The sequence below is a fragment of the Tursiops truncatus genome, chromosome 17, assembly GCF_011762595.2.
Source record: "Tursiops truncatus isolate mTurTru1 chromosome 17, mTurTru1.mat.Y, whole genome shotgun sequence".
Taxonomy (NCBI): Eukaryota; Metazoa; Chordata; class Mammalia; order Artiodactyla; family Delphinidae; genus Tursiops; species Tursiops truncatus.
Window position 1 is genome coordinate 56,781,332 of NC_047050.1, and position 144,179 is coordinate 56,925,510.

Consider the following 144,179-nt stretch of genomic DNA (forward strand, 5'->3'; position numbering starts at 1 on the left):
ATTGTACAAAGACATATTGTGCTAATAGCACTGGACTAAGCAATAAGAAATTGCTATTTTTTTGTAGGTCAAATACTGGCAATTTCAGGTCGGTCAAGCTAATACTATTATCTCCATTTTGAAAATGAGAACACAGGGGCAACTGGCCCATCCGCACTCAGTTAAGTGAAAGTGCTCAGATACTAACCAGCTCTCTGCCTAGAGCAGCCACTAGCTACACTGCCTCTTCTTAAAACTTTACACTTCACTTTGTGTATTAAGGGTTGTGCTAATACTGAAGTAAAAAACTAGTCTAAGGCTGTTTAAGCAAGCTTTTTTCAAATTTATTTGACCAGAAAAGTTCTGGGGTTCCCCCCCTCCCCCAAGTAGCACCTACGAATATCCCACAAAACCAGTCTTCCTTGGCAAAACACATTTTGGGAAACACCTCCACTCCCTCCATCCCCATCAAAGAGCCTGCAACACTTCACAGGCACTGTCATCCTCAGTCCTCTGGCTGCGGCCACTGCCTGCCTCCCCAGAAGGCCCACACAACTGTTCTGGGCATGTGCAATTTGAGACACACTGCACCTTGCTCCACTGGCGGATGGAAGTCCAATTTCACTAAAATAACCTGAGTAGTTCTTGCTGTTGCTGCTGGCTAATTCCATCTACAGGAATAATGAAGCGCCATCCTTGTGTAGCGTTGGATGTTCATTTAATACACTTTAACCATCCCGTACCTCCCATTTGTAATGCAAATAAACTGCATCTTCCATCAAAACTGCTTGCTCTCCCTCTAAATCCAAATTCTTCATAGAATTTATGTGCCGAATCAGTTTCAAGCTTTTTTCCAATGGCAGTACCCAAAATCTGAGATTGCCTTTTAGTCCAGGTCAATTAAACAACATGGTATATACACGCTTAGCGGGTTTACTTTTTTCCCTCCTTTTTAAAAGAAAATAATGGATGGTATATATAAAGTTTACAGTCAGGGCCTCATTTATTACAAATTTTCTTTAGGAATAATGTAAGTCCATAACTGTCATATGCCTCCTCCCCTGCCCCCTCCTAAAATATTAATTTGGTGGGGAGGTTAGAAATCTATCATAACCAATGACAGACATCAGGGCACAAAAATAGCAAGCCTCGAGTTTAATATTTTATTGCCATATTTTGGAACAACTGGTTAGGCAGATGCTACCGTTATCTTCCAATTACTTCTCATTTTTCCAGAGTTTTAAATGCAAGCTGTGACAAATTAAATCTAAATTTCTATATGCTTTTCTTTGGGAAAAAAAAAAGGCAATTTCAGAAAACACTGCAAAAAAAGAATTGAAACAGAGGGGAAGAAAGGGATAATGACAGCAAGCAAGATGAGAACTCTATTCTCAATGCCTCCAATGATTTGTTTCGATGTCCTCAAGAGATGCAGACCTGCCTTCCCCACACAGGCCACCCAGTCTCCATCCCAAAAAGATTCTTTGCACCCGAGAATATGCAGTTGCTAAAAATGCACTCTCCCTGCCAATTTTATAAAGGCGCTGAAGAAGAAATCCCATCACCGAATGCTGAACCTCTCTCATACTCTGGTGTAACACTCTACCAATGGTGCCCACATATACAAGAAACCTCTCAAAAGATGTAATGGGTCATATTTGGGAGCCATCAGCTCAAACAGAATTGCGCATGATTTGGACTGACCACGGAGACAGCATACAGTATGATTATTTTTTTTCTAACATCAACGTGCTTTTCACCATAAACTTACGGGGACGGTGTTTCAGCAATTACATTTTTTGCTAGAAAAATAATATATATTTGAATCATCTCTGTTTTTTAAAACTCTGACTCCTTAACCCTAATTAGAGGGAGATAGGGGTGAAGGTAGAAGGCAAGATGTCACAACTCCCTCTCCTTTCTGCTGTCGGGATTCAGATTTCAAAACAGAACTCATGTCACTCAGCCTTCGCTCAGTTCAAGGATGTTAAGTGGCACACGCTGGTTTCCTTTCTCTGCAGTGTTAACCCCGCTGCCTCCAGGTGGCCGCTGCCATCAGCAGTCAGGTAAACAAAGCCCTGCTAGACCTATTGTCTCGGGCTCCCTGCGCACCTGCTTTGAAATGTTGGTGACTCTCACGAGAAGGCTCCCTGGTGCCTGCGTACAGGGCTCTCTGGAGGCGTGGATCCCTCCACCCTTCGCCTTCTCCGTCCCTCTTCCTCTTCCTCCCCCCACTGTCTCCTTCCCCTTCTCTCCCACCTCTTCCTCTGTGCTGGTGTTGGCCAAGTATGCCTGCAGGCCTGGCTTTACACTCTGTCTGGAATCCTTCTCCAGGACTTGACACAACTATTACTCTTAACCTCTAATAGAGGTGACTACTCTAAAATAATTTATTGCATTCTGTCCTCCCAAAATCAGCTTAAAATAAGAAGATTCCCAGGCCTATTTCAGACCTGACTTTCAACTCCCCAGGCAATAATGACACACAGCCAGATTCAGGGGCCACTGTTCCAGAGCAATCTTTCACAAGCCTCTGAAACACCTGGGCACTTGTTAAAGCACTGGTTAGGCTCCACCCTCAAAGCTCCCGATTCTGTAAATCTGGGCGGAGGCCCAAGAATTTGCATTTCTGACAAGCTCACAGGTGATGCTTCTCCAGGGACCACACTTAAGAGAACCGCAGCCCATGGGGAAGTCCCTTAGGGTCAGGACTGCCTGCAATTCCAGTCCCAGGGTTCAGCACCATGTGTGACACATTTGTCTGCTGAATGACCGCCAGAAGGTGCTCCAACATTGATACGTATAGTACGGAGGAAAACACACAACAGTTACCATTTAGAAAGTGTAAGTTTGTGATTCTACTTTCATCCCACAGTGATGCTCCATTTGCAAAGCTAAAACCCACTTGCCAAGTTAGACATAGAGAGAGACTCAGAAGCACTGAACTGACAGAGTAAGCAACACTCAATTCTTTTTAAGGAAAAATGCTGCTCTTAATTGGTTGGTTGGTTGACTTTTCTTCCTAGAAGTAATGAGAGACAAGCATCTACTACATAAGAGCATCAGGAGAAAAATCATCCTGTGGTCCAAGTGTGCTTAAAGTGGGAGCAATGATTTACTGCTCACACTAAATATATTCAGAATCCAGGGAGGATTTACATGGCCAGCCTCTAATCACTTTCAGCAGAGCACCCCCCAGTCGCCACCGTCCATCCATACCAGACGGGAGATTGTCATCTGAGATTTGCCACATCAGGGCTTTGTCAAAATGCAAAATCAACACCTCCCCTTTCTCCTTCTCCTACCCCAGATGATTTCTGAATTTCTGTACATTTGTGAATTCACAGAAGCATGAGCAGAATGACATGAACATCACAAATGCAAATGTCTTTGTTCCTAACAAACTGCTCCAGTTCCCCCCTCCCCTAAGTTTGGGAAGGGGAGGGAACGCACTCCACAGGTCATTTCATCCTAAGTTTCAAAGGCAGAGAGGCAAAGGTGAGTCACAGCATTCCAACATGTTTTGTCAGGAGGATCTTTTAAACAGACACATACACACACCCCATCAAGTAGCCTTTTTTTCCCAATGCTGATTTGTACTTTGATAAAACTGACATCTGCATCTCTAAAGAAATATTTCACTGTCAAAAGAATCTAACTTAACTTTGTTTGCTTGAAATGTTTTCATCTCAGACCAAATTTAGAATACCCCGCCACCTGTTTACACCACCAATCTCCAGCAAAGCAGCAAAAGCTCTCCTCTTCCATCCTCTTTCTAGCTGGAACAGTCAGGGTGACAAGGAGATAAATTACAAAAGGTTTTTAATTAGCCCCTAACATCTTGTTCTTTCTCAAGAGTGTGACCTTTGTGCTCCAAATGCTTCTGAGAACACACCTCAACTTCAGGGGGCATCAGAGAGCATCTCAAAAACAGAAAGGCTGGGCTTCCCAGGTGGCACAGTGGTTGAGAGTCCACCTGCCGATGCACGGGACAAGGGTTCGTGCCCCAGTCCGGAAAGATCCCACATGTCGCGGAGCGGCTGGGCCCATGAGCCATGGCCGCTGAGCCTGCGCGTCTGGAGCCTGTGCTCCACAACGGGAGAGGCCACAACAGTGAGAGGCCTGCATACCACACACACACACACAAAAACCAGAAAGGTTCAGCATGAAGGGATAACACTTTGAAGAAATGCTGAGACACAGAATAATACAAAAGAAGAGTGAATGATCTAGGCTATTTTGGAAACAATATTTATAGCTCTTGAAGGCTGTTTCCTCATCGGTAAATAAGAGTGTGTGTGGTGCCACTGCTATATTTAACATGGAAAACCAACAAGGACCTACTGTATAGCACAGGGAACTCTGCTCAATATTCTGTAACAACCTAATTGGGTAAAGAATTTGAAAAAGAATAGATACATGTATATGTATAGCTGAATCACTTTGTTGTACACCTGAAACTAACACAACATTGTTAATCAACTGTACTCCAATATAAAATAAAAAGTAAAAAAAAAAATTAAAAAAAAAAGTGTATGTGGTGGCCAACAGCTCAGGCTGGGTTCCCTCCTGCTCTAAAATGTCATTAATGTATTTGCAAAACAACTTTGATTCTTCTATTGCCTTGTAAGGCTGTACCTTCTCCAACCCATTCAGGCCTAATAGCAAATAAGCCTTAGTATATACACGAGTTGGATTAGGCATTTTTGAGGTAAAAAGCAACAGAAACCAACTCAAATTTGAAGGGGAAAAAAGGCAGTGTTATTAAGAAGATTCAAAAGTGTTTTTCTAAGACCCAAGGGCAGGAACACAAACAGGCCTCAGAAAGGGACTGGAAACAGAAAATCCAAGTGTTAAAGGAACTTGGAAGCATTCTTCCACCTTTGTACCTCTCTTGCTTCTTCCCCTAGGTTCTTCTCTGCTACTCAGCCCTATATTACAAAATGGTTAACAAGGTTAGATATTCTCTTGGCAAGAAATGAGCCCAAATGGACACTGGAATCCCTTAATCTCAATTCTTATTTATCAGAAAAGCGTCACTAATTGGGTGAGGTGTACACCCTGCCTAATTACAAACATGGAGGTTGGGGGCTCACCACTGGGATTCTATGAATTTAGGGGGTGGGCTGAACTAGGGGGCAAAACAGTTTGCCAAAATTGGTGGGAGGAGGGGAGAGAGTGGCTCACCACAGAAGTGAAGCTTTCATACAAATGGGAAGCCGTGCTGAACTGAGAACTATTTTCCTAGAGTTGTGTTAAGGAGGGAGACTGTGCCGAGTACTCATAAGAGAAATCAAGGCCTGAGCTCCAGTCCTGGTCCTGCCACCTAGCAGTGTGGGAGCTTTAGTTAATCGCACCTTTTTGAAGTTTGGTTTCATCATCCCTGAGCAGGAATTACCAAGTACCAAACACATTGGCTTCATAACACATCCATACTCCTTTCCAATCTCTAATGAGAAAATACACGAGCAAGTACTTGGTGAACTGTAAAACAATGTATTAATGTAGGAAATTGTTCTTCAAAGAGCTGTTTCAAATGCAATGTAATTAGTCTATTCACTTTCCTTTCCAAGTATCTGGGTCTTTCGCCTCCATAACAGGGGTCCCCTTCCACAGGTATGGAATATCAGAGGGACTACAAGCCAAAATAATACTACCCATCAAGACCAGACTAGACATTCAATGTAGGCAGCACATGCATTTTGTATTTCTTTGGCCCACTGCCTCCTGAGAGTGCATTTCTGTTATGGAACGGTGGGCTAGAAGTCATCGACTGTAATTCCTCTCTGTATCTCATCAGAGGTCTAGTTTCCCACCTTTCATTAGCAGTAATGGTGGCTGCATGCATCAAGGAGAAAAACAGACCCTCATCATTTTGATCAGGAGATGAGGTTACTGGGACACTTGCCTGCTTAACTGGACAATTATGACACTCAGAGATGCGTGATTCCATCAGGGAAAAAATTAAAATCTTTGTAACTGTTTAAGAAGAATGAAATGCAATTTAAAAGCCTCAAAATGGAGAAGGGCAAGAATCAAAACTAAAGAATCATAGGCAGACTGAATCTAAGAATGAGTTAAGCAAGTGAAAGCCAAATGACAAGATAAACAAAGGCGGGGAAAGATTACCCAGGGGATCTGACAAAACAAGAACTGTTTCCAATACATACAAAGTAAAACACTGGCAAGAAGAGACTCCAGTCCAAGAAGAAAAGGCAAGGACCATTTACCGTCAGAAGCAGTAAACACTGCTGAAAAGTTCAACAAATCCTTTGCCTCCAGGTCCACAAAGGAAGATGGAAGATGCCAGAAATGTCTGTGCCCTGGAGAAGGGTCAATGAAAAAAAACATTACTGAAGGAAATAGAAATGACACCTGGGTTTATGTCTTGAGGTTGACACAAATGCTAGAAGCAATATTTTCCTACTGCAATCAACTTGACTGTAAATAAGGACACTTGGAAATTGGCCACCCTGCATTAAAGGTCTTATGAAGTGCTAGAGTCCTTCACTTTTGCCCAAATGTAAAAACAGTGATTTTTGGAATAAAAGAAGAGAAAAATCATTTTTACATTTCTTTACAGTACAGCATCTGTCAATTACAATTCTCCTATACTTCTTTTTGGAGTAGGGGAGAATGCACATGGAAACTAAATGTGTATCTGCAACCTACTGAAAAGGACTTCCAACAAGTCCTAGGAGTGAGCATGGATTCAGCACCCCATCTACTATCCACTCAATTCCTGAAAGTTCCACGGAATACTTTTAGTGAGACTCTGAGACTGCATTCAATCTTTGGTAGTCTGCTAGCCATTGATTCAATGAAAGGATTGAAAATGGGCTGCCTAACTCACAGTTTTAAGAAAATGCAATTGACCTCAAAATCAATCCCACCAAATCAAATTGTGATTCTAATAAACTGATCATGTGACAATTCATATGAAAACTTAGTCTCTGAGAACAAGGAGGATACAGGTATTTAAAGAAATATCTAGGACGGACCAAGCCCCTACAGAATGACCCAAACTCCCCAAGCTGGGGGTGGTGGCTCTTGGAAACCATTCCACATCCGGGAACTGTATTCCTAAAAATCACTACTGAGGCTTCAGTATAGCCATTCTGGGTTATGCTGCAGAGCCAAGCAGGCTTAAGGTACATTATAGGGAGTGTGCATCTATGTAAAAAGGAAGATGAAGGCAACGGGTATTAGGCCACAGCTGTTTGCTCCAGCAAATGTTAATTTCCCAATAGCTCTGGCTCCCCATTCCTCCTTTCCTATCTCAAGTAACCTGGAGTCAGATCAACCCCTGTTCCAATCCATCCAAAGAGGTTCAGACTCCAATTTGGGAGTCATTGCCCAACAAGCAGGTTTGAACTCCTCCACTGCACATTCTTAGGCTGTGGGATGCAGAAACCATCTACTGCTTTTCTCTCATCTTTGTCAATATTAACAGACTCAGATCTTCATCCTTCCCTTCATTACTTATCTACTAACCACTGTCCCCCCCACTTCCATACATGCCAAATAAAGAAAGAATCCTCTGTTGGCAATGACAACTTGATTGTGCTTTCTATAGATGGGCACATGAGTCATTTGCTAAAATAAGCCTTTATAGGTATTTGGTTTGACCCAATTTGAGTATTATCAGCCCCATCTCTATGACAGAACTATCAAAGAAAAAGATGCCTAATGAAAAGAGAAAACTGATAAATGGTATATTACATATTTAATTTGAATGAGAAATATTTACTATAAGATGGAATTTACAACTTAAATAAAAAATTCTTTCATAACATTCTAATATCCACATCAGAGTTCAATGCCAGCATGGTTTCAAAGTAAAGCTGACATAGGTTTTCCAAAGAATGTTGTAAAAACATACTGTGAACAGTGTAGTAACATTTTAGAAGACACTAAAACTTAAATATTTAGATGCTGCAAATGAGAAGTTACACCGAACTCCATTAATGACATTAACATTAGATAACCACATCTCCATTTCCAAGCTTCAAAAAATGGAGAAAAAAGTTCCTTTAGTTTACCTCCATATTAAAAAAAATAAGGTATTTGGGGGAGGCTAAAGATTCATTCTCAGGTATTTTCAATTAAATATAATGTTACATTATCTAGAAACCTACAAAGTATTATCCATGATTATGAGGTTAAATATCAAATAGGTTTTACTTTTCTTACTTTGTAACATTTAATTTTCCATTAGGTTAATACGCTAGTTTTTTCTGTTCCTCTTGTTCTTGGGTAAGTGAATGATTTATCAGACTTGGTACTCAGTTTACGAGCTTTTCTCATTTCAACTTGAAGAAACTGCAAATATTTATAGAAGATGAACCACATGTATTTGTTCCTGAAGGTTGTCAGAATATAGCACTCAAATCAAATGCCGAACAGAAGCTATTCCCTAACACTACATACTGTGGAGATTTAATTTCCATTGACATGTTTTCCTAAACAGTTTTTCCCACTACAGTAATTCCTAACTCAAAAACTACTGAAATCTTCTTTTAAGTGTGTACTCACACATTATTGAGTTATGAGGACCTAAACAGTCATACAGAATGCAGAAATAGCCATATCTTTAAAAAATACAATTGAATCCTGTTAAATTAAACATATACCATGAGTAAAAGAGTATATAAGATTATGTTTGAACTGACTTTCCTTCCTTCTTTTTTTTTTTTTTAATTTATTTTATTTATTTTTGCTGTGTTGGGTCTTCGTTTCTGTGCGAGGGCTTTCTCCAGTTGTGGCAAGCGGGGGCCACTCCTCATCGCGGTGCACGGGCCTCTCTTGTTACGGAGCACAGGCTCCAGACGTGCAGGCTCAGCAGTTGTGGCTCATGGGCCGAGCTGCTCCGCGGCATGTGGGATCCTCCCAGACCAGGGCTCGAACCCGTGTCCTCTGCATTAGCAGGCAGATTCTCAACCACAGCGCCACCAGGGAAGTCCCCTTCCTTCTTTTTAGTTTGCTCTTTGATACTTCAAGGGCGCTTTGTTTATCCACAACAAAATTCCAAATCTAGGCAACTAGAATGCAGGGAAATGAACCAAGAATATACCATCCACAAAGGCAGGGACCATGACCAGCTTTGTTTATCAATATACCCCCTCTGTCTAACACAGTCACACTCAAATGTGTTCACTCTAATAAGGAATCACCATGGGCGGGAGTGCAAATCAGTATAACCTTTCTTGACGGAAATATAGCAACTAAAAGCCTTAGAATTATATATACCCTTTGACCAGTAAGTCCGCTTCTAGGAATTTATCCTAGGAAAATTAATTACATGTGAGCAAGGACTTGAATTCTAGGATGTTCGAGGGCCAGATCTTTTTAAAAGCAAAAACCTGCTAACAACCCCCAACATCCTGAACGAGGGCCCAGGGCGCACCCTGCGTCACAGCTCACTCTGAGGCTGCTCCACACCGACCACGGCTCCCCGTGGACTCTGTCAGCGCCCACAGCACCCTACACTGGTCTCCTTCTCTCACCTCCTCTGCACGAGGACAGTGAGATACGACGTGTCTCAGGACCCACTAAAGGGAAAAGAGCCAGGGTGCGATCCAGCTGACTGATCCCAGAGCCCCAGTCTTGCCTCGAAAACAATGTTACTGCAAAAAAAAAGGATTTCTCAACTCTTCTTACCCACCACCCATTCCTTCGATCATCTTCCCAGGAGCCGTGTCTTCAAAGGGAAAACCATCCGTAAGAGTCTCACAGGCACACCTCCGCCGGCTGGTCAATCTCACTGACTTGGGGATTATACAAATGGCAGGATTTTTTTTTTTTCTTTCAAATACAAAATTATTAAAATAGTCTTTTCCCTCCAGTGTAGCACTTGTCTCCCAATTCTTCTTTCCCCACTCATAAAACTTGTTATTAGCATAATTATATTTCACAGTATAAAAAAAATAAACATGAAGCCCTCAATTAAAAAGAAAACACACACACACACAGAATCAATTTCATTTTCATACAAAAACATGGTCCTTTGGTGAAATGATTTTTTTTTTTTTTAATTCTTGTGCCCGATGAATGGCCTATGAGCATGGGGCCTGGGCAACCATCACCTGAAGAAATGAAAAGGCGGACCCACGGGAAGCACGCCAAGCGATTCTAGGCCTGGGGACCAGGGGTGCCGGGGCAAGCACACAAAGCCTGGGGCTTCAGGGGCGCTCACCTGGGAGCGAAGAAGTACTAGATGCACAGTAGGTACCAGGGCCTCTGGCTCGGGCATCGGGACAAGCAGCACTGGACTCGGTGGCTGAAATGTGGCACCACAGAGGTATAACAAAGGTGATGGAGCCTGTAGGTCTGAGCCTGGTGATGCTTCTGGTCAAGCCTGCTTTATCTTTGGAAATACACAGGTATAAGCTAAATAAAAATAAGAAGATAAATATAATATGTCTAAAACCAAATGAGCAAGCAGTCGAGATTATTTTATTATTATTTTATTATTTGCTAGAAAGACTTTTCAATATGCAAGCGCGTTTCTTCCGAGAATTGCCCCAATGTGATCTCAAGAGTCCACGTTAACTCCTTTTCTGGAAACTTCCTTTTCTTAGCTGTTGTATTCTTGAAGAGCCTGGGCCATGAAGAGTTTGCCTAAGTTTTGAGCAGTGAACTCCTTGATGTTCTGGCAGTAAGTGTTAATCTGGCCTGTGCATTTGGGAAAGTGAGAAAGAGAGTCATAATGTTCCACAAACTGTAAAATGACCCAGAATACTAGTCAAACAAGAAAATCAGCGTAACACAGAATCATCAGAATTTTATTTTGTTATGTTTTGAATCAAAAACAAAAACGAAGCAGACACAGATTTAGCGAACAAACTAGTGGTTACCAGTGGGGAGAGGGAAGGGGAGAGGGGCAATATAGGGGTAGGGAATAACAAGACGTACGAACTATTAGGTATAAAATAAGCTACAAGGCTATATTGTACAACACAGGGAATATAGCCAATATTTTGTAATAAATTTAAATGGAGTATAACCTTAAAAAACTGTGATTCACTAAATTGTAAACCTGGAACATATAATATTGTAGGGCAACTATACTTCAATAAAATTTTTTTTAAAAAGAGTTAAGAATTCTATTCGTTCATAAGGGATTAATAAAGAATATAAATTTTTTTTTTAAATAAGCTATCTTCCACTCTTGGTTACATGGATAATGAAGAAAAACGACAACTTTTAAAAAGATTATCAGCAGTCAAGCACATATTAGTTGTCAATCAAAATGTACTGACTGTGCAGACCAGACCAACACTGTAACTAAGACAAGTGAGAAAACCCTTAGCCAGCTAGAAGGGAGACACCAAATCACAGAACTGTAAACTAACCAGACCCACCTGACCCAGATGTTAACTACAGTAGTTTTCAGTCCGTGCTCCGGAAATATTAACAGCCTGCTCCTGCACCCCCAGAGCCCAGACAGAGCATGAGCAAGGAGCCCATGTGAGGAAAGGGCTCCACCACTACATTAGTCTTAAAACTAATGATCTAATCTGAAGCAACAGTTACACATTTCTTGAAAGTATAAGAAATACAATTCTGCTTGAAGTGGCCCTTAAGTAAGTGTCTCAGTTTCCCGAATCTCATTTATACAGGTACCAGAAAGCTTTAAGGAAGCTTTAAGGAATTTTAAGGAATTTGGAATTTCCCCCACACTAAAAATATATCAACAGAATTGAGAAATTGCAGAAGACCCTCTTTTCTCTGAGTTGGATTTTCACTCTAACAAATCTCTCAGACAACTGGCTGACTGAATCAAACAGTATTCAACAACATTCATACAGAAATAAGGTGATTATAGCTAAATAAGGGCATGAATGTTATATATTCAAAATCAAGTCCTGGCACAGGACACAATGGCTCTACTACCTTAAGGCAGTGTTAAATGTTTATCCCCAGAGAAAGTCCATGGAGAGTTACATTCATGTTGCTACAATACAAGTCAAAGAAAGGGAAATACTTCTTTGAGTCAAAAACTTCAGTTCAATTCAAACACCCACTTACAGACTGGGCTCAAGGCTAGGCTAGAACATCAAAAGTAAGGGGTTTGAACTCAATGGTCTTTTGCATTATGAGATGATAAACACTTTTTCTTGGTTTCCATGAAAGATGACTCACACAAAACCTTCCCATTTTAGAAAGTTTATATAATCCCATCTCAAAAGTGTTTGTTTAGATAAACACAGAGTGAAGCACTGAAAGGACCTCAGAAATAACAAAGACTGACAAATTCTTAAATTTCAGAAATTACAGGTGCTAGATTCAAGTCCATCATTTAACCATTTTAAATACACTAACTTTTAGATGTCTTACCCTGTGAATCTCTCCCTGTCTCCTGCTTCCTAAAGAATAAAGAAAACCAGCCATGCTCTGCACTGGCTAACAATACCTGCAATGAGCAGAGAATCCATCCTGGCAGGGGGCTGATGTGGTTTGAAGAGTTTGGACAGATCCTCCTCAGGGAGCGGGGGTTCTCCTCGACTCTGGCGCTGCATATTCTCCTGCTGGCGACGCTGCTGATACTAAAATTCAGAGAGGAAATGATTGGGTTATTCTTCTCTACCTGGGGAGAAAAAAGACCTCCCTCACTTATGTGATCAGCAAAACTCCACTGCTTTGAACTCCAATCTCGGTTTTATAAATGTAACCCTTCATAACTCTTGCTTCTAAGAGGCTAAATATGGTTAACAGTCAAAGAAAACTTCCTTGTTGTAAACTCTAGTGTCACTCTGAGCTCTAAGATTATATAACTAATGATTTAGAAAAACAAAACTGGTTATGTGAGAAACATGGGGCTTACAGGCAAAGAAGCTCAAGATTCATGAGCGAAAGGGAGTAACTTGACCAATTATGACAACGGGGTAAACAGCACTGCAAGTATGATTCATCTTAACTTGAAGAACTAAGTAATGAAATATCATATTGGGGAATTTTTTCAGCTTTATCCTTACTGACCAAAGTAACAATAATACTGATGATGTTACTATTATAACGTCACCATTCCTGTTATTATTATAACAGTAAATACTATCATTTCCTAACAACAGATAATCATCTGTGCTTTAGCTCTACACCGAAGAAAGAATATTAGCACAGATAATGCTTCAAAAACTTTCAAACTCTGGATTCTTAAGACTCAATGCAGAGAAAGTGGGGTTATATATAAAGGTATATATCAACTATAAACTTATAGTTCAAACTACAATCAAGACGCTAATAGCTGTGGATTGCTTACAACAGCAGAGGAAATAATATCCCACACACAGCCTTAAAAGGTCAGATAATGGGAAACCAGGGTAGGCTAGTAAAAATTTTAAGTCCTTAGATAAGGGAAGTAACTTGCTTTGCAAAAATTTCTACTCATTATGGGGTATGAGAGTAGAAGTGAGACAAATCTAAAAAGGGTTATGAATGGTGCTAAGTAGGAATAAATGTCAAATGCAAAAATTTATATCATACTAGAATTCTAAAAAATATCTCCTAAGATTGGTTTCCAGAATCAACTGTTTCATTGGTGACAGATTTTCAATTTGATCCTCCAGTTGGGTCTTTTACCTACAGGAAGAACCAGCAAGGGAATGGGATCAAGCTGGTTTTATTCTCCCCAGTTTATAAGAGACTTTCACCATCACCATCTTCACCACCATCTTTTCAGTTAAAAAAATGATACTTTATAGATTTATATGTGTTTTAAAAATTCTATGTGTGTAGAAACACAGTATTTTAAATTTCACTAAATATATGAACATTGGTATTAAATTAATTTTTTAAATATGATATTCTCAGAACCACTTAGTTGTGCTTAAAATCCTACAGTTACCAACATCTAATTTAAAGTACATTTTAATGAACAGAGTAATCAAACACTCACATATATGTACATTCTGGAATCAACTTATTTATGAATCAAATGCTAAGAACATTTCAGAGCAATATAGTCCAAAACAGTATTCCAGGAACTGTGAAAATCATGTGGTCTTCAGGCAACACTAATAAAGATTAAGATTAAATGGCCAGAGCAGTGTGGATGTGCATATGAGAATATCCAGGTAATTCCAGATAAATCTGTATTATACTATCTATTTCACAACAGTCGATCTATTATTTCCTATCAAAATTGCTTGCTCTTAATCACAATTGCTCAGTTTTTTAAATGAACTGAAGACCGCTAACTGTACTGCAATGAGCCACTAGCAAACCAATTATAGTTAGTAAAGAAATGAGCTGTGACCCTCTAGAATCTCTCTGCCTCTGATTTTCTCAATAAATGTATCTCTTTTTTGCATAACCTTGGCATTACAATCTGAGCTTAATCTACCAGCTCTCTTCAAGATAGGTATTTTTAAGTACAACTTGTAAATAATATATTAAGAATATATATATAAAGAATAATCTTTTAAAACATGATAGAGTTACTAGCTAAGAGTCAATGCTTTATCAAAGATAATTAAGATCGTTTTGAAGATGACTCTTGAAGCACCATACTTCGAAAGAAATTCTATGTTTGCTGAATTTTCCCATAATACCAACCTGATGTTTCTGCTGCTGCTGTTTACTCGTGTTCCTCATGTATGTGTTATATTTAACTATATCTTGGCTCATTTCATCCACTCTGTCCATCAGCAACTGGAGGGTCTTCCCCAAATGACTGCTGAAATATAAAGTAAGTATACTGACGTGTCATACTTTAAAGTTATAGCTCTGTCACTGCTCTAAGTAGTTTTGAGATATTAAACTGATCTGCCATTTGCTAAAAAAAATGAAAGCACACACATACAGGAAAGCAAAGGCAGAGGAGAGAATGAGAGTCGGCTTGTTATTAAACTTTCCATACCGAACCCACAACTATTAACTACAAGGGTATCTGAAATAGCTCAATTTCTTAGTGTCAGAGCATACACATGTCAGAGTAGAAAGAGTTAAACATATCTAGCAGGGTATCTAAAATGGGTACTTTCTGAACAATCAAGTTTAACCTAGGCTCAGTACTCCTGAACCTGTTTCCTGAGCCCCGCCTCTGCTCTCCCCAATTGTGCTCCAGAGCATTCAAATCAGTAGCCACAGAAAGGAAGAACCGGCAACCGGACTGAGACGTCTGGCACATGATTTCTCTACCTAGCAGGTTCTGAAAGAGTAACAATAGCATTTATTCTGCAAGGCCAAATGAAGCAAGAGGGCTCCTTCCCCTCTGCCCTTCCTAAAATCTGAAGTACAGTCATTCATCTTTCTTTTCCTCTCCATAAATTTCTACTGCAGCTTACTTACCAAAATCTTCTTACAAAGAGATGCTAATGGTTAGTACAACACCCACCATATTCACTGATTTCTGCCCACAACTATCTCCTACCATGTTAAGGCCCAGTACACGTATATGTACTCTAAAAATCACTAGCTGACAAATAGTACTCATTCATTCATTCCACACAGGTATCTACTAAACACCTATTATGTTCCAGCCTCAGTGATAGCAAATAAGGAGACACTAGTGAATGAGACATTCCTGGTCTCGGTCTTCACTGAGCTTACATTTGATGGGGAGGGGGAGGAGGGAAGAGGGGAGATAAGACACTTAGATAGTGTGGTCACAATATCTCTTTTAAAAGGTGACAGGCTGGCGCTTCCCTGGTGGCGCAGTGGTTGAGTCCGCCTGCCGATGCAGGGGACGCGGGTTCGTGTTCCGGTCCGGGAAGATCCCACATGTCGCGGGGCGGCTGGGCCCGTGAGCCATGGCCGCTGAGCCTGCGCGTCCGGAGCCTGTGCTCCGCAACGGGAGACGCCACAACAGTGAGAGGGCCGCGTACCGCAAAAAAAAAAAAAAAAAAAGGTGACAGGCTGGAAGCACAAGGTTAGAAGGAATCAGCCATGCAAAAAGTATTCTAGGTGAAAGAAAGCCCAAGTGCTGAAGGCCTGAGGTGGGTAAGAACTAGACAGGTAAAAAGAGGAGGCCTGGCATGGGAGGAGCACAGAGACAGGCTACGGAGGCCAGACAAGCACACACCAGGAGCCATTAGCTGCCTCGCACAACACCCCAACCACACGGTCACTTAGTGTGAATGAGAACCCGCGACTCTGACATGAATCCCTGGTGACATGTTTTGCCTGAAATTTTAAAATGATTTAGCCTGGCTGCTATGCAGAGAATACACTGGAGGGTAGCAACTAGGAGACAGTTAAGAGTCCACTGTGGAGTGCTGGCAAGAATGTGGAGAAATTAGAATACTCATACGTTGTGGGGAGAATGTAAAATGATGCGGCCACAGTGGAGAACAGTTTGGTGGTTCCTCAAAAAGTTAAACATAGGGTTACCATATAACCCAGCAATTCTACTCCTAGGTATATACTCAAGAGAACTGAAAACTTTTTGCTTACACAAAAACTTGTACATGTATGTTAATAGCTGCGTTATTCAAAACAGACAGAAACTGGGGAAAAAAACCGAAAAGGATGAATGGATAAACAAACTGTGATTTGTACATACAATGAAATACTACTGAGTTATAAAAAGAGCAAAGTACTGATATATGAATGAAACTTAAAGGCATTATACTAAGTGGAAGAAGCCAGACACAAAAGGCCACTTACAGCATGGTTCCATTGATAGGAAACGTCCAGAAGAGGCAAATCCACAGAGACAGAAAGTAACTACTGGCTGCAAGGGGATGAGGGGAGGCAAAGTGACTACTTAGAGGCATGGGGTTTCTGCTTGGGGTGATGAAAATGTTTCAAAATTAGTGGTAATGATTGCACAATACTGCAAATGTATTAAAAACCACTGAACTGTATTCTTTAAAAATGGTTAAAATGTTAGATTTTATTTTACATGAATTTTACTTTAAAACTGCACGCGCGCGCACACACACACACACACACACACACACACACACACACACAGAATCTACTGTGGCATTGCAGAGAGAAGTAGTGGCGGCCTGGAACAGCCCAGTGGCAGTGAACATGGAGAAAAGTGGGCAGAACTGAGAGAGGAATCAAGGGAGACTCCCAGTTTCCTGGCTTGAGCAGCTAAACGGTTGGTTACAGCACTTACAGAGAAAGAAAAGGCTGAGGAAGAAACAGACTGGGAATATTGGGAATGACTAAAAGTAAATCCAGTTAAAACATGGATTCCATCTGTAACCTAAAGAAAATAATTAGAAAGCTGAGCATAGGGGTGTGTGTGTGTGTGCGCGTGTGTGTGTGTAGATAAATTTATCTTTTAATCCCAGTCTGGCACTATCTATATTACCTCGATCCAGCAGCTTGGTCTAATGACTTAACTGAAGAATCAAGTGCTTTTTTCAAATTAAATTTTATTTCATATTTATCTTATTCCATTGTAATTTTGTGAATCATTTTTCACTTTTAAATATTTCTTCTTTGGACATCAGATTAAGTATTCACTTTTCTGTTCTTTTCCAATTTCTTAATAATCTGATTTTAATTCATCCATAATTTGAGCTGATGGTGCAAGATCAGTAATTAAAATGATTTTTTTTCCCCAATAGCTAATCAAATGTCCAGATCCACTGATTATTTAGTTACAATGCTTTCCAAGTAACTTAAGGGCTGAAATTTAACTATACTGTGCCCTCTCACATGCATTCTTTCACACACATTACTGAGTACATACTTACTTTTCGAGTCACTCTGTTGTAAGATACTATATTCAGTCACTCTGTTATAAGATACTATATAAGACATTGTTGCACTCAAAGCACTCTAGTGAGAAGCAAGGAACACAAAAAGAAATGCAACACAGTGGTAGTAGATTCTATAATAGAACAGAAGCATAAAAGACAGTTTGGTGGGATCAGATGAGACTTTCCAGATTATGTGACAGCTGAATTTTGAGTTTTTGAAGGAGCTGAAGATGGGAGTTGGAGACAAGGAAGATGCAGAGGGACACTGCAGATACCGTGTGTAGTTAGCATGGTCAGAGACACTGGCATGAAAAGCATGATACATCTGAAGAACTGCAAGTAACAGTCCATCAGAAGAAGCACGGGAGAAGGGCAAGACTGGGAAAAAAGAGAGCAATGAAACTGAAGAGGCAAACGACCTCACGGTGCAAAGACTCTTGGAAGTTGGGCTATAAGTTTGGATGCTACTCCAAGGACAATGGGGACTCAGCCAAATATTTTAAGCAAAGGAGTAATATGATCATACAATTTGCATTTAGCAAGATCACTGCAATGAAAGAGGAAAAGGTTAGAAGCAGGAAGTTAGGAGACTGTGAAAGTAATCAGGAAAAGAAATAATGAGGCCCTGACCTAAGGTAGCAAAAGACAAGGAATAAGATGAAATCACCCCAGGAATCACACACAGGAAGACAGACCCCAAGGAACACCGATATTTAGGGATGGGCAGAAGAAGGTTGACTGTGGAGAATGAGAAGTAACCCAGAAGTAACCCAGTGGTAGTATCCTAAACTACAAAGAAAGTATTTCAGGAAGAAGGTTTATCAACATATTAAATTTTCAACACTCTATAACATCCAACAATATCGTGATAAAGTTACCTTTTGCAACTTCAGCAAGAACTCTAACAACACAGAATAGATGGAATACTAAGTGTTTAGGATAAGTGGAAAATGAGTAAATACAGACAGCGACATATAGAAAATCCTATTAAGAGTTTGACTGTAAAAAAAAAAGGGGGGAGAAAATGAAGTAAAAGGTTAAAGGAGATGGATATTAATGGCACGAGGTCAAAAGGTGTTTTTTCTGTAACTTTGTTGTTTAAGATGATGGTGACTTTAAACAAGTTTAAATGTCCTTACTTACTCTTAGGAGATGCATGTTCAAGTATTTAGGGGTTAAGTGCCACATCTGCAATTTACTTTCAAATGGTTCAGGAAAGAAAGTACCCATTTGTGTCTAGAGAGAGAAAGAGAACAGGTGCAAATGTAGCAACACATACACCTGGTGAATACAGGTCAATGTTTATGGGTGTTCACTGTATTACTTATTATCCTTTCAATTTTTCTCAACTGTCGAGCATTAAAAAAAAAAAATTAATGGGAAAATCCAGTCAATAAATGTAACAGAAAAGAACCAGTACAGAGAGGAACTGGAGATACCCAAGGAGAGAGGGTGCAGAAAAAGACAGAGCTGGATGAGGCCTCAGGGGAGACACTGATCCCTCATTTTCACCAGTTAAAGAACTGAGGCCCAAAGAACTATATTAAATACAAGAAATACTGTAATTAACTACATGATTACTTGTTAAATAAGTCACTATGTTCTTAAGCGCAAAAGAAATTCACAGAAGGGAAAGATCACCACCAATCCTTGACTGGGTGATCGAGGAGAGAGCAATGACACTGGAGAAAGCCATTAAGAAGAGTTAACTGCCATTGCAGAGAAAGATCTATTATTTTTTCCAGACCTTACATCTTGGAGACTGACTACACTGATTTTAGCAATGAAAAAGGTGCTACTAGAAGAGAACTTCCCTCTCTACTAAAAAGCGTCTTTAACGCAAAGTACTAACATTACGTGTTGTAGGTATATGTAATTATAGTGAAAGAGCACAAGCACAGGTATGTGGACTTTAAACATTTCATAACACTTCTGTTACTATAGTGCTCTTCAGAAATCTAACCAATAAGAAATACGTGAAAATCTGCACAGTACAGGTCTTGAAGGGCAAAAGGAATTAACAATAATACAGAACTATTTCACAGGTAACACTCATAGGAAATCAGGTCCACTACCAAGAGCAATTTTATGGGGATCTTTTCAGTACCAGTTCAACTAGAATCGTGAAACGGAGTTATTGTTGGCAGTTTCAATAATATAGTCTTTTCTTTTATTTCCAAGGAAAGAAAGAACTGAAAACAGATAACTTAAACAGATGTGAATGGAGAGGTGCAGTGATAAGTCTGCTCTGGCTACAGTATCAATTTGTCCTTATTATCCTTCATGTATGATGCCCACCCTTAGTTTACTTTTTTAAAGAGGAAATAAGAACAGAATTGTTTTTTCATGTGTGAAAAGCCAAAGGCTTGATTTTTAAAAATTAATAAAGGCTGTTATGAAATAACCATTATCAGAACTTCCGTCTAATATTATTAAAATTAAGAATTAGAATTTTTTAAATGAAGGGAATGCAATATGTTTTATTCATAGCATAAAGCAAAGTTATCAGGTAAATGAAAGAACTGGAACACGCATACGGGTTGTGATAAGCAAGACCAAGCAAAATGTTTAAGGAGCTACTTCAGAATGATTCTGATGCGGTTTCTTAGAAAAAGTTTTATGGCAAATGATGATTAGCAATCATCATGCTACTAATGTTAGAAATTAAAATTTGAGAGGTACAAAGGTTACATTACAGTCTTTTAAATTAGTACTATCAATTTGGGCCAAAGTAACAGTCCATTCGTATAAGCACTGCTTCAAGGTTGCTTCTTTTTTTTTCTCTTCTCCCAATAGGAACACCAATTTACCCTTTTAAATAACTTCACATGGAAAGCAAACATATTCTCTTCCTATTTCATATAAAATACAGAAGATTAAAAACTATAATAAAATATTTGTCCAGATCTTAGTTGCTATGGCGAACTGAGAACATTTTCTTGGCTATTCTAAATGCCGCTTTGGACAAACAGACATTACAGACCAGCTCATTGGTAATGGGAAAGCAGAGAAGGGCTGTATTTGTTTTGTATCCTCAATAAAGGAAGCTCGGAGAAAGGTGAAGACGTAAATAATATGTAAGCAAAAGCTTTCACATAGTAAATTTAAAATTATTATGTAACTATATACTTAATACATCAAATTGCATGCTGTAAAAGGTTCTTAGCTCAATGCTTTAAATACAGGTGTGCCGAGTGTGTTTGTGAAAGCAATGAAGAAAAATATGACCTTCTAAAAGAGACAAATTAAAGGACTATTATGAACATACATTTGCAAACAGTACACTCTTTAGTGCCAAATGACCCTTGCAACCTGGCTGTATTACTGAGCCCTCCGTTTACCATCCAGCTTCCATCTCCTTCCCCTGTTAAGACTTTCTAGTGGCCTCTGTGATGAATTCATGCAATGAAGGTGGCACTTCAACCACAGTGCCACCCATCCCAGTGCATGGAGAAGAACATTGGGTATATTGGTCCTTCTGGGTTTACCCCTACTTGTCTTATACTGAAGAAGTACAAAGCCTGCATATTCTTTTGTACTAGCTTCTATCTGGGATAACTAGAAACCTGATAAATAACTGAGCTTCTGTTCCAAACTGGTTGCTTTATGAAAACACACCTTGTTTTTCTAAGCCATTCAGCAAATGCATACTGATAGATTACCTACTTGCTATTAGCCTTCTCCTGCCACAAAACAATCACTAACATCAGGCTTAAAGGGAATTTAAGAGGAGCTATATACATGACTCTGTTCATATTTCTGTTAAAAGCAATCAATGAGGGGAAATGAAACATTAATTTCATAAAGGAAATAATCTGTTTTAGAACGCCTCAGTCAGCATTTTATCAATATAATAAATAATATCTTAGCAACTAGATAGCCAAAGCAGTCACAATGAAGCAAATGATGTCACCACTGTCTAAGAAGCAAAAGCCAGTGTGAGGTTCAGAAAATTCTAATTTTGGTTGAAAATTCAAATGGAAAGCTTACTGCTTATAGAGTCTACATCTGAACAAGGGCAAATGCCACAGTAAAACAAAGAAGCATTTTGGTTTTCTCCCAAGCATTATTAAATATCCAGACCTAATACCACGGCCTCTAAGGATACTGTACAATAAATAAAGCTGAGGCAAATCACAAAACCCCTCCCCTGTGGGCATGGACCATCTCAAAGCAAAAATGACACAGAGAAGGCAGCAGAGCGTTCCTATGATAACAGGAGCTATTAGTATTCAAACACCACCTCACTTTATCAATAACCACGGTGTTTTTCCTTGGATTTTAGTAGAGCTGGACAAGTACTACATGTTGCTACTATGTCTTAAGAACCTCAAAATGTGCTTAAGTAATTTTCTTCTTGTTTCACAGGTTAAAGTCTAAGTAAAAGACTCTTTTGCAGAAAGTGATAAAAAAGGGACTTTTCATTAGACAGGGCTGCTTACCTGCTAGCAAGACTGAGCAATTCATGTTTATCTGCTACAGCTGACTTCTTCTCAAGCTCCCACATTAGGACGTTGATCAGATGTGAATTTTTAATTACAATCGGCACTTCTTCAAACATGTGCTCAAAGGTGATATTTCCCTTTTTCAATCTGTGAAGCATGTTAAAAATACATTAGTCTGATGGTCAGAAGTAAGTGTTAAACTGATTATTTCATACATTTTCCCTAATTACAGGCCCTCTTCAGGATTTTTGTCTCATTAGCACTTTTAAAAAGGGAGAGAAACTAGAGTTTTACAGAGTCAAGCCTAAGTCGAGTGATTTGAACAACTCTGAAAATGATCCGAGTTGGAGCTATAAGACTAGAAAATAAGACTCTTAGCAAAAGAAACTATTGTTTCTTCACAATCAGGTTATCTTCAAAATTTCAGATACTAAAATGTAAATGCCATAGGAAATCATGCTATATAATCTATATCTAAAATATTTAAAATAGCTAGAAAAGAGAAATACTCTAGTTTTTGGAAAGTTCACTTTAAAAGCCAACTGAACTCAAGAGATTAACAAGTAGCAGGGCACTCACACGTTACTCCACACGCGGTGGCTGAGAACACGGAGAGAACGCAACTCCTCAGAGTTTAGTTATAACTACCATGCCCAGGAACTGTTCAAGAGTTAGCTTTTCTTTTTAAATGCTTCGCATCTTAATTTCTTTAGGAGCCAAATGGTAAACTAGTAATGAATTGTCTGTCCTACATGAAGTCAAAAGCACTAACTTTAATAAGAAATAAAAATTCCTATAATTAACAGAAAATGAAAGAATTCTGAATTTTTAAAATTTTAATGTAAATATTCCAATGCCATTATGTAGGATCACAAAACAGCTTTTTCAATTAATTCTTTGCATACCTGTCACCCATAAAATATCCAAAAAAATCCACATTCCTTACTGAACCCCCAAAAATATTTATATCTTTCCACACACCCCCAATGAAACAGGTCAGACAATAAGACAAACAGCTCACGACTGTTCTGATACAGAACTTACAATCTGACAGCCACTGAACACTCACTCATCCCATCTCCCTTTATTTAATCATACATTTCTTCAAATCCAGTAGCTAATTAATCCCCACTCTAACTGAATTCACTCATGCTGAGAACAACAGATGAGACATTCCATAAAGAACAGTTTAAACATGGAAAGGGAGAAATCAAGTGGCACTCAGCCATGCAGAAACTTCTACCGTCCACATGGCAAAAGCATTACCACACCACCACCGAGGATTCAATACATGTGGCAAACTAATATCTTAAAAGAAAAACACCCGATCCTTAACATATGCCTTATAGGCCCCCAAACACTTACGCTTCGGGAGAAAAATCCTTCTCTTTACAAACTTCCATCAGTTTAGGAGTCAGTCTGTATGCCTTTAGTGAGAGAGACCCTTGGGCAGTTTTTATGGGATCTCAAATAAGGAAAAGAAAAAGAAATTACTAAGAATTCTGTCACTACCAGTGCCCAAATGACACTGGTTCTGGGCACATTCTGTTAATTATCATAGTCTTTGCAAAATGAAGATCAAAATAAATAATCAGAACACAATTTGAAGCAGATTCAAACCAGCATAGCAAACAGTAAGTGAAAATGCAGGAACCTATCATCCTACTTATAATAGGCAGAATAACTTCCTCCCGAAAGTATAAACAGAAGATACAAAATACAGTTATTTTCAAATCTATTCCTCAGCTAGAACCAGCAATCTTGACAAAAATTAAATATAGCATATGTTCTATACATCTTACATACATCTTGTATAATTAGAAGGAAAGTACTAATGAATATTAAACATGAAAATTCACTGGACACATTGTGTAGTTCTTAGTCCACTAATTTAAATAAACAGCCCTTCCAAAATTTATCCATCCTAACAATCACTGTTCAAATTTTTTAGTTAAAGCAGATTCTAAAAACAAAACCACTAAAGTCAAAGTACAATCACAAGTGTCTCTTTAGTTTTAGAGAAACTAATTTTATCAAAGCTAACGCTTAAACACTCCGTGAGTAAGGGAGCTTAGCACTTGCTGCATAACGGCTCCAGCATGCCAATATTCGCCTAAAACCTGTGTTAACATTCATGTTGCCTGAAACTTAACACAGTGAAACTTTTAGCAATAGGTGATAAAATGAAAACCAAAATAGATTGAAACAAGTGGAAAATTCATCAAGGTCTGATGATGCAATGTTTCCAGCCAGTATAAGTACACTTTAACAACTTGTTCTTTACTGTAATCCAATTGTTAACATACTGAAACAATTTGGGGGCAGCTCATAAGATTGATCGTATTCATTAGTATTTTTTCTGACAGATACTCAGGACGTTACATTTACTTCTCAGCTGGAAACTATATGCAAGTCTGCCAGATATGGCAAACTGTGAGTGTTTGGGGAGGGGGAAGGCTATAAAGCTGTTAAATTGCCTACAGTTCTGATACAGCACAGAACATCTGGTCTGGAGAGCTTGAGGAAACACCATTAAATAGGCCGAAAAGAAAAAAATCTTTGTGCTAAGAAACAGTCCAGGTTTTGTACGCTGCTGTCAGAGGTATAAAAAAACTTGGCACACTGTGTTATGATTGGTCAGTCACGTACAGAGCCAGACACTCTAGCAATCGGGGTTTGTTAGACATCTGGTCTAGTTCCACCAGCCCCTTCAAATGAGGGAGGGGAGATGGAGGAATAAAAATGAAGCAGCTACTCCAGCATTCCAAAATGTACACATCAGGGCTCTGATAGCAAGAAAAATAAACAGAAAGAAGGAAACCCTGTCTAGACTTAGCTGCTGCTGAGGCTGCTGCAGAAACAGGGTTGGTATTTACTTGAGAAGGCCTGCCAGGCTGCTCTTAGAGGCGAAAAGACAGAAAGCAAAAATAGTAGTAGTAATAATATTAAGGGAAGAAAAGAATAATAAAGGAAACTCCTACTAACCGTAAATGAGAACGACAGATTCTTCAATGGCATGCTGGTAACTGAACTGAGAATCCAGAAGCGCCCGGGTGACGAACGAGCCGTAGTATGTGGACTGGTACCAGCCCACGTGGAGATGGTCGATGTTTACATGGCGAAGGCTCCGCATCATTTCCATCTGATATTGGACTAGATGATGGGGACGAGGGGGACAAAAGAAAAACTATTTAATGACATTACCCATATTAAAAACAAGCCTTTTTGGAAACAAATTTCTACACAACTGTTTATTAGCTAAAGGGAACAGGTTTCCAGATTTTAAATTCATTTGCTTCACATGTAAAGAAAACAAATTAAGCTTTCAAATCATTAGGGCATTCCTTTTCTCATTAACAAAAACACATTTTGTAGAAACAGTATTAAAAATCTAATAATAATGCCTTATTCCAAACAAGTAATTATTTATTAAATGTGTCTCCACTTTTAAGGAAAAAATTTGTGTAATTACTAAATTGGATGGTTGTAAGAAGTTATGTTTGAATTAATAAGTTGAGAGTAGTTATCAACGTCTTCAACACAGCTTTAGAACTGAGAAGTTAAAACCATCAAGAAAACCAACAGGAAAACAATTAACTACCACATTATTTAAGTATGAACAGGACACAAGCTGTAGCTGATTAAAAATAGAAGAATTCATTTTTGCCTTCAACTGGTGCCCCCTGCTGCATGTGCTAAATTTAGAAAAGAATTCTTTTTTCTTGTCTGTGTGTTCCTTTGTGTTAAGTAATCAACAGTATTTTTTTTCATTAGAATAGTTATATTTTAATCACCATGTACAGAATGAAACAGTTGGATGACTTTTACATGTCAAATTAATGACTATAACGTATATTATTAACTCAAAGCTGTATTACTAGAAAAATGGGTGCAGACACTATAATAATGTATTCTGAAAAGCAATATAGCCCAATAATGAGTAGCAAATATGTAAAACAGGAGAAAATTTTATAGTTAACGTAATATTCAAGCTATTTCTATTACAATAAAAATGCATGACTGTGTTGAGTAAACATATTTGCTTAACTCAAAATCTAACCATTTCATTTTCAAAACTCTTAATCAGGTTTTAGCAAAAGTAAAGTTAAATATCTGTCATTTCCTTGGTTATAGCACTACAGTTTTACAAAGCAAACAAAATTCAGAATCATAAAGTATAGAAGAACCTTCCCCAGATGGACATGGTCTTTTCAACATTTGTTACTAGGTAAAGAAAGTATAAATCTGCTTATTCCAAGGAAGGTTATATTTCTTATGATAAAAGATGGCAGCCAACTCATCAACTACTCAAGAATTATGTGTTTTTTGAAGTTTTCTTTTCATATACAATATGAAGGCTTCAAGAAGAAGCAGTATAAAATTAACATGGTAATCTTGAATCAATTACCTTTTATCTTAATTTTTTCGCTTCTAGCATATAAGATATCCCCCTTCCTAGCCAGTTTAACAGATTCCTATCAACCACATAAAACTGGGATAGAACCATTGCTATTGTTTCTTTCTGCTTTAAAATTTCATAACTCTTTTAAAGTAAAATCACTGATTTGGCTAGTAAAATTTAATCAAATATAACTTATGAATGAAAAATTCTAATATCACCAGTAAAACAGGAGCCAGAACTAAATTTAATTATTTATTTTAAAAGGATAGGAAAGAGGAGATGGGGAGCAATTACCAAGCAACTGACAGTACAAACACGATTTTATAGGATGAGTTTTTTAAAACTGGTACTTCTAAAACATCTGTCAATGTACAATTTAGCTATAATATAAGCAGAAGACAGATTCTACCAACTGGCAGTAGTAGAAAAGAAGAAAAGACCCGGAGTCTAGTGATCTAGGTTCTCATGTCGGCTCTGAGATTTCTGCCGTGGGGCATCTCGCTGTCCTTCTCTGATGCTCAGTTTTCCCATCTCCAAAAAGATCTGAGAGCTCATCCCAGTCAAAATGCTACGATTCCACACTGTTCACTGGATATGCTAATTACAAGTAATGATTCTTCTATAAACTAAAGCAGGTAGCATGCATTAATAATTAAAATAAAAGTGCTTTCCTATGAAAAATATTCTGTAATCTTACTGTCAAACAGCCTGAATACAACAGATTTTATAATAGCATTTTCAGGATGCATGAAGTAGAAAACTTTACAATCAGTAGCAAACCTCCAGATTCCTTCTTCATCCAGAGTCTTACCTATCTTACAGCCCCTTGGTAACGATAAGGAGGAAAATGAAGTGTTTCTCTCAGCTAGAGAAGAGACTAAAGACTATAAGCCTATGAATGAAGCCTGTCGCCCTCGGAGATACCATTGTAATAAATGCCAATGTATTTATTTCTGGGGATTGAGGGATGAAGAAATAAACCTCTATATTACGGGTGAGGCTGGAGGTGGGGGGAGCACTTCTATTTTCCTCTTCTACAGCTTAGAAAATCATGACATACAAGATTTTACGAGGCTTTAATAAAAATTTATTTTTAAGGTCTTAAGAGTTTTCATAGGATGAAAATACAAATCTAAGGGTTAAGACCTATGACAGGTGAGTTAATAAAATTGCTTTTGAAAATCTACAATGAACTGGAATTTCACTATTACACACACAAAAAAATATGTGAAATTTCAGGTCATTCTTCATCTAGGTTTAGACCTACCACCCCAATTTTTTAAATTAAAAAACACAACTTTTTTTTTTTTAAATGCATGTCCTCTTGGAGGTATCAGAGAAAGAAAGGATCTAACTAAAAAGACTACAAGTGATCCTTGAAAAGGTGAGGGTAAGGGTGCTAGAGCTCCAAAGTGAAGTTGGGGTGCACTGAGGCCCAGTCCTCGCTGGAACTATACATATAAGGCTCCATTAAATGCACAGTTTGAAGAGGTTACTTCAATTTAATTAAAAAAAATTTTTTTAAGGAAGTCATATTTGTTCTATTATATGCAATCAAGAGACAACTCAGAAACAGCCATGTGAATTTTTACCTCTGCAGTGTTTTAGGTCTATGTCCTTGTTCTAATGTTAACACAGACACGTGACCCTTGTCTCCTTTCACAGTTTTTCCTCCTCCTCCAACCCAAGTTCTCAAAAAGTACAAAATAAAACCCTAAAAAGCTTCCCGGTAAACCTATGTGGGGATAAGAAATGCACAGCAGACTGTCCCACTAAACTGTGCTCCCAACACGCCCATCAATCAACTGAACTGAGCTGCCACACCGGCTGACACCCATTTACCCTCTGACACGGAAAATAAAGTCGTGATACAGTGACATGCCAGTAAACTTTACACAGGAAATAAGGAACGATCATTCCAGATTCTAATCTCCCAGGCAAATACCACTGCTTTAGTGGCTCTGCTAGTCTAGTCCCTCTCAGGAGTTATGCTGGAGGTGGAGGGGAGGGATACTGGGGGTGGGCAGGTGAGACACAAACAAGAGACCCAGTTTAGCTAGGACACCGGGTAAACAGAAAGGGGAAGGGCTCATGCTATCTGGAAAGGACTGTGAGGACGGACGTGTGTCCCAGCCCGCAGGCTCTGGGGAGTAGGGGCTGGTGCTATTTCCTTCTCATTCCCAGCCATCCTCACGTACCCTCTCCCTGCCACCACCCGCCGCTGGAGTTTTAAAAGAAGGGTAGAAAAGATGTGGCTAGACAGATAAGGTTCACTCCTATCTCTCAGAAGGAAGAGAATTACAGCAACAGAAACAAAAGAGAAAGGAGAAGGAAAAGAAAACCAAAGTTCCTTGATATTAAAGTGCCACACCTCCCTATAGTTGAGTTAATGCAGATCAATGAAATAAGAGACAAGCATTTACTGGCAACTCTGACGAGTTGGCTCAGGGTTAGAGACACTTTCATTTTTGTTCTAAAGTTCTCGTATTTAACAGAAGCCCAAGTGGCAATTTCAACCAACGATATTAACTTCTGAGTTAATGGCTAAATATTTCTGGAGAACTTTCCAAAGATGAATAGCAAGGGAAAACTTTTGGGGAGAGGGGGATTACTTTAAAATATGATAATATTCAATAGAAAGGCTCAGAATTGTGTAGTGAGAAGTTCAGGAAAGAACATTTTAAACGTTGTTAGTTTAAAAAGCAAACCCCCTGCCGACTGACTGAGGAGAAACAGTGAACAGCAAATGAATTTCAAAGACAAATTGGTAGTTACTACCAAGCCAACTCAAATTACTAATACAAAAGCTACACTTAGATGCAATTGAGGTGGTGCTACAAAATTTGGAAGGGTTATAAAAATGAGGTGAAGTTTTATAAATCTCTTCAACCTCTACAATTACCTTCATTGCTTAAGCCGCTCCCAAGCAAAGGAGAGCCTGGTTTACAACACTGAGGAACTGCCCGCAATCTGGCACCAGTGTATGCACATTCACTTTTTCCAGATACCCTCCTTTGCGAAACAGTCAATTTTAAACTGCCTAGAGCTAAACAGTCTTAACTGAGGCAGGCTGCCCAATAACTATTGCTTTCAAAAATCTATCACATTTGTTGGGCTTTCTCCCGTTTTATCTCCAAATATGAAAACACTGAAAATACTATGCTGCCTTATATTTAAATGCTGTATCTGGACTCACACGCTGGCAAACAATCGAACAAGAGTTTGAGATATGAGTTCTCCTTAAGATCACCGGGAAGGACACTGAATTCGAAGCTTTTCAGTTCAGCACAATAATTAATCAGCATTCTTTTCACCTCCAATTCCTCACCTTCATTTTAAAAACCATCTTTATTTTATTATTTTAAGTGAGTCCTCATGAAATGCAATTTATTGCCAAAAAACAGGAACAAAGAATTACCACAGTTGGCCAGGCTGGGATGAGCTGAAAGTAGAAAACTGAAGCTGAAGCATACTTTAAAACTATCTGTCTGGTAGATTGCACGCGCACGCGGGGCGGGGGGGGGGGCTGTTAGAGATGTCTTATTGGGGAACAATTAAAGGACCAAGTAATAAACTAATTTAAATTTTAAAAATTAAAAACAATTCAATGGATCTATTGTCTTATTTGACTACTTTGATATTGTATCAAACAAATCCAAATCATTTAAAAATATATTATAATAAAATCTTATTAAAAATATACATAGATATAGTCTGGAGGAAAAGGACAAGACTAAGCACCAGGAAAGAAACCAGCACTTAGTGAGCACTTATATGTCACACTGCCTGCTATGTGGTCTGCATATGTTATCTGACTTTATTCCTCACAATAACTCTAATGAGCTAATCACCGAAATCCTTTTAGAAAAGCTGTTTACCACAGCTTGTAAAGTGGCAGGACTCAATTGGACTTTAGACTTTCTGACTCCGAAGCCCAGGCAACCATCCATTTACAGAATCTCATCTCTTCTTTATTAGTAAAGTGTAGAGTGAATTATTTCTGAATCAATAAAGCATAACAGAGATAGAGCAGAAATACACAATTTCTAGGTTTTCAGAAACCACAGCTTGTGCATGTTTGATCACTAAATTAACTAGTAATTTAGCACTACCAGTAAGATTTTAAGTGATAAAACCACCTTCAAAGATTTTTAAATGTCAAAGTTGAAACTATCACAAACATGTAATCAAACTCCTAAAACACTGCATTCTATGTTACTATTTGAAACTAAGCACTGGACCAGATCAAAGATGACCTGCACAAACAGATCAAGAAAAGGAACAAAGAGAGACCAGATGTACTTGTACATGCTCTTTGAAACAAAGAAACAAACTAAGCTCAACCAAGAGATGCAAAGGGCTTTAAAAGCAAACAAACAAACAAAACCCCACAATTCTGAAACAAATTAATGATAACAACAAACATGACAGGAAACTGGAATACATCAAAATATATCTGTCCTAGCATTAGGGCTAACCTAAGGAGGGCTTTTAAGAAACTTATCACAACCCTCCTTCCCAGCAGCGCCATGAGACACGGTGAGCACGGACAGGCTATCAACTGTGAAGGCTCTGCCACATTATTTAATAAGACAAACTATTCTGTGCCTTCCTCTTCATATCATATTTTCTGCCAAGCCACACATACGTTTCAGGCAATGCTCAAAGCTAGGAGCAGATGTAGATTTAAGCAAACAGAATGTGCATTTGAAAAAAGAATTAAATAAGAGTCTACTTCGGGTAGAGAGAACTATAGAGTACATATTTCTTAAAACTTTCATATTCTCTTCACTCAGTCTGCATTACGTATTCATCCTTTTTTTGATCCCCCAATTAATACACCTGTTATTAAGGCCACGCTGGGACTGTTTAAGAACTATGGTAAGAGTTCAATTTCTCACAATATAGAGAAATATACAGTCTAATATAAATTCTACTCTACCTAGATATTAACCTGTTCTATTTAAAAAGAAATAACAAAAAATACTGCCTTTCTTAATCTTACTGGAAATATTTTTTAAAGTGTTCATTTGTCCTGGGCGGTTTAATTTCTTCTTTAAAGTGTTTATGAATTCTGACAAGTAATTTCTTCTGTATGCTAAGCTGGGAATAAGGGAAGAGGATGTGTGTGCTACTGTATCTTTTAAAACTAGTAAGAGCTTTGAAAATTATTGGAAATCAGGGTTTTTTAGAGGTTTTAATGTAACCCAAGAAGTCTCCATGAAATAAACTGGATTCTTCACAGAAAATACTGTGTATATCCTGCAACAAATTCATATTGTATCTTCTTAATCAGATCATGAAACACAGCCAAGAAATCCTATTTCTTTGAGGTTACGAGAATTTTTAAAATATATATATACATTTATGTCCTTGGTCATGAAAACAGATGCACGTAAGTGAATGACAGAGAACAGCAACTAAGTTAATTGTATGTCATTTGAGATCCATTTACACAAACAAAGTAAATTCACTTTGATGGGAGCAAGGGGTTATAGACCCCCTTTCCTTACCTATCACCATGAAGAATTCTCACTTAAAGAATAACCTACTGACTACTGCTACCACTTGCTACAATTAGGAGCACAGTATGTTAGAAGACCAAATGAGAATCTTTGGGTTTAGAAAAATATACATTTCATGCTCTTTCATGAGGACAGGTAACGCCCCTGTCATATTTACAGCTATATTTCAAGTACTTGTTTAATGCTGGCACAAAGTTAGGTACTATAAGAAATATTTCAGAAACCTAATTGTTGTTAATGTACTAGAGGATGGTCACAATTATTAGGAAATTATAGATCGATAAATCAATCCATCTCCATCTTACCATGTTCACAAAGGACATGAAGTAGCTTGCATTAAAAAGCATAACCAGTAAAATCACATCTAGGGAAAGTATAAATTAGATTAAAGAAGGTGGAAACTGAAGGTGAGGCAGAGACCTGAACAAAGTGAAGCAAGCCATAGATATTTTCGTTAAAACACACAAATTTAGTTCTGGGCTCTGGCAATCAAATCAAAAAGGGAAACATGGTAATTTATATTATCCAAAGGGAGAAAAACATAAGATCCCAAAGTAGGTAAGGCTTTTATCTAGTTCTTAAGCCTAAAATGAAATTTTCATGTGGGGTCTCAAAGGAAAACTATTGTACAGTTTTTTGAGAACAAAAGCATTTCTCTAATAGAACAATCACAACTTATTTACCTTTTTTATAAATCTAGGTTTTTAAAGGAAAACAGGGAGAGAATGGCTCATGAGTCTTAAAACAGAAAACAGTTTGTACAAGTTACAAGCAGCAGAAGCAGCAGCAGCAGGGGAATAAAAGAAGAAAGGGCTACCAAAATGAATTAATAGTTTCATCCCGTAAGAAACTACCTATCAGATTCAGGCTGTTCAAAACATAGAATGGGATGCATCAGTAGTGAGCACTAAATACTCAAAATAGAGAACAAATGATCACTTTTTGGAAGAACTGTTTGCAGCATACAAGCAATACTGTCCATTCTGAAACCGTTTACTGAGTATCACCTGTGCTGGGAGCCTGATAAAAGTTATAGTGACATGAGCTTTAAAGGTACCCCCTCTTCAATAGGAGCTGGTGGTCAATTAACACATCTATCTCTCTGAACCTTAACTTCCCCACCTAGAATATGGTGGTTTCAACTTCCAACCATATAATGATGGCAATTTTTAAAACTTACCTCCAGTCCAGATGGCTGTTTGCTTAACGAGCATTTTTCGGCGGGAGTTCCATAGGTAATGCACTCGGTAAAAGTATACCCTGACTTTATCAATCCCACCCTCCATGCCTACTAACTCTGTTTTCTCCCTCAGTGAGAGGCCCTGAGTCATCAATCTTGTCCACCTTTTCCCACACTCAGCTCATATAGTCCTCTACTTTCTTAGTAGCTCTCAAATCTGTTTTCTCCAAGGCAAAAATCATTTAGAATGTTTCTAAAAATTTGAACTGGGAAAATGCTCGTGAGATGCCAAGAGGAGGAAAAAAAGCAGAATATGTGAGTAACCTAGGTTGCTCCCTCCTCCGAAAGAGAAAAACTAGAAAGGAATATGCTAAAATGGTAATGGCAACAGTTCTCCAGGGAGTGGGATCATAGATGATTTTTGTTTTCTTATTTATTCTTACCCTTATTTTCCATGGTTTTCGGCAAAAGAAGTGTGCAATACATACGATATTATAGGAGTACGTACACAAGTATCAACAGCATTTTCTTTTGCTGGCCAACTTATTACATTTAACATGGTCACCAAATAATCTGGATACCAGAGCTCCTAAACTGTGGGAGCAGAGAACAGAATATCGTACCAGACTATACAGAAGAATCTGAAGTAGCCAACCTGGTCTGAATACCATCTGCTATGGACTGAACTGTGACCCACCCCAAATTCTTAGGTTAAAAGCTTGACCCCCAATGTGATGATATCTGGGGATAGGGTCTTTGGGAAGTAATTAGTTTTAGTTGAGGTCATGAGAGTAGGGCCCTCACAATGGAGTATGTGCCTTTATAAGTAGAGACACCTCAGAGCTTGCTTCCTCTCTCCATCCATAGGCAGCACTGAGTAATCAGGCTGTGTGAAGACACAGTGAGAAGGTAGCCACAACCCAAGGAGACAGCCTTCACTAGACATCAACCCTGCTGGCACCTTGATGTTGAACTTCCAGTCTCCAAAACTGAAAAATAAATTCCTGTTGTTTAAACCATCCAATTGTTTAAACCATCCAGTCTATGGTATTTTGTTACAGCAGCCCAAGCTAAGACACCATCTTTAACACATATTAGTTGTGTGACCTATGACAAACTGTCTCAGCCTAGGTGTCTGCCATTGTAAGATGGGAATAAAAACAGTATCGACTTCATGAAGTAGTAAAGAGGATAAAGGAAAGCCTTAGCAACAAGAGCTTGGTGCACTAAATAACCTCAAGAAGAGCTCAGTGGGCTTTCACCATCACCTATCATTCAGAAATGCTATTTATAATCTAGAGGTTATGGTGTTTATCTGAGTCAAAGGAAAGTTTATGTACAAATATGAATATGATCAAAAAACAGTCTACAGTGAAAAAGGATTACAAAAGGAAAATATACTTCTTAGACACTAAAACTATAAGCCAATTATTTTCAGTACAATAAAGAACAGAGTCAATAAAGAAAGAGACAAGCTACAGAAATTAGATTTCGAGAAAAGGTAATCTTGGGTGTTCTATTATTACTGGGTATATAACAATATAGTTGCATTGTGCTATATAAGTTTCTATCTCCTGATTGCATTTGTAACTCTCCAAATAAAGGAAATAAGCTCCCTGCCCCCTCCCCAACAGGTGACTTTAGAAACCGTACTGAGAATACGGGTGGAAATGGGAAGGAAGAGTGAGCAGCAGTGCCACCTTACACAAGGCACTGACTGAGTAAAGGTTACTGGAAATACTGCCCACCCAAGTGACGGAGCTAAACTCAGTTCAATATAGCAAACAGCTTTCTAATGTGCCACCTATCACTTAGTAGGGTGATCCACTCCTGCAGCCTCAACTGTCCAAAGATAGTGCCCTTTACCTTCAAACATCAGGACAATTTGGATTAGAAAATCAGTATTAAAGATGCTATAAGAAGAAAGCTTGAAGGACACGAGTCTTTTAAGAGTATCCTTAACTGCAACGCAAAGGGAAAGCTGGCAAGAATGGAAAGTGACAGGAGTTAAAGAAAAGAAAAGGCTAGGAAAAGCAAATAATTTCCTATGGATTATTTATATCATAGAAACAAAAGGACTTGTAACCACTCTCTCCATCCAACCCTTTCTTACCCCCATCTCTTCCCCTACACACTCAGCTTCATGCAAACTTATTTTTATGGGGTAAGGAATAAAGAGGTCTATGCTGAGAAAAAGAACAAGCAGAAACCCACACAGCCACCACAATAAATCTGAGGCTTGATCCTTGTGGCTTGTTTTTAATGAGGCCATGTTACTTTTCCTGTTACAATCTCCTTTTCCCAAAACCATACAAATATGCACTTTGTGGAGAGACGGTGTGAAGCTTTCACTCAATTCTCAAAAGGGCTAAGATCCAAAAAAGAGTAACAAGCACTGCGATGCAATAGAGAACAAGCCAAATGTGGTCTTGGCTCTCAGGGAACTTCCACTCCTCTGTGCACATGTAGGGGGAAGGTGGGAAGGAGGCAAGATGTGAAGCAGTAATCAATTCAGTTCAGGGGCAGCCAAACAGTAGCACAGACAGCACTGAGATCACCAAAGACACACCATTCAGGGAGAGTAAAAATGACAGGCCAAAGGTCCCAAGGAAACCCCAGCAGGACACCCAACAGATTGTCACTTTTACCCTTGTCCTACCAAGACCAGGAAGTCCATCATGTGGGAAGCTGGATGGAGGCTTCATCTAAACAACTCTGTGATTTAGATTAGTAATTCCCAAGAGAAAATACACTCCTTGACCGACCGGGTGATATGACCGGAGCTAGTAAGCTAAGACTGTTCTAAAGGCAAGGAGTGGTGATCCCAACAGAGAGGTAACCTTTCTCCATTTGAGAAGAATACACATTTTGGGGGAAAGCTGGTCTCTAGCAAAAATGTTATGTTATAAAAATACACTTAGCACAAACTGTATCCTGCTATGTTACAAACGTACCTTGAAATACAGTTCTACAGTCACACACTAAAAACCATCTTCAAGCAACTCAGTAATCCTGTTATCTTTTGGAGTTTTTACACAGCGATCTCTAGAAGCCATTACTGAGACTTGTCTAATCAGTTGTCATTATGTAATCTGAGGTTCCTAAAGATGCTTTTCTACAGCGGACCTCTTGGATTAGAGAGGAAGATGAAATAGAGCATACAGGCGAGAAATAAAAATCATTGAAAGGCAAGAAGAGTATTACAGAAAGATGCTGGAAGGCTACAAAACAGACCAAATAATTCTCTTCCGCAATTGGCAGGCAGGATCCTGCCAGATGTTTGAAATAGAATTAACCTCTATGGGCTGCACTGACAGAAATACACTGCACAACTATAAATAAATAAATAAATATCTAGGGAAGCATAAATAACTATCTACGAAAAGGCTATCTTTGTTTTACTTTCCCTGAACTTGTTTCAGATTGTTCACCCCCCACTCAAACCGCCAAAAAAAACTGTCCATCACTGCAGTGTCCAGATACAGAGCGAGCTGGGTATGCCGAGACTTGAAAAAAGGTGCCATTTGCAATCTTTCAAAGCATTTTCAAACCAGGTAATATCACCTTAACAACAAAAAAAACCCTCTTTTATCCCCAAAGATATATATCTCTTCCTTGCAGAATAGATTTTGATGGTCAGATAAAGGCAATACAAACAGCTTACAGAGGCTTCCTCCTTATATTCTGGGGAAGAAAAATCTTGAACAGCAAATTCATACATTCATCCCTTCATACATTCACACAGCAAGTATTTATTTCAAGCTATAATGTGCTGGACTCTTAGGTGCTGTCCAGCAAGAGGGCAAAGACAGAAAAGGTTCCTGCAGCTGACATTCTAGTAGAGAGGAGCCAGCATTCCTGGGTCTACTCAAATGCTTAATGTTCCCTAAAGAAAATATCTGGATAATCACATATAGTTCTCTGGGCCTTTAAAATGAACAAACTCTCTCTGTTAATAACAACCAGGAAATCAAGCTTGGGAATCAAAGGCCTGGCTTCTTACTTTGCAAAATAATACAGCACAGAAGACTAGTTGCAGGCTGAGAAAACAGCAGACCTGAATGGCATGTTTGGCTTTGCCATTAAATACAATAAAATAAAGCAGAGGAAAAGCTCCAAATAACCAAACTGCCCTTAAAAATACAGTTTTAAAATCATCTAATTTTTAATGTATCTCAAATGAAAAAATGATTTAGATTAATGCTTATCACATGGTAACGGTGATCAAATAAACAAGTAGTAAAGTGGCAATGATTACCCCTGTGAGAAAACTGACATTTTTTAAAAGAGTTAAGGCAGGGACCAGATAAAAATCCCCCATGAATAAAATTTCATGTGTTTCTTTGCTAGGTTTTGAAATTGGAATCAACTGTCTCTATTGTGCCTTCAGGTGCTAATATTCCAGAGATAAATAGGGGACAAAGTCAGTTTCACTAAAAACTATGATCTAGAAACCCTAACAATAAGAATGGTCAAAAGGAGAGAAGTATAACAAGGATCACAGTTTAAGAAGTGACTAGAGTTCTAGACTACAGAGCATAAGTGGGTTCCTCACACAGAAAACAGGCCTGAGGCTAATCCCTGAAGGAAGAGGCAGAGGTTCAAAAAACATCATTAGATTTTCCTCCCAACACAATTTTAGTTCAGACAAACAAGCACTGGAACAACCTCTCTCACACGTGAATCATCTGCAGAACATTTAATGGACCTCTGCACTCATGAAAACCACTGATTTCAAGTTTTTTAAATGTTATCCTAATTTTAATTATATAAATAAAAGTTTTAATGAAATTAAAAACGAAACAAAACTGCTGTATATCAGTGACAGAGATGATTTGCATTTACCTCCAGGGTTTAAATATACAGCCTGATGGATGACTTGAATTACAGGTTATACATCTAAGAAGGTTCTTTTCTCATTCTATTTCTACTAAATTAGCAGCTCCTTACTCAGACTTGTAGCTCTCATCAGGAAAAGCAGCCAGCATTTCGTTACTGTCAGATGATGCTACATATATGAATGAAATAGACTAGATTCTAATCCTTGACTTCATTAAACTCTGGAGCTATTCATATCCTGTTGCACTATTTAGATGTAGTTTAATATGTCTAGCAATCTCATCAATTTCTTCCTCTAATAAATTAAAATTATCAAGGCTTAGTAAAGTGGGAACACTTTCCTCATCCCAGTATCATAATCTCAATGTTAAAAACGGTGGTATTTTTACTCAAAATTAATACTATAAAACTACTCAAGATACTACATGTTTAGCTAAAACATGCCACTTTAGCAAATTATTTGAAGGAAGGAATGAAAATAGCTTTTACTGTCACTGTTATAAAGAAGGTATAAAAATGTAACCTCTACTCTCATGTCAAAGATTCATACAGGTATCTTTACACCTCATAGGCAGGTTAGAAAAGCAGGGTCAGATTTAATCTCTTCCCACACATTTTTCATTGAACATATTCTAAAGATAAGTATTGAAAGATTGAAATTTCAATTTTATTATCTTCACTATTTTCTTCCATACTAAATTAAGATTGAAAAGCATAATAGCATTATTTCATCAAGTCTAAAACTCCACTAAAGCATAAGAAAGGAAAGAGAGCTAGCAACTTTAATTATAAAACACCATGGATTAAAAAGTACATCTCAATTTCATAGATGTTCAGGTGCAAAAACAAGGAGAGGAGGGGAGGAGAATTCTAGAGCCACTGAAGCTGTTCCCTGTAAATAAAGTCGTGTGTGGGCAGGCACTGTGGCAACAATGCTTTTTTCTTGCCAGAAATACAATTGTACTCTATCAGTACTCTAACACACTTTTTCTAGTCCATATAACTCACAAAATAGTTGTTAAATAAAAACTCTTCTCTTGAATCATGGATTTTCCATAATGAACAAAAAATCACCTGGCACTTCTCCTTCATACAAGAATCACATATATGCTAAGGATGAATGCTTTTGTGCACATCAACAGTGAAGCTGAGTATCTAGTAACATGCACATTTAATAGGAAGTGCTTTTGCATGTTCTATGTCATTGAAACTATGAAATATTAACTAACAGTAGTTTTGTAAAGGAAAGGATATAGGTACTCTGCTTTCTCTCCAAACACAGCATTTTGACATTAACTTTACAGCTGCTTTTACAAGGTTATCTGCAATAGTGCAACTTCTACTTGTGTTATTATTATTTTTTAATTTACTTATATTTATTTGTTTGTTTATTTATTTATTTTTGCGGTACGCGGGCCTCTCACTGTTGTGGCCCCTCCCGTTGCGGAGCATAGGCTCCGGACGCGCAGGCTCAGCGGCCATGGCTCACAGGCCCAGCCGCTCTGCGGCATGTGGGATCCTCCCGGACCGAGGCATGAACATACCCCCGTCCCCTGCATCGGCAGGCGGACTCTCAACCACTGCGCCACCAGGGAAGCCCCTCTACTTGTGCTATTTAAAAAAAAAAAAAAGTGCTACTTTGAATGATGCTCTGGTAGTTGGGACTCTGGTCCATCTTTAGCGACAAGATTCATTATTTTTGGAAATAGTTCTTTGGAAAGTATTACATTTGTCCTGGAAAAACTTTATTGATTTATAAAAATTGTCATTGGAGTTTTAAATCACACGTTTTGGTGGCAGTGTGCCGCCACTTGACAAAGTTTCTTAAATAACCAAAAACTTTGGGGACTAAGGGCAAATTATTCAAGAAGTCCATAAAACCTACTTTTGAGGTATGTGCCACATAAGTGATTCTTAAGTGATTCTTATTCACTTTCCTTTTATTGCTTGTATAAATCACCGCATTCTTAGATTCTCATTCCTAGCATATACAGATCCACATTCCACTGAGGCCAGAGTTTTCTGCGGACATTCTGGGCCAGATAGTTCTTTGTCATGGTGGCTATCCTGTGCGTTGTAGCATACTGCACAGCACCTCTGCTTCCCACACACTGGATACCAGCAGCGCTCCCCAAAGTGATAACAGAAAGAATGTCTCCAAACACTGCCAATGTTCCCTGAGGAGCAAACCCCAACTCTCCTCAGAACACTGATGCAGGCACTGGAACCCTGTTCGATTATCACATATTATTCTGAGACACAGTGATTTTGTTACTATTTTTACGACTGAATGAACCATTCCGCCCCCCATTTTTGAGATGGAATTTCAATACAATAATAAGAATGAAAAATTCAAATTCGACAAACAAAAATATGTAAATGATGTAAAAGTGGTAACCAAAACAAACTACCATATTAACTATCATCTGAGACACACTGACCAACTCACTATCCTTTAGAGCACACAAGCTTTAAGAACAATTATTAGGAATGTAGAGAAGTCTTCTAGGAAAGTCATAATCAACCTTACACTTCAATATGTAAAATGTATATGACCACAATTGTTTCAATGCCTTTTCCTCTGAAAACACCAAAATTTGAAGGCAGAAAGTGAAGGATAAATTTTTTTAATGTTCATATTTTAAGTGTTTTAATATAAAATTCACTACTATCAAACTATGATATAGGCCAGGGACATGAAGGACTTTCAACTGGTTTAGAAAAACTATTAACAAGTACATGTGCAGTTGAGATCTGCAAGTTGGGGGCCAATTATGGCGATCATGCTTTCTTATAACTTGTCTCTTGATACGATACTATTTACTAACACTAATTATAGAAAGACCGGAGGGTGGGTAGACCACAAGCCTGAATTAATACAACAGTACTAATATACATGGCAGACAAGGGAAAGGCTAGACATATATTACTCACCTTTCAGGTCTTAGCTCAGAAACCCCTTCTTTCTGGAAACTTTCCAGGTTCCCTAGTCCAGGCTAAGTGCCCTTACTTTGTGTACCGTGCTCCTGCTTTTATAACATTATTCCACTACGCTATAATCACCTTGTTGTGTTTACATTTTCACAATAAAACCACTGTGTCCTCAGCACCAAGTACACTGCCTGGTACAAGTGGTGCTTTAGTAAGTCCTTCTTAAAAGAAAAAACTCAGATGAATCCTATGATAGCTTTCCTTATGATATACAAAAGGAATAATAATAAATGCAAGTTTATCCAGAGTAATTAATATCAAGGAAAGAGAAAAAAAAATCCTGAAAGCAATCTGGAACACTGCAAACACTGGATTAGAAACCTCAATGAGCACTGCAGAAGACTGTCTATATTTAGAAAGAATGAACCGACGTTACGTAGCTAATTTACTTATGTCTTTTTCAGAAGAACATATTGTGGGAAAATGAAGATAATATTTAAGATTATGTTGTTTTTTGTTTGTTTGTTTTTGCAGTACGCGGGCCTCTCACTGCTGTGGCCTCTCCCGTTGCGGACGTGCAGGCTCAGCGGCCATGGCTCACAGGCCCAGCCGCTCCGCGGCATGTGGGATCTTCCCGGACTGGGGCACGAGCCCGTGTCCCCTGCATCAGCAGGCAGACTCTCAACCACTGCGCCACTAGGGAAGCCCTAAGATTATGTTTAAATGGAGAATTTTACTCCATTGGGCAGACTATAATTCAACATTATTTGTAATCAAATAAATTTGAACCAAAATATGTCACTTTTCACCTGAAAAATATGTAACTTTAAAAAAATATGCACAATGATGGTGAAGATGTGGTTTAATTGCAGGGTGACATATGTTCCAAGTGTGGCTGGGCTCCAGTTTATATTTGTCCAAAGCCCACATTACTTGGCATAGGTTTGGAACTAAAGTTTCCCAATTTGTGTGTTAAAGTATATGGTCACACTTAAATGATACTCTCATATACTACTGAGAGCAACAACCTTTAAGGAAAAATGCTGTGTCTAAGAAAATCTTCTACTTACTGAGCACCTGTATTTCAATCAATAAATCAGATACTCCCTATACTTTATATGTAAGGAAGATATTACTTTTTCCATTTGTTACATGAGTAAATTGCCCATATAATAGGTAAGTGACCACCATGGCTCAAAGCTAGATGTTCCCAGCTACCAAGCCCACATTCTTTTCAATATACCATAAAAATATTCATGTCCTTTAACTCTTGATTCCTCTGCTGGAAATCAGCAAAAAGGTTATAATTCATAACTGGAAGGAGGGGTATGTTTTTAAGTGATCATCAAAAACTGTTTATAACAAAAAATTAGAGATTGACTAATATGTCTGACAATAGGAAGAAGTTGTGATACATTTATGCCTTCAAAACTTCACAATACAGGGGTTTCCCCAATGGCGCAGTGGTTGAGAGTCCGCCTGCCGGTGCAGGGGACACGGGTTCGTGCCCCGATCCGGGAAGATCCCACATGCCACGGAGTGGCTAGGCCCGTGAGCCATGGCCGCTGTGCCTGCGCGTCCGGAGCCTGTGCTCCGCAACGGGAGGGGCCACAACAGTGAGAGGCCCGCGTACCGCAAAAAAAAAAAAAAAAAAAAAAAAGTTCACAATACAGCTTTAACAATGGTGAAAAGCATTCAAAAACACAATAATATGCAACATAATATGAAACAGATACAAAAGGTAAAAGCACTCTAAAATTTAAAATGTTAAAGCATAGTTAGAAGTAAATATACCAAATTATTAACCATCATGACGTTAAAGATAAAAGATGGATAATTTTTCCTCTTTTCCAAATTCTCTGAAATATTGTTCTATTAATTTTTTATAATTCAAAAAGCTTATTTAAAAAAGAAAAACTTAGCAGGGGCTAAAAGTTCAAACAGAGTACATTCTGTTCTCTAATTCATAACAAAATTCACATGCTCACAAAAATGATAGTTAAGTTTAAAGATATAGATAAGATAGGAAGAGAAAAAGCAAAAAAGAGATGCAAGAATTTGAGAAGTTCAGTAACAGAAGCATTTCAAGAGGTAAACCAGATGCTCCTATGGAACTGCAGCAGAAGGTCCAGGAGACAAATTCATAACGTCAAAGGTTATATCAGATTAAAGAGCATAAAAGTAGGGTCCATTTGCTACAGAACTGTCCGTTACACTGAAGAGATCAAGCCACACTAAGCTCTCAGCAAAACTCACAATTAAAATCAGTTGAAAGCTGTTGAGTAAGAAAGCAATGGCAAGATGAGAAGACTGCTTCCTCAAGCATTTCACTGGGAAAAGGACGCTTGGGAATCGGGTCAAAAGCATAAGTTAAGTGAACAGTGTCTCATGTGAGGCCATAAAAAGTTACCAACAGTAATTAGCAAATATCCATGATATTTGCTTTCAGTGCCACAATGCCTCTCTCTCTAAGCATCTCTCTTCTGTTTTACTTTTCTTTAGATTAGGCAATGTTACTGTCCTTTCTCCAGGACTTCTCAAAACCAAATGAAAAACTCTTTAAAAAGATATTGCTGTCTTCAGAGGCAGCATGGTTCAAATGCCCTCACAAAACATTTTACAGGTCACATTTCAAGAGGGTAGAAGATGCATACTCTGGTGAAATCACTCACAATAGGTAAAAAGTAAAAATTATTCTAAGTGTTTGGTCTGTACCTAATAAATTTACCTTTCCTACAAAATTAAAATGGAATTTTATTGAGGACATGCAGGATGGTATGAAGCCAATTGAGCAGGAAATACTTGATTTCTTGGGGGTAAAAGTCTTAGCTTCCAACTGCCTGTTACTTCTATTCAACAACCTAATCAAGAGAATATATAAAAATGAAATGTTGTGATATGTTGTTTGCTATGGTTGTGGTACATGAACTTTTCCTGAGACCTCTGCTTAGATGATAATCATCTGATGCTGAATTATGACTACTATATTAAGTGCCTGTCCAGAGAAAATCAACTAAACTCACATGATTGTTTAAGGTCAAAACATCTCAGAATACCTACCATCCACAAACAATAACGTTTTACACATGGTGTCATAAAACAAAAATTTCAATAGACATCTGCTGTATCAGGAATAAGAACAGACAGAGCCATACCCCAGACATTAAACAGAATGCCTTTTCATTGTCACAATGCCCTATACGATGAATGTATCCCTTTAATATGAGAGAGATCAGCTTCCTTCCTACCTAACTACTCCAATTTTGAGCTTCCCTTGGGCTGCCATAACAAAATACCAGAGAAGTTTACTTCCTCATAGTTCTGAAGGCTGGGAAGTCCAAGATCAAAGTGCTGGCTCATTCGGTTCCTGGTGAGAGCTCTCTTCTTGGCTTGCCAGCCTTCTCCCTGATGCCTTCACATAGTGAAGAAAGAAGGCGAGCAAGCTCTTGGTATCTCTTCCTAGAAGAACTCTAATCCTACCAGACCAAAGCCCCATCCTCACGGTTTCATCTAACTCTAGTTACCTCCCAAAGGCCCCATCTCTAAGTATCATCACATTGGGGGTTAGGGTTTCAACATATGGACTTTGGAGGGACACAAACATTCAGTCTATAACAACTTCTATTTAAATTTCTCAATTTGGCAATGGGGTGTATGCATAGGGATGATGACATAAGTTAAAACTGTTTATTTAAATCATAACGATTTTTGAATACAAAAGGTTGATATTAATATTCATAAAAAGGACTACAAGAAAACAATATCAAAATTGGGCAGAAGCAAAAAATAAAAAATCTGGTTATCATGAAGATGCTGTTTTGTAAATGCTCTGGTCACAGCATATTCAGTGATTTATATAACCCTGGCAGGCTATATACGCTGAATTCTTTTTAATTTTAGCCAGCTTTATTTTTTTAAGCCACAAGATGAATAATAATAGTCTACATTGTTTATTAGCCTACACACCTCACATGTATTTATGATAATCCTCCCAACGGTTCTATTGTGTAGGTACTATTATCCCCATTTTACAGACAAGGAAAGTGTAAGAACTGTCCATTATAGTAGTACAATTTTAGAATACAGAGTTTAAAAGAAGAAAATAAGACCTGTCTCTAATAATTCTCTATCTGGAAAAAGGACTATTCACAAATCTGCAGCCTTTCATTTGACTATTAATAAAAAGAGCCTGTCTTTGTTCTGTGTTTTAATCTCAAAGAGAAGCTATTATGCTATAACCACTGGAGAGAGCCAAGATGAAACTGGGCAGAAAGGATCAAGTTCTCACCAGATGGAAGTCTTGCAGACATGAGAGCTTTTACCAAAATATTTGATTGAAAGTAGGAAGAAGGGAGAGTGTATCTTCTGAAATGCACTATAAAACTGTTCTTGCTGGATCCACCCCCCTACAGTGAAGATGTAGAATGAACACGAAAAAAGCAAAGTTTCCAAAAGAAAAGATGCCAGGATTCCTCCCTTTCTCCAATTAATACACATTTTTCAATTACATTGCAGCTATTATATTCATATTATTCAAAAGAAACAAGATGATGCATTCCTCGATACTGCTACTTTTACAAAGTAATGCTTCTAATGTTACATAAAACTGCTAAACCATTATTGATGGGAAGGAAAAACACAGAAATTTGGAATATCGTGAAATCTTTTCCAGACTCAGAATTATGACTAGTGCTAAAATTCAAAGATTGAAGGAAACAGATAAGAAAATAATTCTTTTGAACTGTAAGCATACACTACAGGAAGTATGCATAGCATGAAAACATTTTATTGTTTTTATAAATCAACATCCTGCAGATGTTATGATTAAGAATATCCACAATTTGTTCAATTATAAAATGTTTTAAATTGTCAAATTAGCAAGAAACTCATATCTGCTTCAAACGCTTTTTTGGAAGGAGTATGTAAATCATAAATAGTTGTTGCACAATCAACAAAGAATACTACTTGACTGTTTATTTCATAAGAAATAAGTATACTGTTGAAATACATATTTCGCAAACCTTTTCAAACAGAATATACAGGCAATATCAATTACAAAATGTAAAATGTAGCTGCAGCACAATTTATTTGATATTATGCAAATCACTCAGTCTTTCAGGTTATAAAAGACCGTGCCTTTTCTCTTATTTATAAACAACCACAGTCTGCCTAAAATAAACTTCAAATTCTGATTTCTTATAGCGTTTGATACAAGAAACTAACCAGAAGTTTGCCCTAAAGAGAAATGGAACATCTGGTGAAATGAGTAACATGCTTCAGGATCACATCTGTTGCTAAGGTTAGTATTCCAATGTGATGGCTGTAATCTCCATGCTAAGTGGTAAAAGCCTAACGGAGAATAAAAAGGTACTAAAGAGGCATCTTCTCCAACCCCAGAGTGCTTTCTTTTTCTCAGCAATGTTCTAACAACTGGGCCTCACAGAGTACTTGGAGAACTATTTCTGTAATAAGTAAATCCTTCAGTTCAAAACACGGACCTATTCAGTAGACTGCTTCTACCATGGGATGGCTGATTGCGTCCCTTCCCCCAAGTATATTAATCTAGGACATTAATCAAGACAAAATGTGCGCTATTTCTTGTCTGTGATTCATCAATCTATTCTGCTTTCATTTTTCATTTCACCAATAAGAGAATCTGGAGTAGAAGAAATAGGAGAGAAAAACTGAGAGAAAGCCCAGGTGACCAGGAGAGATGGCATTATTAATTCAAAAAAGGCTGCTTTCACAAGCACACCATGCTCAGCAATCTTTCTCCTCCATTTACTTTTAACTTTCAATTTTATGCCATAAACAGCAACAATAAAATTCTATGCTTACTACAGTATAAATTGCCTTACATTTGCGACACTTTTAAAAGCCCCTACCGTGCCATCAAAGGTTCCCAAACAAGGAAAGATCTGTACAGCAGGAGAGGAACCCACTTACATTTTCTAACAGCTGTGAAGGATCAGTCCCCTCGAGTAACAGAAATCAAATGCAAACTGAAAAGTGTTTAGAAATCAAATGTTTCCATCACCTCACACTATCAGCTACTTCCATTAGTATCCATGAAAGAGACATGGATTTTATACAGCATTTCAATACAATAAACTTTACTGACAGTAGAAAAGAGAACACAATTACAGACTAATCCTACTATTAAACACAGGAAGTCATCAATGAAGAAAATGAATACTCAACTTCCCATTTCTGCCGCTTCTCTACTGGACTAAACAACTAATCACAAATGCCTTAGGGAAGAGTTTACAAGTGTTATTTATGAAGCTTATCTGGGGTTCCATATTCTGAATTAAAACCATATTACTTAAAATATAAAACATTTAGCATCACATCAGGAATTGATTTTACACCAAGTTCAAAGTCAATGATAAGCCCTATGGAGGGAATTTTATATAATTTGTGATGGTTCTGTAAATATCTTGACTACCTACTAATCAGAAAGGATAATACAGTCTACATATCCTGGAAAATAAAAGATGAGTGACCAAATGGGCTCAAATCATCCATATTATGCTAAAAATAGGAGGATGTGAAAAGATTTTCAAATGTCATTACAGAGTGAGTCTCAACTCCAGTTCCAGATGACTTCTGCCAGCATTTCCTGAGCACCTATCTCTTTTTCTAGGCACTAAGGTAAAAGCGACAGCCAGCCTTGAATCAAGACATAATCTTTGCCTTCAAGCAGTTCAGAGTAGGTAAGAAAGCCACATTAGCAATACCATGTGATAAATTCAAGGTATATGGGTTGCAGAGTTGACACAAAGGGAACTATGGGGATAGGGGCATTAGGAAAGGCTTTGCAGAGGTTCAAAACCTGTGCTAAGTTTTGAAGGATGGGTAAGAGCTTGCCAGACAGAAAAAGTAAGAGCTGGAGTCAAGCCTGAGGAAACCACCATGCAAGGCACAGAAGTGTAAGAGACTCCAAATTTTTAGGGAACTCTGTAAAACAATCTCATACTACATAAAAAGAGGAAAAAGAGTAAGAAAGAAGGTGGAAACCATGTGCCTGAGCCAAATCTCAAAGCGTCATAGGCCAGGGAGACACGGACTTTACTGTGCAGATACAGGGGTGCCAGAGAAGGGTTTTAAGTAGGAAAGTGACACTCTGAGACTTCTGGGTTTTTTTAAGGCATCACTTTAGAGGGGAGAATGGACTAAAAAGGAAAAGACTTGGGCAAGGAAACCTGTTAAAAGGCTACCACAATAATTCAGGCAAGAGATGATGATGAAAGCCTGAAGTCAGGTAATGTAGACAGACTAAGCAGTTAACATGAAAAATGGAATATGCTCAGCAACTTTACACGGTAACTTTAAAACTAGCTCGTGCAAAAAGTTTAAATGAGCCACCAAGAAAACATCAAAATTTCAAAAGGCATTTTAGGTTGTGTGCCACATTAAAGGAATACTGCAAAACAATTTCAATTAGTAGGAATCAACAAAGTTCACACATTCAAGAAAAGGACTAGAAATCCACATCGTGCCTGCTCCAACCTTGGTGCTCCAGCAAAAGAAACACAAATCACAAAGTGGTGTCACAAAATTCACAAATCAAAAGTGCAACCTGAAAGTTTCCAAATAAATAACTGCGATAATTTATGATTACATAATTTGTTACTATATTATCTAAAGAAAAATACATGTAGGACTTCAAGAGAAACTGATGCAGCCATTTGATAGGCTTATGAAGTATTTTCTACTTGGCTCTTAAGTTTTTCTTTTTTTTCCTTTTAAGAGAAGGGCCAAGAGACATTTGTTTAATCTGGGGGCATTTTTACGGGCTTTTAAAAAACAGCATCACTTCCAAACTGCTTTTCCCATGACTGCTTTCATTTCTGGAATAATTTTCAAATATACTGAATACCACCTAAATTTACAAAAACCTCTAACAATGAGGGTTGCTAAGTTATTTACATACTTCATGATTCCTTTTAAAGATACTTGTAATAAAAACTTGGTCACAAAAGCAATCATTCATTCAAGTAAGAAACCTAAAATGCCCAAGACACTAAGCTAGAATGAATCAGGTCTGACTACTGCCTACGTATACTTATAAAATACAAGCTAAGGTTAGTTAAAAATATAGTACTTCAGAAGGTCAAGAGACACATTCCGACCACAGCTTAAATGCAACACGACAAAATGCTACTGTCAACGCAAAGCAATAAAAAATAAAGATAAATACCATATTTAGTCAGCCCAATTTAACTCATAATTTCCCTCACTTTTATCTATATATTCATATAACGCAGAAAAACTAAAGAAACATTTGAATACCAAGGGAAAAGTTCCAAAAACTTTGCAACAAGCCCCTACTGTCAAACTCACCACAAATATATTAGACAGTAGTGAAATGCCTTCTTCTGAATATACTCAAGTACGAGCGCTAAACACAGAATGCTGTCTAATCTCTCTGGTATTCATACCTTAAGGAGGAGTCATAAATGGTCAACTTTAGCATACAAAATGTTTTGACATATACAGTGCTTTTAAAAACCTAGAAATTTCACATAAAAATTGGAAACAATTCAAATGCCCACTGAGGACAGAATGAATGAATAAAATGTGATATATTCAAATAGAATACAGCAAGAAAATAATGAATGCACTACAGAGGATGAACCTCAGAAATATAATGCTGAGTAAAACAAGCAAGACATAAGGAAAACATATACTGTCATTACACTTATAAAGTTCAAAAACAGATAAAATTAAATTCATAATGCATAAAAACATACCTGGTAAAACTATAAAAAGTAAAGCTTCAGAAAAGTCAGAATACTAGTTACTTCTAGGGGAAATGCAAGGGAGTTATGATCAGGGAGATTCTGTGGTGCTATCCATGTTCTATTTCTTGACTAAAGTAGCGGTTATGTGGATGCTTGCTTTATAATTATTCAACAAATTGTGTTTGTTTTATCTACTTCTCCTGTAAACAGACGTAGGAATTTAAGAGAAACTGACTCAGCCATTTGATAAGCTTTATGAAGTATTTTCTACTTGGCCCTTAATTTTTTTTTTTTCAAGTTAGAAGGGCCAGGAGACATTTGTTTAATCTGGGGCATTTTTACAGGGTTTTAAAACTGTATATGTTCTTAAAAACTCAAATGTAGTCAGAGGCCCTATCACATTGAAAAGTCAGATCTTCTGCATTTTAATTAAACTATTACAGGTGAAATGAATCTCACCAATAGGAAAGTGTATATATTCCCTGGTGATGCAGTGGTTAAGAATCTGCCTGCCAATGCAGGGGACACGGGTTCGAGCCCTGGTCAGGGAAGATCCCACATGCCACAGAGCAACTAAGCCCGTGCACCACAACTACTGAGCCTGCGAGCCAGGACTACTGAAGCCTGCATGCCACAACTACTGAAGCCCGTGTGCCTAGAGCCTGTGCTCCACAACAAGAGAAGCCACCACAATGAGAAGCCCGCACACTGCAGCAGAGTGGCTCCTGCTCGCCGCAACTAGAGAAAGCCTACGCACAGCAAAAAGGACCCAAAACAGCCAAAAATAAATAAATAAATAAATAAATAAATAAATAAATAAAATTTATTTTTAAAAAAAACATGAACATATCCCAGAAAATCGAAGGGGTCTGATATCTTAATGCCATATCTACTCCTCCCACAAATGAGAATATATTTCTACCCAAAATAATCACTATCACTTTAATAACTGCTGAAAATCACTTCTACTTTCACAATTATTACTAAAAGTCAGTCATACTTGTTCTTAGAAGATACCAAGCCCAGGATCCTCATCTCACTGGCCCTGCTTCTTTATGGTTTTTTTCCCTACTATTTGGCCTTAAGCAAAAAGCAAAGAGCTGGCCTACGACTTGGAGCTGACAGTTCTCTGATGGACCACTAACACTAACTGCCGAAGTCACTAGTCTATTTCTGAAAATACAGCAACCTGAAACAATCAGATGGAGGGCAATAAAATTAAAAAGAAAAATAGCTCCTCTCCTCCTTTATCTCTCAACCCCAGCACAATAGCACTTGTTGGAAATGCGGGGCGGGGGGGAGTGGTGGTGGGGGCTAAGAAATTTGAAAGTAAGTTCTAGCTGAGCTAAGGCAACTTACTGAAAGGGTGCAGACACTGAAGCCCAGGAAAGGGTATACTGGATTTATTAATCCTTCAGACTGCTGTTAACATTACTTTTTGATCCCAACTACCACTTCTAGGTTGACTTACACTGGGATCTAATTATAACCTACTTTGCTTATCATTCTCAGCGTGTAAAAGAAAAATGTCTAATACAACTGATACAGCAAACATTCAAAGATTAGTTCTGCTCTGTGTATTTATTTTAAATAAAGAGAAAATTTAAAACACAGGTAGAAAATGCTTTAGGTATATGTGCTAAATTAAGCAAGTGACTAAGAAGAAGGCCATTATACTCAACATATGAAAGGCTCTGACAATCAAAAAAAATGTGAGAGCAATATGAACAGGTATCATGGCTAATCCATAGAATTTTCACCAAAATTAGTGACAGTGTTGTATCTCTGAGAATGCACTCAACCCCAATGCTCACTGTTCAGGTAAACATTGTTTCCTAGTGTTCTTAGATCAAAGGTGCATTTAATAAACAGCCTTAGTGCAAACACAGTTTATTCCATTACTAAGCCTGATGGCAGCTCCTAATGACAGCAAACACTGCTTAAACTATTAAGAAATGCAAGAAAAATCTTCATTTTCCATTTATAAATAACAACCCATTTGTAAACTGCATCCATGATACACATACATACTACACTTTGAAAAAAATGCTGCTAACAGTGCTAAGAGCAGACTCCAGTTCAAGACCAAATCCCACCTTTTGGGTTTGACCATCACTCCCCCACCCCCTACAAACCTAGCATTGGGGGGGGGGGGGGTGCGCTTATAAAGCCCCAAGGACACTCCAAATAATGTACTCAAGTGTTCTTTGTTTTGGTTGTTTAACATGTATTAAATAATCTTGCAATTCTTGCCTGTCACTCTATATGTACTCTTCAGTCATTTTAATTTTGTTTCAAAACACCACCATAGGAACCTCTATTAAAAAGAAATAAATTTTTTAAAGCCTACAAAAGAAATGCCCTTCTATTTAAAAAAAATGAGGAGGGGGATGTACAAAGTCCCTATTTTCAATTTTAAGGTTTGGTAGATTAGACAAAATTACTTTTTATATTATTCCTCTTGGAACAGAGGTTCTTCTCATAGCTAGTGAAATCACAAATATGAAATTGCCTCTTCCCAATGCTCACTTTTTTACACTGGCAGATAAGGTCTTGTGTTCTACATTAACAACCTCCTAAGAAATACTCCCTAGCATCCCACTGTGGCACAACCCTCTTTACTTACTGGACTGAACTAAATCTAATAGACTACAGGGATAAGCATAGAAGGATATACACATAATTCTGCAAGCACTCTGAAAGGCTCTCAAAATCCAATAAAAGTTTACCATGACGTGAATAATATGAAACAAACTGAAAGAAACTAGAGGAAAGAACCACTCCCTTTATAAAACTCACCCAAGAATCCTCTTAATGGCAAATTCTCAGTGCACTTGAAAAGACTGTTAGATTTACAAACATATAAACTATGCATTTTTTCAGGACCTCGATTATACAAAAAAAAATCATCAATGCAGTAAAGGCCAATTAAATTTTGGTTTACAGAAAAGACCACCTTGCTTATTATCTTCTACTAAAAGTAAGTACTGCCTTAAAATCAAACCTAAGTGGAACTTAGGCAAAACATTTAGAGAATGTATTGGCGTAATAAATGACTAAGAATCAAGACAGGATTCCACACCACAATTAAGGAAGACTCAGGAAAATATTATCTGTCTTTCAAAAAAGAAATCCTTTTCCTGCTACCCTCACTGTATATTCATCTTATATAGTGGCACTGAGATGTTTATTTACAAACACTCTTCATAATAATATGCTTAATGAGTTGAAACGTAGGTCTCCCTCTCACTCCTATGCCCTCTGACATCACCACGCTTTCTGGTTTATAGATGTATCCTTAAAGAGGGAGTCTTAGCATATACACGTCTGTTACACATAAAGATACATAAATTCACATATTTTCAACAAAATAGTAGCACGGTCAAAAAACAAACAACCGAAAAACGTACTCCCTTAAAAATATATCTGAGGGGTTCTCCACACTTGCTCATAAAGCTTTTCATATTTTTGTACAAACGTGTGGCATCCCACTGAATGGATGCACCGTATTTTAATCATTCCCTTACTGGCAGGCATTAAGTTATTTCAATCTTTTGATATTAAACATCCTGTAATAAATATCTTTGTACATACATCACTTCACATACGTGGTAAGGAGATGTGCAAATCAAATTCCTGTAAGTGAAACTGCAAGGTAAAGAACTGTGAGCAAACATTTCCATTTTTGATACCGCCAAACTTCTCTTCATACAGTTTGTGCCAGGTTAAACTCTCGTCGGTAATATATGAGTGTATCTGCTTCCCTACACGGTGTCTATCAAATTCAGTGCAGTGTGCTATAAAATTTTTTAATCTTTCCAAATCTGAAGGGTGAAAACTAGTATTTTCTTAAACACTTTAAATTGCATTTCTTTCATTATGAAAGGTTGATTTGTTTATCTTTTCCTATGAACTGCCTGGCACCTTTGGTCCACTTTTTCTAGTGGTCTGTTTTCTTTTCTCCCCCCATTCGATTTGTAAAAACAATTTTTATATAATTAAGAAATTAGCCTTTTGTCAGTGCTGAATTGCAAATACTTTCTTTCGCTTTGCCATATATGTTTGTATTTTTATTCTCTGAATTATCAACCATTCATTTTATGCCTTCTGGGTTCTGTAACATACACAGAAAGGTCTTACCTAATCTAAGAATGAATATTAAATAATTCACTTACATTTTCTTTTAGTTCTTTCATGATTTCATTTTTTTGTTTTGTTGAAATCTTTGACCTATATATAAATTATTCTTGAGAAGTAGTTCTACCACCTCTCCTTAAAAGTTCCCCTAAAACTAAATCATGTTCAGATCAGATAGAAATACTATGTGATGCTAATAGTTTAACCCTTCAAAGAAGGAAGCATGAGCTAAAACTGACTCATGAAGGGGTATTGCAACACAGTAACAGGGAATAAGAAAACAAAAGTTTCTCTTCATGCATCCTCTATTTATCCCATATCCATGCCCATACTGTCTTTAAAAACAAAACAGCAATAAGAAAATCCCATCTAATGCAAAGGTCTTAAAAACTAGGGTCAAAAAAAAAGAAAAAAAAACTAGGGGCAACCTCCTAAATTCTTGTGCCTTACTGTGCACAGGTAATTAATTTAAAAAGTTCATAGCCTGGGCGTGGGGGGGGGGGGGGGGGCCGGGGGTGGGGCGGAGATGCAACAGTCCAGAGCAGAGTGTCAGAGCCCAAGCAGGTGAGCGGGTTGTCCAATACTAAACAGAGTAAGAAAGGCGGCCTCACAAGGCAGTAGGTGACATGGGGAGTCAGAGACTCAGTAAAGTTGGGGGCGCAGGGAGCAAAGCAAAGAGGGTCAGCATCTAAGCAGGGTGAGGAATGCAGGGCAACCGAGGGACAGGTGGTCTGGCATAGGGTATCAGAGCCCAAGTGGGGTGAAGAAGGTCACATGGGAGAAGGGGATGGAAGGTGGAGTCAGAGCCTGAGCAAGGTAAGGAGGACATAGGCATGGGAAAAGGTGTGACAGCAGAGACAGCTGAGTTACATGAGGAAGAAATTAACCGAATAAGTAAACATATTAAGAATAGCAAAGGCCAGTGTGTTCACTGTCAGAGAAGGGAGTTATAAATATGGAAAGGGAGAAACCTAAAATAAACTGTTGCAGTACACTGGAGTTGGCCATTTCAGTGTGAACTCATGGTTTTCAATACAGATAAATAAAGAAGTACAGATGTGAATGTGTTTTCTGTGTGTTATTTGTGTACTTAAATACATACATTCCCTAGATCTGTCAGCCTCAAAAGGCCCACTGCTATACTCCAATAGCAATGAGTACGCTCAATGCCCAGTTCTCTCTCCTAGATACCATTCTTGGCTACGAGGATATGGGGATCCTTTGAGAAATGACTGATTCCAGAGCTGTGACAGGGAAAGTACAAAATGAGCCTGGAACATCATATTATGCCACAAAGCAATAAAATGCTCAACTAATTGATGGAGACATTGCTGAAGGACACAGCCACCTTGAATGATAACCCACTGATCAAATAGGATAAAATGAACAACAAAATAAAGTGACAGTAACATATAGTAACCCACTGAATGAAATAGGAAACCATGGAGTATATATACATATAAGGATATATGAATAAACTGAAAAATTTTTCAAATAGCATACTTTCAAAGTATCCCTAAATACTTGGAAAATCCCCCAAAATACTTGGAAATAAGATTTTTCCTCATACTACTCAAATTTTTCTAGCCCTATAATTAATAATCATGAATAATAATTAAGGCTTGATAAAAGATAAGCATATTTCATGACTACATCAAGAATCAGATCCCAAAGCACTACACAAATTGTTTCTGAAATAATTTGTTATTTCTGCCTAAAATACAGGGTTCAATGACTAGGGCTTCAGAATACTTACAATACGGGTGAGGGGGGAGGTGCTGTTAGCATGATATTGAATTTCCACTACATACTCATATATTTAATCCTTGTATCATGCTTAGTCTCCTTGAGAAAAAAAAATCAAAATAATTTGAGGGTAAAATTGATGAAGTGTAAATCTGACTACAAAATATGTAAGGCAGAACACCCTTGCTCCAAAAACAGAATGAAAAGCACAAAAACCAAAAAAAAAAGTTTTTTAAGAAAACAAAATAAAATGAAAACAGTTAAGGCAGTACATGCAGTCAAATAAAAAAGGCTAGGACACCAAGCCTGCCTGTATTACAATACGATCATTACAATAAGGGCACAGACATAATAGTCTCACTGTGGCTTTTCCAAGGGGTTCCAGATCACCCCTAAGGAAATACTGGGCCCGGATGAAATTTTTTTAAAAGAAAAAATTTAAAAAGGATAGAGTTTTAGGATTTTAGAAAAGCCTTTTTTTTTTTTTTAAATGCATGCCTATTTGCATACATATGGACACTGAAGACCTATTGTTGCCTTCACCAACCCAAAGGCTGGCAAATTTGCTCACTTTCCTCCTCTGTTCTGCTACAGACTGGGAAAAAAGCGGAGTTCACTCCACCAGTGAGCTTGTGAATTAAAATGGAATTAGGATGACCACAGCCCTCTGAGTCTGTACTCCAACCACTTTCCCTATTGCTCAAAGCCACTACCAAGAGGTGAGGCTCCCTCTGCATTATGTTACAACATTTTTTTACCCACTTTACCAGGAGCCTCTAGCTGAGCCTGTCCTTCTCACACTGAATTAGTACTAAAGGTTTATGTTTCTTCCCTCAGGGCCTAAACCTTTATTTGTTCCTATTACATGTCAAGCTGTTTAAAAATCTTCTAAATTTCAACTTGCCCTGATTAGTTTGAATTATACAATGCAAATTAGACTACTCAATAAGGCTTGATCTTGAAATGTGATAAACATAATCTCAACTGATTAAGTTAAATTATGCTCCAGTAGAAGGCAGACCCTACATATTTCATATGCCTCCAAGTTATAATGAACTCAAAATTTTACCCCAAATGTACCCAAAGTTATGCTTTTGTGAAAAATAACAATACCTAACACTCATTAAGTGTTTACCGTGAGTCACGTACTGTTTTAATGTTTTACATGCATTCTTACTTAATCCCCAGAACAACCCTACAGGTAGATGGTATCATCATGGTACAGATCAGATCACATTCGAACACAGCAAGAGCCTACCCCTGGACCATTACACTAGAGAGCTATTATCATGGCTTGGCTATTAGGTAGCTATTGTTCCACATGCAAAATAATTATAACTGCAGTAATTTTTACCTTTAGCTTTTAACAAGTTGATCAATGTGATATAAAATAAATTTGACATGGCTGATTATTCAAAAAAGTAAACCTATACATTTCTCATACATTTAATTCAAAACAGAATTTAAGCTGCAATTTTCTAGATCATCATATTAAGTCTAGTCTACAAGTCAAGTTAGCTGTCGCTCATTAATGCAAATCACTCCTTTACTCAGAAGTCATCAAATTTCTCGTATCTACCCCTTCTCTCATTCCCACCACCAGTGCTCAGAATGGTCTTAAAACAGATCTGAACTGTCATAATACAAAAAGCTTTCATAGTTGCCCACTGTCAATGGTACAAAGGTCAAACTCTTGAACAAAATGATCAAAACTAATATAAATCTATGTTGTAGGTATCGACTGTCTCCATTTTACAGATGAGGAAAGTGAAGCTAAAGGACTTTTACCATACTCCGCATCTGTCTATCAGTACCTTGGTCATGTAACAGCCTCTATTTTAAAACCTCTCCCCGCAATCAACCTCTTTCCCCATTCTTAGAAATCCTAATCTGTCATGTGAACGCCAATTCTTTAATGCTGCCAACCCCTAAATTTCATTGTTTATGATTTTTTTCTACTGAGATGCAAGACACTGTTAATATCAATGGCTCATCTTAACAAGGGACAGCAGTGGGGCTGTTAGGAATTTATACATATAAATTTTACACACAGACATATATACATTTATTTGCGTGTGTATGCCAAAACTCACTGAGTTATAGGTCCCATTTTATTAACTAAAATTGATTTGATAACATTTGCTTACATTTCCATCCATTTCATAATTCAATTTCCCAACAATTTTCGTCATCAATAAAACACTTGACATTTGACTCCTCTAAGCTCAACAAACTTTTTCCTTAACAGTTTATTTAAATGAACACATAGGTGCTCTGATTATTCTCTTCGAATGGCAAGGGCCCTTAAGATCAATGGCAAATGAGAGTGTAGTTTTTTTTAAATGGAAAGAATGAAATAGAAGACAGTATTTTAACAGTCTCAACGATAATCTGGCATTGGAGCAAGACTGCTTAACCATCTAGGGAAAAAAGCAGGTAACAAAACTCATCCTTAGTGGGATGGTGGCAACTGCAGCTGAAACAAAAGATTATCCAATTGATCAACCAATTTCAATCTCCTGAAGTCTTCAACATCTTAAACAAAACTCCTCTTCACTTCTTAGTCACTACTTAGCAAAAACACCAATGGTCAAATGCAAGTATGGTTTATTGTTCCTGTTTTTAGTGGATCAACCGACACTCTTTAAAAAAAAAAAAAAGATTTATACAGTTTGAAGGGAAGCCAGAAGCATCCATAAGTAAAACCGGCATCCAATATGGAAGTTAAATTTAGCATGCTTGGTGTTCAGAGAGTCCATTTATATTGCAAAAGCTAGGCTAAACATAACATTTGTAACTTTTAAACACCTTTTTTGAGAAATGGGATGGGATTTTTCTATCACTGCTAATTTACTTAGAAATTATATGCTTTCCCAAGTTAAATCCACCCTTCTAAATATAGAGCATGCTCAAAACATTCAACCAGCTATCATATAATAAGACTTCTGGCCTAAATTTATTTTGTTAAATTTCTTTATTCTAATCAGTTCTCCTTCAAAGCTAAGGAAAAAAAATACTTTTTCTATATATGTTAAAATTAGGGAAGAATGTATTCTTCAATCACAAACAAAATTAAAACAAAGGAAACTAAAACAGTAAAATTTTTTGTCACATTATTCAAACACTGTTAATACTATTCTGCTACCTAAAGGATCAAGTTTAACTAATTTAGCTTTGTGTGCAATTTACAATCTCCTTTTTTTGGTTCTAGCCATTCAACAAATATTTTATTGAGCATTTACCATGTGCCACTGTTCTACATACAAGGGAAACAATACATCAGTCTTAGTTCCTGAGCTCAATAAACATCCAGTCTAATAAAAGTGAATAACTGAAAAAGATAATTAAGATTAATCCTGATAGTCCTCATAATATTTATTAATTACTGGGGTGTTTTTCACTTACCTCCAAAAATTCTTTGCTACTTGTCCCACCAGGAGATGGAACTTAACTCCCCTCCTCTTGAGTAGTAACTCACTTCTAGGGAAAAATAGTAAATATTCAGTGGAGAAACCTGGCAGTCACCCCCTAAACTGAGCGGCCAAGGTTAGTATCACCAGTACTAAAACATGTTGAGATGATGTACCCCCTGATATGATGTGATGAGAAACGCACTTCTTTTGTATTCTTCCCCAAATTCTACAACCTCAATCTAACCACGAGAAAGCATCAGACGAACCCAAACTGACAGACAGTGGACAAAAGACCGGATACTAGTACTTTTCAAAATGTTAAGGTCAGGAAAAACAAGGAAAAGGCACAGATTGCAGAAGACTAAAGAAACATGACAACTAAATACAACATGGTATCCTGGATTGAACCTTGGAACAGAAAAAGAACATAAGTAGGAAAACTGGAGAAATCTAGATAAAATCTGTACTTTAGTTAATGGTCCCAATTCTTAGTTTTGACAACACCACGGTTATGTAAGATGTTATGGTTATATAAGATGTTAACAGTAAGGGAAACCTCTGCAATTTCTGTAAATCTAAAATTATTTCAAATTAAGAGAACAGAATAATCCACTAACCAGGAACAAGACAGATCTTGGTTTGGGCAGAAAACAAGTAGTTTAGCACAGCTGGCATATTAGGGGGAAAATTGAGAGTAATGTCGAAGGATATGTCAGAGAGAGAAGCAGGAACCACACATCTTCAAGATCTAGTGCAAATTCCACTAGTTCCAACCTAGTGCTGAAGTGACTTCCTCTTCTGAAATCATTTCCTATACAAGCCATTTGTATATAACCAAGTATTTGCCTGGGAATAGTACAGTACTTACTTCATAAAGTAGCCATAGGGATTATATTTAATGCATACCAAATGCTCAACACAATTTTTGGCACTTGATAAGGGATCAATAAATGTTAGCCATTACAACTGAGGTTGTAATGTTATCATTACCAATACAATAATTAATGATGATGGTGATGATGATGACAACATTCAAAGATTACTGCCTCCCCATGGCTAACTTTCAAGATTTTTACTTTTTAGTGATCTTTCCCAGTTAAAAAGAGAAAAAAGACAATTTCTTCCTACTAATAGCTAGGGAAAATACCTATTTTACTAATAATAGTAAAATCTTGATGTACAATTGCTTTTTTCCCCATACAAAGAAGAGTAATAAGGTTAGTCAACAAATATGAAGAGATACTTGGAGTCAATAATCAAAAGTTTAAGAACTGCATAAAACGGAAATCAAAGGAATGTCCCTAAAATTTGAATACAGGCAGCTTCCATATCCCCCGTGTTCCACACCTGTGGATTCGATCAACTACAAATTGACAGTATTCAGGGAAGGGGGAAAAAATTCCAGAAGGTTCCAAAATAAGAATATATAAGATAAAAAACTTGAGCATGCGTGGATTTTGGTATTCACTGTGGAGGCCCTAGCACCAATCCCCCGTGGATACCAAGGGATGGCTGTACATCCTTTCTTATTTTCTTAACTGGAAAACTCAAAATTTGTAGTTTAAAAGCTGAAATGTTTCAAACATCCCAAAGAAAACACAAGCTATTTAAGGCTGGTTTTTAATTATTTCAAGCCTTTTTTCTTCACCTCTCAAACAATTTCATAGACTGTATAACACTGTGTAGCTCTCACAGTGGTAGTATATGCTATGTCAGTGGGCAAAGTTGTATTCACACCAAATGTAAAAGTCTGGCGAGTTCCTTTGTACAAAAGGCATTTTGCAGTGGATACAAACTACTGCCAATAACACTGCGTAGGATCACACATGGGAAATGATAATTTCTGCATCAAATATTCTTGATATTGAAGTGCTGATGAGCTACAATGAATGTTCTCCAACATCTAATTCATATTCTGTCAGAGACAGATCCCAACTGGCCTGAATGAATTTAGATACCCAATAGTATGTCTAAGATGGTATAGCATAAAAGTAAAAAAAAAAGTTCATCTAAACTGTGAAAAGTTACATATTAAGGCACATAATACATAACTCTACCCATGTTGTTTAGCTATTAAACTATTAGGAATAGACAGTATAAGGAGAAAAGTTGTTTCTTCCAAGAGAGAAACTCTAATTTTTCAGCCAAAACATCAATGTCCTAAGGTTTCCGTAAATTATAAAGACTTCCAAGACAGAGTGATGATTCAAAAAGGATATCAGACACCACCTTACCCATGTGACCAAACTTAGCATCACTAGTGATGTCATGTGGATAACATTCTACCCTCCAACAGGATGTAATAAGAAGAGCACTCACCGTTGTGGGTTTACCCTTCAAAACTCCGGTCTAATCATGAAAAAATATCTGACAAACTCAAACTGAGGGACATTCTACAAAACACTTAATCAGTACTCCTCAAAATTACCCATATCATGAAAAACAAGGAAAGACAGAAATGGCCACAGACCAGAGGGGACTAGGGGGACACAACAACTAAAAGCAATGTGATGTGGTATCCTGGACTGGATCCCAGAAAAGCAAAGGACATTAATGGAAAAACTGGTGAAATCTGGATAAAGTCTGGAGTTTAGTTAACAGTAATGTGCCAAAGTTGGTTTCTTAGTTACACTTATGTACCACAGGAATGTAAGATGATAACATTAGAGGAAACCGGGCTGAGGGCTATAGGAAAACTCTGAACTATCTTTGCAACTTTTCAGTACACCCCAAATTTTTCCAAAATAAAAAAGTTAATAAAAAATAAAAACTTCAGACAAATTTGTTTACAAAAGTTATCCAGTAGCCACAGATAAACTTTCTTGGAATAAACACTATCACCAATGCATTCAATCACCAAGCTGAGTTTTCATGAATATTTCAAATACACGACCAAGAAGAAAAATAAGTCTTAGATTAAGTCACAGAATTATAAAGAACATGATAGTCATTAACTCAACCATTTAACTTAAAACCCTTCAGTTCAGTGGCCTCTTGCTGCTTACAAACAAAACCTAAATTCCTATAAGGCTCTGAATGACACAGCCCCTTATTTCTAACTCAGAAGGATTTATTCAGACGGCCTAGATTTCTAAAAGTTGCTAAACAATGGCAAGCTCATTCCCACCTCAAGGAGGGCCTTCACACTTCAGTATCAGGGACTCTGAAGGGACCCATTTAAGGTGGGGCACCACCCACTAAATCATCTGTTTATTTCTTCCACACTACATAACACAATTTGTAATTATTTTATCTGGTTAACTGTCTTACGTCTCTCTCCTCAACGTGTTCATTATGTTATCCCTCAACATCTGCCAAAGTTCCTGCGGTAGCTGGCACTCAGTAAATATCTTTTAAATGAATGAATGAATCCACCAACTTGTAAAAACTATTCTCAAGACAGGACACAACTGTCTAAAGAATTCCATCCCATGAATGGACAGTGCTGTTGGAAGAGTGAAGTAAATCTACTTTACTCTTTATTTCTATTTTTAGAAGATCTTAGTTCTGCCCTTTGGAGCTTTATAATAAAGATCAATCCTCTCTCCTTAAGACAGCCCTAAAAATATCAATCCACATCTATACCATATTGACTATTCCAAACAATGCACGTACTTTTCAAAATGGCCCCGAAAGCTCCCTTAATTGAAAAATCTTAAATATTTAATATTTTAGTAAAGCTCGTATTGCCCTGCCGGTTATCAACAGCTTACATTTACTGTACCCACCTGCTCTGTCACACATACCATTATCACAGAATGGGTGCTGTTTACAAATTATTCAAGAGGAAAAGGGATGACAAACAGGATTTAATTCTCCTAGAATATGTCAGATATTAAAGCTATTTGATACATGAAGTCAAGCCCTCAAAATATGTGTATAACCTTGAGCTCAACCTTTTACAATTTCTTCCGTCTCTCTAGTATTCACCTTTTCATTCTTAATGCTACTGCTCACATTTCATTCAAACCTTCATTATCCATCTGTTTTTCCTGCCTCTAGACAAAAAAAATATTGATTTTATACCCTTACACCTCTGCTGGGGAACCCAGAATGACACACAACGTTTCAAGTCTAAGCCTCTTTTTCAAGCATTCTGCCTTCCATAATCTGACCCTATCTATCATAATTTCAGACCATTTCCCCAAACTAAGTCTTTGCTCTAAGTGACAGACCTCACTTTCCCATGTTTGTATCACATGCTTGTTCCTAAATCTATGCCTCTTCATTTTGTATGAGTTCACCTTTCCTCAATGAGTCACAAACCTCTAAAACTTAAAAGTACTACCCTACTTTCTAAAAACAGAAAGCTACAAACTCTTGGTAAGCAATCTTTCCAATGCTCAAATCTCTTCCTATTTTTAACACTCTTCTCCTTTGTCTTATCAGGGAAAACAAAAAGGCTGTTGATTATCACTTCCATACGTCTTTCAGTACCAAGGGCAAATCAGGTATATTAAAAGAAGTCCATTACATTTTTAAGTGCCCTTCACCAGGCTTAAAAGTTACACTGGGACATGGAAACTTCAAGCCAAACTACAATAATTGTAAAAGTACTCAAAAATCAAGACGGGGCGGGGGGGGGATCAAGACAGTGAAAATTAATCAGCACATCAATAAATGTACAAAGCATTTTACATGTAAATTTTCAAGAGAGCGCTTTTAATAATGATTATTATTACTATCATGCTAAGGACAACAATATCTTAAGTTATTAAATCTTCCCTGTCCTCCATTTACTAGTCCAAATGAATATTTATTTTCCTAAGCCGAAACATTTGCTTAACTATACAACAAAGATACTATTAAATACCTGTGAAAGACTATTTCTAAAATTAGTGGAAGGAAAGTCTGTTGATTTTGATGACTAAAAATTTCATTGATCTATATTAATAGGCTAGCTAAAGTTTAAAATTTCAAGTTCAAAGACAAAGCAAGACAATTTATCAAACAAATTAAATTCTGTGATTAGTATAATTCATTCATTATGGGCGAAGTAGTTAAAAATCTTTCCATAAATTCTCAAAGATGCTCATCAAAACCATTTAATACCAGCTGAAGGGAAACCGATAGCAGTTAGTTACTACATTCTCAAGACATGAAATATATATTTAAATGGATGTATTTATATCAAACAATAATTAATTGAATTACACCAAACAGCATTATAGTGCTCCACTACCACAGGATAAACAAAAGTGTAATTATGATCCAAGCAAAAAACTAAAGAGAAGCAAGGTCGGATGAACTTGATACTCAACTGCTGCACTTTCAAGCTTTTAATTTTGTTTAAAAGGTTTTCTCGTTCTAAGGTTCGCTTAGCTGTTGAACTTGCACCTCCCCAGAATCTCAGCTTGGCCAGAGCCTTTCTTTTAAAAAAATCTCTTTGCAGTGAAAGAAATTATGGTCTAAATCACAAAGATGACAAGAAACCTTAGCAATTTAAATAGACAAGCCTTGAAATAATATTGTGATCAAAGTATCAAGCAGCCTAATAAAACCCAGGTGGCTCAAGCTTATCATATACGGTACTCATTACCACAATTGCACTATTTAATCTACTTCCTGGTGTCAACAAAAACTTTCTGTTATTAATTCCCTCCAGTTATGGATCTGCTTAAGTTACTGCAGTTTTCTGATAAGACATCTCTTTGTCCAAAAAAATTTTTAAAGAGGGAGCAAGTCTCATTTTAAATGTTTTAGAACTAGAGCCATGGTTGGTAAAACCACAGAAACCACAGTGGCTTTGTATTATTAGTCATCTATATAAGGTTATGTTAATTCCTAAGGAGGTACCAGATGACTCATGATTAACAGTTTCATAAGAGCTCATATGTTTACATCAAAAAGGTAACCATATGCACACACAAAGAACTGTTTTACAAGTTATAAGCCTCAAAGCCAAATAAGAGATTTACTCACTGACAAAGGTATACAGGATAGATTCTGCCAGTCAACTCCTCTTACCCATACACAACTTCTCCATCATTCATATGGTTGGTCCCCTGTTGGTTACAACTTGTAAGATTTTGAAGCAATTTTCCCATCTATAGGTCTTACTGACCCTTTTTAAAGTACTTAATTGTTTCTCAGGAAACTTGTTGTATGGCATAATTTGTTTCCAAAAAGATTCCATTTATGCAACATAAAAATGCTAGCTAGCATTATTAAATGGTGTCAAACACTGAAGCAGCAAAAAGATTTTATATTAAAAAAATAATAGAGAAAAATAAGGCTGGCATGATCATGGTTACCATCCCTGGATTTTCTAGTTGGTCTCAAGCACAGGTACCACAACATCCAAAAGGGGAAGTTGAGAGCTGAATGTATCGCAAGCCTCCAGTTTACAGACAGCTGGGTGTACTGGTGACAAAGGAAAATCACTCACTGCTTCGTGCTTCATGAGTGGCACCCAGTGTTCACACAGATTCCTTACAACTTACTAACTGATCCATTTCCTTTCCATGTTCTCTTCTCTCTCACTCTGCTTGCGCAGATGGCAGTCACAGCAGATTGGAAGCATTGCACAACATATCACTTAAGCATACTGTGTACTCAGTAAAGAAGGAAATTCACATGACAAGCTTTATCAGTATTGTCTGTTTAAGTCATCTGCAAAGCAATGTATTCTAGAAAGTCTTCCTGTGTCATCAGTCAGAGGCTGATCTCCTAAGTCAAATTAAACCATCTATTCAACCTATTGTTTGTAACTGCATTCAACAGCATTTAATGAGAATGTGTTTTTCCTCCCTTAACCCACCCAGACCAATTTATACTTTCAATTAGCTTCTCCATTCTTTCAGCATTGAAATGATCTTAGAGTGCTGGAGGTGACTGTATATATTCAACTACCACTAATTTTCTGTTGACCTAAAGGTCAGAATTGCCCTTCATTTTAATTTAATACCTAGTATACAGGCAGAAACTTAAGAAACTTTCTGAATCTAGTGTTAAATTCAACAAACATTTGATTCCAGCTGTGCTGAGAGTAAATGATAACACCAAGAAGTCACTTTTAAGTAAATACATCATGCCTACAAGTCACAACTGCATGCATCTATAGCACTCACAGTGCTTTCAACAAAATACTGGCATTACTGACAACCCTCCTAAATTGTGTGAATTACATATTAGATGGGCACGTTGGAATTTCTAGTTCTGGATTAGCCACTCATTTTAAACTTGGGCCTCTCTGGGCTTCAGTTTCCCACGTGCAAAAAGAATCACAAAAGTTCCTACTGTGATCCACTCTGCAAATGTGAAAATTGAGGCTAGAGACAAATGCTTACAATCAGTAATAAACCAGAACTTTACCAGAACTCAGTCTAAATTCCCTTCCTTTTATGCCTTTCAGAAAGTTTGCAAGAGCTGTGTAAAAATGATTTAAAATTTTTCCTCAGCTAACAGCTATAATGGTAAATGTGTACACACACCATTTCCATATATATGGAATTGGCTACTACTTATTTTTTATCAGGCTGCCCATAGGATGAGGAGACAAAAACGAAATACAAATCTGGCTTATAGCAAAACATCATTCTCACGGTTAATCATGTCAAACATCTCCTAAAGGAGCAGGGAAGTAACCCAGACATGCTTACCGTGATTTTAACATTTCACAATACGTAACGTTTCACAGTATGTCTATACCATCCCATTCCTCATTCATTCACCAGAGAAAATGGCTAATACCCATAAAGGTGTTATATCACCACTCTTCATACAACCCTTCACTCTCTTCCAGTAATGAATCTTTTTAATGTTTTGCTTTATCTGTGTTTTCAAGGTAGGAGTGGTGATAAGAGTGTTATGAGGAGGAAAAGAAGAAATGAAGAAATAATTCACCTCACCAAAAAAGTCTTGCTAATAGACTCTTAAAACTGAGTACATTTGATTATAGATTAAATTACTGACAAAGAAATTTTCATCTAAAATTTTGGGAGTCCCTACCAAGTGAGATCAAAAATAAAAATAAAATATTTCTAATATGAAAATGAAAAACATGATGAGTTTACAAATCTTTAGGAACCAAATTAAGTTACAAAATAATGGAATCACTCTGAATCCCAAACCTGGAGATGTGTAGGCTTGCAGACACATCTTTATAAACCCAAGTCATTCTCCAACTACACAAAAGTTTTTCTAGACACTTGCACCTGAACAGCAACATAATCTTCACTTTATGCCATAATCTGGTTTCACTAACGTAATGTGCTAACAAATCTCCCCGTGCTTCAAGTCAAACACATTTTTTAGAACAGCTAAGTTCTTCAACGAACACTTCAGGAAATATCCTTAGCAGATACAGGCACGAAATGGCCAGTGGAAATGCCTGGCACATAGTTCCCGCTGAAATACTGACTTGATGAATGAGTAACAATGGAATAAAGAAAGAAAAGAAAAGGAGAAGGTAAAGTGAGAACAGAGGAGCCTGGAAGCTACAGGAGCGTGAGGACAACTGTTATTTGTGGAGTGACTGCTGCCTTTGCTGCCTGCTGGGGTCGCTGACACATGCCCCAAATCCAAAGTTCCCTAACTAGGACTCTGCTGCCTGACTCTTCTGACCACTGCTGCTGCTTGTGGGACTAATAGCCTGCCACCAAAACCCATGTCCACAAGGTCCTCACCTTTCCAATTCTACAAAACAGCAACAAGACAGATAAATTTCTGCAAAGACCACTGGAGTAATTTTGTGATCCTCTCACTGATCAAGGAGGGAAGAAAGGCTGTCTGTATATTAAAATGTCTGTAGTTACATATTAGAGAAAACAAAGGGTGAAGATGTATGGGGTGAAGAAGGGGGGAGATGTAGGGCTGCATTATAAACCTATGCCATCATATTGTTACTTAAGTCAAAATAAATATTGTCTTTGTTCTCAAATGTATCAGAAAGCACCAAAAATGTACTGAGGAAAAATTACCAATTTTAAAAAAGGGCAGCAAATAATCCTCATGTTGAAAAGGGATAAAGGTATGAAAACACCAGTCTGAAACTGATAATAGGTAAGCCTTGAAGAGTAACCTCAAACAGATAAAAGTTTCAAGAGCTATGAAAATTTCACCTAGAGAGATGAAAACAAAACAAACAGAACACTTCACTGGCATGACTAAGATATCACTCTATATTAAAAGGCAGTTTGCAAAACTCAGTATTAGCACCCAAACGTCAAATCTAACTATAAGTAATCTATCAATCTATAAAACTTGCAGATCAGGTAATGTATTTAATTGGGGGGGGTGAAGCCAGGTAGCACTTCTCCAGGGCAAGACAGGAAGCTTGAACTGTGATGGGTAGGACAATTTTTGGAAAAACAGAAATAGCAAAGGTCTTTGATTACACACTGTAGCTGTGGCTTTTTGACACTTTAATTAGTGCCAAAACAGTTCATTTCTAATGGTTATTACCTTAAAGTTTAGTAATAAATTCAAATATCTATACCTAATGTCATTGTGATTCAAAAGTAAGGCAATTTTTATTTAATTAAAATTTAAACCACTGGGAATAGTAATTTAAGGATTACATTTTTAGACTTGGGAAACTTAGGAATTTTAAATACTATTTAAGTATTGTATCCACCTGTAATTTTCAAATCTTAAAGTATTACTTTAAGTCTGGACAAAATTTGAACAGGTTTTACTTGGCTTCTTTCCAAACCATAGCACTTACGCTTTAGGGACTGAGGGAGGGTACACTGTAAAGCACTTTAATTTCTTAAAGCAGAAAAACCTTTTACCTTGACCACATTTTCAATAGTATATCCTTCCATGCACAGGAGTTTCTCATTTAAAAAGGGGAAAAAACCCTAAATTTTAAAACATGCAATAAAAGCAAAAATATTTTTCAAGCTTTTAAAATGAAGTCAGACCTTGTTCCTACTCTTGTATTTAAAATCTTGAGACGCCCAAACCGAGAACAAAAAAGGCATAAAAATAATCAGGACTGATGCTTTATATTTGGATTCTACTTCTCATATTCTAATCACCCTAATAAGCCAAAAACTAAACATATAAAGTAAGGTTAAGGTTTTTAAGTCAGTTTCAAATCACAAACTATAGCTTTCTGAGTGAGCAAAATAATTTAAGTAAGCAATAATCTAAAGTTCATTACCCTGAATATTCAGTGATAAATCACTCAATGTGAATGGTTTAACGTTTTCAAAATACTACCATGAATAACAACAAAGACATCAGTACCCTGGAGAACTGTGCCATAATTCAGTGTACAGATTCTCTCTAGTTACCTGACTATATACAATGTTTCTTTTAAAATGAAATATATATGAAACAGGTTATTAAATATTTAAAATTTATTAAGTATCCTATTTAAATATTTATTAAATATTTTAAATAGAGCTAACTGCAGCATGGGTCCTGAGTTTCCATAAACAAGGCACTCAATTATTATTGTCAAGCATCTTTTTATGTATCAAAAGAGCCTAGATGTCAAAAACAACTTCTCCACCTAATACAAAATCAGCAACAAAATCTGATATTATCAAGGAACATAATTAGCTCTGAACAATAAAGATGCCAAAATGAATATATATTAAATTCTAGAGATGCTTGTGTTATTCATGAGGGCCCAGAAATGTGAATAATTGGAACAAACTCACAAGACATAACTTCCTTAAAAATTACTTAAAATGCAACTAATAACCACCTACAAAATCAAACTGTACCTCCCCTGTGAAGTCATCCTCCAAAAGGAATTAGTAGCTCATATCTGAGTGTTGCCATCATTTTTCCCCTTCCTCACACTAGACTTAGATTAATTCTGTTTCACAATTCTTTATTTACACACTTGTCGCTCCCACTTAAAATCTTTCAAAGCAGTAACTAGGATTTTATATCTGTATCTTTTTCACCACCCACCCAATGCAATTTTTTTCATCACCTACTCAATGCAATTTGCTGGATAAAAGCTGAAAAGGAAATTTTTTTCTGATATCTGAAACATTATCATACCTCCACTTGATGATCTGAGATCACAAAGTAAACATGCTCCTACTTCTCCAGTAAGTTTCAAAACACACTTCAAAACTATCTATATATAATATTTCCAATATTTCCACCAAGAAAAGCTCTTTGGGGGGGAAAAAGCAATAAAACAGTATTTTTTAAAAAACGATATCTGTCGAACAGACAACAGTGATCAATGACTGTTCATACAGATGGAAGATAATACAAAATAGTTAAGTAAACATCATGTCTTTTTACAAAATGTCCCCATCTGTCTGAAAAAACATGAAAAGCTTTCTCCATTCTGACTCAACCCTTCCCTGAACTCCAAAGCAATACAAAGCCGAAATAGTGATCATCAGCTAGGGTTAAAGCAGTTTTGCACTCAGTGTGGGCTGCAAGCAAACTAAGGAGAAGGAAGGCGAGACTTCAGGAAGCAAGTAATTAAGCAGAGACTTTCTCCAGTGTAAAATATAGCTTACCTATGTAGAAAGTATTGCAAGTAATATAACTATACAAACCCACTCTCTCCGAACCCAGTGATAGAAAAATAACACCTATGCCATGAAAAATTACTGTGATTACATTTTATTTGAATTACATTTTTGCCAATTCTTATTTTAGCCTTTGAAGAGTCTGTTTAAGACGATACTACTTACTGCTCTTCTGTTGGTAGCTTAATGATAAATGATAGCATATAACACAGTCTTTAGTAGTGTTTCCTGGTCTAACACTAAACTTGAGTTTAAGAAAATAATTTTCAAGTACCTGAAAATAAACAGAAAGGTTAAGAGCTATGTGCATGTACATATCACTTCACTGTGTGGAATTACTTCAATAATTACACATGCTGCACACGTCAATACTGTCTCAGTTAGGCATCACTTCATTCCCCTAACTGCATTTTAATAGCACAATACAGTCTTCATGCTTCATTTCTGAAAGAAACTTATTTGAAGGCCAAGGATCATCCTTTGTGACGGACTTAAAAAGAGCAAAATTTAAAAAATTGTCTATTCCAAGTATGAAAATTATGGATTTGGCTCTGATGCAGAATAAAGTAAGCTTCTTGTATCACCTGCAATATTATATTGATTTAGTCTGCTGAAAAACAAGACAGTGAGTTATTGGATCTGTGTTTAATTCACTGCACTTTATAACATATTTAAGGAATTCAGTTGTATAAAACAGTATCTGAATCTTATCAGATGAAAATATTTTTCCTTTTTAGCAAGCCTCGGGTTGCATGTCTAAGAAAACAAATGAGTCTCCAGTTCTCCTAAGCTTGATAATAGTGCCCCCTAATGGGAATTTTAATATGAGTTTTTCTACTTAATTTTTAAAAAACCATATATTCTCTAATATGAGCATATTATCTCTCTAGAAAGTAAATTCTGTAACATAAAAGTTTATCGAGATTTAAACCACTCAAAGGAGAAGTTATCACATATGTAAAAAAAAAATGTGAATTCATGGAGAGAACAAGAGAAACTTCATGCCACAACTGTTTCTCGTTTTCTGTATCAGCTTATTGTAACATCATCCATGGTAGCACTACCCAGAAAGTTAATCTCGTAAGGAAATTATCCTTCAGTTATGTTCCCAATGTTCAGTATATAAGCAATTAATACATGCTTGATGAAAAACATTAGTCAGTCAGATAAAAATAGGTTCAGAAGTGAATTATTCGGCGTCACACAGATCCTAAGTATAGAGCTGAAATTTCCACCCGGGTTTTCAGGCCTCATACCACTACCTTTCCACACCACCTGGTCACAAGTCTACAACCATTAATTGAAAGCCTTTCTTCCCTGTTATCCACAGACAGTTCCCACATACATCAATAATATGTGGGATTTTTTTGAAAAGAAAAATGCATTAAAATTAAAGTAAATACCATTCTGATACTTTCCAGGTGCACCACAGAAACAAACACCTGATAATACCAGCATTTTCATTACAGTGCCCATAATACATTCTGGATGAGAGTCAATGTCAAGGGCAACATCTAGAAGAAATAAGTAACAAACAAAAAGCCATCAATTTATGATGAAAGAAGGAACTACCTTTAACTTTTCAGAGCAGGAAAATAACAAGAAAAAATTATATATAAAAAAGAAGTGGTCAAACTTTCTTAAAGAACCAGACAGTAAAAAAAAAAAAAAAAATTCAGGCTCGGTGCCCATACGGTCTCTGTCACAACTACTCAACTAAGCCACTGTAGCAGGAACACAGCCACAGAAAATACATAAGTGAATGGGCATGACAGTGTTTCAATAAAACTTTATATGCAAAAGCAGGCCCACAGATCATAATTTGCTAGGCCCTAATTTAAAACATCTCTCTTTTGGACCACAGATTAGAAATCTCAACTTTACACGAGGCACAAAAACACACAAACCAAAAAAACCCAACCTAACACAACTCGAAATACATAATCACTAAACTTATTAATGTTTGATGATTTTTACTTCCATAGGGTGAAAAGCAGAGGAAAAGATCTTTCCCTGAATAAATATTAGTTTTAGCAAGCATATAGTACCAGAATAGCAGTAAGCAAAACAAAAGGCCTTTACTTTAGCATGATTTAAAATAATCAACATGCAGGACTACAATGGGAAAATTTAGCTTTTATCAAGGTTTGATAAACATCTAATGGTGACTGCATACCAATGCCCATTAAGATAAATAAATGGGGACTTCCCTGGTGGTCCAGAGGTTAAGACTTCGGCTTCCAATACAGTGGGTGCAAGTTCAATCCCTGGTCGCAGAGCTAAGATCCCACATGCCTCTCCACCAAAAAACCGAAACGTAAAACAGAAGCAATATTGTAACAAATTCAATAAAGACTTTAAAAAATGGTTCACATCGAAAAAACTTAAATAAATGGATTAAGTGAGAGAACCTAAAATTTAAGACTACTACAGGAGGCTATGAAGAAATACAGAGCATTGTCTTAGATTATTCACATATACAAGAAAAATGGCAAAACCTACTAGCTTCCAAAGGCAAACCAAGAAAATCGAATTCAAATTCAGTTGTTTTTTCCCAAAAACAAATTTAAGATATAGAATAATGATGCTCTGCACTCAACACCCTTTAATCACTGGCTTCTACTTCATTAAATTTCTAAAATCAACACCATTTAGGTGGGAAAAATCATGGGATTTGGGACCAGGGACCCAAAGATCTCAACCCCTATTCTACCAACTGCCAGTTAAATGATTTTGGACAAGTTGGCCTCAGTTTCCTAATCTGGAAAATGGGATTGATAAAACCTTCAACTATGTAGAGTAAATGATTATAGGAAATGCACATATAATACACAGCGAACAATGCCCTGTAATTTTTTATTATTATTTAACATTAAATTGAAGTCTGTTCTAATCTCAGTGTTATTAAAGCATTTTTTAATGAGCTTCTTAAAGCACATGTTAATGAAAAGGTACAAAGGCCAATTATCTCAAGTCCATAAAAGAAGCCAGGTTCCATGGAGAACAGTATGAAGGTTCCTTAAAAAACTAAAAATAGAATCACCATATGACCCAGCAATCCCACTACTGGGCATATACCCAGAGAAAACCGTAATTCAAAAAGACACATGCACCCCAATGTTCACTGCAGCACTATTTACAATAGCCAGGTCATGGAAGCAACCTAAATGCCCATCGACAGACAAATGGATAAAGAAGATGTGGTACATATACACAATGGAATATTACTCAGCCATAAAAAGGAACGAAGCTGGGTCATTTGTAGAGACGTGGATGGATCTAGAGACTATCAAACAGAGTGAACTAAGTCAGAAAGAGAAAAATAAGTATCGTTTATTAACGCATATATGTGGAACCTAGAAAAATGGTACAGATGAACTGGTTTGCAGGGCAGAAATTGAGACACAGATGTGGAGAACAAACAAATGGACAACAAGGGGGGAAAGCGGCAGGGGGTGGGGATGGGGGTGGGATGAACTGGGAGATTGGGATTGACATGTATACACTGATGTGTATAAAATGGATGATTAATAAAAAAATTTTTTTTTTAAAAAGCAGGAAAAAAAAATTAGCTTCCAATGATCAAGATCTAAAATTAGTCAGACATTTTGCTTTGTTTATCTACCATATTTGCACTGAACAGCTATTTCTTGCTAATATTCTAAATTGAGAATTTTATAAAACAAAATTAATTACCCGAGAAAGCCACGTGACAATGTAAACTGTTCAGGAATGGATTCTGCTCCCAACTGTGCCACTAACAAGGAAACTGAGTAAGTCACTTCAAATGAACCTCTCAGGCTCCTAACTTGTAAATCAAAGAAATTGTGCTAACAATCCCTGGTCTTCTCCCTTGTCTTCCATATCTAAAATAGTTATTACTGAATTATAATTAAGTATCTCCAGATAGGTTGGTGAATATGGGAATAGAGATAACTTAATACTGCCAAAATGGTCTAAAGAGAAATCCCAACCATAATCCTATGTGAGTATTACACACATTTAATATTACAGTAGTTCAAATGAAACAAGGAGATCCTGACTGGTTTAAAATAAAACAAAATAAAATGCATATTGCACGGAAGTTTTTTAATAATGCTAATACTTAAGTGCCTAGAATAAAACAGCCTTGGTTAGTTTCTAGAAGTATTATCTTAATGAAAAAAAGATGTGTAGACCAAACTGCAATATCAAGGTTATATTAACCTCAGTAAGAATATACTTTGTGTTATTAAATGTTCAAGGTACTATGAGGATGTGAAGTCAAATGAGATAACATTTTATCAAAGTTAAAGTTGATCAATTAAACGTTATATAGAAAATGAATGATAAAAAGAAATTTAAAAGACAATCTCATTTACAATAGCACCAAAAAGAATGAAATACTTAGGAACAAACTCAACCAATGCGGCACAACACTTGTATACTGAAAACTACAAAACACTGCTGAAAGAAAGTAAAGACGACACAAATAAATGGAAAGACATCCAGCCTGTATTCATGGACTAGAAGATTTAATGTTGTTAAAATGTCCATACTACCCAGTGTGATCTACAGATTCAATGAAATCCCTATCAAAATCCCAATGGCATTTTTTTTTTTGCAGAAATAGGAAAAAAACATCTAAAATTCACATGGCATCCCAAAGGACTCTAAATAGCCAAAATAATCTTGAGAAAGAAAAACAAAGCTGGAGACCTCACACTTCTTGATTCCAAAACATATTACAAAGCAACAATAATCAAAGGAGTATGGCACTGGCATAAAATTCCTAGAAGAAAATACAGGGAAGAACCTTCATAACACTGGTCTTGGCAATGGTTTCTTAGATGTTACACCAAAAGCAAAGGCAACAAAACCAAAAATAGATAAGTCAAATTATATTAAAGCTTCTGTGCAACAAAGGAAACAAAAGAGTGAAAGGCACAAAACATCTATAAACCATATATACGAGGAGTTAATATCCAGAATATATAAAGAACTCCTTCAACTGAGCAACAACAACCAAAAAAAATCCTAAAAAATTAACAAAGGACTTGAATAGATATTTCTCCTTCTAAAGAAAACATAAAAATGGCCAACAAGCATATGAAGAGATGCTCAACATCACTAATATCAAGGAAATGTAAATCAAAACCACAATGAAAGATCGCCTCACACCTGTCAGAATGGCTATCATCAATAAGACAACAAATAACAAGTGTTGGCAAGAAGATCGAGAAAAGGGACCCCTCACACACTGTTGGTGGGAATGTCAACTGGTGTAGTCACTGTGGAAAACACTATGAAAGTTCTACAAAAAAAATTACATACAGAATTATCACAGGATCCAGCAAATCCCACTTCTGACAAGATTATATATCCAAGAGAACTGAAAATAAGACCTTGAAGAGACATTTGCAGCATTATTCACAGTAGCCAAGAGGTAAAAAACCATCTAAATATCCATCAATGAATGAATGTAAAAAGAAAGTATAGTATATACATACAAGGGAGTATTATTCAGCCTTAAAAATGAAGGAAATCCTGCTGTATGCTACAACATGAATGAGCTTTAAGGACCTTAAGCTAAGTAAAATAAGCCAGTCACAAAAAGAGAAATACTGCACAATTCCACTTATAAGTGGTATCTAAAGCAGTCAACCTCTTAGAAACAGAAAGTAGAACGGTGGCTGCCACAGGTTTGGGGAGGGCAAAAAGGGGAGGAGTTGGTCAATGGATATGGAGTTTCAGTTTTTGCAAAATGGAAGTTCTAGATATCTGCTCCACAACAAGTGGCATAAAGTTAACACTATTGTACACTTAAAGATAATTAAGCTGATAGATGTTATTTGTCTTAACTGCCATTAAAAAAAAAAGGTATCGGGCTTCCCTGCTGGCGCACTGGTTGGGAGTCCGCCTGCCGATGCAGGGGACGTGGGTTCGTGCCCTGGTCCGGGAGGATCCCACATGCTGCGGAGCGGCTGGGCCCGTGGGCCATGGCCGCTGGGCCTGCGCATCCAGAGCCCGTGCTCCGCAACGGGAGAGGCCACAACAGTGAGAGGCCCGTGTATCGCCAAAAAAAAAAAAAAAAAAAAAGGTATGTACAAAATGCGTTCTGAGAGTTCAGACAAGTGAGAAATTATTTTCAACTAGTTTTTTTTTTTTAATCCTTTAGGATACTGACCTTAGCCTTTGGTATGAGCTTTTAACTACTATTAGCCTGTGCTAACAAAGCAACTATACCTGTAGCACAAAAATAAAATGCTCCTGAAATACTTAAGGAGTGTCGTCTTTCTGAAGTAGATAGCTCAACTCATCTTTTCTTAAACAGTAAGCCACATGCTATAGTAGGAAATGGGTGTTGGACACAATGACAATCCCTGTCCTTCACAATGTATTTGGCAAGCTGATTTCATAATGGGAAAGTTAACTTCAGCACAGCTCCTATCCAAATTATGAGAATCACAAATTCCAAATAAGTAAAGTCCAGACTAATGAAGTGTTTTATAATAAATCTTCATTTCAGAGAATTTGTACAATTTTTTTTCAAGAAACTCAGAACTAGGCTACCCTGATAGACTCCCAATAACAGAACATCAAAGGTTATGGTGAACATTGGATTAATAACCATTTGTGTGCACTGCAAAGACACAGTAAGACGAGTACCCTTACCTTCATCAAAGTCAGCATCATCTTCAGTGTGCTGGGGGAAAGGAAAGCAGTTGGTAATTTCAAGCCGATCTTCGACAACAAGGCCCAAAAGCACTCCTTGAACCACCTCAGTTCCCTGTCCTTCTTCTTGGTAATGTTTGATAATCTTTAATACCACCTAAAAGAAAACAAACAGAAGCCTAAATACCATCTTACAGTTTACACTTCCTTTATTTCAAAGAAAAAATAAAACTTGCCTAACCAGGGCTTCCCTGGTGGCGCAGTGGTTGAGAGTCCGCCTGCCGATGCAGGGGACACGGGTTCATGCCCCGGTCCAGGAAGATCCCACATGCCGCGGAGCAGCTGGGCCCGTGAGCCATGGCCGCTGAGCCTGTGCGTCCGGAGCCTGTGCTCCGCAACGGGAGAGGCCACAACAGTGAGAGGCCCGCGTACCGCAAAAAAAAAGAAAAAAAAAAAGTGTCTATGTATAGCACTCACAACCTTCAAGTCAAGGGTCCCTAAAGGTCTGGCATCCAAGAGTTCCTTCACTCAAAACAAACAACATCACCTCAACCTGAGATCATTATAAAGTGATCCTGTTAACCTTTGTTAATAGTAAGATAATTTCCTGCCACAGATGATAAAAGTATCAATAAAACACAGAGATAAAGACCTCAATTATCTGAATACCTAAAAGCAGAACCCTCTGACAAATTCTCAACACCTCAAGATGGTTCCTGAACAGAGCATCTAATTAATCAGAGGAAGCAACAATGGGAACATGTATCTAAGAAGAATCTGCTTGGTAACAGAGAACAAAAAGAGAACCCAGTCTCCAGCACTACCTAATTTTTCTCAACCAGAAGGATACACCAAATAATCTCTAATGGATTAGTCAGCTCTTACTATTACTCTCTCCTTTAATATTTCCATGAAGATAAAGAGGTAACATGATTGAACAGGTAATTAATTTAAAAGTTCACAGTAACAGTAATGATTAATAATAATTCCTACAATATGAGATTGGTAATATATTAATGGGCTTTGAATAGTGCTTGGCACGTAGTATTTATTAATAGTAGTCTATTATTCAGTACAAGCCCATGGCCTGAAGACTAAAGGGCAATACAGTCTACAATATAATGGAAAGTCCTCAGAGGGAAAAAATAAGTCTAACAACAAAATGATAATTAGTCTCTTACTGATTAGCATTTAATTTAAAACAAGTATATTATTGACAGAAATAAATCATTGGTAACCAGTCAGTAACACAGGTTACAATTATTGAACACCATGTGCCAGGCAGTATTCTAATTATTTTACATGTATTATCAATCATGTAATTCTCACAACTACCTTAGGGAAAAGGCATTATTATACTCATTTTACAAATAAGAAAACTGAAGCAGAGAGAAGTAAATGACTAAAGATCACACATCCAGGAAATGGTAGAACCAAGATTTAAAGCAAGTCAAACTCCAAAGCTCGTGTACATACTTTAACAAGGACATGACTTTCATATCAGTAACTTAATAATTAAAACCATGAGTTAGGAACAGATATGAAGCAAAGACTCTGTGATGAACAGACCCAAAAAGACTTTACACCAGTGTAAGATCCAGACCTCCTAAGAACAGCAAGCTGTCAGCAGGGAAGAGCTTCATGCAGAAGGACTGGCAGTACTAGTTGGTGTACTACTTCAATACTGTGAAGTGGGGAAAGTGTACAAACCTTACATATTCCTGTATAAAAGACCTCTCCACTTCTTGAAAGGCACAAAATGGGCTTAAGGGGTCATGCAGGAATAGGAATGATTTACAGCTCTAGCATTTATTAGCTGTGACCTTGGGAAAGCTATTTAATCTTCCTAAGTCTTAGACTTCTGACTTGCAAAATGGAGCTACTTCATATCATTATTGACACTGTTAAAAATGAGAAAATGTACAGTAAATACTTCACACAGGGTCTGCCATGTAATAAATGCTCAATAAATCATCAATATTACTGACTTTATCAATAAAAAGAAAACAGAACTGTTTAATTCCTATTCAACTTGACTCTCTGCCAAGAACAATCATTTCACACACTTAAAGAACAGAAGAAACATGAATGGCTAAGAAGGGATAAACAAAACTGATAGAGTTATCACAGACACACCTACCAACTTGTGTAGTTCACCTAGTTTCCTGGATACTTAACCCTATTAATGAGATCATTGAACCACAGTTGAAATCAAAGTAAATGAGAGATGCTAGAAGATACCTGAGCTTAATGTAGATCTTTGCACAAATCCTAGAACTGATTCCTAACAGCTGGTTCCTGTGTGTGCAAAAAACAGTATTGATGACTAGGGCCCAGCATACTTTCACAAAAAGTCCGGCCAAAATAACCTTATTTCCTTTTATAAAGAAAATAGAGATAAGAAAAAATAATTATTATGTTTAAAAACAAATTAGCATAGTTTAAAAATATCTTATGGGCTTCCCTGGTGGCGCAGTGGTTGAGAGTCCGCCTGCCGATGCAGGGGACACGGGTTCGTGTCCCGGTCTGGGAGGGTTCCGCATGCCGTGGAGCAGCTGGGCCCGTGAGCCATGGTCGCTGAGTCTGCGCGTCTGGAGCCCTGTGCTCCGCAGCAGGAGGGGCCATGACAGTGAGAGGCCCGCGTACCGCAAAAATATATATATATATATCTTATACTGAAACACTGTCTTCACTCTTACCAAAGTGAACTGTAAAGGGGTTGGGAGCAATGTAACCAAACAGCATAGCCGCCTGATATGCTTGCCCCAAGAATCAATGCAATTTATACAGCATCCACAGAAGTACAGTGCTCCAAGTAGAAGAAATTATTATCTCACTCCTTCTAGCATCACTGACCTGTTACAGCCAGTTCTCTACAACAATCAAGAGAAAATTTACCAGTAACAGTATTCAACTGAGCAACGGGAAAAGCACAGTGGTTTAACCATCAGCTAAACACAATCAACATGAATAAGTATACCCCAAAAGGGCTAATTGTAAGAGAGAAAGTTTAAAACTCTGTGATGAGAACCAGTTCAATGAATTCAAATCTGTCTCCAGGCTACGGACACTCATAAAGAGCACTTTCCACAGGCTTCCCTGGTGGCGCAGTGGTTGAGAGTCCACCTGCCGATACAGGGGACACGGGTTCGTGCCCCAGTCCACGAAGATCCCACATGCCGCAGAGTGGCTGGGCCCGTGAGCCATGGCCGCTGAACCTGCGTGTCCGGAGCGTGTCCTCCGCAACGGGAGAGGCCACAGTGGTGAGAGGCCCGCGTACAGCAAAAAAAAAAAGCACTTTCCAAATAGTGAAGCACTAGAGGATGTGTCTTACTTTGAAAGACAAACTAAGGACCACAGGTGACAGTTTCAGAAAAGAGTATTTCAATTTTAAAGATGAATTCTCTCTAGCATTTATGGCTGCCCAAAACAGAAGCCTTTAGGAAAGGCCTGGTGATCACTAAAATGATCTTGCCAATTTAATAAAATCTGATGAAATAAAACATTCAGAAAGAAAACAACTTTATCAAAACTAAGCAAACTCATTCTTCATTTTGACATTTTAGAGCCTTCCTATTTCCTATATACACATTAAAATCTCAATTCTTTAGTTCAAAAAATAATGTACTGGAATTGCATTACAAACTTCAGAGTAGGCTCATTTAGATGTCAAAAGGAAATTCCTGAGCAGGAGGAAACTACTGACATACAGGCTTCTGAAATTCTACACAAATAACCAAGAACTTACTGTATATAGAAAAATATTCCATATATTATTGGTATTTATAAGAACCCATGTACTGCTCATGGTCTCCCCTCTTAAATGTTCTCGTAAAAATGAAGGGATGTTTTTACTCACTGCATCTTCAACACCCAACACAGGTACTAGCACATAAAAAATACTCAAAATATACTTGCTAAAGGAATGAATGGTAAACATTTATCAGTCACTTATGCCAAACACTCCACCAAGTGCCTCACATGCAATTACTCATTTAATCCTCAAAATCACTATACAAAGTCAGTAATATTATTTTCCCATTTTACAGAAGATGAAACAGATAATCTGACATAGATTTATTAAATCAGGAAAGTGAGATCTGACTTCTGACACCAAGGTACATTTAATTACTTACTTCACAGTTAACTGAGTAACTCTAGGCTCCAAATATGTTTTTCATAACAAGACTGAAACAGAATGCAGTGGCGACAGCTCTGGAAGAAGTCTCTGTAACTAAGTTGTAGACGCAGGGTTTCTGCATGGAGTAAGAAAAGTTCAGTGAAAGATTTACAGGGACCTGCAGCAAAAAGACTGAGGGAGGGCTTCCCTGGTGGCGCAGTGGTTGGGGGTCTGCCTGCCGATGCGGGGGGCGCGGGTTCGTGCCCCGGTCCGGGAGGATCCCACGTGCCACGGAGTGGCTGGGCCCATGAGCCATGGCCACTGGGCCTGCGCGTCCAGAGCCTGTGCTCCGCGGCGGGAGAGGCCACAGCGGTGAGAGGCCCGCGTACCCCCAAAAAAAAAAAAAAAGACTGAGGGAATGGTACTGGTGGTCACATTTTTTGTGCCCTGATAAGAAGTATCATGAACAGGAAACTGCCACTGATTGTAAGAATGCGCTTCAGCTCTTTATCTTTAGCAGCACTATCCTCACAAGCCACAAGATGGGAACGTTCCACCACACATGTCCTGTTTCAGTCATGCTTACTAGCCTTTCATTTTTCTCTCTCTCCAACCAATCATATGCTTCTGTCCATAAAACAGTGCTGATATACTTTTAATTAATCCTGTTTATTGATGTCATGCTACCTGTTCTTACTCTTAAAAGCAAGATACATGAAAAACTTAATAGCTCCCCCAAACAAAAACATACTCCTCTATTATACTTTGTTTATAAGCATCACAAATGTTCTTAGCTTATCAAAATGACCTGGGGAGGAGCTTTTTTAAATAAATGAAGAGAGGTCTTCACCCTGGCTACATATGACAGCCATCAGTATTTTTAAAATACTGATGCCTGAAACCCAATCCGTAAAAATCAGAGTTAGTTAACCTGGGTTGGGGTTCCTATACAGTTTTTTGGGTTTGGGGTTTTGTGGGCTTTTTTTTTTTTTTTTTAGTTTTGGTTTCTATTTTTGTTTTTAGATTCTCCAGGTGATTCTAACATCCTACTTCATTCTAACTTTTAATGAGGTAGTATGGACCAGCCTTCCTTTTTTGTTCTGTTTTTTGTTGTTTTTTTTTAATGAGGTGAGTTTTTTTGGTTTTGTTTTTTTGGCTGTGTTGGGTCTTCGTTGCTGTGCGCAGGCTTTCTCTAGTTGTGGTGAGCGGACTTCTCACTGTGGTGGCTTCTCTTGTCGCAAAGCACGGGCTCTAGGCGCACGGGCTCAGTAGTTGTGGCATACGGGCTCAGTGGTTGTGACACATGGGCTTAGTTGCTCCGCGGCATGTGGGACCTTCCCAGACCAGGGCTTGAACCCATGTCCCCTGCACTGGCAGGCGGTTTCTCAACCACTGCACCACCAGGGAAGTCCTTTTGTTCTGTTATAACTTCTCAGGTGATTGCAATGCACTCAACTGGTTAAACCACAAGTTTTCTTTCCTGTTTTAAGACTCCCTGTATTGCTAAAAAGTGAGTACACTGAGAAACACAGACCCAAGAATGAACCTTTTATTTATAAAAGCATGAAGAGAAACTCAAGCCCTACTTGGAAGGATCCCTACAATAAAAAAATGAGAGGAAAGGTAATGTGAGCAGTTCATCTGAAAAGTATTCACGTGTCTAGAGCAGAGTAAAACTTACTCTTTATAGCTTGACCCCATATTTATGACTACTTATGAACTACTACTACTTATGAACCGACCAGGTTCCTTTATCCTATAAATTAGCAGGTAAATGAAGATTCTTCTACAAATTATGCCTTACGGGACAGAAACAAACTGGCCAGCAGAATGTGAAATTACCAAATTCTTCTACACCTCCCCAACACTGTCATATTCGGAGTCTAAATGCTTATTAACCTCCTTGATATGCCCTGCATAGTAAGTACTGTTCTTGGAATAGGTCAGCAGTCTCTGGAACCATCTCCTAGCTTTCTGAAGTTCACATGTTCTCAGGATGGGCAAATCTTGCCAAAGAATCCCAACTTGCAAGACAGTAAACAGACTTCCTGTCTGCTGAAAGTACCCTAGCGGAACCATTTTTTCCTACTATTGTTTACTATTCAGTGCAGACAATTTGAAAAAGCAAAGCAGACTATTTCTAATCTCCAATGAACAAAATACTATTTCTTTAAGTGTTTGGCATTTTAAAAAAAAAATGAAAACCTAACTTTGCCCAAAAGGCTAAAAGCAACAAAGAATTTAACTTCCAAGACAAAAAGTATTCTCAATACTATAGGACAAAATATAAATAATAATCTAAAATATCCAAATAAATTAATTATACCAGAAGTCAATCAACCTAAACTTAGAGTTAATTAATAAGCATGATGGGTTAAATCTTCCATCCTTCCTGGAAAGGAACACTTAGCAGAATCTCTAATCAAAAGCACATCAGAAACTTTCAGTTCCATACCAAGGAACAATTTAAATCTTACCAAATTAAAGATTATGTTTTCTGATGAATTGGAGTAATTTTCTATCAAATATGATGTCTACAAAGACCCATTACTACAGAAAAACTTGGCAGCCCTGCATAGAATCACCAGAATTCTGTTATTTTCAGTTTCTTTCATTCACTCATTAATCCATTCACCCAGATATTTGCTGAGTGACTTCTACAGGCCAGTTATAGCAATGCCAGGCCCTGTGAATATGAAACTAAATCAAATACATAAGGCCTTTATTTTCATGGGACTTATATTTTAGAACATCAATTCTCACATATTTTGATCAAAGGACCCTTTTAACACTCTTAAAAACTACTGTGGACCTCAAAGAACTTTTATATTGATATTTACATATGAAAATTCAAACCAAAAATGTTCAAAATACCTTATTCACTTAAAACAATAAATGCCTCACAAACTAACTTAAATTACATTTTTATGAAAAATAACTACTTTCCAAAACAAAAAACTTAAAATCAGGATACAAAAATGACATTGTTTCACATTTCTGTAAAACATTTACCTTTTCAAAAATAAATTTTAACCAGGATAGGAGAATGACACTGTTTTAGTTTCGTAAATCCTATTAATGTCTAGCTTAATAAAAGACAACTGGATTCTCCTATCTGCTTCTGCATTCAGTCTTTTACATAACACATCATGTAACATCTGAAAACCTCCATTAAACACTCATGAACGAATGAGAGTAAAAGTGACAAATAATGTTTATAGTTATTATTATGAAAATAGTTTAGATCTCAGACACCCTCTAAAAAGAGTGTTGGGGTTTCTCAGAGTTTAAGAACACTATTCTAGAATGACAATTAAGAAAATTAACGTGCGTATACATTGTTAAAAGCACTATGAAGAAAACAGAGAAATGTGCTGTTAGCTAGGTTGATCTGGAAAAGGCCTCTCTCTGAGATGACCCCTGAGCAGAGAGCTGAAGAACAAGCAGCCAGCCCTACGAAGAGCTGGGTGAAGTGAATATTTGCCAACTATGGGTTTTAAACACTAGTTCAAAAAAATACTAATATTTGTTTTTCATAAAATATACAAGTTGTATTTTAAGGGAACAAAAAGGCCTAAAGAGGGATGAACAGTAGGGTGGGAGTAGTACACTTTCATGTTTTTACCAAAAGCTCTGGTATATAAATAATAAACCCAATGTCCTAGCAGACTCAGTTACATCCTAAGATACTACTACATAATTCAAAACTAACAATTTCATATCATTTTTGTTGATGAATTATGAAACAATATATTAATAAAATCCTTTCAGGAAAGGTTTGCCATGGCTTTTATAATCAGCAATATTTCTAATACCACTGTCAAGGTTAATCTTTACCTGGTAAACATAGGTCTAAGAAGTTACCACCCAAAATTCTTCTAATCAAGGTAGCAACTCTAATGAAGTTCAAAGTTAAAAAGTAATTTAACAACTGAATCTGGAACTTTCTGGCCTTGCAATATATGAATACGAAGTACCTCAACCCCCTCTACTCCTGTGTGCATGCAGAAATGATGAATAAGCTGCATTTCTGAAAAGCTTACGAGACAGTCAACCAAGCTAGAAGAGAAAACTCACAGACCAGAGCATTAGCCCTGTGAGTTAACACAGCAGTATCCAAAGGTACATCAGACCTAGATACAATCCCCAAGGGCAAGGAACTGGGCTGCAGCCCAATCTCTGTCCTGGGTCAGCAGATGGGGTCTTGACTTGTTTGACTCAAGGAAGTGGAAACTAAGACCTTTCCAAAAAGCTAGAGCTCCATGAAAATTGTTGGTGGAAAGATAGAAAACAGTAATTGCAGTATCGTATAGTTAAATATAAACTTACTACATGATCCAAATTCCTACTCCTCAGAATTTACCCAAGAAGAATAAAAACATATTCACACAAAGATATGTTCACAAATGTTCACAGTAGCACTATTCATAATAGCCAAAACCTGGAAGCAACCCAAAAGTCTACCAAACACAGGTGGATAAACAACTGCAATAGGCTATCCATTCTATGGAATACTACTCAGCACTAAAAAGGAACAGAGTTGGCTTCCCTGGTGGTGCAGTGGTTGAGAGTCCGCCTGCCGATGCAAGGGACACGGGTTTGTGCCCTGGTCCTGGAGGATCCCACATGCCGTGGAGCGGCTGGGCCCGTGAGCCATGGCCGCTGAGCCTGCGCGGCCGGAGCCTGTGCTCCGCAATGGGAGAGGCCACAACAGTGAGAGGCCAGCGTACCGCAAAAAAAAAAAAAAAAAATGGAACAAAGTATCAATACAACAACAGAGAATCTCAAAAACATTATACTGAGTGAAAGAAGTCAACAAAATGCTATGTACTATATGACTTCCTTTATATGGAATTCTAGAAAAGGCAAAACCACAGCTGATAAGTGGTTGCCTTGGGGCCAAGGTGAGGGGGAGGATACTGAGGGCCGAAGGTCACAAATAATTGTATAATTGTGGTTCCCATTATATAATTACTTACAACTACTAAAGTTCATCAAATTGAACATTTAAAATGAGTGGGTTTTATTGTGTATAAATAATACCTTAACTTTAAAAAACTGTATGTACTTTTAAAATGTCTATATGATGAAGAAACAATTTATATGTGCCCACTCCAAATTTTATCCCCAATTTCAAAGATCCCCTGAAATGCTATAAGGAACTAGATTAAGAACCACTGCTATATTCTGACATTATTTATATTTTATATGTGTATATATAAACTCAAGTTTAAAATAACTCAAGTTTATAATAAGCCTAAGTAATCAAAAATAAATCTGTATTATTTTAGAAGTCAAAGTGTAACATTCAGAATTTTTCTTTTGAAGTATTTTAGAATTTAATGAGATTAATTAAGTAATTAATAGACAATTTCAGTTACCTAGAAAAATCTGTTTATATAAAAATAATTCACCAGAAATTGGATGTCTACATGTTTACAAACAAACACACACACCCCCAAAAAAAAGACATGGCTAAAAAATATCCTCACTACCCAAACTTCTACATTAACAAGTATACTTAACCACGTCTATAAACCCTAAAAGCAAACATTCATACCTGAAGGTCACAAAGGAATTGAAGGAGATCTAAGAACCTCTTAAAATCAAATGCAATATTTTGTGTCTACATACTTAAGGGCATTTTCTTGGAAAAAACGTCCATGGCATTTGCCAGATTCCCAGAGGCCCATGACATACAAAGGGTTAGAAAGAGTTTTAAAAAGTAGTAAAAAAAAATGTATTATATATGTGCAGTTATGCATTTATGTTTGTATGAACAAGAATGGTGTGGAAGGACATACTTTTCTTCTATGAATTTTTGTATTATTTACTTAGTCCTAATAAGCATGTATTTGTTTTTAATTCAAAACATCAAATAAAAAAAATTAAGGGAAATGATTTTAAAATACAGCAATCACTGCAATTTACTGTATGGAGTTGCACAAAGAAGAGCAAACTAATTTAATTTCCTTTTTTGACAGTGCTCCTGAGTTGACAGAATGGTGTGGACATAATGTATCTTGATTTTAGCATGTTCTTTGGGGTACATTAAAAAAAAAATATGGACTGAATGAAGCATGGTTAAGTGGCTCTGAAAGGAAAAGGAAAAGAAAAAGAAAAAAATCCACACACTATAAGCCTGAGCTCCTGCTGACTTTAAATTCTAATCTCTTGTTGATACGGTTACTCTTCAACTCAATTCACAGATGTCGCTGCACACATACAAAAATTACCAGAAAATATGCATATGTACACACCATCAAGGTGAAAGAGGTAACTTCCAGATACATAGACTGGTTTTCAACAAGCAGACAGATCTGTTTAAGAGAAGCCTAACCTAAGCCAATTATAAATCAGCAAAATATCAATTCAAACTTATGGCAATAAATCTTCACCAGGAAAAGCAGCAGGTTTCCCACTGTCTCTGTACTACATATAAAAAGGATCTGCTGAAAGCCCAGTTTAAATGATTTGGGACCTAAGTAGTTCCAAATTGTTAGAACTATACCATCTATCATTTTTAACCTTCTTTTATAAACCTGAGCTCATAAGGACTGCTCTGAGGTTGCAACCTGTACTGTGCACCTAGGGTAAACAAACACTGAATCTATTTGTTCATCTTGTTAGAGTTCACAGATAAGAAATGTTGACATTATTAAAATGTTTTACCATTAAACCTGATAATAAAAAAAGTAAAAGTAGTGGTATTTAGTGATCACAATATTATTTTAGGTAGGTTCTACTAAATATTATTAGTTATAGGAAGTGGCCTTCCTCTGGTTATAGGAAGATGCTATTATCTAAAATAGGCATAAAAATCATTTATAACAGTGCTTCTCAAACTACAAGCAGCAAAGAACTCATTTTCCTCCCGTCTACCACAGACCAGTATTTTAGTCAAAGAATAAAAATTACTTACTAGACAGTGAAAACATATTTTTAAAGACATAGAGAATACAAGCCCAGGGGTCACAAGCTTGGCTACAAAGCAGTATTAAACTGCTGTCAAAGTTTCTAAAGACTTAGTCTGAATCCCGTGCTTGTCTCAGGCAGACCAGTAACAGTTCACACTTAATCAGCACTGGTTTTTAGAACCTGTAACGTTAGGCAGGTACAGTTCTCTCCCAACTCCAGGAGTGGAACATTGAGAGTTTATAATCAAACACTTCCTAATTTATGTCACTGATAACGAAGTCTCTCAAAATATAACATTATCTCAATAGATGTGAACTCTAAACTGTGTAGCTATCAAACCCATAGCTTCCCCCCAACCCCCGCTTGCTACAGGAGAGGACAGGCACTTGCTGGGCTCAGACCACGATTCTCTTAGTTTTGATTCTATTCTGAACTCTGTATTTTTAAGAAGGGTAAAAACAAACTCATTTCAGCAGCAGAACTTCACTTTGAATCACATGCTCTGTAAGACAGAAGTAAGACGGTAAATCATTTATCAAGTGAGCAAGCCCAGCTAAAGCCCCAACATGCAAACCTTGATTTGCTGTCTTCCATTTGTTGTCTAGTACACAGTAACTCTAGAATTAATCTTTATTTTTGTGGAAAAAAAATAATGTTCAAGTGAGAGAGAAAACTTTAGTAAAAGCTTAAAATTAATTCTTACAAGTACACACAAATGTGAACCTCTGGTCTGTACAAACAGGAAAACCATATAGCGTAGTTTAGTCTGGGCACTAGAATTCAAAATTAAGCTTGATCCGTGGCCTTAAGCAGGTTACCTTACCACCTATCTCCTACGGAGATAAATCAGTCAGTACCTATTCTCACAGCATAGTTACAAGGATTAAAAAATAACCCACCCAAAGTACCTATCACACTGTGCCTAGTAAAGCCTCAATAAATGTTAGCGACTATTACAACCACTAGTTTACAATAAATATTTTACCTAATCTCTTTCATTCATCCATCCATCTATCTATCCCACAAATATTTAGTGAGTGACTAGAATATGCCAGATACCCTCATGGCACTTACCCTTGTCTCCTCAGAATGTTCACAGTCTATTCCTCAGAGATTTTTTTCAGTCTTATAAGATATAAATATGACTTATTAAAAATCAGCCACTTAACGCCAAATTTCCATTTTTGTTTAGACTTACCAGGCATCTGTACCTAGAGCTATCTCTTATAACAACCAATACCACAGGGTTTCAAGGCAAGATTTTTTTAATCTGCATTAAAAAGTCAAGAGTGTGAGTAAATTGATTAATTGATTTATTCAAAATATTGTGTATGGATAGATGGATGTAAGTTTCCTTAAAAACATCATTATCCTTGCTAAAAATAAAGACTAGATCCACCACAAGAGTTTCTTAAAAGTCTGAAATAAAAAGGTAAAGCCCAAACTGCACCAGTTGCTAGCCAGACAGAAGAGGTCAGACAGGATGCATGATTCCTAGCTGGCTTTATTCCAGTTTTGTAGATTCTGGGAAGTAAGGTCCACAGCCTGAATTTCTCACATCAATCACCGTCAAAGAACAGCTATTACTGTAGAAGAATTTTAGTCTCAAAGAATCTGTAATGCCACAGAATCTCCCCTTAGCATATTCTGTAAAGTCAATATCTAGACTTTCATTTAATTCTGGCTTCTCTCACTGACTGATCTGTGAACTTGGCAGTTTTCTTATTTGGTTAAGCCTGGATCATTTTTTCTAACACTGAACAAAGAAGGTAGTTACTGCCAAAATGTAAATTCAAAAAACAGAAAGCAGCATTAGTCTTAAATTTAACACATTTTATGGCTCAAGTGGGATGGGGTTCCATTTCATAACTGGCTGAGTCAAATAATAAATAGGATTTAAATCACTGCTGTTAAGTTTTGATGTGAAAGAAATTCAAGTAACTTCAATAAGAAGAAGAAGAAAAAAAAAAGATATTTTGCTCCTGACACATATGGGATCAGTTACAATGTTCCAATACACTTAACCAATATCGCTTCTATAATATTGCAATTGAAAGACTGTATTTCATAATTATTCTCTTGGATCTAATGCTCATTGATGGTCCACAGTTTTAAAGTTAAATCAACTATTAATTGTTGGGGAAAGGGGAAGAAGGACAACGCAGTCTCAAGAAATTCAACAGAATAGCTCTGCTCTCATCATAAAAATTAGTCATCAGAAAGTACAATGATGCAATCAAACATACAAATGTATAATTTCAATTAAATGTTAACTGAGAAGGATATTTAACTTATAATATTAAATGTTTACTTTACCAACTCAATATACATAACCAAGAAGCAAATTTTCCCACATATAGCTAGAAGATAATTTTCCTAAAGTAAGAGGCTTAGCTGGAACAAAATTCATTTCCCCTCTCACACAAAACAAACAAAATTTCAAAGCTGTTATGAGCTGTCTGCTTCCCAACACAGTTTAAGCTTATTATATTCAGGAGCGTGAACCACTGCTTAATTAGAAGGCCTTAAGGTGATTTTTAGGTGCTTCGATTACAGTTTGTTTCTGCTTCCTTAACAGGAGGCAATACTTGCCAAAATAGGTCCAGAAGGAAACATTCAAAAAGAGTAACTGCGACTCTGCCCCTGAGAAGAGGGTGGGTGAAGATAGGAATGAAAGTGACAGTTTCTTTTCACTACCTACTCTTTTTTGCATTTTGATTTGTGTACCATGTGTACCCAGAGAAATGGCTGTGTTTAATTAAACAGGTTTAATAAATTAAAAGCACTTCAACTTTCCAGCATAAAAAGTATACCACAATAATCCCAGGGGAAGGTGATTATTCACCTTATTTATCCTCAAGAGGTCCTTCAGAACAAAACTGAAGGTTATGCATTTCTGAACAAAATCTAAAATGGGTTTTCTTCTACCCAAAAGAAAAAGATGTTGGTTTTGTTTCAAAGGCTACCCTTAAACCAAACTTGAAAACAGTATATCTACAAGCTCTCATTTGGAGGCTATAAACAAAAGGTAAAGAGGATCTTAAAAGTCAGGCTGTAAAGTTTGATTTTATTTTGTGTAATGAGGATTTTTCCAAGGAGTTTCTGCATTCTAGGACCACAGCTACTAAGTAAGTGACTTTAAGAGAATCCAAGGGAAACCCTAAGGAACAATCAAAGATAATACCAGAAGACTGGGTGACTTGGGCAGATCTGTGAGTGTTACCACTATCAGACAAGAAATATTTACTGAATTGATGAATCACTGCAACTAACATGCATACTTAATTTTAAAAATAAAGACTAAGATTTTTAGAAACCATAACTTTCAGGTGGCAATGGTGTCAAGAAACAGCACTCTATACTCTGTAAGTGGGAAAGCACACTGAACTATACAACTATTCTGGAGAACAGTTTGGCAACGTGCTTAATATGCTTAAAAATGTGCACAACCACCTTTAACCCATTAACTTCAACTATAGATATTTATTAAAGCATTGAAGAAACGCTAGAAAAGAAAATTCTGAACTCTTAATAGTGTACCCACCCTCAAGTTATGAGCGTATAAATTAATTTCCTTTGTGTTTTTTCTATTTCTCCAAATTTTTCTTACTATGAACGTATACCATTTTTTGTTTTCTAAAACATCCAATTTTAGCCCATTACTGCTATCCCATAGATAAACAAACAGTTGCTACTTATATCAAATGAAACTAGTTGGGGACAGGGATAGAAGGTAAAGGTATTGAGAAAAAAAAATGTTTCGTATTAATCATCAAGATACAATGAATACCTGTGGCTTCTGGTACTATATTTGGGAGGAAAATAAATCCTTAAAATTTTATGCTAAAATACAGTTGATATTCAGACTCAAAGAGCAAAAAAGTTTTATATTTTGAGTAAGTTAATACTGAGTTACCACTATTTTGCTAAATCCATTTTTTTTTCCTTGTATGCTTGGGCTTGGTACCAACATCAATAAAACTCCAGAATACGGCTCTGGTATATACCAGTACGCACTTCAGCCCTTCGGTTTTGATGAAACAAGTACAGTTTGTCATCAAATAGATGGATATGTAAATTACACTATACTTTGCTATCAAGTCTAATCTTTACAGGAGATAACCATTTTATAGAACAATCTTCTACAAAAAGTAGTTTGCAGGGGGAAAAGATAAAGCTACTTTCTCTTTAAGTATATTTTCCCATATCCTGCCAAATGAAATAATATCCAAGTACTGTAATTTAAATATTTTACAAAAACAAAATTATGAACTAATTTCCCAGAGAAAAGCAAATGCAACCAAGTTTTCATGTAGTGCTGAAATCAGGAACTTTTATCTAAAAAGCTATCTAAAGGAGACTTGGTAAAGTAAAAGTTAGAGTATCTGACCACAAAAATAAGAACTGGCAAACACCCTCTTCAAAGCCTAATGATTTATAGAGGCTTTTCTCCCCAATATCGGTGCTAAAGGCCCAGAAAAAGGTTGCCAAGGCTTAAAATATCTGGATAAACTTATGGAATCCTGGATAATAAGATCAGAACTTCTAGTTATACAGGAGCTAGCTGAAGCCAAAGGTGACAAGAAAGCAAAAGATAAAAAACCAGTAGTCTGATGTAAAAGACTTACTGTGCCCACACCTTTTAATGTCGAAGCAGGCATTTGGGAAGTGATATATGCCATTTCATCTGGACTGCAACAACTATAGTTTAAATTTCTCATTATATTCCATTTACTTGGTCAGGCATCCAGTTTGGATTCCCATTGTAACTAATACCAACTATTAAAATCAATCCCAGCTACTAAAACTGTTATTGACAATGATTAAACATCAGTAGGAAATTTTATATGTTAAGCTTTTATTTATTACAGTAGGAAGGCCATGCCTTATCCTCACATTAAAGCAGAACAAACTAAGGTCCAGAAATGCTATTTATTAAATCATCTCCATGTGAAGTACCACGTATGCTAAGCTCCTTCAATCATCCCCACAAAGCTACAAGGAACAACACTAATATAGCTCGTCACCAATGGTGTACATGCCATAAACACAGGAAGCAAGCACTGTCATGAAGTTTTTTTAAAAAAGGAAATGGATTTCAACAAGCTTTCTCGCCTTAAGGGAAAGAAACAATGTCCAGGATGTCTGCAGGGTTATCCAAACCTTGGAAGCAACCAGAGATGAAAAAGTCAGATGGACTTAGGTTTGCCTACCTAAGGCAGGTAAACTACCTTACTTACAGATACCTACTAGTACTCTGCCTGACTCTCCTTAATATACAGTAAACCTTTCATTAACAGCATATGATTACACGCCAAGATGAGCAACACAAGCTGTCACCACAAAAAGTTCAGAGAAAGGAAGAGATCGACGTGGCCCAGGGCAGTACTACTCAAACATTAATATGCTATAAATTACCTGAAACAGTAGATCAGGAAAAATTCTGAAATACTGTATTTCTGCATTTCTAACAAGCTACCAGGCGAGGCCAATTCTGCTTGTCTTGCTGGTCTTTGGACCATACTTTGAGTATCAAAAGTATAATGTACATAAGTAAGGTAAGATTCAGCCTGGTTTGGGGGGAACAAGGTGGGTTTTACATGAAAAGTCCAATAGGAAGAATTAGCTTGATCTTCTCTAGGAACAATGAGACCACTTGACTACAATGAAGACTCACTCATCCGTTCTACAAGGATATACTGAGCACTGACTCTGCACAATGTACAACAAAAGACACACTGACAAGCCTACTGAAATGCACAATTAAGATTATTGAGAGATGTCATTTCACACAACGAAAACAAGCCATCTAACTGTCCATTAACATTTAGATGAGGAAAATTATGTTCTAGTCATACAATGAAATGCTATATAGTAATGAAAATGAATGAATTATAGCTCCTCACTCTAGAACAGAATAATCTCAAAATCATGGTATGAGATACGCATATATATGATTCAAGACACAGGCGAGGGCTTCCCTGGTGGCGCAGTGGTTGAGAGTCCGCCTGCCGATGCAGGGGACACAGGTTCATGCCCCGGTCCGGGAAGATCCCACATGCCGCGGAGCGGCTAGGCCCGTGAGCCATGGCCGCTGAGCCTGCGCGTCCAAAGCCTGTGCTCCGCAACAGGAGAGGCCACAACAGTGAGAGGCCTGTGTACCGCAAAAAAAAAAAAAAAGAGAGACACAGGCGAACATATGCTATGATTTAATTAATATTTCATTTTTTGTTAATATAAACAGAACAAACTAAACAAATTGGGAATACTCTGTGTGGTGAAGCTATAGAGAAAACTAAGAAATCACTGAAACAAAGCTCACAGGAGTGATTATAGGTTTCGAAGAAGGGATGGGAGAAAAGGATGAAACAGGGGAAGGGGCTTCAAAGGTACTCAGTGTTCTATTTCTCAAGTTAAATGCCAGGTAAGTGGATGTTTACTTTGTGATTATTTAAATTATGTACTACAGACACTATTTTGCATGTATAATATATCTTGATTTTTTTTTTTTTTTTTTACAGTTTTTTGATAATGTTATCAATGACCTTTTTAAAAACTAAGTCAGGGACTTGGTGATGGCAGATTCTAGTAGCAGTGAGTTAAAAAAAGAATGGAAGACCACAAATATAGACAAATTCTTTAACCACTGACTTCAAGGAAAAAAGTGGGGACTAAGAATGCACACAAAGTACTAAGTAAAAAGAGACAGGGCTGAACATTTTAATATGGGAAAGTCTGACAGTGGTCACATGTTAAGAGAAAGGTAACATTAAAGATACAGAAAAAAACTGATGAAACAGGACTAAAGCTTAGAAAGGAAAGGCTCAAGAAAATAAGAAGAAAAATTGGCCCTGGCCATTACCAAGACACTGGAAACAAATGTGATTAAACATGAGGCTAACCAAATTAGTCCTGTGTGGCTGGAATGAACCGTTCCTACGTAGAAGCTTGGAAATAGTAGCAAATAAATGTGAACACAAAAGCAAGGACAACATCTTGGTGGGCCTTGAATTCATTGCAAAGTCACTAAAAACATTTCAAGGGACTTCCCTGGCAGTCCAGTGGTTAAGGCTCTGAGCTCCCACTGCAGGGGGCACAGGTTCAATCTCTGGTCGGGGGAAACTAAGATGCCACATGCTGTGCAAGGCAGCCAGGAGGGAAAAAAAAAACCATTTCAAGAGGAAAGTTAACAAGGTCTGAACGTTCACATTAAGTGAATGTTTTAATAAAAGTATGCAGGCTAAGAAAACAAGTCAAGATGCCATTAAAATAATCTTTATAAAAGAAGATATCGGGACATGAAACAGGAGCAGTACAAAATTCATCAGTTTATCCTATCTATGTCAATTAACCTGTTCAGTTTTGGGAACAGAATAGGTGAAAAACCATAATCCCTGCCTGCCCTCAGTAGCTTACATTCTAGTGGGGGAGACAAACAAGAAAGCAAACAAGACAATTACAGGCAGTAGAAAATACTACAAAGGAAATAAAGGTGATGTATGAAGAGTGATGGGGATGGGGCTATTTTTTACCGGGTTGTTAGGCAAGGCCTTTCTTGAGATGCTGACATTTAAGCCAATACCGAAAGGCTCAAAAGAAGCCACGGAGAAGGAAAAATATTTGAGAGAGTATTTCAGGCCAAGAAAACAAAACTCTGAAAGCTCACTGTGACTGAAGCCTAGAAGAAAGTATGAGGTGAGTTTGAAGAAAGAGACGAGAGTAGCAGGACCCTCAAGTCTGTATAAGAAGTGGTTGGTGGCATAGAGATGAGAAGCAGATGAATTTGATATATTTTGAAGGTGAAACAAACAGAATTTGCTGAGGGTAAAAAAAAAAGAACATGCATACATTAATCCCTAGGTTTTGACTTTTTCAAATGGAGAGATAGTAGTTCCATTTGACTTTTTCAAATGGAGAGATAGTAGTTCCATTTATTAAGATGGGAGAGACTGAGGTAAAATTAATGCATGGGAGAGAAGAAGGAGAGGGAGAGTCAATAATTTTATTTTGGACATGTTAAATTTGAAGTACCTATGAGATATCCAAACAGTGATAGCAAGCAGGCAGCTAGATATATAAGAGTGGCATTCAAGAACCAAGTCTGGCAAGAAATATAAATCTAGGAGTTATCAAAATACAAATATTTAAAGCTTTGAAAAGGGGCCTTAAAGAAAGTCTACCACTGTAACTTCTACAAATAATAACAGCAGCTAAAATTAAATGGTAACACGTTTTACCATTTAATTTACCAAGCACAAAGAGATTAAGTAACATGCCCAATGTCATTCAGCTAATTTTAGAGCTGGATTCCAACCCAAGCAGTCTGACTCCAGAGTTGTGCTTTCATCTACTTTGTCAAGCAGAGACCAGGTGGAAGGAAGCTTAATCGCAAATCCTGAGGCACTCCAATGTTCACAGATAAGGAAGGCATAAAAGATATTTATTCCAATTACGCGGTTTCAGGTAAGCGCTGAACCACAGGTTCAAAAGTGGCTACAAAGTAAATCCCCACTTGTGAAGTTACAGATGTCAGATGCCAGCAGTGAAGCAATAAAGTTTACTCTCCCCTTCCAAAAGCCCTAGAGTCCTAGGTCCCTCTCGACACCTCCGTCACCTACTTCTCTCCCAGAAGAGTCATTCTCCAAATAGCCTCTCCCAGGCATCTCAAAACAAGACCCCAAGAATCTGTCACACACACACCCTAGCCTAGGTCCCCTTTCTCAGCCCTCACCTCCCCCACCAGATGGCAGAGAAGGCGGCCGCGTCTCCCGAGCAGAAAGTGAAGATAAAGAAAGGTTTTAGGGAAAACCCTTGTCCCAGCCTCAGCAAGCCCAGTGGGGAGGCTGCCGGGAAGCACGTCTGGCGGAACCGGGCTGGGAACTGAGCTCCCCACGTGGGCCTGGGGAGACGGAACCCCACTCACCAAGCCATCTATCTGCACTTGCTTCACGGCTGAATCTCCGGACCCCGCTTTGCCTTTGCCTTTCCCTGCAGCGCCAGTGGTGGAGCTGGAAGAGGTGGCAGCAGAGCCGGTGCCTTCCTTGCGGGACGCCATCTTTTCTGCCGGACAGGAAAAGAGAAAAACGTGCGTAACCGGAAGCGGAAGTACAAGCTTCACGTGACCTCAGACGCAGTCTGTCGTTCGAAAGGCGGAGCTCTTAGGAAAGGCCCGGGGAGGCCCCACCTCCTTTCTCACTTCAGTCACCTTCTTCGGCAACGGAATCCTCTGCACATGCGCGTTGTGCGTTAGCGGCTTTGAGAAAGCTTTACGAAAGGAAAAATGGACTTTTTAAAATGTTTTGCACTTTATGTTTAGTCGGTCTCCACTAGGCAGTTGATCATAACTGCATTATAGCTCACATTTATGTAGCGTCCTATTCGTAAAAAATGCTTTTACTTCTAATTTTTTAAATTAATCCCCATTTCCAATCTTGGGAACTATGAAGAGCTATACAAACTCCCATGTTAGGAAATTGAGACGTGATTTGTCTAACGTCATTCTGTTCATTAGTGGTGAGCCATATTGCAGTTTGTTTAAAATTTCTTTGCAATTTTTGTCCTTTTAAATATCCCACTAAGATTTTCCAGTCATGTATGCTAAACACACTACATGGGTTCTTGTAATCTGAACAAAGACAGTGTATGTGGGCCCTCTGCATGAAATAGCCCAGAGACAAAAGATACAAATACAGAGAGAGAGAAAGAGAGAGAGTGAGAATGAAGTAGAATTTTAAACAGGAAATCAATATGATCATCACCCTAACTAGAAAGGGTCTAGAAGCAATGACATTCCTTCACTTGGATTCCTAGTTTCCTTCCTATCTCACTGACTGATCCTTTCTTCTCAGTCACCATTGCTGATTTCTTTACCCTTCCCTATTTTAAAATTAAAATTTAATTTATTTTAATTAAATTAATTTAATTTAAGAACAGCAGTAGTGTTCAGTCCTTGTACATCTTCATTCCCTTATCTTTACTCCCTGTCTCAAGGGTCATCATGCAATGCTGATGATTCCCAAATTTATATTTCCCCAGACCTCTCCACTGAACTCCACACCAGCATATCCATCTGTCTATTCAACATCTCCACTTAAATGTCCCACAAGCACCTCCAACTTAACCTTTCAAAAATTGAGCTCCAAATACCACCTCCCTCGAAAAAAATGTTCTTCCCACAGTCTTCCCCCTGTCATTTGATGACAGTGTTATTCTTCTAGTTGATAAGAACAAAGCCCTTGGGGCCATCTTTGACTCCTCTGTTTCCTTCACACCCTACCCCTGCTCCATTGGAAACTTCTGTAGGCTCCACATTAAAAATGTATTCAAAATCCAGACTTCTTTTGGGAAGATGAAGCAGAAATATTTTTTCCTATTCCTCCCCATAAGTACAACAAAATCCCAGGGTATTATATATAAAAGAAACATAAGAAGACTCTGCAAGGTGAAGAGAAGGAGAAAGACTGGTTAGGGACATGGAGACCCAAGGAGCAACACAGTGGTGATTTCCCAGTTTCTATTTGCCGCATATATCCCAGACTTGGAGCTGAAGTCCAGTCACCTGAAAATATCAACAGGCACAGATTTAAAAACTCCAACAAAAGTCTGTTCTCTGCACACTGCCAGTAGAGACCATGTGGGGAGCTTGAACTTTCACCCCCACCAGACAGTAATAGGCACCCACTCCATCCCCCAATGGAGTGATGTCAAAGACGGCCTAGTGGAGACTAAAGATTTCACCACAGCTGGTAATGAGGCCACCCACTCCTAATGCCAGTGAAGGAAACAAGAAGAGCAGTAATGAAGCATTACTACCCCTCCCATCCAGGAGATATAAGTTTACGGGTAGTGGGAGCTGGAACTCCCATCCTCCAGCAATAACAAAGAACTAGTCCTACCCCCAAGGGAATCAATGAAGGCTGAACGTGAAACTTCTATTTGTACCCTCCTAGGGCAGTGATAAGAAGGACTCCCTCCTCCTTCCATTGCCAGAGCTGTGTCAGAGGAAACCAGCTAAAACATATGTCTCAAGATCCAGTGTTCTGCACAAATAACAAATGTTAGCGAGAATGTGGAGAAAAGGGAACCCACATACACTGTTGGTGGGAATGTAAATTGGTGCAGCCACTGTGGAAAACAGTATGAAGACTTCTTAAAAAACTAAAAATAGAGCTACCATATGACGCAGCAATTCCACTCCTGGGTATATACCCGAGAAAAACAAAAACGCTAATTCAAAAAGATGCATGCAACCCAATGTTCATAGCAGCATTATTTACAACTGCCAAGATATGGAATCAGCCTAAGTGTCCAATAACAGATGAATGGATAAGGAAGAGTGGTATGTATGTATAATGGAGTACTACTTGGCCATAAAAAAGAGTGAAGTTTTGCCATTTGCAGCAAAATGGATGGACTTGGAGGGCAAGTGGTTACCAGTGTGGAGAGGGAAGGGGAAAGGAGCAATAGGGGTGTGGGAATTAGAGGTACAAACTATTAGTTATTAAATAAGCTACAAAGATATATTGTACAACATGGGGAATATAGCTAATATTCTATAATACTATATATGGAGTATAGCCTTTAAAAATTGTGAATCACTATATACCTGTAACCTATATAATATTCTACAGCAACTATACCTCAACTTTTTTAAAGTTTAAAAAATAAAAAAAGAAGATCCAGAGTTCTGTAACAGAATACCCAAAAGTCTATGTCTCAATTTTAAAAAATCACTCATCATCGCATCAAGAACCAGGAAGATCTCAAACTGAATGGAAAAAGACAAATAGATGCCAGCACTGGAATTACAGAGACGTTAGAATTATCCAGCAAGGATTTTAAAGCAGTCACCATATAATGTTTCAACAAACAATTACAAACACACTTGAAACAAATGAAAAGAGTGTCAGAAAAGAAGTTCAAAGTCTCAGCCAAGATATAAATAAAAATGAAATATAAATTTAGAACTTAAAAAATACAATAACCAAAAATAAAAAAACTCAATGGATGGGCTTAACAGCAGAAAAGAAAGGACAATGGAAAAAAATCAGAGGACTGGAGATAGAATGATAAAAATCACCCAGTCTGTACATAAATTAACAGAATATAAAATGGTACAGCCACTGTGAGAAAGAGTATGGCAGTTCCTCAAAAAATTATCGTAGAATTACCAATCTCACTTCTAGGAATATAGCCAAAAGTATTGAAAGCAAGGACTCAGACAGATATTTGTACACCAGTATCATAGCAGCATTATTCATAATAGCCAAAAGGTGGAAGCAACTCAAATGTTCTTCAACAGATGAATTAATAAATAAAATGTGGTATTTACATACAAAGGTATATAATTCAGCCTTAAAAAGAAATGAAAGTCAGAGACATGCTGAACCTTTTCAACGAGGATGAACCCTGAAAACAGTATGCTAAATGAAATAAGCCAGACACAAAAAAACAAATATTGTATGATTCCATTTATATCAGGCACCTAGAATAGTGAAATCTGTAGAGAAGAAACAGTAGAATAGCAATTACCAGGACTTGGAAAGACGGAGGGGTAGGGAGTTATTGTTTAATGGATGCAGGTTTCAATTTGGGATAATGGAACAGTTCTGCAGATGAACAGTGGTAATTGTTGCACAACAATGTGAACATACTTAACGGCACTGAATTGTTCACTCAAAAAAGGATTTTAAATATAAGTTTTTATGTTATGTATATTTTAAAAACAACTTAAAAAAGGGAGACTGGAACAAAAAATGAACAGAGACTCAGAGGTCTTTGGAACTATAAAAAATACATATCTAACAATCCTGTCATTGACGTCTCACAAAGACAAAAGAAAGAGAGCAGGTGTTAAAAGGTATTCAAAGAAATAATGAATAAAAACTTCCCAAATAGGGGAAAAGTCATAACCTACAGTTTCAAGAAGCTTGAGTGAATGCCAAACACGATACATCCAAAGAACTTCACACCAAGACATATTACAGTCAAACTTCTGAAAACCAAAGAAAAAATCTTGAAAGCAAAAAAAAAAAAAAAAAAAAAAACCTTATATATATATTTTTTTTAATTTTTTTTTTTTTTTGCGGAGCACAGGCTCCAGACGCGCATGCTCAGCGGCCATGGCTCACGGGCCCAGCCGCTCCACGGCATGTGGGATTTTCCCGGACCGGGGCACAAACCCGTGTCCCCTGCATTGGCAGGCGGACTCTCAACCACTGCGCCAACAGGGAAGCCCCAAAACACCTTATATTGATATAAGAGAAAAACAATTAGATTAGAGTGGATTTCTCAACAGAAACCACAGAGACCAGAGGAAGTTGCATAATATTTTCAAACTGGTAAAAGAAAGAATTACCAACCCAGAAACCTATATCCAGCCAAAATATCCTTCAGGAATAAAAAGGAAATCAAAACATTCTTGGATGAAGGGAAACTAAAACAATTTGTTACCAGTAGACCTACCCTAAAAGAATGACTGAAAGAAGTTCTCTAAAAAGAAAAGACACAATAAAAGAATAAACCTTGGAACATCATAAGGAAGAAAGAACACAGTAAACAAAAATATGAGTAATTACAATAGACTTTCCTTCTCCTCTTGAATTTTCTACATTATTTTTGAGAGTTAAAGCAAAAATTATAGCATTACCTAGTGTGGCTCTAAATATACGTAGAAGAAACACTTAAAGCAAATAAGGGCTGGTTAAGGGACATATAGGAAGGTCAGGTTTCTACAAGTCACTTGAACTGGTTAAATGACTTAACAGTAAACTGTGATGTTATTTTTATCTAATATAATACATAGAGGAACCACTAAAAATGCTTTACAAAGGGAGACACTCAAAAACACCATAAATAAATCAATATGAAACTCTAAAGAATGTTCAAATAACCCACAAGAATGCAATAAAAAGAAAACAGAAATAAAAACAGAGAATTATAGGGGGAAAAAATGAAATGGCAGTCTTAAGCCTAAACATATCAATAACTAGATTAATATAAATGTTCTAAATACACCTATTAAAATACAACTATTGGAAGAATGGATAAAAACCACCTAACCATAGGCTGTCTAAAAGAAACTGATTTCAAATATAACGATATAGGCACGTTGACATAAAATGATGGAAAAATCTATCATGCAAACATCAATCAAAAGAAGAAGGACTGGCTGTATTAATATCAGATAAAAGAGAATTCAGAGCTAAGATAATCACCAGAGACAGTGGGAAATATATAATGATAAAATGGCCAATCACCAAAAGCACACAGCAATTCTAAATGTGTGTGTCCTAGCAACAAAGCTGAACTTACGTTGAGAAAATACTCCTAGAGCTCAAAGGACAAATAGACACACCCACAGTCATAGTTAGAGATGTCAACTCTCCTCTCTTAACAGTTGATAGAACAACTAGAGAGAAAATCAGCAAGGATATAAAGGAATTTAGCAATGCCATCAATCAACAGGATCTAATCAGTATTTATAAAACATTCCACCCAACAGCAACAAAATACACATTCTTGTCCAATCCCCATGGAACATAGAGATCATATCCTGAGTCATAAACCAACCTTGACAAATTTAAAGTAACTGAAATCATTCAGAGTATGTTCAGCAACCACAATGGATTCAAACTAGAAATCAAAATATAAAAGTAACAGAAAATTTTCCAAATACTTGGAAACTATACAACATGCTTCCAATAGCCCGTGGATCAAACAGGAAGTCTTAAGAGAAATTTTAAAACACACAGTAAACTGAATGAATATGAAAATATAAAATGTTAAAATTTGTGGGACACAGCTGCGTCAGTACTGAGAGTTTATAGCTAAATGTATACATTATAAAAGAGGATGTATCTCAAATCAATAAACTAAACTTCCTCTTCACGGTCCTAGAGCAAAGTAAGCCTGCAAACATGCAGAAGAAATTAAATAACAGAATACTGAATATATTTGATCACCCAAAGAAGATTGCTCACAACCATTAAATTGTACTTTAGCCGCCCTCCAAAAGGCAGTTTTGATGTTGTGGTTATTAATTTCACTGTGGATATTCATATACCAGATAAAATAAATTTATCCTGTATTCCCAATAATATGTTCTTCATTCTCTCTGTCACTGGAGCTAAAGTTTTTAGCATACTTCTATATGTGCTGGAAATATTTCAAATTTAGTCAGAGGCAAAAAGAGAGAGGATGGTAAAAGCCTTCCAAAGCAAGCTGTGGGCCCTGTCCACGGTGATTACCGCATGAGGACAGGAAGCAAAGGATAGCCTGCCATGCCTGAGCGAAAAAATGAAAAAATAAACAGTCTGACTAGTTCTGCTTTTGTGGCATAGTAACTCAACCCATTCGGAAAACACAGCCCAGTGAATGTCAGACTGTGACCAGTCCATGCCTTAGACCCAGCCAGTACTAGAGCTGTTTTCTTTCACTTGGCTAAGATTTACCTAAATCCCTCTCAAGGCAATAAAATAGAAGAGTCAAGACACCAAAGATGAGCCAAAGGATTTTTTAAAATGTCACTTTATTCCTATTCAGTATTCAGATGAGCCAAAGGATTTTTTTTTTTTAATGTCAGTTTATTCCTATTCAGTTGTTGCCTTCTTCCAGACCTCTATGGAAGGCAAGGTTCCTTTGGACATCTTGACAGTCTGAGTTGAGCTCAGGGTTGGCAGGCAACCTCTATAGGACCAACATAGCATTGGTTCTAGCCTTGGTGTGAAGGAAGAGGGTAGAAAGTCATCTGACCTTTCTATTTACTGTCCCTCTGGAAAGTAACCACATGTTCGTGACATACAACCGAGGAATTGTTCTGCTTTAGTACCCGTTAGAAAGAAAGGAGTCAAGGAAGCGCCATTTTCAATCAAATTTTCAATGAAAGCCTGTAAGGGGTGTATGTTCTTATCTCTTCTTTGTAGATTATTTTCTAGGAAAGGAACACAAAGATCTTTTTTTCCCCTTGAGAAGGAGATACCATTATGGCATGGTGACAGGATCTCCCCAAACATCAGATTAGTCACTCCATTGTTAGGGAGTCATAAGTAACCAGGTATAGAGAGAAACAGGAAGCCTACCTTCCAATAACATTCACTCATAAGGAGGGGATCAGAAACTCCCTACTCCATAGAAATGGGAGGAAAGGGCAAGAGCCGTCCTATCTCCTCCTCTCCAAAAGAATATGCCGTGCCATCACAATTCATGAACAAGGCCTGGGACACAAAAATTGGACATAAGCAAAGCCAGAAGAAACAACATATAAACAGGGCAAAACTGAAGCTCTGAATTAAGTTCATAAACTCTTTAGAAGTCCACAAATATTCATTTGGCCAAAAGAAATCATTTGGCTTAAAACACTAACTGCTTTCCTTAATATTTAACTAGAATGGAAAAAATGCCTTTGAGAGATAGTTGAAAGCAGCTAATAGCAACACTTAACTTTGCATCCCAGCCTCTTCACAATGGTGTCCAGGACAAAACAAGAACATATGCAGAACATCTTAAACTTCTTTAAGGTAAAATATTACACAGGTAATATTATCATTTTCCCTTTAAACGTACATTTTCTTGCATAGATTTAACAAATATTCCATCAGGATGCTTTGGGCTACAAGCAACCAAAAAAAAAGTAAACAAAAAACAATTTAAATTATTTTAAACAAGAAGGAAATGTATTCTATCACATAACTAAATGTATAGAAGGGGGCAGACTCCAAATGAAGCAGCATAAAGACTCCAGTTCTTGGCGATACGCGGGCCTCTCACCATTATGGCCTCTCCCGCTGCGGAGCACGGGCTCCGGACGCGCAAGCTCAGCGGCCATGGCTCAGGGGCCCAGCCGCTCCGCGGCATGTGGGATCTTCTCGTACCGGGGCACGAATCCATGTCCCCTGCATTGGCAGGCGGACTTTCAACCACTGCACCACCAGGGAAGCCCCTTGACTCTGTCTTTTACCGTGTTTTGGTTCTGTCCACAAACTGACTGGCTACCCCTATAACCTCAAAATACCTGCCAGTAGCAAAGAACACAATGTGCTTCTTTTTTAATGTTTATTGTAAGAAAAAGAAAACCTCTTCTCCTAACCATGGGGAAAAAGTCTTTCTCTTTAGTCTGGGATCAATTTAAGTCATATGTCTTCTTCTGTGTACATACACACTATGTGAGGTTATACTTTGAAGAACTAAGTGATTTGTTCAAAATTATGAAAATTCACAATAGAGAGGGTAAAGAGAGAGCCAATAAAAAGAAAATAATATTCATTATTCTTATGACTCAGCATGTGGGTATTTTCTATATGTTTGCTAAAATAATAATTTTAAAATGATGTTTGATCTTCTCATCCCAGTATTTTGATGTATGACTTATCAACTAATTAAAAGAAAGTGATCTCACACTGAAAACATTTGCACAGATTCTAAGAGCGACTTTTATTTGGTATAATATCATGTAACTAATACCTTGTATTGGTGTAATTCAATTATAAATATAAGACTTTGAAATAATATTCTACTGAATTATTGAAAGCCTTGCCACCAGAAGTTCAGTTTCTGCCCTGAAGTCCTCCTGCTGCTTAAAAATATATACGAAACCATGAGTGAAAGGGTTGTCTTCAACATTTTGTTCAATATAAATAAATAGTGTTTTTAGGAACTCGTTTAATGTCATAATCTGACATAATTCTCAATCTTTAAACTCCTTTAAGTAACAGTAATAATATTTGCTTACTTAGAGTAATTTTATAAGGATTCATTAATCTTCTAAAAATGCTTTGATAGGTTAAAAATGAATGACCCCATACAGTATGAACTTCTCTACCAGTTTCAGTTATGATTTAATTAAATTTCAAAGGGCAGTTTGTTATGTATGTATCAAAGTAAAACATTTTGCACATTGCTACCACTTCTTAACTTTTCTTTTTTCTCTACCATTGTATGTTTTTACTACTTCAATTAATGCCACTGAACATTTTGTAGTAAAATCCCAATGGAGAGCACTATGCAGATCTATTGTGTAATAGTAAATTCCTTTCAACTTACCTCACATGGCAGTATTTGTTCTCTGTATAATTTCATTCAAATAAACTATTTAGCAAGCAAATTTGCTAGTCTAATTTTGCAGCCATCTGACAACAGTCATCTGATAACCAATGGTGAACTACTTCCTGATCACTGTCTTGCTTAGAAATATCCTTGACAAAGAGCAATCCCTTGAATTTTTTTTCCAAGATACAGTTTCTCCTTTGTCATTTAAGGAAGAGCCCACTGGTACTAGCTGGGCCAACAGACAGAAATTCTGCCCGCTTTCTTTGATTGACAACTGGGTGACACTAACATTTCCTTGATGTTTCTTGCCCAAGCAGCTGGGGTTCTTCATATTTAACTAACTTTTCCAAACAGGAGATATATCCCACTGACATTCTCAGTTCAAATCAAATTGTTTATACGTTCAAAAGAAACAAATGTCAAGATAACTTCTATAGTATGTAAAATGGATTTAGTTTATTTTACTTTGAAAAAGTTTTTTACCTTTCACAAAACTTATAAACTAGGATTTTGAACCTGTTCAAAGAAAGGGTAATTGTATTGGCAAACACTGACCAACATCAAACTTTTATTGAAAACATCTGCCAATATAAAATTCTCTAATTCTGGCAAGTAGTTTTAACGTACTCTGTCAATTAAGATTGGGTTTGGCTGCATATAAAAGAAACAATTTATCAATGTAGGTTCCTTCTTGGTTGAAAAAAATGTACCATTCTGGTGAGTGATTTTTTTTAATGAATTATTTATTTATGGCTGTATTGGGTCTTCGTTGCTGCACACAGGCTTTCTTTAGTTGCAGAGAGCAGGGGCTATGCGCAGAGTTCTCTTGTTGCAGAGCACGGGCTTCAATAGTTGTGGCATGTGGGCTCAGTAGCTCCACAGCATATGGGATCTTCCCGGACCAGGGCTCGAACCCATGTCCCCTGGATTGGCAGGCAGATTCTTAACCACTGTACTACCAGCAAAGTCCTGAGTAATGCTGATAATGGGGGAGGCTATGCATGTGTGGAGGCAGGGGCTACATGGGGAGTCTCTATATCTTCTTTTCAATTTCGTTGTAAACCTAATACTGCTCTACAAACTATAGTCTCAAAAAATAAAAAGAAAATAATTTTTTAAAACTGAAATAGAAGTTTATTTTTCTTCTCATGTAAAACAAGGCCAGAGGTAGAAAGTCTAGATTTGGAAAGGTAGTTTCGTAGTCATTGATGGCCAGGCTCCTTCTGTTATCTACTTTGCTGTCTTAGCACATGGCCTCCATCCTCAAGTTTACTTCTTGGTCTAAAATACACTGCTAGGGTTCCCTTCGTCACATCCAAATTCCAGGGAGTGGTTAGAAAGGCAATGGAAAAAAAAAAAGTGCTCATCACCAAGTTAAGTTCCTTTAAGCAGCTTTCCCAGAAGTCCCTTGTCACACTTATACTTACATACCCTTGGCTAAAACTTAATCGTTTGACTGTACTTGACTGCACAGAAGGCTGGGAAATGGATTCTCTTTTCTGGGCACACTATTGTCCAGAATAAAATTAGGATCCTATTACTAAAGAGAAGAGATATTGAGCATCAATTTACAGTCTGTGTCACAGTCATTATGTTAAATGTGGTGATTTTGTGGGAAATTTCAAGCAGCCATTAAAAATAATGAATAAGAACTATGCCAACTGACTTGGAGTATGTGTGGAGAGGATTTCCACAAGGATTGTTGGGTAAGAAAAGCAAAATGTACAGAAGTGATAAAATACGATTCTATCTTTGAATAACATAGAGTGACAAAAATCTCTACATATGTATGCATATATGTAGGCAAATAAGTATATGAATATTAAAAAATTACAGAAGTTACACAGTAGGTTAACATGTGTTATTTGGGCAAGGAAGAGTAGATGAATGTCCTGTGTTGTTCCATTGTTCCTCTCGTTATAACAGGCATGTGTTATTTTTCTAATTTGAAAACTGTAAGGATGACTTTTAAAAACGTGGCAGCCTCCAGAACCAACCTTCATAACACCTTCCCCTATATATAAAAACTCACAGTAAGCAAGTCCCAGATGGAGTTTATCCTAGGGGATCTTAGTGAAGGACTAATAAGTCCTCAATACAAACCAGTTTACCTAAGTTGTTTTACATTATTTATTTCAGGAAAATATTTATTTAAAGAATATGTTAGCTGGATAACGTTAGGGAAAATGTTGTATTCCTTTGGAGCTAACAGATGTTAACAAATATTTAAATATGAATATAAGGCAGAATAATATCACAATAGATATCTTTGCTGAATTATTTGTTATACTAGTATTTATGAAATTAAACAAAATAACCTTTATGAATTGTATTTAATATTTACCTATTTAATTCCATTTAGGACATGAATCTTTCATGAAAATTCTTGTTTGGGAATTAGTCATACCTTGCAGGAATAAATCATTTTCAGGTCAACTTGGCTTCATCAAAATTTCATGAAGGAAGAACTTCAAAATCATGTACAACAACATCATATTATAAATTATATTTGATCCAGATGTAATAAAGAATATGAAGAGTATGAAAAAATAAAGAAAAATAAATGAATCTCCTACCTCAACTGAATGTCTATTTGGCCTGGAAAATATCCAGTGTACTGACCTGAGGAAAAAAATAGCAGCTAGCAATGCTGAGACATTACTGTTCCTGCACTCTAAGGTCAAAAAAATTTTCAGTGACTATTAAAAATTTTTAATTAAAAATTTTTAATAATATTATAATAATTTTCAAAGTAAAATTTCAGATTTAAACTTATAACCAAATAGTTTCTCCAATAATGGCAATATTTGGCTTCTGCCTTTTGTTGTGGCCAAATATTGATTTTCCAATACCGGGTCATTTGGCATCAGGCCAAAACGTATTCAGTGGACCATTTAATGAAAATGTCCCATTGGGTAAACAGTGATGCTTTACTGCAGACAGTCCTTCTGGAACACCAATATGCATAATAAATGACTTGGGGATATTGTAATAAATGTCACTTCCTCTCTGATTAGTATCCCTCTCCCTCAGTACTTGTTTTGAATCAGAAATGGGCATATTAAACAAGCACACTAAGAACTTTTCTGCAGGTCCCAGGATCATGTTTTGAGAAACACTGCTGTAACAGAAAATTCTGTTTTAGATTTGATAATCAGCAGTATAGACTGTCTTCTTATTTGTGAAATAAGGGTCAGTTGTGTAAATAGCACTGTCATATACATAGAGCTTGAAAAAAATGCTACAGTCTAGTAAATTAAAAAAAAAAACACAAAAAAACTAGAGTATGACTCAAATCCCTAGTCCTGAACCTCATTTTTCTTAGTAGTGAAACGTGGCTAACAGGATGGAGCTGGTAGATAAATCTGTGAGCCTGTTTTTAAAACTGTTTTAACTGTTTTGCAAGGCTGGGATAGTATATTTTCTGTCTTTGGCGGGATTATAGTCAGAGTGGGGTGTTGGCACACAGGGATAAAGAGAGTATTCAGATTGGAAGGTCATGAGCAATTATACTCAAGAACCATAAATCCAATCCTACAATAACTCTTCATGTCTTCCAATTCCTAAATTTATTTTCAGTTAAATGAAAGCAGTCATCTAAGGGGTGTTGTGCTGTGAATCAAGACAGGGTTAACATTATAGAAGATTTTGGTTCCAATTTCATAAATCTATATCTTCAAATAAAACCCCAAATGCAAATAACACATCTCGATCACTTTGTAAGTTATTTTTCTGCATTGGTTCTTTCTCTCAATCTTTAGCTAAAACGAGATTTGGGACAGATTCCAGGCCAGAAGAAAAAATGCAAAATTCCATACTCCCCATTCTTTGGTTATTTTGCCTAGAATTGAAGTGGATATGTGGCAGTTAGCCACGGGGGAACTCAAAATTTTCAGATTTACTCTCTTCATTAATCAAGTTGAGCAAGTAATTTCTAAACTTTCGGTCAGCTTTGTACCTCCCTGTTAGTAGCCCAGTATGTCGTTCTCCTACCTCAGAGACTATAGACATAAAAAGCGTTCTTAAAACTCATCTAGTCCTGCCAACCTATTTGACAGTGAGGAAGCTGAACCCGTTTCTTGGGGAGTTGCTCAAGGTCAAATGGCTTGGGTGAGGGGCAGAATTAGCACTCTAGTTTAGGGACACTGACTCTTGGAAAACGAAGTTCTTGAATAAGTCTTCCGGAAACACTCCATGCGAGTGATTTAGGATGGTCTCCAGGAGAAGAGGAAATGCAAAACGATGAGGACTTTTTGCCCTGACATTTGGCTCTTCAGTGGGAGTGGTCCTATGGCGGGAATGTGTGCGGGAGGTGAGGGGGAGTGCAAGAATATTTGAACATCAGGCAGGCAACCTGAGTTCCGGTGATAGTTCTGACACTAAAGAACCACGTGCCCTTAGTAAACGTGCTTAACTTCTTTATAGGAAGGCAATCACTACACACCTGCCCAATCATAGTCGCCCAATATACTTTGGTCGCTTTCTTCCCTCATTTGAGAATTATTAACATTAAAGGGAAAAATATAAGGTATATTACCTAGAACAGTGCCTAGGACATATTAAGGCTCAATATTTTCACTGATTATTATTATACCGTGGATTTTTCAGACGCCGTGCCAGGTAACGCGCAAGAGGCAGTGTGTATTTTTTTTAACCTGGACCATGACTGCGCATGTGCGCCTCTAATCGAGCACTTAGTCGTTTTCCCACTTACAGGCAAGCTCCGCCCCCGAGGGCGTGTCCCTTAAAGCGCGGGCACCGGGTAAAGCGCGCTCTCGTTTGGGAGTGACGTAAACCAGGCCCACAGATGGGGCGTTTGCTTCCGGGGCCAAGGGTTCTTCATTTCCGGGAGAAGCCCGTCTTGCCGATAGCGGGCTGTGTGGGTGGAGTTCGCTGCTGCTTTCTGGTCCGGTGGCTCGCTCCGGGAAAGCCAGGCATGAAGATCACGAGGCAGAAACACGCCAAGAAGCATCTTGGCTTCTTCCGCAACAATTTTGGGGTCCGCGAGCCGTACCAGATCCTGCTGGACGGCACCTTCTGTCAGGCGGCTTTGCGGGGCCGCATCCAGCTGCGGGAGCAGCTGCCCCGCTACCTCATGGGGGAGATTCAGCTGTGCACCACCAGGTGGGCCTGGCTGGTCCGGGTGGAGGCGCGGGGGCCCCGCGGGTGCGGTAGAGGCGAGGCCGCTGCTCGCAGGCATCCATTGGGAGCCCTCGAGGGGCAAAGCGCGCCGCCCACGCGGAGCTGACAGTTCAGCGGGACCGCTAAGGAGGGTGGGCGAGTATCTACCAAGTAGATAGACAGTATAAGGTCCGGCGAGTATTCATCTTAACCTGGAGGCTAAGAACACGTGCTTTGCCGTTCGACCTGGTTTCCAGTATTGGGCCCAGTTCTACCAGCTTTGTGATTTCGGACAAGTTACTTAACCTCTCTGAGCCTTGGATTACTCATTTGTAGAAAAAAGCTCGTAACTACTTAACACACTTCCTATAAGTCGGACGAGGTGTAGAGCGTTTATTGGTATCTCAGACCTGTATCCTCTAAGTGATTGCTTGTTGTTTGCATAGCTTTTCCCAGTTTAAGAATTTTTCAAGCTTCACAACTGCCCCATGATGTAATATCTTCGATTCCCAGAAAGATAAGTCAGGACTCGATGTTTCCTAACTTTGTGCAAGGTCATTTGTTTATTCAGCTGTGTTTATTGAGCACCAGCCATACGCCAAGCACTGCTCTAGCAGAGGATAACTTGGTGAACAGGACGATCTCCCAGCCCGTATGGCCAACGAAGTGCATAAATCAACCTCTAATTGGTGTGTTTTGACCCCTAGTTTCCTCACTTCTTCAAACACCTAAGATGGAATCTTGGGGGGTTGACTGGAGGAAAGATGGAATCAAGGAAGGTTCCACAGAGGAGATAACTTTTGAGCCCAGTCACGGTTCAGTTCTGAGGGGAAGGACATTTTTTGAGTGAAAGAAAAGAGAAGTGACTTGTAGGGACCTCTTGAACAAAGGAGTGGAGTGGAGTTGTGAAATGCCAGGGAAAGAGATTAGAGCACAGCGTATATTTGGGAAAGAAGCTGATAAGAAGATAAGTTGAGTCTGCATAATGAAGAACTACTATTCATAAACTTAGTTTTGTTTTTTTTTTTCCTTTGTAGAATATTTCCTTTAAAAAGTGAACAGAGAAAATTTAAATGACCTATAATACCACACCAGTGACTGACCACTGTTAGCATGTGGTGTATCATCCAGTTCTTTACACACACACACACACACACACACACACACACACACACACACACACACACACGAATGGGCTCTTACTCTGCATGTGATATTAATGGCCTGCTTTTCTCACATAACACTACTCCATGAACAGCTTTCTATATTCAGAACTTCATGTGGGTTTCATTCAAGCAGAGCCTCAAATGGGTCATAGTTACCCCCTAAGTTTTGATCCCCATCTCCTTCAGAGCTCCCAGACAAGTTCTCAGATGGTGTGTGCCCCAGAGTTGATTGCTTCTGGCTACAAGCCTTGTCCACTTACCCCTGTCTGCCATAGAAATATTAACATTTTTAATACAGGGCTGTAATATAAAAAAGGTTGAGAAGTACTGCATGAAATTATATTCTGCAGCATTTTTCCCCCTAAAGAATTTATTTTAACTTATGGGATATTTTATACATACACAAAAATAGAATAGTATAACGAAACGTCTGTCACCCAGTTATTGCAATTATTTACATGGCCATTCTTTTTTTTTGGCTACCTCGGGTGGGTCTTAGTTGCAGCATGTGGGATCTTTCGTTGAGGCGTGCAGGCTTCTCTCTAGTTGTGGCTCGTGGGCTTAGTTGCCCTGCAGCATGTGGGATCTTAGTTCCCTGACCAGGGATGGAACCTGCGTCCCCTGCATTGGAAGGCGGATTCTTAACCACTGGACCGCCAGGGAAGTCCCAACATGGTCATTCTTATTCATTTAAGAATAAGTTACTGCTAGTTTATTTTAAAGCATATTATTGTCAATTCTTGGTGTGTATCAAGAGATAAATGCTATCAGACCTGATAAGTATCTTCTAGAAAAGATAACTGCAGCTATGTGAGGGGTAAGTTGGAGAAGCAAGAGAATGAAGAGCAAGAAGAAGAAGAAGAAGCAAGAGAATGAAGACATGCACGTTTTGTTTGTGGTTGTCTAGTCAAGAAATAATGGGAGCCTGAACCTGAGAGAGGAGAGGTGGGAATTTCACAAGGAGACGTTACAGAGGTAGATTCCAACAGCTGAGATAGGACTACCACTGATGGGGTAGGGGCAGGGGTAGGAGTGAGGAAGCAAAGGTTAAATAGGATTTCTGATTTCGAAACAGTATCTGAGAAGATAATAAATTCAAAGAGGTAGCAAGCCCTGGAGAAGTCTGGAGGCAGGAAAGTAGTTTGATTTTAGACATCGTGAATTTGACAAAGAGCTGATGGCGGGCCATCCACAAGAAATATTCAATAAGTAGTTGGCAATTTAGGCCTGAAACTCAAAATGGATGACTTTAGAAGCAAAATCTATTAAAAAAATCAAAAACTAATGGTGTGATAAAGCGGGTGAGGCAAGGTAGAATCAGGCAAGGGCTGGCTAAGGTTGAGAAATCTTTGACTCAGTAGTTCTCGTCGTAATGTTTAAGAGGAAGTACCTGGGGAGCTTATTAAGATGCTAATGTTTGACTCCACAAGGAGTTCAGATTTGGGGATGAGAAAGGAGCTAGAAATTAATATCACTGTGTCATTCCGATAGGGGTAGTTTATAGATGACACTTTGAAAAACATTGCCTGATATTAATATGAAAATGCAAAGTGAAAGAAAGTTGTGATTGTTTTTAAACACGCCAGTGACTTGAGAATGTTTACTTTTCTAAGCTGAAAATATTCTGAAGGTGCACCGATTTGCACTTGAAGGAGAAACCTGTAGCACTGTGGTTGGTCCAAAGCATCTATCGTCAATCTACTTAGATTCACATTTCAACTCTACCTCTTATTAGTTGTTTGAATTTGGGCATGTTACTTGAAATCTCTCAGAATGAGGTGTTCTAAAATAAGGATAATTTTACAGTAAGCTGCCCTCATACTGTATAGCACAGGGATCTCTACCTTATGCACTGTGCTAATCTGAATGGGAGGGAAGTCCAGAAGGGAGGGGATATCTGTATGTGTGTGGCTGATTCATTTTTTGCAGTGGGAGCTAACACAACATTGTAAAGCAACCATACTCCAAGAAAAATTAATAAAAATAAATAGAATAAAAGTAGAAAAAAAATAAAGTAAGCTGCCCAACTTTGTAGGGCTGTTTTGAGATAAGCGAGAATTTATGTAAAGGCAGTTAGCATGCTGCCTGCACATAAATGCTCAGTACATGTTAACTGTTTATTATGTTCCTTCTACTTGGTGTATGCATTTTTCGGGTCTTTTAAGAGTGAAATGCTTAATGTATGGTTTGTAGTTTAAAAAGAAGAATTGGGTATTTTTTTTTATTATTTATGTGAACAACAGATATGCGTCTGTTATAATTGTGAGCTGCTAATAACTTCTTTTTTTCAGGTGTGTGTTAAAAGAGTTGGAAACATTGGGAAAGGACTTATATGGGGCAAAGCTGATTGCACAAAAATGCCAGGTTCGAAACTGTCCCCATTTCAAGAATTCAGTGAGTGGATCAGAATGTCTGCTTTCCATGGTGGAAGATGGGAATCCTCACCATTATTTTGTGGCAACACAGGTGATACCACTTTTAAAACCAGAGTCAATCTTAATTATTTCTATTTATACTCCATATGGAGCTATTTATCATTAGAAAAAATTAGGTGGAAGTGGTTTTAAGTGTTTCAACTTTTTAAAATGCACGCTTTCAGGTTAATTTGTAGTCAACAAAAGCAATTGTCATTTCAGAATTTGAGGAGAGAACATTAAGCATAATGATTTTCTTCTAAATTACTGAAGTTTCCTTTTGTAAAATAAAAATTATTGACAGATGTGATGATATGTTTTGGGGCTCTTGAAGGGAAGGGAAGTAGAGCAAAGATTTTACATTTTATGTTTATGCATGTTTTTTCACGTTCCCGTGTTTCATATTATTTCTTAGAAAGTCGTGTTTCATATTGTTTGAGACTATACCACCAGTATGGAACTGTTTCAGGCTTTTAAAGACTGGGAAGCAGGGGAGGAGAGACTCTCAGGGTCAATATTAATGAATAAGCTCACACACATACAGATTTCCTTAAATTTGCTTGTAGGATTATAAAATTACACAGTTAGAAGCAGAGCTGAGTCTAGAATCTGAATCAGCTAATTCCAACTTTATTTCTATTCTTTCAATCTCTGTGAGCATTCTTTTTTTTTTTTTTTTGTGGTACGCGGGCCTCTCACTGTTGTGGCCTCTCCCGTTGCGGAGCACAGGCTCCGGACGCGCAGGCTCAGCGGCCACGGCTCACGGGCCCAGCCGCTCCGCGGCATGTGGGATCTTCCCAGACCGGGGCACGAACCCGTGTCCCCTGCATCGGCAGGCGGACTCTTAACCACTGCGCCACCAGGGAAGCCCTCTGTGAGCATTCTTGACCCTTTCTGAAACATATCTCAGAGTAGAAATGAGGACCATCACCTAGTATATTTACCTTTGCATTAGTTTGTAATTCGAGGTCCTAGAAAATTTATGGTCTTAGAATATTGATCAATATAAAATATTGATAAATCCCATTCACATTGTTGCCACTTAACTGTGGTCAGTTTTTATGTTTTTCTTCCTTTCTTTATCATAAAATATACTCCCATTAGTAAGACCTAACTGATTTGAAAAGTAAAACCTGGGATCTCTTTTATTTTCAATATAGCCCACTTTAAGTTCTTAGAAATCTCTTTAAGGCATCTGATTCAATTGATATATTTGAAGTAAATAGTTCTATTTTTGTTTTTAATAGGATCAGAATTTGTCTATGAAAGTAAAGAAAAAGCCTGGAATTCCTCTCATGTTCATTATTCAGAACACTATAGTCTTGGACAAACCTTCTCCAAAAACAATTGCATTTGCTAAAGCAGTAGAGTCAGGTCAGCTTGTCTCAGGGCAAGAGAAACAAAGTATCAAGCAACTCAAAGAGGAACAGGGTTTAGTAAAAGACCCTGAACAGAGAAGAAAAAAAAAGCGCAAGAAAATAAGTGGCCCTAATCCTCTTAGCTGTTTGAAGAAAAAGAAAAAAACACAGGATACAAACTCATCTGCCTCTGAAAAGAAAAGAAAAAGAAAAAGAATCCGAAACAGATCTACCTCAAAAATACTTTCTGAAAAGCAGAATGCAGAAGGGTAATGAGTCCTTTGGATACTTTTAAAGACATGCAAATATGAAAATGAATTTCTTTTTGAAACTGTGGAAGTACTTATGTTAAAAGACTAAACTTATTTTTGTAAATGAATATTGACCCACAAGCCTTTGTATAAAATTATTTGTTAAAAAAAAAAAAACCCAGAATGGATGGAGTTAGGTGTGATCATGTTCACTTTTCTTAGAGAATTTGGAGGTTGTTTTTTAATGTAAAACTGTTGTCTCTTTCTGTCTTACTGCTGCCCACCACCCTCCAACATTATATGCAGATAGTTTAAAAAAATCATATAGTACCAAAACACTTGTGACAAAAAAGAGGTAATCCCTTTTTCACATTCACAAAGGAAACTTTCTCTTTCAACTCATGTAGTGGTTTTAGAATTTACATGTACATTTCCAAATAAAATGAATCTGCTGCTACCTTTGGATCTGCCCATTATTTATTGACTTCCTACTAGAAAGAGTAGAAATTTTGCTTACTTATTTTACTCCACCATTTTTCTAATATATTAATATTTCAATCTTTATACATCCCAAATTCAGTATTTTCATTTTGATGACTATAAACTCTGTTTACCGCTAAACCAAGTAGCCTGCTATGGTTGATTATGTTACTTTTTTGTTATTCCAGAAGTTAATAATGGTCTCATTTTCTTCTAGCCTCTGACTTGATCTTACTATATTCTCCAGTAACTCTGGAAAGGATCTCATAATTTTCAATATAATATCAGGTCATTTCTTACCCCTGGAATACTTCTGGAGACAGCCCTCTGTCCTCCAATGTGGAAAGGTTTTCTGCCAAGCATGTTGCTCAGCTATCACCCAGACATTTCCTGTCCTTATCCAGAGAATCTACTTTGTCACTTCTGTAGCCTAGATTCTTCATTCTACTCATTCTTGATTTCCTCTTCTGCTGTGGTGGAACATAGAGTGTGTAGGAGGTACATTTTTTGAGGCTCAACCAGTGTGTCTAAACCTGTATTTTTTGCACTCATAATCTAGCAAGATAAAGAATTCTTTGTTGAAAAATCATTTCTCTCAATTTTTCTTGAGAACTTAATTGTTTATAAGGTCCTAGGTAGAAAAAAATCCCTTTTTTTGAGTTCTGGAGGACGATTTTCTTTTAGATGTAACTGTTATCTTAAATGGCAAAAATTCCAAAATAATACTCTTTCAGGTTGGCTTTAAATGTTACTTTAAAAATGTCTAAAGGTGGGGCTTCCCTGGTGGCACAGTGGTTAAGAATCCGCCTGCCAATGTAGGGGACATGGGTTCGGTCCCTGGTGAGGGAAGATCCCACATGCTGTGGAGCAACTATGCACCACAACTACTGAGCCTGCACTCTAGCGCTCGCGAGCAACACCTACTGAGCCCGTGTGCCACAACTACTAAGCCTGCGCGCCTCGAGCCCATGCTCCACAATGAGAGAAGCCACTGCAATGAGAAGCCCACGCACCACAATGAAGAGTAGCCCCCCTCGCCGCAACTAGAGAAAGCCTGCATGCAGCAGCGAAGACCCAACGCAGCCAAAAATAAATAAATTTTAACAAAACTGTCTAAAGGGTTAATTCAATTAGGAATTGAATAATCAAGCTTTTCTTTTTCGGCCCCCTCCCCAATTGTTTTAATCATCCTTCAGGCCAAAATTAAAGTAACCCTGTAAGTTTGAAGTGTAAAGTTGTCAGATTGTTCAGTAGCTCCTTTCAGCTGCCTGTGATACCTTCAAATAGTGTTTCTAATCTGTATCCTTAGAATATCATGATCATGTATGAAGTACGTCATGAATAAGTTCTTATTTATGGCTAAAATAAATAACTTCTTAAATATGAGAAAATTCAGATTTATTCCTGTAGAAATGTCATTCTCAGTTGAATTCAAGAGGTGCTTTTTTGGTGGAAGGTGGAATTTTAGCTTTACACCAGGAGGACCACACAGGCTATATTACCTGTCAAGCCAGATGAGTGTTTTCTATTGTCATTTCATGATTCTGGTTTAAATTCTTAATGGTAGGAACATTTTTTTCAAAGGAAAGCAAAGGTACTGGAAAAAAGTGAATATAGTTCTGTAGTTCTTGTGAGGAGAAATAACTTTTCAATCATGACAAGAGTTAAGATTAGCAAATCAAGTGTAGATGAAGTGATAAAGCAAGTGAAATGTACACTGATGATACTTGTTTCAATATCAAATGCACAAATTTTAGGTATTTTTAACAAGGTTTATATTTATTCAGTGCTATTTGATTGCCTATTATTAGAGTCCAAACTGGAGAGCTGGAAAAGTCAACTCACTTTTATAAAATAGTAATTTTTAAGTTAAAATATAAAAAATAAAATGCAGGGACTTCCGTGGTGGCGCAGTGGTTAAGAATGCAGGGGACATGGGTTTGAGCCCTAGTCCAGGAAGATCCCACATGCCGCGGAGCAACTAGGCCTGTGAACCACAACTACTAAGCCTGCGCTCTAGAGCCCGCGAGCCACAACTACTGAAGTCCGCGTGAAGCCTTCCCCAAAGGGACCTGTGGCCATTTTCTAGAGTGAATGTGCTTTGGGGAATAGAAATATCTAGAACTTTTGGAGATTACTACACCCTGACTCTGAATTGATGCTGATTGCTAGGGTTTCAAAATGCAACTGGTCCAACATTCAAAATGGAGTTTTATGGTGGTCAGGTGATAAATTGAGTTACATGCCAAGCTTGAATCACAGTAGGTCCGTGAGCCCACCCTGTGTTTTTTCTCCAGTTCCAGAATGTGCAACTTAAAGACATACTAGGCAACTGATTGTGTCCCTGTATTAGCTCTCATTTATGAAGGGTCATTAGAGTATGAAGGGTCAAAGGGAAGCTATTGGAATTTCTCTTCCCTACCAGGATAGTAAACCAAAAGAATAAGACATCTTTGGAGGGATTGCAGGGATTACTACCATCACCAAATACTTGAATGATGCAGAAATGTTGACTCTTATTTCATCTCCATTTAACACATCTATTTGGTCTGTGCAGAAGGCAGATGGGTCTTGAAGCATGACTAGATTATTTTAATGTTAATCAGAGGGTAACTCATTTGCAGGACCTCTTCCAGATGTAATATCTTCGCTGGAACAAATCAACACAGCTCCTGGCACCTCATGTGGAAAATCCTTTTTTTTTTTTCTCTCCTTCTATTTTTAACAATTTGCTAGGACCACCACCAAAAATCCGTTTGTTTTTCCTTGACAGGGTCAATAGTATACCTTTACAGTCTTGTTTCATGCTAAGTCAGCTCATTTGCCTTCAGCCATAGTATAGTCTGTGGAGATCATGAGCATCTTGATATTCCACACAATGTCACACTGACCCACTACATTGATGGGATTATGCAGATTGACTCTGATGAGCAGGAAGGTGCAAGTACTACAAACATGTTAGTCAAGTTAGGGACTTGGAAAGAATAGGACTGGAAGATTTGTGAGAAAGATGTGTGGTGAAAAAGTATATAGATGGATCTTTTAGAATGGGCACAAAGTATGAAGATAATTGTGTCACATGTGAAAATCCATCAATAGGCATTCACTACAGAGGAGGCTCTCAAAAATCAGGTGGACAGAATGGCACTTTCTATAGATGTCAGTTAGATGTCTTTTCCCGCCGCTGAGTGCTTGTTCACTGGGCCCATGAAAAAAGTGGCTATGGTGACAAAATGGGGACTATGCATGGGCTTCAACAACATCCCTGACCTAGTTATCACTACTGCTGAGAACAACACAGCCCACAGTATGGCACCATTCTGGTGGGGAGGGGAAAGGAACCCGTCAGCCACCTGCTGGCAGGTTGATTACACTGGATTCTTTCCATCATGGAGGGAATAGAAATTTATCCTTAATGGAACAGAGTCTGTTCTGTATATGAGTTTTCTTTTCTTTCCCATAATGCTTCTGTCAGTATCACTTAACAAAATGCCTGTTTGCCATCATGGTATTCTGCCAACACTGCTTCTAATCAAGGAATTTGTGGTATTAAATGGTCTTGCTATAATACATCATTATGTAAGTAATGCCAGTTTGGAGACAACACCTTGAAAGGATGGATATTCTCTTACAAGATGCAGTATAAACTTTGAACCAGAGGTCAATATATGGTGTGTCTCTTCCATACCTAGAATACATGGGTCCAGGATAGAAATGGGAGGAGATCCTCTCACTATTACATTTTATAACCCACTCAGAGAATTTTTGCTTCCTCCCGTCACAACTTTGAGCTCTGCTGGCTTGGACGTCTTGTTTCTAAGGGTGAAATGCTCCTACCAAGGATGCAACAATAATTCCATTCATTTGGAAGATGAGACTGCCACCAAGTCATTTGGGGGTTTCTTTCTTATGCCTCTGAACCAACAGGCAGAGAAGAGAGTTACTCTACTGGCTGGGATAGTTGATCCCAATTTCAAAGAGCAAATTAGATTCCTGCTACAGGCTGAGAGTAGAGAGGACTATTTCTGGAACTGAGGAGAGTCTCTAAGATGCCTCTTATTACTTCTATATCTGATAGTAAATGTTAATAAAAAACTACTACAAACAAAGAGAGGCAGAACCACAGTGTATTCAAACACTTCAGGAATGAAGGTTTGTGTTGCTTCACCAATTAAAGAACAAATTGAGGTTCTGGCTGATATCAAAAGAAACATGGAACACATGGTTGCAATAGCCAGCCTCCAAGATGGTGCCCCCAAATTCTCACCTCCTGGTATTCATAAGCTTGTGTGTCCTCTTCCACACTGGAGAGAGCTGACCCATATAACAAATACATACTAATACTATGGAAATGATGGCATGTACCTTCTGAAGCTAGGTCCCCAAAAAAAGTAGCTTCCATCTTGCTCTTTTTTTTTTTTTTTTGAGGTACGCGGGCCTCTCACTGTTGTGGTCTCTCCCGTTGCGGAGCACAGGCTCCGGACGTGCAGGCTCAGCGGCCATGGCTCACGAGCCCAGCCGCTCCACGGCATGTGGGAACTTCCTGGACCGGGGGAGGAACCCGCGTCCCCTGCATTGGCAGGCGGACTCTCAACCACTGTGCCACCAGGGAAGCCCCAGGTGTTTTTTTAATTTTTATTTTTGAAGTATAGTTCATTTACAATGTTGTGTTAATTCCTGCTGTATAGCAAAGTGACTCTGTTATACACACATATACATTCTTTTTTATACTCTTTTCCATTATGGTTTATCCCAGTATATTGAATATAGTTCCCTGTGCTATGCAGTAGGGCCTTGTGTATCCGTTCTATACATAAATAGTTTGCATCTACTAATCCCAAACGCCCAGTCCATCCCTCCCCCACCCCCTACAAGTGTTTTTTATTTGCAGTTAACTTTACCATTTGGTCTTCAGAAACAGAATTTCATCTGGGACTGAGATTGAAATTGAGAGGGTAATTAACATAACCTAAAGACAGCTACAATGACCATTAGGATTTTGCATCTTCTCATTTTGTGAAGAGTGTGAGGATACCTTCATTTGTATGAAGGACAGTTGCATCATGTTAGGTGAAACAGGGAGTTAATTGTTTGAAAGTTTACATGTGTAAAGAAGGGTGCATACGGATGCTGAGTAGCCAAAGGGGTGGCCTGTGCCAGCTCCAAGCCCACCTTTCTATGCTCCACATTGTGGCACTGGAGCTGGAGCTCTGCAAACCACAATTCTCTGGTGGCAGCTTTTTTGTAGCTTCTGCCACTGAGGGGCGCTGAGGCAGGACCTGGAAGGAGGATGGAAGAAGAAAGGACATGCTTCTTCCTGTGAGCTTCCTGTAGACTCCCTGACTGCTTGGGGCTCTTGCGAGGGTCACTTCTTCACTCTAGCAGCTGCAGTTTCTTACTAACACGGTCCCTGAATCCAATTTGCAACACTTGCAGAAACAGCTTTATTGCATCCACCCCTCTCCCCCCACCAGAGAGCCAGACATCAGCACTAAGGGGCTGGAGCCCATTCTGCTGAGATGTGTGTGGGTACCAGACCCATGGGGCCCCTCCTCGGAGCTGAGAGACGTCTGCACCGATGGGTTGGAGTTTGCCTTCTCCGAGGTTTCAACTCCAAGGGCTGCTTCTCCACACTTCTGTTTTAGTAATTCTCACCTCTTCCGTTTTATCCCCTTGCTTTAAGGGCAGAAGCTGCTTCCTGCAGTTGCTGTACCTCCAGGAGCTTTAGGGTTCTCTTTCTACCTATTTAGGGTCCTGGTCAACAACTTGATAATTAATACATGCTTATATTACATTATCTCTTTCACATGACTGGTGTGGTTTTCCTCTGCGACTAGGCCCTGTTCTAATACAACGTTTCCAATTAGCCAGGCCTGATTCAGGTGTTTATTCCGGCGCTAGGGGGGAGGAGGTCAGCTCTACTCAAATTATATAGACTGAGAGTGGATGAGGGATAGTCCTCATGAAAGAAAAAAATGGGGTACTATTATAAAGAGAGGTGAGAAGGGATCAGGCAAAAAAATCACATCTAAGCATTAACATCATCTTTAAAGATTATAAAAGAAGAAGTTTTCACAACCTTTTTCTCCCCTACGAAAACCGCCCAAATAAAATTATTGTGAAGGTGAAAAGACAAATGGAAATTACATGTCATTTCATACCCAGTAGGATGGGTTATAATTAAATAGACAAGAAATAACAAGTGTTGTCAAGGATGCGGAGAAATGGGAACCCACATACATTGCTGGTGGGAGTGTAAAATAGTGCAGCTGCTTTGGTAAACAGTCTGGCAGTTCCTCCAATGCTTAAACATAAAATTACTGTATTATCAGCAATTCCTTTCCTAGGTATATACCAAGAGAAATGAAAGTATATGTCCACACAAAATCTGAACACAAAATTCATAGCAGCATTATTTATAATAGCAAAACGTGGAGACAATACAAATATCCATTAACTGACGAATGGATAAATAAAATGTGGTATATGCATATAACTGTCAATAAAAAGAAGTGAAATAGCAATACATCCTACAACATGAGTGAATCTTGGAAATATGCTAAGTGAAAATAACCAGTCACAAAATATATATTGTGTGATTCCATTTATATGAAATGTTTAAAATGGGCAAATCTATAGAGACAGAAAGTGGATACCTAGGGGCTGGAAGAGATGACAGGTGGATAGGGGATAAGGGGTGCAAGGTTTCTTTTCAGAGTAATGAAATATTCTGCAGTTGACTCTGGTGATTAGGTGTACAATAATGTGAATATATTAAACGATTGAATCTGTACACTTTAAAAGGGTGAATTGTGTTATGTAAATTATGTCTCAATAAAGCTGTTAAAAAAGTATATATACACAGTAGGTATACAATACATACTTATTCATGAATTAGTCATACAGCCAAGTGGATGGAACAAAATATGCTTCTGCACTCTAGATGTTTTTAAGGGGCAGCTAAAGAGAAAAAGAAAACGTATGAATTGTTTCCAGTTTCTTTAAAGGAAAAGCAAATTACTGACCAGCTCTCTGGGTGCTAAGATTTCATTTCTTTTTCTCCCGTGAATTAATCCCTAGTGGCTTTCTGCCAGCTTGCTGTTGTTCCCTGTTCACTCCCTGATGTTTTCAGAAAGATGCCATCATTCCGTTTGGTGGCCAAGATGTTACAAATCATCTAAACCTTTCCACAGGTAGTAAACGCTGAAAAGAGACATCTTCCAAATGCTCATCACTTTGCACACTACTGTACAAAGATATATAGTTCAACTTGATGTGAAAATGACAATCCCCACGTAATGAAATATTTGTAATCTCCAAAACTGAATTAGCAAATGTCAGTATTTTACATGGTGAGCAACCTGACCATGGTGCTGTTTAGCTGTATGATGCAATAATGTTCATAGTGGCACTTAGAGAGTTTTCTACATTCAGAAAGAGTAGGGCATGAGAGGAAACTGTCCAGGAGTGGCACGGACTTTTAGAAGAGCCATGCTTGTTGTTAGCATGCACTGTCCACATTGGTGGCCCTTAAAATGGTGGTGAGCCCAAACAGCTGGGCAGGTAGGTAGCATCCCTGATCCTGAAGAATTCCGGGTTTTATGTCTCAGCATCATTCCCTCAAACAATACATTTAGACATGTAGAGCTATCACTAGGCTTTTCTTTGGTTGAAGTTCAAAGAAAATGATCTTACTTTACTCTTGTTTTCTAGTAGTGCTTGACGTCATTTCTGGCACCTAGGTGCTTACTAAATGTTGAATGAGTGAGTGAGTGAGTGAATGAATGAATGAATCAAATTGGATGAAATGAATTCTATTATTATCACCTGTATTCCAGGGTCTCTCGCCTTCCTGACTCGTGACTGTCAGTATCACGCTGTTTCTTTTATATGTGACAAAATAGGGGCCATCTACCTTTACTTGCCAATATAGCACATACAGTGCTCCACCGAGCCCTTTAGCATTTGGAAATAACCAGTAGTTAGAATAAAGAATCTAACATTTTGGTGGAAAAGAAGAAATATTTAGAAATATGTTTGGCAAAATATCGTGTATCCTAACTGAAATATTGTTAATTTCATATACCTCTAAAAGTTATTGACTACTTTCCCCATCACTCTGTTATGAATTATTCTAAAGTGACAATGTACGTGTATGGGGGGCATTGAGTGTGTGCACTTTGATTCAGTGTCCTTCCTACTCTGTCATTATCCTTTGCACTGAAACACGCTCTGCTCTGACATCCTGAAAAGACAATTTTGTACCATCCCTCATTATTTCTCACTGCAGTGAGAAAGTACTTTAGTCTCTTTGGATGTAATGTCCTTTCATCATGTAGTGTTACATGGTCCCTACCATGTTCTGGCTAATACACTCTGGACCATCTGAGATTTTGGGGGTGACTTTGGAGAAGTAACAAAAGGAGCAGAAGAAAGTGACTTCGCTAAAACTGGAAAAGGGAATTCAGAAATATGTATATACACAATCAGTATGAGAAGCAGAATGCTGTGGGACAGTGGTTCTTAGCTCTGTGCATCAGAATCATGGGGAATAGTAGAAACAATGAAAGATGTCCAACTCCCACCCGAGAGATTTAGGTTCCTTTAAACCTGGTGAGAGATCCAAGCATTTGTGTAAATTAAATGTTCTTCACGTGTTTCTAATGTGCAGCCAGATTGAGAACCTCTGGCGTGAAAAAGAACTTGGGTTTGGGAGTCAGGCAGTTCTAGGTCCAATCAAATGGGGCTTCTCTCGGCCTCAGTTGTTTTAATGGGTAAAACAGGGTAAATATGGATTGTAAATAAGATAGTGTCTGGCCTTTAGTATATGTTCGATAAATAGTGCACAGCTTATAATGGAATACCATGCAGCCAATAAAACTTGTATTTTCGAAGGCTACTTAATGATCCAAGAAAACAAATGTTTGTTCCCTTGCCCCCATTCTCTCTCTCTTTCCCTGCACTGCCAACTTCTGCAGGTACATGCCTGGGTCCTGCCTTCCTTCCTAAGGACAACACACTTCAGAGCAGTCTTTCTCATCTCTTGGTTGCAAATTTTTTTCTCATGAGACCTTTCAGAAAATGAAATGAGAATCTCTAAGGGAGGTGCCTGGGCTTCTGAATGTTTTGAAAGCTCCCCAAGTGATTCTAATGTGAAATCAGCATTCAAAATCACTTAATGGAACAGTGGATCTCAAACTCAGGCGAGCATAAGACTCATTTGGAGATTTTACTAGAACTCAGATTTCTGGGTCTTAATCTCAGAGAGTCTGATTCAGTAGGTCTGGGGTAGGGCTCAGAATCTGCATTTTTAACAAACTCTTAGCTCCTAAGACCAGGAGCATCAGCTGGGAGCTTGTTAGAAATGAAAGTTGAAGAGGCCTACCCCAGAACTACCAATCAGAATCTCTGGGGGTGGGGTCTAAGAATCTCTATAACAAGCTCTCCAGGTGATCCTAACCCCTGGTAAACTTTAGGAAGCACGCATTAGATGAGAAGAGAACGCCAAAGCAAGACGCAGGGCACCACCAGGAATCTGGGAAGGTCACCAAGACTTCGAATGTCCAACCTGGGACCTGGAGTCTGAGGCTAGAGCCAGAGAAAACACAAGGAGTAAGTATAAGGGAGAAGTGGGTCTTCTAAGGAAACTCAGGTGACATTGCCAAACCAAGGGGAACAAAGGTTAGATAAAAACATAGCCATCCCCTACAAATATGGAGGGGAATATGGAATTACGGCATTTGTTTTTGAGGATGAAACAAAATGATGCAGGCAAAAGTGTTCTTCAGTGAGTGTCTGGCACATAAGTACTTAGTTATAGGAATGATTTTTTATTAAAGTAGCATTGGGGGCAATCAGTTTAATTATATTAGGAAATATAGCCTTTGTGCTTTATGTTTCTGGTGTTAAAAGTTTAAAGAAAATAATTTAGGTAATACAAACTTTAATACCTCGTGAAGGGGACAGTCCCCTTTTGGAGAACTGCAAAATGGGGTGAAAGGCAGAAAACGTTAATAGGATAAAGAATAAGGAACAAGGAATTGAAAAATAGAAAACATCTGATTGGCTGGGGCCACTTAGTCGACCTTGTTGGGGGTGAGAAGGAACAAGGAAATACGTATAGAGCCCAGAGTTGGCTTGGAGTTGGGGGTTGGCTGACTGGATATACTGCGTTTCTGCTCAAGCAGAGCATTTACAGGGACACAAAAATGATCTAAGCTTTGGTTTGCTGACGTGGCACCCTGGGGAGGAGCCACTCCATCTTGGGCCTAGAAATTTATTTCAACACTGGGTTTTACGGTTAGGTTTGTTACTGACCAGGGTTCTTTGCCTCCTCAGTCAATAGAGCTTGATCAGAGGCCAGACAGGAAATTCAGGCAAGGCTTTATTGGGACCCCTGCTGCAGCAGCGGGGAGCGAGATCAAACAACAGGTTCCCTTGTTTGCTTGCTCCCCGAGGGGTGGGGGTGGGGCAAGCTTGTTACTTTTTTTCTTTTTTTTTTGCGGTACGCCGGCTTCTCCCGTTGCGGAGCATAGGCTCCGGACGCGCAGGCTCAGCGGCCATGGCTCACGGGCCCAGCCGCTCCGCGGCATGTGGCAATCTTCCTAGACCGGGAAACGAACCCGCCTCCACTGCATTGGCAGGCGGACTCTCAACCCCTGTGCCACTAGGGAAGCCCTAGCTTGTTCCTTGTACGCGGTGAGGGTAGGGGTGTATCCAGGGGGGTTGCCCACCCCTTAGGTGTTGGTGGTCTGTGCAGGGAGCATGCGCAGTGCCGTGCTTTTGCTGCTGACCCCGTGTTGTGCTCCGAGCTCTTGAAAAGTAGCAGTTGGGTTTTTTGGTCTCTTTCTATCTTTTGTCCAGAGTTTGCCCTAACTGCGCAGGCATGCAGTTATTTTTAGTCCCACGTAATTTCCTTGTATTTTGTTGCTCGACGTGTACCCAGGGGCAAGCACTGTAGCAAAGGGGCCCAGGTCCCAGCCTGTCTCAGGTATACTGGCCATCTCAAGTTAATTTTTGTGTATGGAATGACTTACAGATCAAATGTTATTTTTTTTCTATATGGGTATATGTAGTTGTTAAAGCAGCCTTTTTAAAAAAGACTTTTCTCATTAAATTAGCTTGACTGCTATTTTCCCTTTTTTTTTCAGTTAGCAGTTTTTCCTTTTATTGAGGTATAGTTGATTTACCATTATTATATTAGTTTCAGGTATATAACATAGTGATTCAAAGCTTTTATAGATTATATTCCGTTTAAAATTATTGTAAAATGTTTGCTGTATTCCCTGTGCTGTGCAGTATTTCCTTGTATCTTATTTATTTTATACCTAGTAGTTTGTACCTCTTAATCTCCTACCCCTATTTTACCCCTCCTCCCTTCCCTCTCCCCACCAGTAACCACTAGTTCTCTGTATCTGTGAATCTGTATGTTTTGTTATTAAATTCATTAGTTTGTCTGTACTTTTTAGATTCCACATATAAATGATAATATAGAGTATTTGTCTTTCTCTGTCTGACTTATTTCACTTAATAGCCATCCATGTTGTTGCAAACGGCAAAATTTCATCGTTTTTTATGGCTGAGTGCTGTATATATATGCACCACATCTTCTTTATGTATTCATCTGTTGATGGACACTTAGGTTTCTTCCATGTCTTAGCTGTTGTAAATAATGCTGTATGTATCTTTTTGGGGTGCATGTATCTTTTTGAATGAGTATTTTCATTTCCTTTGGCTATATATACCCAGGACTGGAATTACTGGATCACGTGGTAGTTCTATTTTTAATTTTTTGAGCATATCCATACAGTTTTCCTTAATGGCTGCACCAGTTTACACTCCCGCCAACAGTGTACAAAGGTTCTCTTTTCTTCATATCCTCACCAAGGTTTTGTTATTTGTGGTCTTTTTGAGGATAGGCATTCTGACAGGTGTGAGGTGATAGCTCCTTGTGGTTTCAATTTGCATTACCCTGATGGTTAGCCATGTTGAGTATCTTTTCATGTGTCTGTTGGCCATCTGTATGTCTTCTTTGGAAAAAGTGTCTATTTGGGTCTTCTGCCCATTTTAAAGTCAGGTTGTTTGGTTTTTATTTTTTTGTATGCAAATGTTCATAGCAACTTTATTCAAAATAGCCCCAAACTGGAAAAAACCCAAATGTCCATCAACTGGTGAAGAGAGAAATAAATCGATGGGATACCCATACCATGGAATGCTACTCAGCAGTAAAAAGGAATAACTAATGATACAGGCAGCAACATGGACTCATCTCAAAAGCATCTGCTAAGTGGAATAAGCCAGACACTAAAGGCTATGTACTGCATGATTCTATTGGTGTGACAGTCTGGAAAAGGCAAAGGGGACAGAAATCGGATCAATGGTTACCGGGGTCTGAGGATAGGGAAAGGGAACTGATTCCAAAGAGGAGGAAAAATTGGGGGGTCATGGAACTCGTCTGTATCTTAATTGCAGTTGTAATAACACAACTATATACATCTGTCAAAATACAGTAATCTGTATACTTTCAAGGAGTGAATTTTACTGTATCTAAACTGTACCTCAGTATGAAGATGCTATGCTTTGCTTTCATTACCACCCAGGCTTAGTAAATATGAGAACCAAAGATTTTCCTGAGGGAGGGGCTGAGGACACCGTGGTGTGAAGAAATAGATCCACCTGAGTGGAGATAAGAGGTGTTAAGGATGGGCTGAGGGGATGAAGGAGGTAAAGGAAGAAAGTTCGTCTCAGGGAGGGGCATATCCTCAAAAGGCTGAGGTCTAACTCTAGAGAAAGACACACTGACTAATAAGGCAATAAAGTATAACAAGTGCACAGACATCTTTTTTTCATTATTATTTATTTTTGGCTGTGTTGGGTCTTTGTTGCTGTCTGTGGGCTTTCTCTAGTTGTGGTGAGCGGGGGCTAGTCTTTGTTGTGGTGCATGGGCTTCTTGTGGTGGCTTCTCTTGTGGAGCGTGGGCTCTAGGCACGTGGGCTTCAGTAATTGCAGCATGTGGGCTCAGTAGTTGTGGCGCATGGGCTTAGTTGCTCCGTGGCATGTGGGATCTTTCTGGGCCAGGGCTTGAACCTGTGTCCTCTGCGTTGGCAGGTGGATTCTTAACCACTGCATCACCAGGGAAGTCCCGGACAGACATCTCAAATTCCATGTCAGGGGGCCTTGGAGGTCCCAGGGCTTATGTGAAGAGGAAATTGTAAAACTGAGGCAAGAAATAGAGAGAGGAGTGAGTGTTCCATGTAGCTGAAGTAGTTGAGCAGGGTGGGGAAGTAGGGAAGGCTCCAGGGTAGACAGCTGTGTGGGGTTGAGGTTTGGAGAACAAATGGGGTGTGGCTATAGAAGGGGTTGGTGTCTTTGGGGAGATGGGCAGGAGGCAGCTCTGTGAGTCCCTGTAGATTTTCACCTCCACTTGCTCCTATAGGCAATGGAGAGCCAGTGTGGAAAGTGATATATACAGATGGCCCCCAACTTATGCTGGCTCAACCTAATGATTTTTAGACTCTGTAACAGTGCAAAAGCAATACACATTCCATAGAAACCGTCCTTTGAATTTTGATCTTTTCCCAAGCAAGCAGTATGCATTCTGATACTCTGTTGTGATGCTGGGCAGTGGCATTGAGCAGAGGCCCCAGTCATCCATGTGATCACGGGTAAACAACCCATGCACTACAACCATTCTGGACGCAGATAATCATTCTGGACCCGTACGACCATTCTGTTTTTCACTTTCAGTACGGTATTCAATAAATTATACGAGATATTCAGCATTTTATTATAAAATAGGCTTTGTATTAGATGATTTTGTCCAACTGTTGGCTAATATAAGTATTTTGAACATGTTAAGGTAGGCTGGGCTAAGCTATGATGTTTGGAAGGTTACGTGTATTAAATACATTTTTAAATTATTTTTTTATTGAAGTGTAGTTGATTTACAATATTGTGTTAGTTTCAGGTGTACAGTACAGTGATTCAGTTACACACACATATTTCTTTTCAGATTTCCTTTATAGGTTATTACAAAATATTGAGTATAATTTCCTATTAAATGCACTTTTTTAAACTTTATTTTTTTAATTTATTTATTTTTGGCTGCATTGGGTCTTTGTTGCTGTATGTGGGCTTTCTCTAGTTGCAGTGCACCGGGTTCTGACGCGATGGCTTCTCTTGTTGCGGAGCACAGGCTCTAGGCTCGTGGGCTTCAGTACTTGTGGCACATGGGCTCAGTAGTTGTGGCATCTGGGCCGTAGAGTGCATGGGCTTCAGTAGTTGTGGCGCATGGGCTCAGTAGTTGTGGCACACGGGCTTAGTTGTTCCGCAGCATGTGGGATCTTCCTGGATCAGGGATAGAACCTGTGTCCCCTGCATTGGCAGGCAGATTCTTAACCACTGTTCCCCCAGGGAAGTCCCTAAATCCATATTTGACTTAATGATATTTTCAATTTATGATGCATTTATTGGGATGTAACTCTATCATAAGTGAAGGAAGATCTGTATCTGGATTTTGAGTAAATCACTTTGGTTACTCTGAGGGGGGTGGGGGCATGTAGGGTAAGAGGTAGCAGATGGACAGTGGGGATGGGTAGACCATTTAGGAAACTGTTGCAAAAGTCTGGTTGAGATATGATGGTGACCTGAAATGAGAGGCAGTAGCCATGGGGATGCGAGGGACAATTATGAGAGCTATGTAGTAATTTCCTCAGGATAAAATTCTGAGGAGGATGTAGAACCTTGGATAAGGCTCATTTTTTTTTTTTTTTTTTTTTTGCGGTACGCGGGCCTCTCACTTTTGCAGCATCTCCCTTTGCGGAGCACAGGCTCCGGACGCACAGGCTCATGGCTCACGGGCCCAGCCGCTCCGCGGCATGTGGGATCTTCCCGGACCGGGGCACGAACCCGCATCCGCTGCATTGGCAGGCGGACTCCCAACCACTGCGCCACCAGGGAAGCCCAAGGTTCATTTTTAAAAAAAAAACATGATTTAAAAGCTAAATGATCAGCTGGCTCCAGCTTCCTTCTGTAGTTCATCCACCCCCACTGTCTCTTTGTTTCATGCCCTTGCATCCTGCCTCATAGCTTTTTATTTGCTTCATTCTCAGGCAGGGTCTCCAGGTAAGGCCAGAGAAATGGTCCAACCTTTTCAGGCTTATGGAAAAAAGACCTGGAGTTGAGGATGCTGGCCAGTCCTTGGTCAGGTGCCACTTCCGGGGCCGGGTTCACAGTTGGTATGCGTGAATGTATTTCTCACACAGAAGAGAGGTGTGATTATCAAGAGAAGGATGAAAGAGACTTGGCAAGAAAACACAAATTACCGAAAAAGGACCTCTGTTATACGTCCCAAATTTCCACAATAGATGGGGGTTTGGATGGGCAGAAAATGGTATAAAATATAGCAGCATGTTGCTGCAGAGTTAAAGAAATGACTAGGCCAGCTGGCCTGGCGTCTCGGTGCTATTTCATCATGGGGTGCCGCGTGATGGTTTATGTCTGCTCTGTCCTAACATCTCTCAGGACCGTTGTCATCTAAACGGACTGACTTTTATCTGGGATAGATGCTAAACTACACCAGTACTAGGGTGACAGGGGTAAACCAGGATGGTCCCAAGCAAACTGGAGCATACGGTCACTCTCATTCTGTGTCCTGCATTTGGCTGAACTTCCAGGAATCTCCTGGTTGGTTGATGCCTGCTAATGTCTAATTCTGAGACATGGAGCCAGAGCCATGAGGATCCATCTTCTGCCTCCTTGCCGCCTGAGGTGGGATGGTTCTACTTCCTGGTCCTTCCCTACTTTTTCTTACCCTCCATTCCTCCATCACCACCAGAAGGTATGAATAGTAGCCTGACCCCTTTCAGGGGATGGGCAAAAGGCAGTATTCCATGACCATTTGCATTATATCCAAATGGTCATAATCAGGCTTGTGTTTTACTATCTTATGTTGATTTTTGTTAAAAGCAAAAAAAAATTGCAGATGGTGGCAAGAATAAATCATTTTGATAATTTGTGTGTCTCTGTATTGTGAAGTATCCTAGCGTTATCTGTGTCATTCTCTCCACTAGACTGTGGGCACCTTGAGGACAAAGGACAGGTCTTATTAACCTTAGTATCATCATTTCTTATCACAGTGCTTGAGCTTGTCAGGCATTTCTTCAATTACCCTGAAGCCTCATACCAAGTTAATGATTATGCTACAAAATTCAGCAATAGAGTTAAACTGAGGAATTATTTGAGTGGAGAACCTACCCATGTTTGTTTGTATCCTCAGTATAGATTCAGCAGTAGACCACATGCATTGTTAGATTGTGACCATGTTTTATCCACTGCTCTTCTTGGTAGTGATCATAATGGATAAACACTGTCACATCAACCCTGACCGGAGCACGGCATTTATGTTCAGTGGTATTTAGTTTCTGAGGAGCAAAGCAGGCCAGATGAGCTAGGTTCTGATTTATCCGTTGGTCTCACAGCTACAACTTAGCTCTTCTTGTGATGTCTTTCGTAATGTTAGGCAGAGGGGGCATGCTGGTAAATGTTTACCATTCAGCTCTCCTGGAAAAAAAAAAAAAAGCCCTGATTTGTAGACCTTGCCAATTTCTGTGGTGTAAATACTCCCACCATGGCTGGTTCCAAACTACCAATGTGATGTCACCAAACGAGAAGCTGGGAAGAGATGCAAGCTGGTGTGAGCAGACTCCAGCATACCACTGGTGCAGAGCTGACCCAAGCCTGTAGCTGACAGGTCCTTTTGATATTAATTCATCCAACAGACAGGTGTTTATTAAGCACCTACTGTTTTGGTGCTTGGGATACATTAGAGGAAAAAAAAGATGAAGATTCCTATGCTTGTGGGACAAATTCTTTAGGGAGGGTGGAGATAGAAGATAAAAAATAAACATATAACAAGTGAATTATATAATATACTAGAAGCTGATAAGTGCTACAAAAAATAGAAATATACAAGGATAAGGGCCGTTGAGAATGTAGGAGAGGTTGTAATTTTAAATGAGATGGTCAGAGTGGACCGCTCTGAGAAGATGACATTTGAGCAGAGATTTGAAGGAGGTGAAGGGAAGCAAGACTTTTGGATATCTAGGGCAGGAGTGTTCTAGACAGAGGGGGCAGCTGGTGCAAAGACTCTGAGGTATGAGGCCGCATGGCTAGTTCAAGGAACTGCAGGGAGGTCGGTGTGGCTAAATGGGAGAGGGAGAGGGTGGGAGAGACGAGGAGAGGGAGGGAGGGGGAGGGAGGAGGAAGAAAGGGAGGTGGGGAAGATGGGGGAGCGGAGAGGGAGGAGAGAGACTGACTGACTCTAGGTAGAAGGAGAGGTCACAGGAGAGTGTTGGCAAAACAAGGGAAGACAGACCTCATAGAATATTGGGAGGGTTCTGGATTTTACTCAGAGGAACTGGAGAGCCCCTGCAGGCAGAGCAGAAAGTGACATCATTTGATCTAGGTGTTAATGTAATATCTTCCTGGCTTCCATGTTGTGAATAGACTCCAGCTGGGAGACCAGTTTGGATGTGGTGAGAAGTGTCTCATTCTGGTTGGATGCTGAAGGTAGAGCCCAGAAGATTTGCTCACCAGTTGGATGTAGGGTTGCATCAGTCTGCTAGAGTGGCCACAAAAATGTACTGCAAACTGGGTAGTTTAAAATAACAAATGTGTTATCTCAGAGTTCTGGAGGTTAGAAGTCTGAAATCAAGGTGTTGGCAGGGCCATGCTTCCTCTGAAACCTGTAGGGGTTCATTCTTCCTTGCCCATCCTTAGCTTCTGGTGGTTTGCCAGCAAGCAATCCTTGGTGACCCTTGACTTGCGGCTGCAGCCTTCCATTGTCACACGGTGCTCTCCCCTCATGTGCCTATGTCTCTTTTCCTCTTCTTATAAGGACATCAGTCATACTAGATTAAGGGCCCACACTACTGCAGTATGACCTCATCTCAGTTTAACTCACTACATCTGTTATGACCCTGTTTCCAAATAGTGTCACATTCTGAGGTACTGGGGGGTTAGGACTTCAGATCTTTTGGGGGAACATGATTCAACGCATAACAAAGTGGAAGAAAAAGAGGAGGGTTGAAAATAACTCTAAGGGTTTTGATCTGAGTGACTAGAGGGGTACAGTTGCCATCAGGCTAAATGGGGAAGGCTGCAGATGGAGCAGGTTTTGGGGAGAAGATCAATATTTCCAAAGTATTCCAAGTCATACCCATATAGTCAACCATCTTACTGTCCCACAACTGAAAAGAGAGGAAAACTGCATTCATGTAAAGGTATACAGATGACAGCAAAATAACCCTGACAGTAACTGGTCTCATAAGAAAATCACATTATGTATTCAGAAAATAGTTACTCAGCCCCCCGAATAAAAACTTTTAAATTACTTAAATTAATTGGAAATTCTAAATGTTGCACTTCACTTTTGTCAGAAACATTTTCTTTTTTGCAAATTCACCTTTAGTGCACAGGTAGTTTAGACACTGGGGAGAAAAAACTGAAAATCTATAAAAGGCTTCTGAAGTCTTCAGAAAGGCAGAGATGACTCTTAAGGGATGAATCTATATAAACATTTACCTCATTGTGTAAATGAGGTGTAGAAACCCGAGCCATTATAATATTTCAGTTGAAAGTTACTGAATGTTCCTGGCTTTGAGACAGTGTCAAACCATTTTCATCTTTACACACCTTGGTAAATTACTGTTGTTTTAGGGATTGATTGTACAAACTGAAACGAGTTCAAAATGATGAAAACAAGGGTGGATTCAATGGAAGGACACAGGAATATGTCCCCAAACCTAGAGAAGGGTGTGAAGCTGAGTTTCATGAAGACCAGAAATCAGGAATCAGAATCAGCAGTACAAATCCAAGGTAGCTACTCACTCCAGCTCCATCTCTTTCCCTCTAGGGTTGTAAGGTCTCTTGTCTCTGGATCTTCTCTGTGCATTTGCTTGGCTTTCTTCCCTTCCAAGATGGCCAGTTGCCTCTTTCCTGCTTTGCCCACCTCCTCCTTCATTCAATGGTGCCCTTAGCCTCAAAGAATTTATATCACATCATAAAGCCAGAGCTGACTGCTCGTAAATCCGTATTCTCCAGAACCTGAATGCAATTTTTGCAAGTGGGAATCTGATTGGCCCCAGGGTCTGAAATAATTCACTCTTGGTCTAATCAGCTGTGTAGGAGGGGAAAGTTCATATTCACTCATTAAACAAATGCTGATTGAGAGCCTACCACATGCCACTTGCTCTTACAGGCTGTCTAGATACTGTAGGGACCAAACTCTCCAATCTCAATGGAGCTTGAAATCCAGTGGTCCTGTGAAAAAGTGCTTGCATTTTACCCTGTGTAGATCTGTATGGAATAGGTTGGTGTTAGAGAAAAGTGGACAGGTGTCCTAAAAGCAATATCCCATTTGGGGATCTGCCAAAGACAGATGTCACATCTTTCTGCACTAGGTCATATCAATACTTTGATTCTTTTGATTGCAACTGCAAGTAAAGGGATTCACTTTCCCTTTACTTCCTATCAAAAGCCAAGCAATATACTGCTTTCAGCTCTTTGCCAGAAGGTGAGACTTTACAATCATTTGTCCCGTCCTGTCCCAGCTGATACAGAGTTCTTTGTGATGGGAGTGGGTACAGGGCAGGGTATGTTCCATTCTACAGTTAAACCTCTGTTTAGCCAACCTCGTGGTTGTTCCATCAAATAATCAACAATAAGAGCTACTATTCTGATAGTTTACGTGTTGCTTCGCAATGGCTTAAGCCCTTTATGTCTGTTATCTCATTTATTCCTTACAAGTCCGTGGAGAAGGTCCTCATTTTACAGATGAGAAAACTTAGCAGAGAGGTTGGGTGACTTGCTTAAGGTCTCTCAAATGCAAGGGGTGAGCCAGGATTTGTACCTAGAGTCTATGGAACAATCACTACATCATTACATGTTCTCTAAGGCATTCCTGGTGATGATGATGGTTGGGGTTTTGAACTACTTTTAGTGCCTTTCCTGGTACATAAATGATAGGTCCATGGAGATTCCCAGTCTCAACTTTCATCAACCTATTTGGATGCAAGATGACAGGCACTCTGACTTAAGGAAATATATATTTCAAATGAATAAGCCAGCAAGATTTTTTAATCAAAGGGCTTCAATCAGAGGATTGGTGGGAATTACAAATTCTTCTCTCCAGCTATACATCTTATCCTTTTGAAAAGTGTGCCTTTAGAGTTAGACACTTTGCTTCAGTTTCTTCCCCAAGCCCTTTAGCTAGCAGATGGTGAAACCAGGATCTGCAACTAGAGCCATGACCTTAACCACTAAATTACATTGTTTTGAAGGTACCTGAAATGATGGTGATGGTAGGGAATTCCAAGAGACCACACAGTAGTTGTGGTCTGAAAATCACATCTACTTTCCAGTAGAAGGAAAAATTTTGATATTGTATTGAGGGGGTGGTAGTGGTGATAAAGGCGGAGTGGAGGAGGGTCCCAGGCCCATTATAGTGAATTATCCTAAAGGTCTTTTCTAAAATCCTTCAAGGCCAACCCTTATAAAGACTTCTATGAGCATCCATCCCCTTAAGCAGAGTTGATCATTCCTTTCAATATCCCACAGCGTCCATTGGCTATATTTCCATTAAATTATGCAGTTATCTCACTATAATACTCTTATTTTTTTTTTGAATTTAGGATCTGTGAACTCTTTAAAGTCAAGAGATTTTCTCTGTTCACTGCCAAATCCCTACTGCCTAAGCTCTTGTCCCTATTGTGTGTAGTAGACACACAATAAATGTTTGTCAAAGAAGAAAGAAAGGCAGACATACCAGTGCTTTACTGATAATCATCTTCTGTGGCTGTTTGGAAACTGTTTCAATTACTAGTTCCAGTATTTCCAGCACCAAAGCTCTCCAAAATGACCAGAGCTTTTTCACATCATCAAAGAAGAAATCTGATGTCTTTGTGGTATCATTTTATGACCCTGTGCTGCGTCCAAATCCAGTTATCGTTGGGTATTCTTGTTCATATTGCAAAATTTCTCCCTTTTTTTTAGCATGCATAATAACCATCAGTTGCAAGTTTATGCATTTTTTTATGTTCTATCTACCATCTATTCAGAGGTCAAATTGAATTTCACTTCAGGGTAGTCTGCCATTTGATTTGCCCATAAAACGTCTAGTTAGTGGAAGTGAAGTTTATTCAGCTAATCATGAATTTAGGACTTTAAAATGTACTAATCTTATTAAAAATGAAGCCATGTGGCTGAACTAAGGGGGATAGGAAACCCTTAGGAGTTTTAGGATAGAATAATAAAGTGATTTAACTGCACAGTAGAAGGATCTCTCTGGAGACTTGTGTGGAAAACAACCCTAACAATACAAAATGAAAGATGGGGGAGCGTTTGAGAAGATATTGGAACAGTACAAGCAAGCGCCAGTCATAGGTTGCAGTAAGTTAGAGGTGGTGAGATTCTGAACATAGTTGGAAGAAGAGCTAACAGAATTTGCTGAAGCGCTTGATGTAAGGTGAGGGAAAGAGGGGAGGCAAGGACAACTTCAAGGTTTTTAAACTGAACAGTTAAAAGAATTATATTGTCAATTACTAAGTTGGGACAACCTGGGTGAACCTCAGTCTAATGAAATCCTGTAACTGTATAAATTCTATTCCCATGATGGCGGGGAATGAAGCCATGTACTTTGGGAGCATACCATTATTTTAGTCATAGTTTGTGTTTAGGTTGAAAAAGAATAAACTAGGGTTAGGATGACTGGTCCTAGAAGAGGAGCAATCCACAGACTTAGAGCTGGTGAAAAATGTAAGTTACACTAGGTTGGATACTTATGGTTGCAAGTAACAGAAAACTGGCTTTTAAAAGGCAGAGTTTGGGAATTTCTTGACGGTCCAGTGGTTAGGACTCTGTGCTTTCACTGCCGAGGGCCCAGGTTCGATCCCTGGTTGGGTAACTAAGATCCCACAAGCCACGCAGCATGGCCAAAAAAAAAAAAAAAAAAGACACGGTTTATTGGGTCACACAACTGCAAAGTCCACGGGTACATTTAGCTTGTCGCAGCTGGATCCAGGTACTTCGTTCAGACCACTCTCCTACTCCATGTTTCACTTCTTCTTTTCTTTGTTTTGGTTTTACTCTCAGGAAAGTGTTCTCTACCTGGTGGCTTCCCAGAACCTGCAGCTGGAGCAGAAAAGAAATCACCCCTCTCTCACCTGCTCCGGCAAAAGATCCAAGAATGTGCACATCCCTGAACCAATAGTGGAGTCCAAGAGTACAAGTTGATGGCTACCTCTTGGTTACATGCCCAGCTCTGGCTCTGGGAGTGAACTCCATCTGAATCACATGGACAGAGAAGATCTAAGCGTCGTTTCCCCTAGGAAAACTGCAACACTGCTATCAGAAGAAGGGTGAGTGATGTTTTTATTTATTTATTTAAAAAAAAATAAGGATGAGTGAATGCTGACACGTAAGGTACAAATGGCCACTACTGATATCTGCGCGTTAGCGTTTAATTGAATCTTTGCTAGGATTAATTTTTTAATTCTCATCAGAGTTTGTATAAAAATATGGTATAACTTACTATCAATCCTCAGTATGGTCAACTGGGTCTTGTATTATCATCATCATGTGAAGACCATACTCACCATCAAAATTAAAAACTTGGCAACTTCACTCACTGCTGCTCATCCTCGTTTCCTTCATCTGGCTTTGATCTCTCGGTAAAATTGTAGAACGTGTGTATAATTTGGGGGATTACGATGACATGCTTTTCTTTAGGATTACAGTCTAGAAAAAATTCTTGAAAATTCACTTTCTTTCCAGTCCTTTTAAGAAAGTCCATTGCAAAGAATTTTAAACATGTAGGTATTAATTATTTTTTATAAAAAACCCCAAACAAGGAACTCTGATGTGGTTTTATCATTAGATATGATTATATAATATGGGGAATTTTAGGTACATAATACATTATTGTTAACTATAATCACAGTGCTGTGCATTAGATCTCTGAGACTTATTCATCTTCTAACCGGAAGTTTGTACCCATTGACCAACATCTCCCCAGTTCCCATATCCCTAATCCCTGGTAACACCATTCTACTCTCTGCTTCTATGAGTTTGGCTTTTCTGGATTCCATAGATAAGTGATATCATATAGTATTTGTCTTTCTCTGTCTGACTTATCTCCCTTAGCATAATGCTTTCGGGTCCATCCACGTTGTCACAAATGGTAGGATTTCCTTCTTTCTCGTGGCTGAACAATATTCCACATATAGTTCACCCTTGAACAAGATGGATTTGAGCTACATGGGTCCACTTATACAAGGTTTTTTTCCAATAAATATATACTACAGTTCTACACAGTTTGTAGTTGGTTGAATTTGTAGATGCAGAATTATGGCTGCGGAGAGATGACTGTAAAGTTATACATGGATTTTTGACCTGGGGGTGGTATGTTAGTGCCCCTAAACCCTTTCATTGTTCAAGGGTCAACTGTGTGTATATATGTAATATATGTTTCTCATCTCCCTTACCTATTCATCTGTCACCTGAGATTGACAGATGCTTAGGTTGTTTGCATATCTTGGCTATTGTGAGTAATGCAGCACTAAACCTGGGAGTGCAGATATCTCTTTTGATATCCTGTTCTCATTTTCTTTGAATACGTACCCATAAGTGGAATTGCTGGATCCTATGGTAGTTCTATATTTAATTTTGAGGAACATCCATAATGTGTTCCACTATGGCTGAACCAATTTGCATTTCCATCAACAGTACACAAGGGTTCCCTTTTCTCTACACCCTTGCTCAACACTTGTTACCTTTTGTCTTCGTGATGAGAGCCATTCTAACAGGTGTGAGGTGATATCTCATTGTGGTTTAGATTTGCATTTCTTTGATAGTGATGTTGACCACCTTTTTATGTACCTCATGGGCATTTGGATATTGTCTTTGGAAAAATGTCTATTTCCTTTGCCAATTTTTAAATCATATTATTTTTGCTAAGTGTGTGAATTCTTTATGTATTGTGGATATTAACACCTGCTCCAATACGGTTAGCAAATATTTTCTCTCATTTTGTACATTGCCTTTTCATTTTTTGGTTGTTTCTTTTACTGTGCAGAAGCTTTTTAGTTTGATATATACCACTTACTAATTTATGCTTTTGTTGCTTGTGTTTTCAGTGTTGTATCTAAAACATCACTGCCAAGAGCAAAGTCAAAGAACTTCTCTCCTATTTTTCTTGTAGGTGTTTTACAGTATCAGGTCTTTGTTTGTGTCTTTAATCCATTTTGAGTTAATTTTATGAGTGGTATAAGACAGGGGTTGGATTTCATTCTCCTGCGTGTGCTTATCCAGTTTTCCCAACGCAGTTATTGAAGAGACTATCCTATCCCCATTCTTAGCTTCCTTGCCAAATATTAGTTGACTGTAAATTCAAGGGTTTATTTCTGTGCTTTTGACTCTGTTACATTGGTCTATGTGTCTATTAGCCAATACCATACTATTTTGATACTTTTTTGTAATCTGGTTTGAAATAAGGAAGTGTGATACCTTTAGCTTTGTTATTCTTTTTCATGACTGAGTTGCCTATTTGGGGTCTTCTGTGTTTCCATACAAATTTTAGGATTGCTTTTTCTATTTCTGTGAAAAATGCTATAGGAATTTTGACACAGATTGCACTGAATCTGTAGATGGCTTTGGGTAGTATATACATTTGAACAGTATTCATTCCTCTGATTCATGGACACAATATTAATATTAATCAGTTGGCTGATTAATTTTTCATTGACACTATATTCATCAGAGATTTTAGACTATAGTTTTCTTGTGCTGTCCTTATCTCAAGTGCTGGCCTCCTAAAATGAGTTTGCAATGTTCCCTTCTCTTCTGTTTTTTGAAAGAGTTTGTGAATGATTGCCATTAATTCTTCTTTAAGTGTTTAATAGAATTCACCAGTGAAACCATCTGGTCCTGGGGTTTTCTGTATTGGGAGGTTTTGATTACAGATTTAATCTCCTTACTGGTTATTGTCTCTTCAGATTTTCTATTTCTTCATGATTTAGGCTTCGTAAGTTGTATGTTTCTAGAAATTTATCCATTTCACTAGGTTATCTGATTTGTTGGCATTTAATTATTCACAGTAGTCTCTTATGATCCTTTGCATTTGTGTAGTATCAGTTGTAGTGTTTCCTCTTTCATTTCTGGTTTTATTTGAGTCTCTTCCTTAGGAAGAGTAGGTAAAGGTTTGTCCATTTTTCTTTTTTGAAAAAACGGCTCTTGGTTTTGTTGATTTTTTAAAATTGTCTTTCTGGTCTCTATTTCATTTATTTCTGCTCAGATATTAGTTATTTTAGTTATTTTCTTCCTTCTGCTTACTTTGGACTTAGTTTTTTTTTTTTTTCTTTTTCTAGTTCCTTATGATATAAAACTAGGTTGTTTGAGATTTCTATTTTCTTTTTTTTTTTTTTTTTTTTTGTGCTACGTGGGCCTCTCGCTGTTGTGGCCTCTCCTGTTGCGGAGCGCAGGCTCAGCGGCCATGGCTCACGGGCCCAGCCGCTCTGCGGCATGTGGGATCCTCCCGGAACGGGGCACAAACCCGTGTCCCCTGCATCGGCAGGCGGACTCTCAACCACTGCGCCACCAGGGAAGCCCTGTATTTTCTTAATACATGCATTTATTGCTATAAACTTTCAGAACTGCTTTTGCAGCATCCCATAGGTTTTGATATATTGTGTTTCCATTTTCATTTGCTTTGAGGTAGTTTTTGATTTCCCTTTGATTTGTTTTTTGACCCATTGGTTGTTAATAGTGTGTTATTTAATTTCTACATTTTTGTAGATTTTTCAGATTTCCTCTTGTTACTTATTTCTAGTTTTGTACTATTGTGGTCAGAAAAGATACTTGGTATGATTTCAGTCTTCTTAAATTTGCTGAGACTTGTTTTGTGGTCTGTTACATCATATCCTGGGGCTTGTTCCATGTGCACTAGAGAAAAATGTGTATTCTGCTTCTGTGGGATGGAATGTTCTATAAATGTCTCTTAGGTCCATTTGGTCTAATGTATGGTTCAAATTCAAATTTCCTTGTTGATTTTCTGTCAGGATGATCTTGTCCATTGTTGAGGGTGGGGTATTGAAGTTCCCTGCTATTATTGTCTATGTTTTCCCTTCAGATCTCTTAGTATTTGCTTAATATATTTTGGTGCTCCAATGTTGGGTTTGCATATGTTTGTAATTGTTATATCTTCTTGATGAATTGATCCCTTTATCATTATGTATTGACCTTCTGTCTCTTTTTACCATTTTTGGCTTATAGTCTATTTGGTCTGATATAATTATAGCTACCCCTGCTTTCTTTGGTTTCCACTTGCATGGAATCTCTTTACCTGAGCTTTTGTGAGCTGAAGTGAGTCTCTTGTATGAAGCATATAGTTGAGTCTTTTTTTTCTTTAATCCATCCAGTCATTCTGTGCCTTTTGATTGGTAAATTCGACCTATTTATGTTTGGAGTTATTATTGACAGGTAAGGACGTGCTAATGCCTCTGGTTCATTGTTTTTTGGTTCTTTTGTATCTCCACCCCCTCCCCCTTCTGTGTATCTTTTTAAATTGGTGATTTTCCGTGGTGGTGTGTTCTGTTTCTTTATCTTTTGTGCATCTACTCTAGGACATCTCGTAGATAAAACAGTCTATTTTTAAGCTGATAGCAACTTAACTTTGCTTACAAAAGCTTCAGATTTTTACTCCCCCGTTTTATTTTTTTGATGTCATTATTGGTATTAGTTATAATTACACCTCTTTTAATATTGGTGTTCGTTGTAATTATACTAGCTACAATTATTTTTAGTATTCTTTTCCTTTGCCCTTTATACTATAGTTAAGTGGTTAACACACCATGCAATTACAGAATTAGAGTTTTCTAAGTTTGACTTTATATTTACCTTTACCAGTGTATTGTATACCTTTGTATATTTTTATGTCATTTCATTTCAGCTTGAAGAGCGTCCTTCAGCATTTCTTATAGGTCTGGTGGTTATCAACTCCCTCAGCTTTTGTTTGCCTAGGAAAGTCTGTATTTCTCTTTCACATCTGAAGGATAACTTTGCCAAATAGAATATTCTTGGCCGGCAGTTTTTTTCTTGGAACACTAAGGGTGTATCATTCCACTCTCTCGGATGTCTAAT

At 38.1% G+C, this 144,179-nt stretch overlaps 2 protein-coding genes across 3 annotated transcripts; one reads left to right on the top strand and one right to left on the bottom strand.

The window, feature by feature from the left end:
• Positions 1-10,429: 10,429 nt before the first annotated feature.
• On the bottom strand, positions 10,430-97,236 carry EIF3H (eukaryotic translation initiation factor 3 subunit H). Of its 2 annotated transcripts, none has more exons than XM_019932103.3 (8): positions 97,076-97,236; positions 77,115-77,271; positions 25,073-25,240; positions 23,453-23,552; positions 22,085-22,234; positions 14,536-14,653; positions 12,395-12,527; positions 10,430-10,653 (listed from the first exon to the last, which is right to left on the bottom strand). In XM_019932103.3, the coding sequence occupies exons 1-8, from the start codon at positions 97,205-97,207 to the stop codon at positions 10,556-10,558; spliced, it is 1,056 nt and encodes a 351-aa protein (XP_019787662.1). In that variant the 5' UTR covers positions 97,208-97,236; the 3' UTR covers positions 10,430-10,555. The 2 variants fall into 2 exon arrangements, with proteins under 2 accessions (XP_019787662.1, XP_019787661.1); XM_019932102.3 differs by having other exon boundaries at positions 14,536-14,656.
• Positions 97,237-111,041: 13,805 nt separating this feature from the next.
• Positions 111,042-116,964, top strand: UTP23 (UTP23 small subunit processome component). The gene is made up of 3 exons (XM_004311082.4): positions 111,042-111,321; positions 114,776-114,950; positions 116,146-116,964. The coding sequence occupies exons 1-3, from the start codon at positions 111,134-111,136 to the stop codon at positions 116,527-116,529; spliced, it is 747 nt and encodes a 248-aa protein (XP_004311130.1). The 5' UTR covers positions 111,042-111,133; the 3' UTR covers positions 116,530-116,964.
• Positions 116,965-144,179: the final 27,215 nt, after the last annotated feature.

What these genes read in the sequence shown, in the direction of transcription:
- UTP23 (XM_004311082.4), top strand. Translation starts at nt 111,134, where the DNA reads ATGAAGATCACGAGGCAGAAACACGCCAAGAAGCATCTTGGCTTCTTC. An exon ending in ATTCAGCTGTGCACCACCAG is followed by an intron (nt 111,322 to 114,775) that starts GTGGGCCTGGCT and finishes TCTTTTTTTCAG; the next exon opens with GTGTGTGTTAAAAGAGTTGG. An exon ending in ATTATTTTGTGGCAACACAG is followed by an intron (nt 114,951 to 116,145) that starts GTGATACCACTT and finishes TGTTTTTAATAG; the next exon opens with GATCAGAATTTGTCTATGAA.
- EIF3H (XM_019932102.3), bottom strand. Translation starts at nt 97,207, where the DNA reads ATGGCGTCCCGCAAGGAAGGCACCGGCTCTGCTGCCACCTCTTCCAGC. An exon ending in TGATGCTGACTTTGATGAAG is followed by an intron (nt 25,241 to 77,114) that starts GTAAGGGTACTC and finishes CCCATCATCTAG; the next exon opens with TCCAATATCAGATGGAAATG. An exon ending in GGATTCTCTGCTCATTGCAG is followed by an intron (nt 10,654 to 12,394) that starts GTATTGTTAGCC and finishes CCAAATGCACAG; the next exon opens with GCCAGATTAACACTTACTGC.